The sequence below is a fragment of the Dermacentor variabilis genome, chromosome 11, assembly GCF_050947875.1.
Source record: "Dermacentor variabilis isolate Ectoservices chromosome 11, ASM5094787v1, whole genome shotgun sequence".
In the NCBI taxonomy this organism is placed as follows: domain Eukaryota; kingdom Metazoa; phylum Arthropoda; class Arachnida; order Ixodida; family Ixodidae; genus Dermacentor; species Dermacentor variabilis.
The window spans coordinates 49,046,283-49,165,191 of NC_134578.1; the positions used below are offsets into that span (position 1 = coordinate 49,046,283).

The window sequence follows — 118,909 nt, forward strand, 5'->3', positions numbered from 1 at the left end:
GCGAGGTTGAGGCGATAGATATTCAGCCTTTCTCCGATTTCATGGTCCGTAATATTTTATCGCCGCGTGCACCTCCTGCTTCTTGGGCAATCGCCGTTCTGGACACGTACCAATGCACCACCCACTAAAAGCGCTCCTGCACTTACGTTTAGGTGCACGCTAAAGAATCCCAAATGCTCAAAAGTGATCTGGAGACCCCGTTACTGCGTGCCTCAATGAAATGCACGACGCCTTCGCCAAGAGGCGATGCGTCGTGTGAGGCAGCAACATTGCTGACCATCACGCCGGCTGTACGTAATGGAGCACAACAACGCCAAAGCAAGCGTCTCGCTTTGTGCCATCTGCACTACGCGCTCAAACGCCGGCACACGTGGTCTACACAAGGTAGCGTTTAACAAACTCGCCAATAGAGTACTCAACTGAACGCTAAATCGCGAAATAACGCAAACAGCAGACAAAGCTTCGCTTACATACATTCTCCCAGTGCGTGGGATTCACTTTTTTTTTTCATTATAATTTCAATGTACTATCACGTTCAATATGAGATACAGCATGAAAGTGCAAAGCAGTCGCGCGTTGTAGCTCATACTGAGCGTAATTGTGCATGCGCAGTGCCCACCAACTACGCTCTCCATCGATATAGGTAGCGTTATAAATAGACAATTATCGCGCCAATTATGTACGTGTGATATTTACCAGTAGTAGCAGGGCTCCAAGCGAAGTCTGCCAGTAGGACGCCGTGGGTGTGCAACTGCAATGGAGCCAACGCGGTCAGCCACGGTATACGAGCGGTGCTCAAGACCGTCTCCTGGGGTGACGTTGGGAGGACGGCAGACGTGGAGCAGCACGCTGGATATCCTTCCACACTCGTGGTCCGCAATCTCGAAAGCGGACGTCGGGATCCTGAAACGACAACAAGGTTTATTTTTTTCGCCACTCCGAGACATATTCGTGCAGTACGAATGGTCAGTACATGGCACTTACCCGTAGTAGTGCAAAGCGACGGCCAATGTCTCGCCGGCAAGAAACACGCCCACCGGCGAGGGAACAGGGTAGACCACGTAGCGAGTGGTGCTCTGGAACATAGCAAGGACAGCAAGTCAACACACAAAAAGAAACGAAAAAGCAACAAAGGCAACGAAACGGGCCGCGTACTGTAGCTGCTGCCCGGGCCGAGCTCCGATGAACACCGCAGGCGGCATCCGGCGTCGAGTGCTGCAGTAACAGTATTAGTAGCAGCTAAAAAGCTGGCGAGGCAATTTCCGAATGCCGTTTGCTTCCCGAGATTCCACGTTTCGCTCGATAGCACTGACGCGCCCGGGCTACCTTGTCACGAAACAGTGGGGTCGGGGTCGCAACGCAAATCGGATGGGTCCGTGTCCCTGACGAAGTCGAAAGAGGACGGCTATCAGCTAGCCTGCCTAGTGTGAGCTAAGCCTTGTGTCAGCTAAACCTGAAGCTATTCGCGCCGCCAACCCGCACACACGTGGCCCGTCCTCCTCGATTCCGGCACGGAGAAGACCCGTGTGGCCGCAAGCCATGCCCACGAAACCTCGGGCTTACAGCTAAGCAACAAAAGTAGCTACGCAATTTTCAAATGCAGGATACAATCGTAGCGAGCGCTAATTAGTGTAACTGAACGAACAGTTAACTACTCTAAGGCGTGCGCCACCCTCGCCAGCTTGGGCACCACCTGTGGCACCTACTTGGTGAGCGTTTAAGACGCCCGACGCGTGGAAGTCTCGCAGAGACGACGCTCGCTGTGACGAGGGGTTGCTGCGCAGGTCCTCCGTTAGTGGCCACGGTCCGAGTTCCAGATCCATAGTTCATAGTCCAGTAGTCGCCGAAGAGGGAAGACGCGCACAAACAAAATAAAAAGCGAATCCTCGACTTCAGGCACGTAGAACTGTCTGCAGTCACCGCTCTTTCACGGGTCGAGAAGCGAGCAGTCTGCGGCAGCAGCCGGAAGCACACGTCGGCTGCTGCGGTGTCGGCAGGCGAGCCGGGCATCAAGTCTCTCGAAGCGTGCCTCACATTTTTGCAGGCTCGGGGGAATGAAGCCAGTTCTTGCAGAGTAGGCCCAAGGCGGGTACACGCGCAGCGTGCACCGTCGTCAAGCGCTGCCGGTGTTAGCGAGTAATTAGCAGCAGCGGGACCGCGGGTTACGGTACGACGCAAGAGAGCAGACGACAGGAGGCACGGCGAAGCAGGCAGGAAAGTGCGAAATGGCGGCCCAAGGCACGGGATGCTCGCTTTTCCAGCACGACGACTACGACGCTAAGCTCTTTGGCTCATGCGTTGATACGCCCGGGCACCCTTTTTTCTTTGCACTTTGGTGTTTTCTCGAACTACGTCACTGGCTCGCCAGTCGCCGCGCCACCGTTATCGCCACGATCTGAGCGACTGGCGATGTTAAAGTAACCAAACGAATAAAACACAAAGGAAAAAAAAAGTAGCAGCCTGCATGCATGTACCCGGACTCGGAATGTTCTAGAAGCTTCCAGATGCTTCCACTGCGATCTCGGACAGCAATGGCGTCAGCGCTGTCGCCGTCGTGTTGTCGATGTTACAACCCGCCGACGGAACCTTCGCGGTTCCCGTGGCCGCGCTCCTCGTTGGGCTCCGGCGGCTAGCATGACTTGGAACTAAACGAGAGCCCTTGTCGCGCGACGTGTTTCCAGCACTTCTTTGTGCGACGTCGTCGCCTGCTCCTGCCGTGCCGTTTCCCGTCGAACGAATATTAAAATTACAGTCTGGGCGTTTTGCGTGCAAAAAGCACATCAAATTACGATAGATAGACGCCGTACGGCCAGGGACTCCGCGGGCTAATTTTAACTATCGGGGGGTTCTTTAACGCGCATCGAAATCAAAATACACGAGTGTTCTTCTTTTTTTTTTTTGTATTTCGGTCGTTATCGATATGCGGCGGCCACAGTCGAACCTCTGAGCAGGAGCTCAGCCGCTGAATCCCACAGTCATTCGACTACCGCAGCGCGCGTTGGTTCGGACTGCTATAGTACAGCGACCCGAGCTTGCCGTATAAGAGGCATTCGCATTCCAAACGTTTCTGTCTCCGTATGACTTGCACCAGTACAGCTCCTTGCTCCGGATGTCGGTGTCCCAAAACTCCAGCATCCTGCATTTTGCAAGCAACACGATAGAAAGGCGGAAACCGAATAATAGAGAGAGTGAATAAAATGCTGTTCTTTCGCGCGCTCTGAACGACTCGGCGAAGAAACATGGCAAAAGATTTCGGAGCAGCAAAATCTCACGCGCGAAGATTTCGTAACCGCAAGACACACCGTGATGAATTATTCGATATAGCACCTAATCACAATTAACGCTTCTATATATATTTCAATTCCTTGTTCAAAACTTTCTTTACCCAAAGAGTAACGCACCCGACCCCACCGCCTGCTTCCTTCGCGCAGGTCTGGCCGATCGCAGGCTTAATTTTGTTTGCTTCTTAATTTTTTTCATGATTTTATTTAAACATTATTTTGTTTTTTGCTTTGCGTGGCGCCCTCTCAGCAGTGGTCTCGTTGGTCTATTGCATGGCGGGGGAGTCAAATTTAGCGCAGGGTAAAACAACCTTTCATTTTAGGTTGAAAACTATACGCCCGATAGTATAGATGCGGGTAATTAAGTAGCAGGGTGTTTAATCAACAAACCATCTATAGCCATTACAATGTCGATGAATACTGCACTTTTCCCCCCCCCGAAAATTGTCCACGTATGGGATGGCAAAACTTTCTTCTGCTCCTTCGAAACAAGCGTAAGCACGTGGCCGGCCACTGCCACGTCGGTGCACAAAGGCCGAGCCTCTCTGCTGCGTCGCGGGCCCGATGGACAGCCCATAGCTGTGCTCCAAGATCGGGGCTGCTTAGGGCAGCCTCCCATTTCGACGACGCGTAATGCGCGGCACCGCCAGAGCATGTGTCCTAGAGAGAGAGAGAGAGAGAGAGAGAGACAAAGACAGGGAGGTTAACCAGAGATTATCTCTGGTTGGCTACCCTGTCCTGGGTTAGGGGCAAGGTGATGCGATAGGTGAGAGAGAGAAGGATGAAAAAAAATTTTGAAAAGATTAACAAAGAAAGCTACACACACACACACAGACACGAACTGTTTCTGTGGGCACTGTCACGCAGTCCGCAAAGGCGTTCCTAGTGTTACGCAGTGTCACCGTACAATCCTACGTCACACAATCTACAGTCACAATTTGTCAGAAAGTCCCGTGTCCTTTAAATACCGCAGCAGCGACTTCATAGCGGATCGCGCTGATGCTCGCGTAAGCCAGTTTCCAAGGATCTTGTTTTCTATCATTGGGCGCCTGTCCAGTTTGTCTAGGGTGGCTGAGAGGACTGCTCTTTGCGGGTTGAAACGAGAGCACTGACATAGAAGGCGCTGGATTGTTTAATTGCATCCACGCAAGTCACAAAGTGGGCTGTTGGCCATTCCGATAAGAGAAGAATACGCATTTGAATATGCTACTCCAAGCCATAGACGGACTAGAAGGGTGCAGTCACGTCTTGGAAGCTCGGGCGGAATACGGAGAAGTTAGCTACGTCTGGGCAAAGCTCGTAAATATTGGTCGATTGTATCTCTTGATATATTATGTGTAACAGCGCGGTGTTAGGGTATGCCCCGACCTGGAGTGACCTGAGTGTTAACGCCTGTGCTCTGCCTAGTTTCCTATGTGGTGGAGGATATCGTCTCCGTCCCATGCAAAAATGTTTGGTAAGTTCGTTGTATGAGGAGGAAGAGTACATATTGTGTATAACCTCAGGGCCGTGCTTATTTTTATTTTTCATACAGCCCCGAAATTCCGAGAGAAGCCTTTACATGTCTCCTAATAAAACAATTATATGCTTGTACAATTATCATTGAACAGGGCAGAATTATCAAGAAAGAAGATCTGAGGAGTCATTCCCCTCGGTGAAGCTGAATTACCAGTGAAGCTGCAGCACATAACGAAGAGTTAGACAAAGGTACCTGTATTTAATTTCATCATTTGGTAATTGTAGTGACGATAGCGCTGTAATGACTGTAATGTAAACTGATTGGTTCGATTACAGCCTTAGAATCTTGACCAAAGTTAAATCTATCCACGAGCGTTGTTCAGTAGTTGAGTGACTTCAAACCAAACTTTTCTGCAGTGAACTGAGGGAACCATTCCTTGTATGGTGTTGAAATGTCCACATTGAATTCTCCAACGACAATCACAGGGGCAGTGTCATCACGGCTAACCTACGCAAAGTGCGTGGTTATGAACTTCTCGATATGGTGGTGGTGATGGGGTTGTTGAGTTATAGCAACAGGTGGGTTTAGCCTGGTGATCAAAGCCGGCAATGGCTCCGCCCGAGCGTCTCTTATAGAACCACTGTGGTGCTCCACCGCATGTCAATCAGACCAGTCTCTGTTAAGAATGCGATAAGCAAACGTGAAGTTTCTTTGAGGGCTATAGCTGGTTCTTCGGGGAACACACGCTGTTGCTGGCACGTGTGCGGAAGGTCCTTTTGTTGCAGATTTTTCAGGAGAGAGACCATTTCTTCTTAGAATTTTGGGCACGACCAGAGGAAGTGTTCGATGTCTCCTGTCTCATCGCATGTCGCACAGTGAGGAGAAATAATGCGCCCCGTCTTAAATAGCCATGCTCGTGTACTAGCAGATCCTGCCCTTATCCGATGTAGAAGGGAGGCTGCCTCTCGACGAAATCTCTTGGTTACGCAGAGCATATGTGGTGGAACCCAAAGTGACCCAAAATCATTTCGAATGTCAGATTTCTTGACTTGATTAATCTTTGGGCCCTCGGCTTTCACACTTCGATGTGCCCGGTAATATACACATCGGGGATATCTCAATTCCGTCTTTCGTTTCTACGGCAACAAGCATCCCCACAGTGGGTGGCATTGTCATTTTACGAGTCAAAAGTGTACGGGTGCACAAACATTTTGTCCTTTGCATATACAGCAACGCCTCCTGCTCATGAGTCCATGTGCTGTTCATGAACGACTTCAGTATACGCAGCGAGTTGGAACAATGCATCTTGATTTATGAATTTAATTTATTATTATTTCTTACTGCTACTATTAGGACCGGAGTGCTTCAAGCCTGCTTCATCTTCAACGCGGGTCGCCCCGGTGTTGCACTATTTCAGGGATCTGCCCTTTTTTTTTGTTGTTGTTGATGGCACACGGACACGACAAGCAGATGGAACACTAGCGTCCATGCATTTCTTTTTTTTCTCGCGCGGGTTCGTGACGCAGCGTCGCAGCCAATGGGAATTTAGGTGCCGGTTTGCTGCTACAGACGCCGTCGGCTTCTTTCACTCAATCGGCCATTTGACGCTTTCACATCAACAGTCTACAGAGCCACAACCATGTCAGCGTTTGCAAACCCGCCAACCTCGCTGCAAGTGGCAGTTGGGCCACACAGTGCGAAGGTGTGCAAAAAAAAAAAGAAACGCAAAAAAATAAAAACAAGAATAGTAGGCTGGCGTCTGACGCGACGTGCTCATCGAAAAATTTGAGACAAAGCGTGTCAGCCGCAACGTCGACGGACACAACGCCCTCCCCCGTTGAGCAAGGTGCCACCGCTCGTGCAGTTACGAGTGTGTGAGTAGCGTGGAGTATAAAAAAAAACTCATGCGCTGGGTCAGAAAAAAAAGGAAGACAGAGCACGAGGGTCGCGTCATTAATTAATTAGGCGCTGCACAGTCTAATTAATGGCTTGTGGGCGAAGCGGCTTCACCTCCCCCTCCTCGTGTGCATAACGCGCCAACGTACGCGCGCGCGCGAAGATAACGGCAGCTTCATTATTGACGGAAGCGGGAACGGGTAGAACGTGCGCTCACGATTATCGAGCACCCTGGAGGGGTAGCCGCATGCGTGGGTCGTGATCTACGTGTACCACATAGTATGCTGCGGGCGGGATAAGCTGAGCCGAATTCCTCGGAGGCCTCGCGGGCGGAGAGCTCTCGTTTTTTTTTTTGTAATTATTATTGTCAATATTGTTTTTGTTGTTGTTCCCGAACGTTTCCTGTTCCGGCTACGCCCATCTGAACTTTCAGTCTGGCAGGCGCAGTAACCGAGGTAGTGTACAGTCTTTTTTTTGTTGTTGTTCTAAGCAACGCCCACGTGAACAACATTTTGTTCGAGTTGTTCGCTGATTCCTTTCGCAGACAAAGGCGAAGACAAAATGGAGACCCGCACTATAGGCTTGATAAGTTCATTGAGCGAAGACTACACGCTAAAACAAATACAGAAAAAGTTCGAATCCCTTGACGGACGGAAGCACGGAGAGAATTGATTGATTGATTGATTGATTGATTGATTGATTGATTGATTGATTGATTGTTTGATTGATTGATTGATTGATTGATTGATTGATTGATTGATTGATTGATTGATACAGCACTTGCACCGCCCATCTGCGTATTTTACGCAAATATTAAGACCACTTAAATAATAAAAACGAAAGACTGCATGTTATCTGATTGAGATAAAGGGCGGTTCAAATAAAAACACGAATTTGAGGAAAAGACATGGGAGTACAAAGTATACAAAAAACAATAAAGTTCCTTTTGTCATCGGAATGAGTAGCCGCTGGAAAAAACCCAAGCTACCATCGCTGTTCCACTGATAGGCGCAACGCGAGCTAATAACCCCTCAAGCTTTTGTGTCCTCTAAAGAAGGTAATGGGGAATCCCTACGATTTTTTTTTTTTTCGAGATGGTTTTACGCACAAGACCACCTCGGACCTCACGAAACTCGTAACGATGGAAACGCCAGCCTATAGAAGCCAATGACAATTTCTGACTTGCACGGTCTCGCAAAAGCGATCGAGCACGTACCACGTCATCGATGTGCCATCGCCGCTTGCGCAGACGCTGGTTGCATGCCTTCGTGTCCGTTAAACCACACGCCATGATGCGTACACTCCGTTTAGAGGTCCCGCAAAATGGTTGCATTTACCGTAAACGTAGAACACAGCACGGGATCACTAACCTCCTCTAACTGTCCAATGAACAAATGAGGCCCCCATCCGGAGCGCCGGGACCACCTAGAACCACCTCGCATGGCCAACTCGAAAAAAGATCAAGTTAAGCGAGCGGTTAGCCAGGAACGAACACAAATCAAACGCGCCACCAGTAAACGTTGAAGAGACAAGCGGGCCCCCGAAGAGTGGGAAAGGGGGGGGGGGGGTGAATGAGCAGGATGTTGTATATTTTTTTTTTCTCAGAAAATTGACGACAGGCAAGAAGGCGTCGTTGAGCGAGAGCGCCCACTTGGTTCGTGCAAAGAAAAAAGCAAAGCGCACGAACCGAACCGATCGATTTCGACGTCGACGAAGGCGTCACGGAAATTTTCGGGAAAAGCTTCGCGCTTCATTAAACGGCGAAAGGATATTAGTCAAAGTACGAAGAAGTCACAGTAGGTTGGACAGTGGGTTAGATTAGACGATAACTATAAATGATTACGGGCGGATTGGAAACCAACGCGGAAGTGTGGGTATAACGGGGCAGCACAGTGGGTCGTTTTATGCGCAGCCACGCGTCTATCGTGTTACTCGATCGTGAATAGAGAGAAACACTAAATTTAACTACGAGGAAAACAACTGAGCACCACTGCACTGTGCTTTCACCCGTAGTGCGGTTAAATAACTGCACACATTAATCCTTCTTAATAAATGAAATAAAGAAACGATGACTTAATGGAAATGAAAGTGGATCAAAAAACAACTTGCCGCTGGTGGGGAACGATCCTACAACCTTCGCATGCGGAGGCTGTGGGATTGTTCCTCACCTGCGGCAAGTTGTTTTCTCATCCACTTTCATTGCCATTAAGTTATTGTTTCTTTATTTCATTTATTAAGCACAAGTAATTTCCTCTATGTTGTCCTTGTTGTCAGGGTTTATTGGCTTCTTATGAAATGACTAATAAAAATCGGGCCCCTCGGTTAACTCCCTTTTTTCTCGTTTTTTGTGCACACTAATGGGTGTGACAGTGAAGTTGGAGCTTTCCGCGTGTCAGAACACCCGTTTTTCACAAATATATTTCACGATAGCGTCGCTTTCACGTAGATGTGCGTTTGATCGGCATTCTTTTTTTCAATTGCGATGAGATCAGCACTTCCACTGGACTGACGTTACGCGAGAAATGAAAGATGCGGTCACAAGTATGCGCTGTGTATATCAGTCCAAACAAATTTTGCACACTTGCTTGCACCGTACAACTAAGCTAAAAATTCTTTCATTTTTATTTTTACATTGAACCTTTCTTTGCCGCATCCCGACCGCTTTCTTAACCGTTTCACAAAGGTTCTCATTCGCATAGGTCCAACATATGCGTTAGATTTTCTGATGATAATTCTTGATGAAACTAGCTCTAGAATAGACAGTGGCGTTAACTGGGAAATCAAAGAGCTGGGCCACAAATGAAAGAAAGAACTGTATTCCACGAAAAAAAAATGAAAAAGGAAACTGGCAACAGTAATAGGCATCGCTGCGTCTGGAGAGCAGGGCTTAGCCCCGACATTACCTCGACCCGGGAGAATCTTGGGTTCAAGCCACAATCGGGCAACGTGACTCATGACACGTGGTTGCAAGTGGCGAGAATTCACTGAGGAAACACAGAGAGGTCAGCTTGAGGTAATATTGCTCTAGCCTGCGATTCTTCCCGTGAGGAACCGGAAGAGGAGAAATAGAGGAGTTTGGGGAGCGATGATTCGGATAGGCAGGATGCGGTCGTGGTCGAAAGGCCCAGAGCCTTGAATCTAGGCCTGCACAAATTTTGAAAAATTAAAAGATAGCTTTAACGGTTCGCTTCGCTTCATACCGTCCCGACCAAGGGCTCGGCAAACAATTTCTGACTCAACGGCCTGTCGTTAATTGGGGCAAGCGAGGAGGTGAGTGCCTACCGTTCAGTCATATCTGGGGCAAAAAAATCAATATGGTTTCACTTTAGAGGATCGATCCCCATAGGACATTTCGGATACCGAGTGGTATCCTACGTAGCCGTGCGAGACTCCTGCACATGTTCAGACTAGGTGTTTCCTTTACGCGACAATGTTTCCATCGCGTCCTACGCGCGGGCTCGCCAGACAGTGATGCGTTGAAGAGACGGAGGCACTTTTTAAGAGTCGGCGGTGCTCTGAGTGGCAGCTGCTACGAGGAATTGCATCAGCCTACATTCGTCAGAATGAAGGAGGCACTGGTACCATATTGTGGTAGTAACACACGATGGTCTGAAATATCCAGAGTGTCTGATGCATCGAGTGCTCTACATGCAACAAAGGACACAGTACGTAGTGAAGCAGTGCGAAAATGAGAAGGAATTTATTGCGCCTTTTTGCGTAGTAAGCCAGCTCGCCGATGTAACAATGGATGGAATATATACCTACTGAACACGCTGCTGAATCAAGTGGGTTATACACTTGATGCAGGACACCGAGACGCTCGCGGGTACAGCCTAACGAATGACGGCGCATTCGACAGTGCAGCTCTTCAGCAGACGCTCCAGCAGAACCGTGGAGAGGGAAGCAAGTCCCTGTTGCACCCGAGTTATCCTGCCATCAGGGAGCACTCGCATCCAAAGCTTTACTATGGATGGATGGCTGGATGGATGTTATGAGCGTCCCCTTTGCAACGGGGCGGTGGGTTGCGCGACCAAGCTCTTACAGTAGGTCTATTCGATTCAGGCAAGTTTCTCTGCACCTTCTGCACCATGGAGGAAGGAAATTGAGGAAAGGCCCTACTCACTCCGCGCGCTAGGAGAAAAGTGTGGAGGAAGTGACGTAATACGTTCTCCTCTTTTTTGCTGATTTTTTATTTCTTTGCCGTAGCGGCCACGCCTTTCGGGTCACAATGGCGGCTTTGTTTTGGTTCTGTGCGCTCACACGTGTTGCTCCGTAGGTTTCGTAGCATGGCAAAGGCGCCGTGCGGGCAGGTTTGCGTTGGTCTTCGTGTTTTGTTGCGTGGGCCGTGCTCTCCCGTATGTTGCTGTGGCTAGGTGGGACAGGAGGAACTAAAATTCGTGAAATGAACGCGCATGCAACGCTGTACGCAATGTACCGCACCACGGCAATGGCTACGGACGAAGGAATATCCGCGGGAAATTTCGCCCTTTTTCGAGGAATCATGCTAACGTGCTAACGATTGCTTGGTATTGCAGCGGAGCGCGCGGTTGCGTGCAGCGTGGTGTGGTTTCGCGAGAAATGTAAACAAGAGAGGAGAGCTGGCCCGACAGGCGGAGCAACGCCTTGAGCAACGCCCACTTTCGGCTTCACTTTAGCTTCACAAAGAGTGACGTCAGGGCCTCTCCTTAGTTTTCTTCCTCGGTGTTCTGCACCTATTCACGGTGCACTGCACCAAGGCCTTCAATTCCCGAGGTAGAGCGGTGAGCCCTGCACTCCAGTGCTCGATTGAACGGGGTGCAAGGCAAGGCAGGTGCCGCCGCGGTGCAGTGCACCCTTGAACCTCGCAGCGAGTGGGTGCAGCTCGGCACACCACAACTGGCACCCCCTGCACCCTGTCGTTTATGGTGCCGTGCACCTTTTTCCTGAATCGAACAAACCCAATGGTAGCGCCACCAAGCTCTTACTCGCATCGCAGCGCTCGCGCCATCTCTCGTCAGTGCTAGAAAATACCGACCCCCTACTCGTGGCCTCCGAGATCGAGCACGCTCGCAGGTTTTTCGCTCCGGCCGTTCCGTACGGTGCACTCCGTAGCAAAAGTATGTAATGCGGCGTGCGCTTTCGGCTGCCCCGAGATGGCGCTGGTAGCCGGGGGCCCCCATCATTATCATCATCATTCTGGTCGTGGAGGCGGCCGTAGAAGACCGCGCGAGATGCCAAAGTGTACACTGCCTCTCTTTTCACGTTTTGCGAAAGATTTTCACGGCATATACCACACGCAATTCTTTCAGCTCTGCCTCGTGCTCTGTTTCAAACATTTTCCCGTCTGAACCGTCTGGTACTATTGTGCATTTATTTTGCCCTCTACCTTTGTACACACTTATCCACTGATTTTGTAATATCTACAGTCCGTACGTATGACATTTTTATTATTATTCCAAGCAACTGATGTGTGGGGTCGCACAAAAAAGAATCATTTTCTGTGAACTTGTAGCTTATCGTAGATGGCAGAGTATAATTGCGGTGATTTAGCAACTGGTATGGTTATTTTTGTGTTTGTACGTCAATCCTCTCGTGCAATGAACTTTAGCGTATTGATGTTGCGTGCCATTGCGCTGTGCGAATAATGCTTCTGATAAATTTGTGCTTTTTCCGCCTTGTTGAATAACGCTTTTACGTTATTCAACACCGAAGTTTTCCGTTTAGACAATGCCTTCCGGAATGCATGTAAGGAATTCATAAATAAATATATTAAGAATAAATAGAATAAACGTTATGTAAGCAGACCAGCGGAAAAGCGACTAGCACGTTTCTGTTCGGTGGAATTAACATATCAGTCATTGCTGTTTATAGTTATGCTAATGGGTATACTTGGGCGGCATCCGCATGTTAATAAACGAGTAATTTCTTGCATAATTGCTCATTTCACGCTTTTCGCACAATTCACTCGCTCCATCGAGCCTTGAGAATGCGGCCGGCACGCAGAAGGCAATGGCATGGAAACTTATGCAGCAGAACACACAAATTTTCTTAATAAGCAAACAGACGTTTCTTCGAACTCACTGCGCCTCACCGGAAGCATTCCTTGTGCGTTTGCACATTTCAGCGACACTTCACCTTGAATGCTTGCCTTTGGACTGGCATACTTGATCCTGCGAGTTAGGTTCCTTCATTTGTTAAGAAAGCCAACACCAGGTGCATTAACAAGCACAAAATTTGTCTCTCTGTATTCTCGTGTAATTATTTGAAATGCTCTCGCTTGCTAGCTCATGCGTGTGAATACGCACACCTCTGGTTCCTGTCAGTAAACAGAGTTGAAAATTTCGGAATCAAATGGCAGAGTGACCCTCATTACGGTTGGGGACGTAGGACACCGAAGCGTCACTGTGTCGATCGCGCAACAAAATAAAAAAGTAAGTAAGGTAAATTCTGGGATACACGTGCCAGAAACACGACATGATTACGAGGCACGTCATTTGCCGCGGTAGCTCAATTGGTAGAGCATCGCACGCGAAATGCGAAGGTTGCGGGTTCGGTCCCCACCCGCGGCAAGTTGTTTTTTTCATCCACTTTCATTTCCATTAATTAATCATTTCTTTATTTCATTTATTAAGCACAATAATTTCCCCTATGTTGTCCTTGGTGTCAGTGTTTGTTGGCTTCTTATAACATTGGGAGACGTGACTGCCGCAAGCTGAGAGAGTCGAGCGTGTCGATATGTGAAGTATAGCCCCCGATGCGGTGATCTAAATTGATGGATAAGGCATTGGCTGTGCATATCAACCCAGTGGCTCTTCGTATTAGTGTTTTTCTTTTCCCTTGATTTTATCAAATGTTGTAAACTCTCGCACGCTATGTCTTTAGGCCCGTTTCGAATGTCTATGATGCTAATAAGCACCCTCATATTGTATTTACCCTGAAGGAACGCATCTATACCAACTTCAGGTACGACTTCTACCTACCGTTCGGAGAAAGCACAAATACCCTATAGCCTGGTGCGACGAACGCGAAGCGCTCTTTTCGCAACGGGATAATTGACGCCAGGAGGCGCAGCAAGCGGTAAGTGCGCGCAACGCCCACTAGGGGGCGCCAAGTCATCACAATTCAATTCGATCTAGGGGGCTCCGGGCTCGGTTCGAGGAACCCTAATTCGATCCTTTCTTTCGCCGAATCCTCTCGAAGTAACCCGTTCGTTCCTTCTGAACGCGTTGCACCAGATCATTGCCACGTGACATTTTGGTGCAGCCTTCAGCCATCTGGGCTGCAGTCAAGGTGTTTTCTTTCCGACTAAATGATGAACGCCTACACGCGCCTTCCTTCTTTTTCTTTGCTTTTCTTCTTATATGAGACAAATCCTGCGATACTGTGATGGAGAAGGTATTAAAAGACACGGAATAGTTACGCCCGACAGGGCGGGCCACCACGCCGTCTCCCGTGCTTCACGGGGGTCAGCCCGTGGGGGCTTTGATTAAGAGATAGCAGTTGGAGACAAGAGCCTCGGATGAGGGGCTATAACCGCGCTATCGATGAAAGCTATTTCATTGGCGCCCCTTAAATAACCCCTCCCATCTCCCGTCGCGCGAGACCACCAGTGGGACCGCCGCCGCCGCCACCACTAGGACCCGCGAAAAAAATTGGTGTAGTTTAGGCGCGCAGTTACCAGGAAATGAGCGCGCGCCGCGGAAACCGCGCGGCGTGGGCGTTGAAAAGCCCAGCGGGGGATCCTAGGACTCGCGCAGGCTCCGGAAATTGACGACAGGGGGCGCGGTCGACAGCAAGAGCCCGAGCCTGGCAAGTGGCGCCCGCAGCGCGCCCGAGCGGGCAATGGAGGATTTACGAGTACATTTCTCCCCCTCCCCCCCCCTGTTCTACGAGCGTACGCACATACTTCCCAAACAAGAGAGCGTTGTTGCGCGGGGCTATCAAAGGGTCGCCGAATCGGGATCAGATGCAAAGAGAACCGATTCGGCGGCCCTCTGATACGCGATTGGGACGACGGAAAGCGGCAAGGGGAGGGGCCGAAGGGGAGGGGGTGGGGTGTTAGCGTTAGGCCTGCTGCTTTGCATCCAGAGCGGTGTTGCCTCACCCTTTGAAAGTGGCTCTCCCAACGCGCGCAGAGAGGCGCCGGCGTTCTGAGGCGTTGCAGTGCAAGTCATTTTACGCACCCTGTCGAGGGAAAGCCATTTGGTGTAGCGGAAATGAGGTTTTCGCGTGTATTCGTCTTCTTTTGTTGTTGTTGTTTTAACATAACGATGCCCCGCGATACGGGTCATTCGATATTATAGGGCTCGTGCAATAGCGGCCGTTCTCTTTTCGAGGACAGCCGCTTCTAGTCGAGGCTGCCTGATGGAAAACCCAAAAATGTAAAGAAGGTATATATATATATATATATATATATATATATATATATATATATATATGCACTCCGTCGTCCGATTCGAAAAGGGCGTTCCCGCGAACGTTCCGGGCCTTATTGCAGATCGTTATGCGCTGTCGAAATGGCGCAATCAAGTACGGTGGCCGTATCGCGGACATTTGCGAGCCTGGGAAAGTCCCCAGAACGACGTGGCCCCACTGTGGCTGTTAAAAATGCAGCTACAAATCTCACTACCCAAGGCGTACCTTTATTAAGATTCCACGTGTTCATTCCTTCCAGGATTTCCGCCTTTCCTGCGTTTGTACGAGTCGCCTCTACACTGCTTTTAACTCCGTTAGGTGACGTTCTGAGCAGTTCGTTGCTTTTATATTATAAAAATCTTGTAATGCGCCGAGTACATATATAACAACCGTGAAAGGAAAGTATATATATATATATATATATATATATATATATATATATATATATATATATATATATATATATATATATATATATATATACATACATATGCAAGGACGACGGAGCGCTATGTCGTCCTTGTCCTTAAAGGGTGAACGCGTATCAACTAGCTCAATTTCTTGCTATACTCATTTTCTTCTGCCGTCATCGAATAAGAATTATTCTACACGGTTGCTAAAGAGAAGTAGTTCGTTATCGGGACACTACAGAGGAAGATTACATCACTTAAGATTAGTTAAGCCTATTTTAGGGCTATAGTTTCCGTTTAGGTCACGGGGAAGGCCACTGGGCAAAATCAGCGCTTCTCCCTTCAGACACCTCGCCATCCCTATTAACTACAGCTATACTACGGCATGCCTCATAATCAGATCGTTGTTTTGGCACGTAACACTTAAAGGGAGACTAAAGGCAAATACTAAGTCGACGTGAACTGTTTAAAAACCTTTCCAGAAACCTTGAAACGCTTGTTTCGTGCCAAGATAATACTTAGTCCACGAGAAAATTGTATTTGAAGGGTCCAAATACCTTTTTCGAAATTCAAATCTCACGCCACCCAACCAGGGGAGTGGTGACGTCGCATACGCCATCACCATAAACATCACCGTCCTTTGCTGCTGTCGGTGAGTAAAACGGCGCCCGACAGACGGCGGCACCGAACCAAGACAGAGCCTCGGGTAACAGAATATAAATGCCATGGTATATGGATAAACGAAGGCAATATATATATGGAAACAGGAGAGAGAGAGAGAGAGAGGAAAGGGGAAAGGCAGGGAGGTTAACCAGAGAAAAAGATCCGGTTGGCTACCCTACACTGGGGAGAGAGGGGAGGCGGAGGTAAAGTGGTAACAAAGTAGAGATAAGGAAAAAACAATAACAGTTAAGGGGAAGACAAATGCAGCCATAATGAAGCACAGAGCGCTATGGGGATACAATAGGTACGAGGTCCACCGAAGTATGTGGAAAGGTGTAATGGTTCCAGGACTTACTTTTGGAAATGGGTTTGTTTGCTTTAAATCAGGGGTACAATCAGGAATCGATGGGAATCAAAGGTCAGTGGGACGCCTCGCATTGGGCGCTCACGGGAAGACTACAAATGAAGCTGTGCAGGGGGATATGGGCTGGACTAACTTTGAAGGGAGGGAAGCTCACAGTGAAATTGAGTATGAAGAACGCCTGGGGAATATGGAAGAAAGTAAATGGGCTGGGAGAGTGTTGAGGTATCTGTACAGGAAAAACATTGGTTCGCAGTGGAGGAAAAGAACTAGGAAGCTTACCAGCAAGTATGCGGCCTGTAGGGTGGGCAACACAGCAACAAAGAAGGGCAAGCGGAAAATCAGAGAGGCTGAAATAATCTCGTGGGTGGCTGCAATGGAAAAGAAACCTGCCATGAGTAACTACTTAAGAGGAAAAAACGAAATCAGGAAAGAAACAATTTATGATAACTGAAAGGGAAGGTCATTACTTTTCGAAGCGAGATCGGGATGCCTTCGAACACGCACCTATAAAGCGAGATATAAGATGGAAGAAGAAGCCTGTGCTTGCTGCGGTAAAGCGAGGGAGACTATGGAGCATGTTTTATTAGAATGTGAAGACGTCTACCTAGCGGTCGATTTAGGCACCACTGGCCTCCTTCAAGCCCTTGGGTTCAGCGAGAGCAGTGGAAAAGTAAACATGTCCGCAATAGGCATTAGTAAGAGGCGATTGGAGGATTGGTGGAATAAAAGTAGGGAAACGACAAAAAACGGAGACGTACAAAAGCACAGTTCGAAATAGGGGATCAGAAAATTTGGGTGTGGTAGTTCATAGTGTTTTTTTAGTATTCTTTTTTTTTTCTTTTTTCATTGTTTAACCTATCTCAGACATTAGGCAGCATAATAGCAAGAGCTTGGTGGCGCAACTCACCACCTCGTTCCAAAGGGGACGCTCATAACATCCATCCATCCATTTAGAGCGGCGGTTTCACCGCTGCGGCTGCTTTTTGTTAAAATGGCGTAGACCGTTCGGGCATACCACGACGTCACATGGAAGCTGAATTCTCTGCTACTTGCAGTTTGTGCGAGTTTCGCGAGCCAGCAAAACCAGCGCAGCACTAACCGATCAGGAAATTGCTGAAACGCGAAAGCGTGGGAAGCGCAGAGTCGAGTGAAAACGAAACTTTTCGACCGCCCGCGTAGTTGTCAACGGCCATTTCAACGTGTTCCTTTTTCTAAACATGAAATGGAACTGGACAAGTAGCATTTTATTTCATCTTATAATACAATACGAGGATGTTTTTTTGCAACGAGTAGTTGAGTACTGTGACATAACTTAACTGAGGAGCGCTTTCGTCATCGGGCAAGTACTTGAATGTACCGGGGGAGTCTCTATTCACGCTTTGCATTTACTTCGATTTCTCAATTATTAAGGCACTGTTGGCGATAATATTGACGCCTTAGATACTCTAGACCCTAATCTATTAATTTAGCTTTATTAATTATTTGCCGGCGCGGCAAATAGACTGTCGGCCCCCCGTCGTGAATTTTCGACGTTCGGCGTGGCAAAACTTATCTGCAAAAACGCACACGCGATGAGGACGAGGAACCAATAGCAACGCAGATCATCATACATGTCACCGTAGCCTGCGTGCTTAATTATCGTTTGCCAAAGCAACGAGCTCAAACACGAAAGGTGCTACACGAGAACGGTTCCTAACTTTTTTTTTACTTCGTTTTCACCGAAGCTATCTGACGCCAGAAGTGATTCGGTATTCCACTAAGTGCTCGCAAATGCGAGAATCGCAGCTTCAGCTCGATCGGCGCCTGCGGAACGGCAATGTGAAGTTCGCGTTTGCGGAAAGCGTTTGCGAAAAACGCAGTGCGAAATCGCGCCATTGGAAACAGGCTGAAGCGACGTGCGATGTAGACGGACACTACGGAGGTGCCTGTCTAGAGTGAGGAGAAAGCGCCGTGTACCCATGCAGACTGCGCTCTGTCGATCGATGGAGAGTTTCTGACAAGATACTGCACATAACGCCCTCATAAAGTTTGTCATTCAAGAACATCTACCTCTCCAACCAGATGCAATTTATTTACTTCCCTGGAACCGTTTCGCCGAAAAGGTTTTTACCCATTCGCTAAAAAAATATAGAAGATCCCAGTTACTTGTTCGCTTTTATATGTTCGAGGATAACGAAGTTAACTGAGAACACAAGATAGCTAACGATTTGACCATGAATTACCTACGGAAATACGTTGACATCGGGCAGTCGTGTCCGGTTCCATGGCATAAACGTGTACGGATCAATCTATCAGTGCCGCATTTTGTTTCCTCTTAGCACGAACGTGTCAATGTGGTCGGCTACGGGTATTTGTCACGTCCACAATGGTTTATCAAGATGGCCGCCGCGCACGAAAGAGCCTGTGTAGTTGTGACGACACACATAAACTGTGAGTCAATCAGAGAGGACAAGGTGGCGAACACACACACACACACACACACACACACACACACACACACACACACACACACACACACACACACACACACAAACACAAACACAAACACAAACACACACACAAACACACACACACACACACACACACACACACAACCTGTGGGATTGTACGTGCCAAAACTACGAGACGATTACAAAGGTGGCGAATACATATGGCGGAATGGTCACCTCTTCCCTCACTAACGCGGGTCTACTCGAGGGTAAACACCAACGAAACGCGAAACCCGGGGAAGGAGGCAAAGCGAATTTCGCCCTAAACCTGGTGGCACCGTCCAGTACGGATTCCATGAAAACTGGTATCGAGAACGACGCGTCCAACACGACAAAACAAATTATGAGAACAAGTATTTTCCGCCGAACGGCAATGATCCATTGCTACCGTTGCTCGTGCTGACGAGATTTTTACGGGAAATGATTAGAACCGCGTCGCCGCCACGTTTTTGCCGGTATTTGAACACCCCACCGTGCAACAATTCTTCGTCATTCCTCGAAGCTTTGGCCATCCCACTCATGCGAAGGGTGTTACTTATTTTGCTCTGAAAACGTGAACAACACAAAGAAGCACGAACAGCGACGCAGCGAACTACGGCGCGCGGCTGCCTGCTTTCCCGATTACACTGCGCAAGGCCGCCACCAGTGGCGCGTCCGTCGGCGCGCACTACGCGCACAGGCTCGCGTTCCCGGACAGAGCAGCGCATGCGCTCGAACTTACTATAGCACGACGGCGCTCATTCAGGTCGGGAGCAGCTGGGCAAGCGCACTTCACAATAGGGGCTAAACTTTCCCGCGATAAATCGCATCACGTCGTACTGAAATATGCTTCCTTGGCTCGATCACTAGAGTTATGTCGTTAGAGCGTTCTTGTTCGTCGGCGAAGTTTACGCACTCCGTGGTTGCCAATATAAACAAACTCCCATAATTAAGCCGATACATTGTGCAACAAGAGCTATAGGATAGATTGAAGAGTTGACACACGGAAACATTCTTCGAAGCTAACCGTCAAGCCCATAGAGCTGGTCAATTGTAAGGATATCGATGTGCCTATTCCAGACGCGGTCAAATTCTGTCACATTTTCGAAAGCCACCGTGCTCGCATGTCGAGCCAATCAGGGTATAGCCGCTCTGTCAGTCGATCAGAGCTGGCAAGACAGCGAATTTGACAACTTGGCAAATTAAACCAGAAAATCGTGCACTCTAGATTCGTACTTTGTTACGACTCTGTACCCGGTGATGCGTGCCGCTGACTCCACTTTCAAGCGGCTCACGAGGAGGCCATGCAGAGGACACGGTGGCGACGTAAGGAGTAACAACATTTAATTACACCTTTACGGAGCGGTCAGCCCTTCAAGCTTTCCTGGCGGAGAGCGACATACACTCCTGCTCGTGCTCAAGGCTGCTGAAGTCCGTTGGCGGGCGAGTCTTTTACAGTCTTTGGAACGCCCTCGCTCAGGAGGACACTTGCGGCCGCTGCTCGGCAGCCAGTACAACGGATTTTGTAACCGCCACTGGCCCAGCAGAGGGAAATGCACTGACACGCACACGCAGACACCGCCGGTGTTTCCCTCGCCGAGAAGAGGGAATGCACACACGGAGCTCAAAGTCCCGCTCGCTGAAGGGACACAGCAGACTGGCTTATACCACGGCTCGCAGACATCAAGGCGTCGTGCGAGCCGTCGGTAAGGAGGCGAGAGTACACACACCAAGGTAACGTCTTTTCGCCCTTGCGGCCTCCTGGGCGTTCTTCTACGGTTGCGGGCGGCTCGGCGTACTTAAAACGTCCGGACTTGCGCCGTGGCTTTGGCGGCGAGACGCAAGTTGTTCACCACACAGGCCAGTGGCAACAGCCCCTATAGAACGTGAAATGAATGAAAGCGCGGCTTACGGAGACTGGTTTCCAAGACTGTCGGCGCTTTGGATCCACAGTCGCGCCAGTAGGCGGTCGTCAAAAAAGGAAGTCCTTCGCCCCAGCCTCACGCGCGATGCAGTCGACTCTCTACCAGGACGTCATTGCAGGCCGCAGCAAACGCGTCGTCGAAGTCGGCGTAAAAGCCAACCAGGTGATCTTCGTGGTCGCACCGGAGCGTTGCGTTGAGAAAGGACTTGAAGTGGGCCAGATTTAGCAGGCCAGAGATGCAGACGGCCAGGTAAGGCAGCCGGTTCCAGACGTACAGGCACAGAACGCTGTGTTCTTGCGTTCCGCACTCCAGGTCTGTGGCCACGACGCTCGCGTAGCGTCCGCTCTCGCTGGACATGTACGCGACGGCCACGTCGGAACCGCGGCTGCTCAACAGTCCCACCATCCGCTTGTGAATGGTGAAGTCTTGGGTGACCGCCGCGAACGACTCGAGGCCCTCGAGACGATAGAGGAACCACGACCGGAGCCTGTTGTGCGGTATGAGCCAGCAGTAGAGAGACGCCAAGTGTCGAAGTCGCTGTTGCCACGAATGGACGGCCTCCAGAGCGCCGCGTATGCCGGCAATAACGGCCTGGCGCTCCGTGGCGCCTCTTAGTCGCAGAGACGGAATCAAGTTGGCCTTCTCTAGGCGGCGCAGTTCTTCCGTTGACAGCTGGTTGAGGTGGGAGCACAACGTCTTCAAATCCTTGTCGGTCATGACCGGAAGCTGTACAGAGCGCGGCTACTAAAAAAATTCCTAAATGTGGCGGTCAGACTGTGGCCCCGGCACTATATACAACGACGTTAGTCGACGACATGCCGTTTTCGCGCAGGGCTCGTCAGGTGCTGCGCGTTGTGTGTCAGTGCGGGACGCAAACAGTAAGCGTGACTGCCGTAGTCACGCGCGATATCGAGGTTAAAGCGGTGTCGCGCGAGACCTGACCAGACTATCAGTTGCTGTTTCTTGAAGCACATATGCCCCCACTCATCGATCATATGCACGGGCTTCCCTTCCACATTTGCTGCTCTTTTCTTTATTGCCTTAGTGTGACAAATGTCTTTTTTTCGAAGCGCTGAGCATCTCGATTATTCAAGCATGGTGGTCGGAGTTATGATGGTCTTTTTTCAACTGTGGCAGCCTGCACGGAATATATATATATATATATATATATATATATATATATATATATATTCGGCTACGTAGGCAAGTCAGAAACCAGCCGTCAAACGGTGACATCATTGTGCTTGCTTCTTGACCTGTCAGAAGCGCGTGACCCACACCATGCACTGCTAATGCATTCTGACACGCAATTGCGCATACTCGGAGATCGATCGAGATGTTTAGACGAAGCTCACGCCTACACCACCAAGCTCACTATATTGCACGCTCGCACAGCACATTCAGCGAAATATTTAATACCAATTATCTTGCAGAAGCGGAACCATACGCGATAAAACAAGAGACCTTTGCACCACAATAGAATCGTAGAACACGTTGTTGGGCTAGTTGGTTCATAGTTTTGAAAAGATGAAACGCCAACAGAGACAGCACGCTAATGAAGACAGAACAATGACTGGAAAAGACGCTACTGGCAACTGTTTATTGAGGTCAAAAGCGGCTGAATATATAGCCATGGGGATATGGGGAAGAAAAAGAGGGAGCGCTGAACATGTGAATGCGCACGCGCGAGAACACAGATGTATCATGTATAGGAAGGGAATTACAAGATTAACCAAAATCTAAAACCTATCTAAGAACATCCTTCTATTTCTGTGAATATTCGGAAGACGGGATGCTGATACAGGCGTCCCCTCTTAATCTGGTTGGCCTCCAACAGTTCATGCGCCACAATGTCTTGGCTTTTAAACGATTGTTGTATCATGAAGCCTTGCTTCCCATATTTGCTTATCTCTCAATAAACAGATGCAAGTAGCCCCTTGTCCTGTCATTGTTCTTTCTTCATTAGTGTGCTGCCTCCGTTGGCGCTTCATCTTTTGTTTGCACAGCAACACCAGGCAGAACATGTCCTCTGCTGTAGATCAACCACAAATATGGCGACTGGCGTTGATAGTGTTCCTGTATATGCTCCCTGCAGGAGCATATACAGGAACACTAGGCGTTGAAGCACCGTAGCGCCGCATCGTGGCGGAGCTATATATACATGTGTGTGTGCAAGAAAGATTACAGGCACGCGGCAGAGGTTTTTTGCGCTTGATCTAACCCCCACTGTTCTTTGCACATGTTCCACGTTGTATCATAAAGCGCCGTTATCGTATTTAAGGGTTTACGAAACAGCAGTACACGGCTCCGGCATGGTCTAGTGGCTAGGATACCTGGCTCTCACCCAGGAGGCCCGGGTTCGATTCCCGGTGTCGGAAGTACTTTTTTGCGCTTCCTTCTTTTGTTTATTAGTATTACAGAATTTTAGTGCGTCCCGTATTCCGGCAAGTGCGGTCGGTTTGCCGGATGAGCAGGGGCGTAAGCGTGAGAGCCAGATTGGTGGCGCCAGCTAGTGGTGCAAAGCTCGACCACCTAAACACAAAGCGAATTACTATAGTCTTCTTAGCTGGGGTGTAAGTTTTCGACAGTGGCGTAATTGTGAACGCAATTACGCCGCTGTCGAAAATTTGCACCAGCAGCGAAGCAGGTTATTGTGGGTTACTGCAATTTTATCTGTGTTTGTCTGGTTGAGCTATACGCCACCAGGTGGCAGCAGCGCTCCGGCCGCTCACGTTTACGCCCCCGACCATCCGGTAAACCACCCAAACCGGCCCCGTTTGCCGGAATAGCGGACACGCTAAAAGTCTCTATTATTTTATTTAGTGCGCATCGACGGTGTGCCACGTTAAATTAGGTTAGGCCGACGGCGCGCGAAACAGACGGTGTCACGGCCCTCCTCCCACTAGCCACAGACCTGGCGCCGCCGTCGCTATAGCAACGCGGCGCATGCGCAGAGAGCAGTGGGGGTGACGTAAATGCAAAAGAAAGCTTCTCCCCAGGCACGTAAAGGAAAAAACGGCACGTTACTGTCGTTTCGTCCTGCGGCCAAGACGGCTCGGCTATATCCGATTCAGTTGCTAAATTGCTAGTGAGTGGATTGGTACCTCTGTTCATCTGAGCCAGGCCGTCGTGACAATATTGGACAATTTTGTCTATGTACCGAGTGTTTCACGTAACTATAATCAAACTTTAAAAATAGAGTGTACCTTCGTAAAGAAATAAGACTCGCACTATACTTATTGTACGTAGTTGACTTGAGCTAATTCCTTAATTGCAATTAGTTAATTAGTTACATTTAATTTCAAGAATTATAAATATTCATTTAGGTCATCAGTTGCATTGGATAAGTTGTAGAGTGTGCTCAGTGACGGCAATGAAGTTGTTTCGATGTCATTTTTTTAGCGAGTCTTTTTTTCAGAGCTCTACATGTTGAAGCCCGCGGAACATTTAAAAATAAACTGCGCAGAACAATAGTGTCTTTGTTCGAATTTATACATACAGCTAAGTTTTCTGTAAATGTACAAAGAGTGCCGGAGCCTTTGTTACTTTCTGTGTCAGTGCAATGTCAGTGTAAAGTTGTACCGAAGACCCTCATCAAAACCACATCAACCACCATAATACAAGCTGTCCAAACTGCCTCTGCCACGGTGCGCGCACATGTGGTCTCGAGAACCAACGCCGCGATCATATCAACAGAATCAAAGCATGCGCAAGTAAGTACGCTTCTGAATCAAGTCCCACTTTTTCATCTGCGTTAACTTAAGAAGGGGAAGAGGAAACATAAACAACTAACTTACGATGGCTAAATAAGGCACAACACACTACTGAGCGCCGTAGTTTATTTATTCTGCGGCTCTTCCCTTCCGCGTGTGGGCAAACGCGAAACCGCAGAATTTTAAAGGGACACTAAATTCAACATTATGTTAAGTCGAGCTACATAGAAAGATGAGGCTTCTGCAATAACGAATTCCTCATTCGTGACGAAAACAGAGCTTTTGTAAGCGAGAAAAGTGACGTAAATAGACAATCGAAGTTGCACCATCTTTTGTCCACTATGGTATCTCTTACGTGGGGGCATCAGCACCTCTGATGCACAGAGAGCGGCCTGCGACCCACCACTGCGAGTGACGCCGCTTTTCCCGGTTTACAACGGACAAGGCGGCAACGTTTGGCAATTGACCGTTCTACTGGCTCCGGTCGTGGAGGCTCAAGTGACCGTAACTGGTATCCTGAACCCATGCAGAGCCGCAGAGGGACTCATGCAAGCTGAACAGCTGCACCCGCCAAGCAGTACGCTTCATATATAGAGCTGAATAAACAGTCTACAAAAAGCAAGGCATAACAATGGCATGAAGGGCAGTCATGTGGAGACAACGTCAAGTCCTCCGCTTTCGCGCGGGCAGTTCAGACTGAGGAGCAGCAATGGGACCTTCGACAAATGCTACTTAGCTGGACAGTACCAAGCTAATGTTCTTTGCTGTTCCTTGGAGATGCACAGACTATTTTCTCTTTCCACCTGATTACATAATTAGTCTCAAGTAATTTATCAACTTTTCAAATATTATAATTAGATAAAAAGTGTCAATGAGAAAATTTTACAACATGAAGAAATGACAACCATTCCATTCTGTGAAGATGGAATGGCAATGAAAGCTGACTAAAGTCAAAGCTCTCAAACGAAAAGCAAACTGCTTTCGCTGCCATTCCATCGTCACAGAATGGAATGGTTGTATTTTTTTTTTTGCATTGCGAGTCGGGCATTGTTGCTCGTTCAGAGGTGCTCGGGCTCGCGATTGTCGTTTCCGTTCAGCATCGAGGAAACATTCTTCGTTGGTGGTCGTTTCGCACCGGAACTGTTTACATTCTCATTGCTCTTTCCTCCGGCGCTTCGGGTATATGAACTGTACGTGTCTGCCCCATCGATAACACAGCTGTTTTTAGCGCCGATACCTCTCCTATTTACATACTACAATAACCTTGATGTCACGCTATTGTTCACGGTGAGCATTCTAATCTGTCCCGCATTTTGACATCTGCGCCGCCGCACTGCACCCGTATGGGTTTGTTAGAAATCGCTAAGTCCGTTTCTGTTGCCGGATGCTGAAAACACTATGGAAGGTTAGTGGTATAGAGCTTTCGCTGTAAATCTCCCAATACAGCTTTCTATTGCTTGATACGTGGTACATAAAAGTATTTTTTCCCAGTGTGAAATAAGCCCGCAAATACACGCAAAATTGCCGTGCAACTGGCTGCTCGAGGCACTTTGTGTGTATTCGTGGGCTACTTTCACTCTCGGATAAACACTTTTACGTAGCACGTATCGAGCAACAGAAAGCTGCATAGGGAGTTTTTATGTTGCTCTATAATTTCCTCGTTGACGCTTTTCATCTAAATATTATATTTGAGTTGATAAATAATTAAGACTAAGTATCTAATCAGGCAGAACGAAAAAAAAACCATTTGTTTAGATGAATCAAAGTGAATTAAGAAAGAGGACAAAGCGATTTAAGAGGAATAAAACATAATTAAAATGAATCAATGCAATTTAAGTGGAATCAAAGTGAATTGAGAGTAATCAAAATGAATTAACATGGATTACTGAGCAAATAAGATATCAAAGTGAAGTAAGAAGGGCGACAAGCGAATTAAGAAGAATCAAAGCAACTTAAGTGGAATGAAAGTGATTAAAGTGGATGGCTCAACAATTTAAGGTGCATGACTCAGCAAATTAAAGTAGCTAATTCACATGGCTAATTAATGCATCGGCACTTGAGCTTTCGCCTTCAAGTAGCCTTAGGGATACCATAAGAGACCCTGCAACTTTTTTGACATTTACACGATAGAAGTATACGTGCGACTGTGGCCTAATGGTTAGATTTGGTTTGCGTCGGTTCGCTGTGTTCGGCGACCGAGGTTCTATCCTACCATTGGGCACGTAATTGAAGTGTCTTTCAAGCATGACCTATTCGGCAGAACAGGAGCTGCAACTAGCAGCCACATTCAGGTATGTCGGGAGACGTTTGTACAGGAAGTTCACTTATAAAAACATGTCAAGATTGACCTACGACTATAACACTCCCTAATGCGAAATTTGAAAGCAGCTGTATATGTTTTGCAATGTATTGGTTGGTGCGGACAATGTCTCGAGCGGCACGTTGCAAATGGAGCGAACTGTGGCACGATTGCCTTGCTAATCGTTAGGCATGGCCGCAGCAGCCGCTGCAGACAGACCTCCGCTGATGCAGCACTTTGTTTCCACACAGACGAAGCACACTACTCTGGCACCGTCTTGTAGCTATCGTCGCCGCAAAGACCGTCGTACACGGCACTACGCTTTTCTTTTTACAGCGAAGCTGTTTGCCTTTAATAACCGGCGATTCTTTCGTGGCGGTCCACAGAAAACTCGGCTCCATCACCTGGCCACCGTCACGAAGGCACGCCTTGCCATGTTGCGGGAATCGCACTCGATCTTGCTTGCCTCTCTCAGCGCGAGATTGCTTGGTGGTCTTCATTCCAAAGATATAACGCATGACTTCGTACTCAACGAGGTTCTGGTGCTGTGTCTCTCGGAAACGTGGATGAACATAGTTGCCGAAGTGACCGGTCAGGTTGGAATAACGGCCGCAAAATGAAGTGACGACCGTTCTGCCGGAATCGCTGTTTATGTAAGAAAAAAAGCGTGCTTGTCCGCGTACACGCTTAAGTCTGACCCAGTCGACTGCGGCGATGTGTGTGCCACGAAAACCTGCAATGGGATCGTCATCTTCACCGTGTGCATTTCGCCGGGCACTTCCAAGGGCAACGTAGAGCGGTTCATGCGAACGCACTTCGCAGTGTTGGCGAGAGATAACACTATGCCTTTTGTCAATGTGGGGGACTTTAACGTCGACATTTCGAAACAGGAAAACAAGTGGTTTGTAGACTTTGTCTTCGAAGAGCTTGTACTAAAGTGTTACACAGAAGAGAAGCTACGAACCACCATCCGTGACTCGTGTGTCGACCTAACATTGGCGAAGCACGTGGCAACTGTCAAAACCGAAAATCTCAGTATATAACACAGCGATCATAAAGCCGTCGTGAATATCGTTGTGCAATAAATAGTTATACACTGCATTTTATGGTGTACTCATTTCATTCGTTAGGCTAGAATAGGTTAAATGAATGGTAACAGCTTCACTGGCAACCCACCTTCACAGAATGGATTGGGCCTTCAATATTTTTTTGACCTAGGTAGGACATTAGGCAGTATAATAGCAAGAGCTTGGTGGTGCAACTCACCACCCTCTTCCAAAGGGGAGGCTCATAACATCCATCGATCCATCTATTTCAAGCGGTATGTTCATTCATGACCCATCAGTTATAAAAAGTTGTCATTTCACACAACTGCGTGTCGTCCTTAACTTTCATGTACCATAGAAGAGGACGAAGACAGTTTTTATAGCTAGTTTTTCCTAAATATGGACAATTAACGGAACATGTTACATTTTACGACCGGATGTTTACATGTTAGTGCAGCTTCCAGTGAAGCGGAAATGCTTCTCACTTACCAATTGGGCTCAGCGCCTGGTCTTACGCCTGTTCCGCCACCTAGGTGGGCGGATTTTGGCAAGCTTTTGCCCCTTCTGCCAGCTCCGAGACGAACGTAGCCTTATGCTTTTGCCATACTCTCCTCCTCTGCTTTCCTCCTCACACCATCTTCGCTACCACCATCTTTCATCCGTGTTCGCTCTTTCCTCCTTTTGCTGTGCTTGTGCGCTCTGTTACAAGTAGGCCGAGGGACGGCGCCAACGCTATAGCCGCAAGAACGGGCACCCAAGAGCTGCGCTCTAAGAGTTGCAATTGGGATGGCAAAGTATCGCACAAAGTAACGCTCGCAGTTTTATTGGCCGTACAACTGCAGTGAACGTTCGCTTGTAAATTAAACCAGCAGGCATGGTGCCATGTGTGCCCAGGCAAACACGAACCGATCTCACTCGATGAATACGAACCCACGCTGTCATAGCACTGGTCTGATGAGTGAAAACTGAAGGAAGCGAACGCTTCTCCTGCCTGTCCCTTGATCGCGTCTCCGAAGCTTCTGTTTACGTGAGCTCCAGTACTAGGTGCGCGAGAATTAGAGTGCCTGAAGCGACCAGCAGTCTTGGCTCGCCCAATATTTGTGCCCGCTGGAGACTACCTGCAAGGTAGGACGCACCGAAGCGCAAGGCTGGGCTAGAGGAAAGGCGCCTTTGCCTGCCCCATGTTGCCACACCCTTCTGTGAGCGCGCGAGAAGAGTGCGCGCATCAAGCCACCATCTTCTAAGCTTGCCCTCAGCATACGGCGTGCGTGGCGCGATATGATCTTATCGCACTTGGACTTTATACAAAACATCACGGCGAGGCCAATGACAAAAACTTGTCTGAGGTGTACACGTAATTGATATCGCAATAAAATGACCTCATAAAGCGCTTGCGCATTCCAGATAGCACTCTCGGTCATGTTTCTGAAGAATGAAACCCGTATACCCATCGATAAAGAAAGCGATCGGTCTTGGCGGGGTGGGGAGGAAGGGGAGGAGTGCCCAATGCGCACATGCCTGCCCCCCCCCCCCCCCCGACATTTTTGGATTAGTATCCACGCTGCTAGGCTTTCCCTCTCCCTATTCCAAACCCGAAAAAAATTTCTGGCTACGCCTTTGCTACCGCCGTCTTTATGAAGGAAAACAGGCCAGCGCATGGCAGATAGCCTTGTCGGCTACTTGTTGCGAAGCGCAGCTGCAGCCACATGCGAAAACAAAAGGAGATAGCGGTGCTGGCCCTTCCACTGCCTGAACACCATCTTGCACGTTTCCTTCTCACTGTGTCGACACTGTTAACGAGCGGAGAAAGGAAAACAACTGGTGGCACGATTATGATACCACTCATACCCACCATTTACTGCGATTGCTTGCGAACCTGCAGTACATGCAGTACGTATCCGTATCAAATTCAAATGAAACGGTTCTTGTTGATGAAGATGAAGATAGCAAAACATTAGTGACGGGGTTCCGAGCTGGAGGAGCAACGGTGCCCTTTTCTCCATTTATTTTAGGTGCTCGTCAACGACTGGTTGCGGCACCATGCAATAAGTGGTTTGACCAGGCTATTTTCCGTGCCCTTTCATGTTCCTTTTCATAAATGTGACGACAGTACCCTTGTACCACCCAGTTTTGTTTTTTGCCGCGAATTTGCTCCACCATGCTGTGCTCCAAGCTCCAGTGCAACAGGCTTGCATTGTTTTCAAAATGTGGAGGCATGCAACACAGATGCAGTGCGGTTTTGAGGGCATAATTTGAACATAATTATTAGTTTGTCACAGTAGAGTTGAACTGCATTATAACAGTTTCATCTGACACTATAATACCTTCCTTACATCCGATATTTGTTATAAGCTTATACAGGGTGTCCCATGTAACTTGAGTCAAGAATTTAAAAATGAAAGGCGCGTGAGAGGTGAATCGAACCGAAAGCGTGCTATTCGCAATAACCTATGGTAACTCAGACAATTTTTTTTTGCTTTTCCCATAGCTCACTAATTAGCCAACTTTTTAATTATAGGTTGAGGATCCCAAGTATGATATGCATACTTGTGCAGCACCTTCAGAAACCACCAATAGAGTTATTTCCTTTATCATACATCTCACATAGCCCTTTTTTCTAGGTTGCAAAGAAAGCCAAGCAAATATGAAGAAAGACATGTGACTGAGCATTCGCACAGTGGTATTGCGCTGCTCTCAAAAGTGCGTTAGGTGAACAAAATCGGCTGCATCGCGAGTGGCGACGAGGAAGCGGCAGGGCATTCTTTATCTCATTGGCAGCGCTCGACCAGCAGCATGCATATTCTCAGTCATCTGACGGGAGCCAACCTTGTTTGCAGTGCTCTGAATCCAACTGCTTGGTAACAAGCTTCTAAACTATGCTAGTTTTTGCCACTTGCAATGAGGAATTTGTTGAGGTTAACGTGAGTATCTGGATACTTTACATTGCCACTTTGTTTGATGAAACACAAAATCTGTTTGGCAATGTATTATGAATATCTTGGGAAACAGTTTCACCACAGTGATTGCACGTGTTGATGTCATACCACTTCAAGTCACACCAAATAATTTTCTGTTTACTTAAGTATATTTTCATACCCGCTTACCCTTTTCCCCCCCTAATAGCATTCAGTTTCTTCATAAAAACACACAACAGTACTTAATTCTGTGAAAAAATTTGTTTTCATTTATTATACATTATAAAACTTCCTGGCCTCATCAAGGCAGCAAGTTCAGTCGTCGGGATGCGGAATGATAAAAATCGAGACAATAAATATATCTAAGTCAATGAACATGATTCGCAGTTAATACAGGTGTTATCATGCGGATTACTTCTACCTGGCTTGCAACAATGCTAAGGCTCGCGTCATAAGGATACTCAACGATGGCACACAATTAATATTAAAGCTCATAGGGAGGCATGGCGACGGTTGCATCACAGAATGCCAGCGCTGATGCTCTGGATCATCTCTTGCATCTTCTTCAGCTTGTCCAAGTCGGCAGTCACCTTGGCCAGCTGGTTCGTTTTGCTCTGCAGCGCCTCGTCCTTCTTCTGATACTTGGCCTCGAGAGCTTGCACCTGAAGAAGCGAGGGAAAGAACAAGACTAATGAGTAGCAGTACTCACGTACGAGGCAGAAACCTGGAGGCTTACAAAAAGGGTTCTGCTTAAGTTGAGGACGACGCAACAAGTTATGGAAAGAAGAATGATAGGTGTGACATTAAGGGATAAGAAAAGAGCAGATTGGGTGAGGGAACAAACTCGAGTTAATAACATCTTAGTTGAAATCAAGAAAAAGAAATGGGCATGGGCAGGACATGTAATGAGGAGGGAAGATAACCTATGGTCATTAAGGGTTATGGACTAGGAGTCCAAGGGACGGGAACAGTAGCAGGGGGCGGCAGGAAGTTAGGTGGGCAGATGAGATTAAGAAGTTTGCAGGGATGACATGGCCACTATTAGTACATGACTGGGGTAGTTGGAGAAGTATGGGAGAGGCCTTTGCCCTGCAGTGGGCATAACCAGGCTGAAGATGAATATGATGATGAATGTGTAGCAGATGCCAAGGGTCGATGTTTAAGTGCTTCTTCCCTTGTTAGCCAGTCTACTGCTGCATTAACTCAGTGGACACAAAAAAAAGGCAACTTAGTTAATGCTACAGTTATTGCTTGTTGCTGGGCCTTGCGGGTACGTCTTGACACAAGTTTAGAGTGCAAGAAAAAACAAGAAATACAAGGACAGAAAGGGTTCTCTTATACTGTTCCCGCTCTTGTGTCCTTGTGCTTTGTATTTTTTTTTTCTAGCACTATAAATTTTCTAATTTTCTGATGGAACTTCAGCCCCAAAAGAAAGTGACACCGGCACCAATAATGACAGATTTATGTTTTTGGTAATTGCAAATGCAAACATCAGCGTTTGTTCCAGTTTTTAAATGATACGAAACTATGAAAATGAACTTAACAAACCATCAAATTTCGTGGTTCATAAACACTTCTGAAATGCCAATAAAAAATATTTCCAAGCACTGAAGCAAGCTCATGTATATGTTTGGAAGCTTAAAGAACAGAATGTCATCTTCAAGAACAAGTAAGCTCACTTATCACACAAAAATGAGAAAGGCACAAAACAAGCACTTGGCAACCAATCTAGAGCTAACCACCCCAAATGGATGGGCCTGACTTTTAGACAGCACCAACTTTGCGACCTTGATGTCCAATACAAAATCTACAAGCTGTAGTAGAAAACCAAATCCAATAATTTTCAGACACTGCATGAGATAATGGTTTTCAAGGATTTCTACAAAGCCTGACCCATCTAACACGAATCAGAACATAAAATCTCCGGGCCTTCTCTGATTAGACTACATGTTTTTAATTGTAAATTTATAGTTTCCACATTCTCTGCATTAATCTTGTGGATATGTAATCGACGAGATGAATACGAAAATTCTTGGATGATTGGGGTGCCCGTGCACCATTCTAGTTGGGGCACTTTAGTGCTAGACAGAGTTTCCTGTATTGTTCACTTGGAATTTATCTGGATTCCGTTTGAATTTTATGCCATTTCCACATCAATTCCAAAGGATCAGCATAGAACATGTGCAGAAAACACGAAAGTATTCAGCTGCACATGAGAGCATTCAAGCATGAAAAAAAACATTCGCCGACAGTTATGATACTCTGTAATGCAGCTCTATGCGTGAAACGAAGTATGCACGCCAATATTTTGTATATGATTATAGAGGTACTCGGTTTATATTAGGAAGAGAACGCTGTGAGTAACGCGGCTGGTACAATCTGTCTCATGCAGCACATTGGAAACGGAGCGAAGTGTCGATCGAAAGTGGCATTGGGGATCAAAAGGGTATCGAAAGTGGCAGCACATGGGTGCGATTCACAGTAGCCACCACAGACAGACCTTCGCTCTCGCAGCAATTTGTTTCCGTATACGATATCTGTGGGAGCACTGGCCGCATGCTTCATCGATGGCGTTGTCGGGGAACAAACGACGGCGTGCTACTGTGACACCATCCCGTAGCTCTTCTCAAGATTTCCCCATACCCTCCTCTACTGCTTTCCTCCTCGCGCTCTCTTTGCTATCATCGTCTTTGATCACCCCCGCTGCGCTCTGCGTTAGCTCTTTCATCCTTTGCTGTGCTCGTTCACTCGATTACGCCGAGGGACGATGCCGACGCTCAACGCAGGAACGGGCGCCTAAGCATTGTGATCTAAACCAACTGCTTCCACTGAAACGCTGCTTATGCAGTTCAATAATCCTCTGTCTTCTGCAATATTAACACGAAAGTCATAAAATCCTTAAGGATATCGCCACCGATTTCACAAAAAGGATAAAGAAATACACGTAAAGCGTAGAACTGCCGAACTGCATACAAAACATCCCCACCTGCTGCTCCAGCACACTGTTTTCCTTTTGCAGAGTGATGCTGGCCTCGTTTATGCTCTTGAGCTCTGTCTTCAGAGCCTTCACGAGGGCCATCTTCTCGTCCAAGCTCCCTTGTAGCTTGTGCAGGCACTTTGCTTGGTCTAGAAGACAAAAAATAAAATCGTGCAGATCAAGGACACTATAGGAATCAATATCGTGAGCAGAATTTTTCAAGTAGTTGGCTAGCGTAACTTGGGGCTCGGTCAAGTCTTACTGCAGTCGACTTCCGTTAATTCCAATCTTGACAGAACTGATGAAATTGTTTAATTCGACCCAGCAGGTAATTCAATCAAGATGCAGAACAGGCACAAGAACACAGCACCGTTTCATTTGGCAGCATTTGCTCGAGTCAAACATGCCCCTGAATCAAACACGAGCCCGCTTTCAATGTTTTCGAAGTAGAAAACTAAAAAATAAATGACATTAAAACCCCTCAACATGGTATATATCTAATGCGCACCCGATCTTTAGCAAGAGAAACGGCTAAGAATGTGATATGTGTTGCATCATGGCGGCCAGTTTCCTGAAGTCAACTTCGCAGCACAGTTTCTTAGTCGCCTTTGCCGCACGGTTTCTTTAAATCAACGTCGCCGAATGGATTTTTAGTCAGCTTCGCCGCAGTACATTTGTACTATGCGGCAAAGTTTACGATCGCTTAAAAGACTGTTTTGGTTTCATATCGAACTGGACTGCACAAGCAACTTTCGGCCCAATTGTTATTAAAAAAAAAAGATGTGCACGTTACAATCTGGTAACTGCCATAATCAGACATGGTGAGCTACAGCTACTGCTTGAAAGGCATGCTAAAGATAGCCAATTTCGATGGAAGATGACGTGTTTTCAATGCATTCGCTGTCCCCTAAGCTCCGTTGTGACAGATGCTGCCACTAAAGGGCCCGCTACTGGGGCCACCATAAGGATCAGGTGCATGGGTGCCAACTGGTCAAGTTCGAATGATTCAATGAAGGCCGATTTCAGGATCGTAATAACAAAAGTTTAGGCCCATAGACCTGCATGGGCACCAGCCGGCACCTTCGGTTGGGATCAAATCAACCAAAAATTGGAATTTAACGGATTCTAATTATTGGAAGTCTACTGTAGATGGCACACCACGTCCCCGTAGAATGACCAATTGTGCGTGATGACGATGCCAAGGGGTCAGCACGACAAGACTGATTTGGTGTGGTGCAGTAAGGAAACTGCAGCTTGTTTTGCTATGATGTGGGTCGACCATGAAGGTAGTGCGATATGTAAGCTAAGCCAATCTCTAAGGTGCAGTGTGTCACATGGCATCCGAAAATCCCTAACTACCACAAGAGAAGAGTGGGGAAAGTCAGTGTGCAAAGGAAGCAAACTGTTGCTCGTGGCATGACACTTGTGCCAGCCATATTAAAGTGCTAGCTTGAAAGTGGGAAGCAGTGTAGTGTGGTATTCACTTGTGACGTCCCTGAATATGAGGCCTAATGGGTAGAGCATCAGGGGCTTGCACTAGGCGTTGACTGCGCGTCTCATGCGGATCGCATCTTGTTATGTGCACCTGCAGATAACGAGATAACATAGCGGTGCCCTTGCGGCTGCAGATTTCAATGCACGAGCGCTATGGGGAGCTTTGCCTCTAGAGTTGGTTACAGTAACCACGACTGCAACAATATGTTCAATCATACATCCTACCAGATGTCTTCAGGCCCTCGAATACTGACCTTTCATCTTGGCTTCGTGCTCCTTGAGCAGCTTCTCTTGGTCCTGGTTGGCCAGCTCAAGCTCCTCATTCGCCTTGGTAAGCCTGCAGACATATAAACAGGAAAACTTCAGCAAACTCCAACTATTCCTGCATCTCTGAACTTATTTAGGGTGCACTGACACCTGCAATTGACAGAAGTCACCTGACCCACTGTGACTGGTGACGAAGGAGTGATTCACAGTGGCCAATGTTCACACTGGCAAGCGCGACCTGCCCTTCAACACACCAAAACATTTTGCGATTTGCGCCATTCATGTCTGCTCGTGCTGCCATTGCTTTCAGAAAGTAGGCCCAAGCATATAGACATCCTGCTCCTGCACCAACGATTGGTTCAGCAGCTTTGCAACTGCTGTCACGCAACTAAAAAAATCAAGCAGCAAGCAATTGACCAAAACAGTTGCCTTTCATCCAAAGTGACTGATAATGACTGTTCGCTTTGTGAACAGCTCAGACACGCGACCTCTGAGATGGTGTGAATGAGGCGCTTATTGTGAGAGCAGCAGGCCTTCACAATGGAATATGCCGCCTTCTCAAGGGCTACTGTAATTACTTGACTGTAGCGTGCACCTAATTTTGAGTCAGTCAGAAAGGGCATAGCCACCCTTTGAGCAAATGAGGGACGACAAGATTTGGTGTAAATAATATGGCAAGATTGTTCGATAGCATGGCGTATTTTGACAGCATGTAAAACAGTGACTAGGCTGCATGTGTCATGTGATGCTTCCTCCTAGTCTTTCTTTTTCCCTCCTACACCAGAATAACATTTCCACGACATTTCGATTGGATTATAAAAATCCTTGAATACCAATGACGATAGCCCGTCACTACATTTTAGTTTTGTGAAGATAGCATAGGGCTTACCACTTTCTAAGAGCTAGTAACAGCAACATATACCCCTCGGAACAGGAAGAAAGTTTTCTTTCCAGCTTATGCCAAACTTCTAAAGACTATGCAAAGCAAAAGCAACAAAACTAAGATTTACTATAAATAATCAAGCATAGATACTGAAGCTCTGCATTAGCCAATCAAGAATGAAACCAAATTTTAATGAAACTTGTACTAGCTGGAGGTATGAGGCATAACACATTTCTTAAAGCAATGTGTCACATTTTTCAATAGTTCTTGCATGTTTTTCAAGCTTTCTGCAATTCAAAATGTCTTTTTGCATGGTCACAAAATACCACCCGGTAACTGCGTGATGATGATACGCAATGATTTTAGCTCATAAAATCGCAACCAAGCAGTTCCTTAGAAAACTGAGGACACTTTAGGCATATTGAGCCTAAACAAAGGCTTGTCAAATTTATTGACAATAAAATGAAAATTCATGTAGTAAGGCGTTGGGCACACAGCAAGCGATAAAAACCATTGTCATATGCATACGAAATAACTTTGAAGGAAAGGCTACTTCACTCACTCACTGTGTGTACAAATAAAAAATAAATACATCACGCTTAAAAAGAAGTACTTGCATCTTTTATGTGGGGCCCTATTCTTTAGATATATGTTGGCTCATTAGGCGAGCTTTCCCTTTGAATGCGAACTTTGTGATTATAGATATTGTCACAAGTAGAATGAAAAACGTTGATCATGAATAAAATGAGTATATCATGGACAAATATTACACGAATGAAAATGCCAAGAAGACAATCGTACGCTTCTAGCTTCAGCTTCATCGAATCGCCGTGCTTCTGGAGCATCGCAATCATCTCCTTCTGCGACATGATCTCCTGCTGCGCCGACTCCAGGCTTTTCAGAACCACTTCGTGCCTGCGAAGGGATTGACAGAAAAAAAGCAAAGTCGCAAATCAACAACTTCACAAGGAAAAAAAAGAAAGGCAAGGAAGGAGGGGTTTCCCCAACTATCAAACACGAGGCAATCAGTATGCTATAGCTGGTGTCTCAGCTAACCAGGCCCCGTTGCAAAGTTAGATTATACATATTATATTACATTGGAAGTTGTAGGAGCGTCTTACTGCAAGAAATTTTCCGTACAGTTCAAAAATTAGAGGAGATGGAATAAATTGAACTGTTGCGTTGCTATGCTGCCAGGTTTCGTGAGCTTCACCGCCAGCCTCGACTGGCACCTGCAAGCGACATTCCTTTCCTCCTACTTTCATACTGGAACCAAGCAACCGCGTCACATTCATGCCATGATCTCCGAACGTGAAAATTCATGTAGTAAGGCGTCAGGCCCTCCCAGTGGTGGCATTGTGTGTTTCTGCATTTGACAATGTGCCGAATTCACGTGCCACAAACGTTGACGTCACAGGCAGCGCATCTTATACGGCGTCATTCATACGTGTGACTGATTGTGGCTGGAAATGGGGCTCGTTCGAGAGGAACGATTCGAGACTTTCTTTGAAATTTCAGCTATTTTCACGCCGTGCAGCCGCTCGGTACTTTGCTGTCACTATTGCCGCCACATGATCTATGTGCTGCACTTGTCTGTTTGCAGTGCCCAAACCTGGTGAGGGGCCTTTGAAGTGAAAGCAAAGCTTTGTGCACAACTGTATGCTGTCAGCAGCTTTTTCATTTGTGTTAGTTTTCTGACCTACATATCATGGCGCACATCTTTCAGGGAAAAAAAACAAACAAACAAAAAAAGCATACTTATCCTACAAAACTCGAAGTTTTACCCATGAAAGCATAAAAAATGGCCCATTTTGTGCCGTCTGCCTTTCCAAAACTGCTCATCAGAGCCGGGCCATCTTGGCCTCATTTGAAAGTGCATCCTTCCAGCTTTCTTTGCTGCCAAAAGCAAGCCTTCAATGCTGTTTCAGAAAGAAAGCTACCTGGTTTTGTAGTATGACATGCGTATTTTTGCACTCTGATTTTTTGCATTTTTCTCGAACAATGGTATCTGCATGTCACAAATTCTGAGAGCGACACTGACATCCCTGTTATTCGATTCTCTTATTTTCTGTGTGATGCTAGAGAGTCAGTCAGAGATTGCAGAAGCTTAATGGAAAGATTTTGAAAGCTTGGAACAATCACCCAACAAAGGTTCACACTTACAAAGCAGTAATTTTAGAATTTCATAATTTCGCCTAAAGTAAAGATAAAAAACATTCCAATGTTAAGTTGCACTCTTTGGAGATTCAGAAACATAGCTGCTTAACTTGAGCTCTTTTCTGCAATGCATTTTTTAAAATCTAACCTCACAATTTATAGAAAAAAAAAATCATTTTGGATTGACTAACAAACGTTGATTGCATATTTGCAATCAACACATAAGAATAAATATTTTCTCAAAATTTCGCATGTCTAGAGTCAATAAAAAAATGTTTCTTGGAACCCACATTTAATTTGTGGTGGTTAATCTGTGTTCTTGTTAATTATTTGTAGTGATTAGTTATGCCTCTTTTAAAAAAGACTTTATGGCCAGAATGTCAACAAAAGGCTTGTAAGCACATTTGAAAACACCAGATCGCTTTCAACTGTTTCCAAATTGCAACTTTTGCACAGCTGTTTTCCACATCTGAAAGGAATTTTACGCCTTTGTTCCACCTACATTTTCAGTGCCTCACTGGAGTCTCTTCCGTTTTTCTCTTGTTTAGGGATCATTCTGGCCTTGGGTTTTATCTCTCCTTGTTCTGGTTTCTATTCATTGATGCATTTGATTCCTTTGTTCATTTCCTACTAATTTGTTCTCATTGTTTCGATTTTCTTCAGTATGCATTAATGCTAGTATAGCTTACGTTTTTCTTAACTCTTTCACACATAATTAATTATCTGTTAAATGCTTAGGTTCAAGACATTTCTTTCATTTCAAGTTATACATAATGTATTTAGGTTTGCTAGCAAATGCTATGCTAAAACTGCCGACCAAAGTGCCCAATGTAGGATTGATCCTGAACAGTATGGGCTAGTAAGAAGTGCTACTAGTAGAAGGTAAAGTGGAAGCTTGGTCAAGTTGGCGATTTAATATGGACATGTCTACACAGCGCAAAAGACGAGGACAGAAGAAAGGTCACAACACAGCACCTGTGTTGTTTAGTTTCTTCTGTCCTCGTCTTTTGTGCTGTGCAGACATGTCAATACTAGAAGGAAGTTTCACCTTTTCGCTTTCACGTCGAGATCATTATTTCTCTGTTCCAGCTCCTCTACGTGGGCCTTCAGAGCTTTGATCTTGCTTCGCGAGGCCTTCAAGCTCTGCACAGTCTCTTCGGTGCGTTTCTCCATCTGAAAGCGGCAGCAATGTTAGGGTGCTGAAAACGATGAGCATTTAGCAGAATGCGCAAGCAACTGTAGCACTATGTTGGAGAGGCAAGAGTTACATTTCAAATTATTTCAAAGTGGCCACCTACAGTGAAATACCAATAATCCGAAATCTCTAAAAGGGGCTCTTTTTGTTCGAACTCTGTTTTATTCTAATAAATTTCCAGTCCCCTTGGAGTTATAATTAATGAGATTATACTGTAAGGTCCTTTAAAGGGACACTAAAGCGAAACAACAAATCAGTTTAGACTAAAGCAGCATTGTTTGAGAACCCTGCAGGCAGTCATTTAAAAAAAATAGTTTGATTATTAGATGAGAAAATGAAGGTCCAAGTATCCGTATTTGAATTTCGCGCCTAAACCCCAGCGCCGGTACGTCAGCGTGACGTCAGGGATTCCAAAGTATGTTTTCGCATTTGGGCCGTGTTGGCTGAGTAAAGGTTCCAGAAACTTGCCATGTTTAATATTTGGTTCCTTTAGAACACAATGTAGTCAATCTGTACCGCTATATATATTTAGTAGGCGCTAGAAGATGCCATCAAAATCCACGACGTCACAGCCCCCAGGTGCGGGAACTCAAGTAGGCGTCGCCACCCGTATTTCGTTCTTGCGCTTTTTCTGGCTAACCAAACGTCTTATCGTTGTAAGAGTGGTGCTTTTGGTGTTGTAGAACGGTAATTTACTGATGCAGAAGAAATCATTTTTCACTTTAGTGTCCCTTTAAGAAAGGTTCAAAATGTGTCTGGTGTTAGAGGGGCATCACCTTGCAAATCTTTACAAAAAAAATAATGAAAGATAAAAATACTTGAGATTTATGCAAATATGACCAACTCGTACAATCAAAGCCGGTGAAGCTGTAAACAGGAGTTCTCCTACCCTTCCGAAGTCTACCCGAAATTTACTTTAGCAAAGTACTTGCGCTATACCTAGTGCAAGTACTTTGCTACAGCCAAGGTATTTTAACAAGCTTCACTATACCTGATCGTGGTACTTTTTTTTACTCTTGCAACATCGATGCTATATGCTGCGCCTACATTGATTTGCTAAATGCTCTGCTACATTTGATCCAACCGATTTGCTACATACAAGGTGTATTGAAGTGCTTCACTATGGGGCATTTTTTTTTACTACAAAATCTTAAAAAGATCGCCTGTGGCATATAGCGTAATTGTAACCCATGAGCTGGACTACTTGAAGCAGCCGACATTACTTGCACCAGAAATCGAGATGGTTAATAGACTACTTAACAAAATTCCCCAATTAAGGTTTCAACTACAGTCGCCGACAGATTTTCCGGACTCCAAAAATTCGGACATGCCCGATTATTCGGTCAGCTTCGCGGCACCGCCATTCTCCCCATAGACCATAATGTACAACAACTGCCGAAAGTTCGGACACCTCGCAACCTCTCGTCTGATTTTTCAGACACTCCTTGAGCTAACTCGATCGAGGGCATCATGCACCGACTCTGACCGGCGCTTAGTTCGACTTGCTGAACGCCATTTTTGTTTTGAACGGAGCCTCCTTGCTGCCCCACGAAGTGGCGCTACTGGAAATCCCCGCTCATCATCATCGTTTCTGCCTGGTTCGATAGAGTGGCCTACAGCAGTTCCGGTTTCAGCTTAGTAAGCCATGTCAAGACACACGACGCTGCGAGCAGGTCACGTTTTTCGTTTGTGTGGCTGGTGTCGGCACGGTGGTGTTTGTGTGCTGTGTCGAGGTTTCGGTGATCCAACGCGGCGTACGGAAACATCGCGTCAAGTGTCTAATGGCGCCGACAGTGCCCGCGCAGACTGCGCTGGGGAATGCCGGCAAGCGGGTGCCGGGAGGCCTAAGATTTGTCGCCTTCCGATGTGCTCCCTACTGACACATGAAAATGTTCTGCCGAGACCTGCGCAGTGGTTGCATTGCGATTCCGGACACCGTCTCATTTGACAGTTTCACAGGTGCTGACACTGCTGTACTGACATGCGCAGAACTCAACGACAGTGAGATCATTCGTCAGGTTTCTGCTGCACCGCCGGACGATGACTCCGAGTCAGAGATGACGCACCATGTGCTACGCTGCCGTCGCATGCGGAGCGTGCACAAGCAGTGACTGTGCTTTCAGCCGCCTATAGTGACCGTACGACCCTCTCCGAGATTCAGGCTTATCTGATTGCGCGTAAACGGAACAGCGTGCAATGGCGCACTCACGATTTCTTCAAGCCTACTGCCGAGCCCGAATAAGTGCGTGGAAATAAAGGATTTCATTGCTTTTTTTTTCTTAATCTGCTTTTTCGGACACCTGTTTATTCGGACATTTCCGCAGTCCCCGTGAGGTCCGAATAAACGGTCGGCGACTGTAATTACTTTACTGTACATATTGCAATTAACTAATTGCAGCCTGTAAGTTTCCAAGGCATATTTAATTGGAACAAACTTTGTTGCTCTCAGGTTTTGAATAGTCTCTACAAATGTGTTGGAGAACTGAACACACTGTGTTAACTGAAAATTTCACATAATAAAGTTTCTATAAATTGATGCTTAACTGTATTCTCGGATCTTTCACTAGGTATTCAATAATCTTACTATACATCATCTTACTTCAGTCATCCTCTCCTCTGTGTCTTCAATGCGCCGTTCGGATGCCCTCAAAAGGCTACGCAACTCTTCCACCTGAAAGCATTAGAAATAAAGTGACACATATAACCGTGGAGCTGGGGATGTCCTTAGAATGCAATATTGGCAGGGTGAGGCTTACATGATTTGGGCGACTGACTGCCTGCTAACGCCACAAACGATAATATGAGTGGTGTGCAGAATAATGCCGACTCTGGCTAAGCATTACGCCCACATTTACTCAAGATTCAGCACTGCTCAAATTACACTTTATTCTTCGGCGTTTAAACCCTCAATGTTGCCAATGTCACCAGAGTTCCCTACTTCATCGGCAAGCTCCCGAACATGGTTATCTGTGCAGTCTATGCTGTTAGATATTTGAGCAACATTACAATGCCCCCACGAACACAAAATACAATTTCTAGGAAAGTTCCATTCATATATTTCACTTCAAAAGTAGGGGGGTGCAACTGACTAAATATAAAGACTAAATAAAGCTGGAAGCACACACCTCAGCCTCGTTCTTGGCCTCGATGCAGGTGTATTTTGTGACCAGACGATCGGACTGTTGGAGAGCCGCAGTTTTTGCCTCGAGGAGTTGCAGAAGCTCTTCTTCGCGAGCCTTTACAAAAGAAAAGTTACAAGCATGAACAAACAAAGATTCAGCAAGTTATGCATGATTCCGCACTTTTCTCACCTACGAAAGTCCGGTTCACAGCAAAAGTGATGCTTCAGATACGTCGTTAATACTAATCCATCACTTTAGCGTGACTTTAAATGTAGGTATCTGCCTTTGATGTTCCTTTAAGAAGAAGAGGAAACCAAATTTAGCTTTAAGCTCACTAAGGTCAATGAATGAAGCCAAAGCCCACTGGCCTGTACTCTGGTACAGCAGCTAAGGCAACATGTGGAAATGCATATTGCCATACGTCATTGTTCTACTTTATGCCAGCGCTTGTTTCCACTGAATTTTCACTGTCATGAAATTACTGCTCGGTGCAAGACATGCCTACTGTGCTCAAAATTGCACGAACGGCGTCACCATTTCTATACGAGGTCTGCCTGAAAAGTAATGGAACCAGGTCTGTTCCGTGATCTATGTATAATACAAGGTCATGATCCTTCAGTAATTTACTAACACGATGTCTTGGTAGTCTACAACTCTAATTTACTATATAATTATAACTATAACACCACACTCCATTATCTGCAAAAACTGAGGGATGAACCATGAACATGAAGCAACAAATCAACCTGAAATTTGTTGTCCGATTGGGAAAGACGCCATCAGATGCACTTTAAATGTCTCGCCAAGTGTATGGTGATTACGCCATGTCAAGCACATGTTTTTGAGGAACAGAAGAGGTTTGAAGAGGGGCTAGAGGAAGCGGAAGACGATTCCAGGTGTGGGAAGCCTCCAACAAACAAAACTCAAGGCAATTTCAAAAGAGCAAAGCAAGACCTATAGCGAGTTGTTGCCACAGGGACAGACAATCATTTAGAAAGTCTATACAAAATGATCCTGCAGCATCTGAATTGCTTAGTGTGCGAGAAGAGGCAGTAGCTGTCGCAGGACAACTTGCGGCTGCCGAATCGGGACAAGGCAGCAAGTCAAAGCCTTTGACATCCAGCTGATCCCGGTTGAAAGGAACATCCCCATCACAGAAGAATCTCCCTATTCCCCCAGTCCTGCCCCCTGTAACTACTTTTTATTCCCCGAGTTGAAGCTGATTATCACAGAGACCCATTTTGAAGGCGCGGAGGCAATAAAAGGCCGTAATGACAGAGCTGCCGGGTATCCCAGGAGGCTCCTCCCAGCCATGCATAGAGGTGTTTTGTAGAAGAATGTAAAGAGGTGTGTTAGACTGCAGGGGGATTACCTAGAAGGGGCCACCTTGTTGCTCACCGCTTGGCATAGAAACAAATTGTCAGTGATATACCTTTTCAGACACTTTTCAGACAGACCTCATATAAAAGCAGACTTGTCTAATCTGATTGAGTACATATCCGAAACAGTGCTATATGATCCTGAATGTTATCAAGCTCCAGTGATTACACTGGAATGTACAGCAAGACATAAGTATATAGAGAATAGACTTGATTAACAAGTAGGCATGTGCGAATACCGAATAGCAGATTTCGAATCAAATCAAGAAAAGAAAGCAAACTATCAAATCGAATATCAGAAAATTTAACACAAACATTTGTGCTTCCAAATTTTGTGCAAGAAACACGACGCTTCACATGCTCGGGAGGTAAATCACATTACTTAATAAAAATCTTGCTAGCTATCAGTAACTTGGGCACCTATGAAACAAGATGCATTGTATGCTATACTCTTATTAAAGGGAACACCAAATTAGTACGCCAGTACTGATTACAACTCGATTCATACGCGAAGGCCTGCAAAATATTTTTTTTTATTTATGGAATGTCTGTCAAATAATATTAGGTGCTTTTTTCTCTCTGAAGCTGAAGAAATAGCGGAGTTGTACTAAATACCAATGTGATTTTCTCGTTAACGCTGGGCCATATTGTGCTTCATGGCAATCTTCTATTGCTTAGAAAGTATACTGCTTTCCTATTTTCTTCCTGGATATAGGCGGGTTTTTCTATCATTGCAGGTGGTCTGTGTGGGTTATCGTCAGCTCATTATAAGGCCAATCTGCGCAACAGGCAAAATGGTGAATACGCGTCATGCGACTCGGTATACCGCTATGCACAGTCGACGCCGACAGTAGCAAGTTCTCAAATAGGGAGGCCCACGCCAAGTTAACGCGATGTACCCTTTTGTTTCATCTGTTCACGTAGCGCTAACCGTTTTGATCGATCCGGTCAACCTGGTCGAACCGTGTACCGCTAACGATGGTGCGCATGTACTAAAGGCACCCACCATGGTTGAGTCATTCATCAAAGGTAACGATATATTCCATACTGATATATTCCGAACCGTAATATTCGAACACTCACTATTCGATTCGAAATCGAATATTCGAGTATTCGCACACCTTTACTAACAACAGATTTGACAACTGTCAACTATGCTCATCACTACTGTTATTCTGGTGTTGGTTGTTTTTCTGGATACAAGTTTATGCAATAAAGAGAGATTTCTAACTCCACGCTTCTGGCGGTGTTTTTTGTCTTCAGTGGCACTACAGTGCGACAACGTAGACTACAGCTTTAGTGAAAAAGAAACAAGCAAGAAATGGTGCAATAACTATCTAATATTGTTTCTACAATTTCTTCTACAAAGCCTTTACACCTCTGCACACTCCTCGCCTCTTGGCATGATGTCACTCAGATAAGGAACACCTATCATGGTAGGCAAAGAAAAAGAGGAAGTGATGCCTCCATCATTGAACAGCAGGATGAGAAACGGCCCATGCAATGCACATCGGTAGCTGTTAAATTTTGGGTTTAACCCTTTCAGACGTGTACACAATTGTGTACAGCAAGATAATGCATCAACAGCAAACCGCTGATTATTGCAATGATATTTAAAATGTGTTGCATACATCTGGAAACTTATTATTAGAACTGGGCTGCAATTTTGAGTAGCATTCAAAATTTTTTAGCAAAATAAATGGGAAGATAGACGGTTGGGTGTTTTTACTCAGTGTCAGTACATTATATGTAGCGGGTTCACTTCTTTCATTGTTCGTCACACTGTCATGCACCAGGCATAATTTTCGAGTGGTTGGATAAGTCCTTTTGAAGCTTGGCAAAACATAAAATAGTTTATGTCCTCATATTTGATGTTCCTGTAGCGAGTTTTTGCATGGAGTCAAAATATTGTAAACCTAACAAAACTCACGAAAGAATTGAAAATTCTTAATCTTTTCTGCAGCTGTACAGTTTCTATGATTCTGAATATGCAAAAGATATGGTGAAAGCAAGTTTTCAATCAAGGGGATAAAGTGGCGTCTGAAAGGGTTAACATCCAGAAGCAACTCGCAAGCTGAACGGGATGCTGCAATGGGGAGGGCAGGGTGAACTTTGACCACCTGGGGCTCACCAACGTTCAAGTGTGATAAATGTAAGTGCATGAGTGTCTTTTACATCCCAACGCCATTGGAATGTGGCCGTGAGTGCGAAGAGTCGAACCCATGATGTGTTTAACAGCAGAACGCTGTGGCCACCGAGTCTGCATCGGCGGGTCATTTGCAGCCATCAATGCCAAAGTTGGCGAACTTACTTGAAGCTTGAAGATCTTGTTCTCATAGACAGCGAGGATTTCAGACTGCTTCAGATCACCCATCTGCACAAAAAACATGTGAAAAGCTCAAATGAAAAAAGGACCCCTCAGAATCTAATATAGCTGCATCTAATGTGAGCACAATATGTGAATTTCGTGTTCGTATGTACAGGTTATCACCAACGTGCGTAGCATCTCCATCACCATGGCTGCAAATTGGCTATAATAAAAGCAAGTCCCCTTACACCAAATAGATTCTGAGCATTTAGGCACAAGTCAAATGCAACAACTGCCAAATGCAATTGCTAAACTAACCACTCCTCAGAAAAACGAAGAATATTTGGCACTTAATTAAGTCAGGAAACGTAAGTATATGAACAGCCCTACCTGCCATGTGGACTGCCATTGAAATTCCAGGCCACAAATGAAAGTTAAAAAATTAGCGGATCCCATGCAAATGTGTGAATCTGTGATAAACAAACTTTTCTTTGATGTTTACCGAAATGTCTCCACTTCTTCACTCATATGTACCTCAGTGCATGCTCTGGTGCCATTTTGTGCCATCCAGTTCCTGGTCCACACTCAGCTTTTGATGCCGACTTCTTCACTTCTTACTCCCTTGCTGCACTTATCTATTCAGGCTACCTACCTAGTGAGACATACCTATTCTGTGAGACAGACCAAGAATGTTCACATACTCAGTCATCTAAGTTGTATTGTCGGCAAGACAGCTGCAGCCAACAGCCACAAATTGGGGAAAAGGGGCCAAACAAGGCTTCACCTTAAAGAATACCTCGAAACTCTGTTCCAGCCTGCGCGAGATCCTCTCAATGCTGTTCTCGACGGAGAGGCGCCTGTTGTGATTGTTTACGGGAATGCCGGGACGTGGCATGGTTCCGGCAACAAGCACAGGTGCGGGAGGCTTGTCGCGCTTCGCTGGAGACTCGAGAGCCTTCCGCTTGCGGTTGACCGAGACCAGAGACTGAACGAACCTGCGTGAAACAGTTCTCCGTGACAACACCGCAGCCTCGTGTGGCAAATACTACACGTGGACAACTCCGCAATTCAGATATCTCAGCATCTTGATCACCAGGCATTTCACGGTTTGTATAGTAATTTTCGCGTTGACGGGGAAAAAGGGGAAGCTCAGTAAAACAACACTGAGAGCCTTGGTCATGGGTCTGCACAACAGGCAGACACTCATACGCACTCACCAATTTTTCGCAGGCTGTCCAGTCACTCCCAACACACTCCTTGACACCCACTCACACTAACACTTACTCGCATCCATTGGGTCTGTTAGACTTACCTACACTACCTGAACCAGCTCACGAGGTCACCTTGCTGTTCATTACAGCAGTGCTCAAATGGCACCCTCTGAAGCATGCTATTGGTTTCAACAGGTGCAAGGCTGATTCATGATTCTACACCCTTCTTACCAATGATGCTGACTTGGTACAGGCGTGCAGGTTCAAAGCAGCAGTGCAGCAGACAATGCAGCACGCGGGTGTAAAAGCCGTTGATACTACACTTATGCACGTCTGCTGTGTCTAAGCAAAAAGGGGCGTGTGCAAGCCTCGGAAGGTGACCATCCCTGTTGTTCGGGACCTAACGAACTGACACGGACGGGCACTTTAGGCGCACAAAACATAACGCCTGCACCGTGCCTGCACCTCAGCATTCGTTTTGAGATACCCGTTCAGCCTGTGTGGCTGAAGTTTAGCTGCACAATTTCTGAACTTCTCGTGCCCCGCTGTGAACTGGTTCACTGATCTGCGATGTGAATCAAATAGACCTATATAGTCACTCCCTTTCACACTCATCGGCACCGGCCCAAACTCGCCGAAAGTCACATATTTGTACAGTCAACTTCCATTGATTCAACCCTCAAAGGACCGACTGAACTGGTTACCTTATCCACCGAGTCTAAAGAAATAACAGAAAAAACGCCGGAACACACTGTTGATTCACTTGGCAGTAGTTTCTCTTAAAGTTAGCTTCGCCACAATACAGAACTGTTAAGCGGTGAAGCATACCAAGCAGAAACGGCGCCACTGCTGCAGGATATAGCACTTGTTAATTTATGCACACCTGTACACCACCTCCAGTCACAGTATGAGCACCGATATGGCTAATAAGTTTACTGGCAGGACTTCAGTTTTAGATAGACCCTTGCTCTATTGTTGGCCCTGAATGCCCCTTTGGCTTTCAGAGTTTTTCATCTTACCACCTTCCTTTTAGCTTACTTTCCAAAACATAGATGGTTGTTCTCCACTTCTTGGTGCGTGTGCACCATTAAGGAATGCACAATAGGCCCCGTAAATGGTCCTGCATATGAGACACGCATGCGGGTGGGAAACAAGGTCTTCAATCGTCGCACAAACATCAGAAATGACTCTGAATAGCTGCCAGTATACTTACTTAGTGTGTAGGTTCTAGTGTATTTTCCATTTGGGAAAGAAAGGAGCTGGGGGGAAAGACTGGCAAGCCTGCTCCCATTTTGTTCAGTACAGTGCAAAAGCATATGTTACAACATAGCGCATGATTTGCATATATATAGTGTAAGTTGCATATTGCACACCGATGCGTAGAAAGTAGCACCGACATTACAAGCAGTAACTGCATTAAATAAATCTAACAGAAGAACAGAAAATGAAAAGCAAGAATTAACAAATGAACTACATTTTTATATAGGAGACACCGTAACGTCAACAATGCAGGTTTTCATCACTTAAAACTCGCCTCTCGCTTGTTGCACATTCCAAAAATAAAATGCATGCTGATGTAGCAGATGCCTAACAGGCAAATGAGTGCAGACTTACTTTTCCCGGCTAAAGTCCTGCTGAAAGTTCGCCATCACGGTGAGGTTGAAAGCAGGCATGACGACATTCTCTTTTGTCAGGCACAGGGCTATCGACAGGTAGCTAGCCGTCACGGGTTCCTGGAACCACGAGCACAATTTCCTTGGCATCAGAATGATTGTGCACGAATCACAGCTCTCGCAGGTGCCTACTTCCAACATAAGTTTCATATTCAGCAACTTGAAACACAGCGTCACGGGCTGCAAGCTTGCACTTGTCCTACATCCAGTCACACGCAAGTTCTCCGACTCTGACCAACAGTGTTACCACGAACACTGTCGAATGTCGACACACTAGTAAGGTCACACTCGCTGCAAGACACTTTACCTAAGTCGTGAATTTCACTGACTTTAGGTTTCCATGTTTCAGCCGTAAAAATTACTTCACAGGTTCCTCAACAGTCCTGATAGATAGTATCTTATCAGTAAAAATATATGAAGTGAATCTTGCAAGAAACAACCAGTAACTGCACTACTGACACAGCAACAGGTTAAGAAAACAAAGTGCGACTGGTCCGTGCTGAAGATTTTCTGTGCACAGTCTAGTAGGTCTGAATTTTTCATGTATTTTCTATACCATTATCTTGGAAATGGCAAATGACACGGATAATTTGAACCTCATTATAACAAGTTGCATATGATACAAAAATACCTACATTGGTATATCAGACACTCCCTCGAGCACACAGGCTGATACTGCGGCAAAAAAATTTCACAGTTGGGTGAATGAAAAAAGCAAGGGCATGTGTCGCCATGAACAGGCCATCAAAAAGTATCTTGTAGATTTTAATGGGCCAGCTGCAGCTTGCGCTGCCGATACACCGAGCATGAACGGCAGTAAATTACAAATGCGCTCTTCAGCATTAGACAGTTTTAGTACTGCATCATGACGATACGTACGCAGCACGCAAGTGCTTTGCAGAACGTAGTAGCGCGTGTCGCGTTAGGGCTTTCGTACTGCGAAATGCCTAAGTACGTAAGAGGGCGAGCGTTAGACGCCGGGCGCGTCAGAGCGCATTGGCCGCGTCCGCCAGTACGCCGAACTGTTGGTCGAACTAGACGCTGTTGATCTCGCTAACGTGATGTAACGTGTGGGCGCATTCCCGCTTCGTCAAACTATATTTAGGCCTTTAAGAGACTTTACTTTTAATACGGATGAAATACACAAATCATATCGAGAAAAATAAAAACCGAGTACGTATATATACTTTCTGAGGCTGGCACAGTCATTTGCGACAAACTGCACCAAAAGCAGGTCGAGCCTTTCACGCAAACAGCACACACTGAACACTTTCTCAAAAACAAAGTTTCTATTTTTGCTATGCATTCCCACCGTGCAGGTTCCGGGAATGGCTTCTGCGCGTTCACGCAGCAAAGCCAAATCGTAGGCTATTGAAAAGTACAGCCTTCCGCTGGTCGTCTTTGACGCTGCCATTTTGGGAAACTTTTTTGTCTCGCGCTTTCCAGAACAAATGAGAACCACGAGAGCAGCACGCAAGGCTCCCCACGTACACATGCAAGAATCGGATGCGTGCGTACGCATCACGTTGCGTACGCATCACGTTGCGTACGCATCACGTATCGTTCGTGTTGCGTTCTGCACAAGCGCACTTTGCAGAACGTAGCGATCTTATGTACGCAATGCCGTTGCGTACGCAACATACGCAGTACTAAAAGTGTCTATTGTTGACATGCAACTAGTATGATCACATGGAATCCCAAGCAGCGAGCTAGTCATTCCTAGCTATTAGCAAAAGCAAGCATGTGCATCCAGACTGTGCCATTTCAAGTTGGTCTTGCAAAATTTTTCTTTATTTTACCAGCAGCAAACCTATTTTCAACTGCAACCCCCCCAAAAATATTGCCTTTCATCTTGCATTTTCTCAGTTTCACTACAGCAGGAAGAGCACTCACTGAAATAAGGTCTATGAAATTTTAGATCTACTTTGTTACATAAAGGTCTGACCATACTGAGCTTCAATTGTACCAAGCAACGAACATGCTAACTTTCGTGAACACAACATGAAAGGGGAAAGCAAAATAGCATGCATCTTTCTGTAAAGTTTCCCCTGAGAACATGTCTTTCGTGGGATTATGTCTTTTGCAAGCACTTTATTAAAGCTGGTTTACCTTCATAAAGATGATACAAGCACCATCAAACATACAAAAGCAAAGACTAATAAATCGTACACTGTTTCTATATCACAGTGACCTTTATGAAGTAAAATTGATGTTGCCGATTTCGCCTGTTTGAAGAATTTGTCTGTACAAACTTGCTCAATGCAAATACCCCTCTGGCATCCTTTCACCATCAGACTTGTAACGAGTCAGACTGGCAAGCAAAACCTACTTGCAAACATTTTACTGTTCGTAAAACTTGATGCCACATAGGTAAAATCGTACAAGCCCAAATTCGTAAGCCTTAAGGGAAATTTGGGAGAGTTTGCAGGCATGCAAACAAACGCACGCATTGCCCTTACCTGAAGCAGCTGCTGAAGGCACTCCTCGGCATTCTCAAGCTTGTTCATGAGCTGCCGAAGGAAGTCCAGGCATGTCGTCACAACCTCCACCTGTTTGTTGCTGAGAAGGCAGTGGGGGTGAAAAATCATGAGAAGGTGCAGGACCCCTTAAACGGCATTCCAATCGTTTGCTTCATGGAGAGCGCATCACATGATATTCACGTCATGCCTGGTCATATGCTTACTCTAACGAATTACATATGCGCAGAGGCCGGATATTTTGCTCGGTCTCTGCAGATCACCTGTGCCATCCAAGCAACGTCTTTGTGCCATCGCACGAAGCCTGCCGCAGATTTCTCTGCTGTGGGAGTACATGTTTGACACGCTCAGCAGAGATAATGCACAGGCTTTCAATATAAAATCTAAGGTAAAGAAGTACCACAGTCACTCGAGTCTAGCGGGCAGTTTCACAAACATTAATTAAAATATCACATCAGCATTAGATTCGAGTATGAAACTAAACCTGCAACAGGTGGTGACCAAACGCCACTCCCCAGCTTTGAAAGGTTGACATGATGACACGCTTTGCGCAGCTGCTATACACATGCACAGCGTTTCATGGCAATGAAGGGAAGCTACAGGGGCAGAGCATCCACAGTGTGTAATTGCGCCAAGTAGTCCGGCAGCATTAGACAGCGCCTTTGGTTTCTTGGAGCAGATAACTGAATATGAGTAGCTTCAACGTACAACAGTTTCGCATGTGCCAAAACGTGCAAGAGAAAAGCAGAAAATTAGATTAAATCTACCACTCAGTGGTATATTGTGTCTTATTTTGCTGTTGTAAATAAGATGTTTATGTTTTCTCTTCCCCAGCTAAAACCCATGCAGATGGGAATGTGGAACTATTTTCAGGAGTGCTCTCATTTGGATGCGCATTGCCTCCATAGCTTTCTCCTGCATTGCCACAAACTTGTCAGCGAGCAGCAATAAGGAAGCCTGCGTAGTCGCCATCCATGATCGCGCTGATAGGAGCCGCTGTTTCTTCCGCAGCGGTTGCAGCAAAGAGTAGTTTCGTTCCAACTCGGTGCAAAGCTGTCGAGGATGAAAAGCACTGGCTGTATCGCGATGGACGTACAATGTGTTGGCGACAAGCTCCCTGGCGAAAGAATAATCAGCATGCGCACATGGTGGTGAATACGCGTCTCAGATGAAGACACGGGCTGCAGCTGCACTGCGAAGGGAAGTTGCGAGGCCCTCGCCACTACGAGGACTAATCAGTCACGAAATGTCGAGAAGTGCAGCTTCCACACTGCTTTTGTGCAAAATAGAAACAGGATTTGCCAATTCATTTAGTAAATAAATGCATGTTGACGTAGTAAGCATATCTTTATTGTTGTCTTGACACCCTCGATAATTTGACATTGGGTTAATTTGGACATTTTTTTCGTTCCCGTGAAATCTGAATTAACTAGGTTTTATTGCATACCAAAAAAAGATATGACCGAGGAGACGAGCAAAAAAAACATATCTGGCTTGCTCAAAACCCAATGCTAGAGTGAAGTATATATTATATGTGAAGCACTAAACTTCACAGTTTGTAAATTAGTGATTGATTCCCTGATGGCATACCTGCCAACTCTCACAAATTTCTCGGGAGACTCCCAAAACCTGGCTAAGGCTTACGACTGTGTGGCCAAGGACATTAATCTCTTGAAAAACTGCCCCAACCCAAGCACAAAAAGTGTCATGCACTACAGCCTCATGGTAATTACTATGTACTAGTTATCTAGCCAACATGTAACTTAAATACAAGCCGCTTGTGTGTAGTCAACATGGTTCCAGCTAGACTAACTCGGTTAAATTCAGATCAAGACATGCATTGAGGAGTGCTCGTGAGGCAAATGTCTAATATGTGTTGCACAACGACTGATTCCTTCAAGTCGGATTTGCCTCAATCCACTCAAGTTGTGCGGTAAAGCATACAAAAAAGCAGTGCAGTGAAGCATGCTAGAAATGGAAAGTGGCTGCACACACTCGCCTTGATCGCAGTACGGGCGCCAAAACAGCTTATAACTGTATTGGCAGCCTACAGAGCCCAAAAGGACGGAATGTTCGGTTAGTTGGTATGGCATCATGTACACATCAGCGCAAACCACACACGGGTGTAGAACTATGTCCCATCCTTTCTGTCACACCCACGTGTGGTTTGCACTGAAGCATACGTGATGCCTTCAGAGCCATATCCTACGTTGTGACGATTTCAGCCCTCGTTTCACTAACCTTATACACTGCGCATATGAGACCATAACGAGCCTTAGTACGCATTCTTTAATTATAGTCCATATGCGCATGCGCCATCTTCTGTCCCCATACAGGCCCCTAGACGTCTAAGAGTTGTACTACATCCATTCAGAGCCGTTTATGATGTTGCTGCAGTTCAGAAAAAAGCTTTTTTTTTATCGCACCCCCCTCTCTCTCCCCTTTTAAATCTCCTGATGTTAGAAGCCCCAATGTTGGCAGTTATGTCCATGGGGTTTAATGTCCGAGAGCCAACATGGCACTAGCAAGGAAGGCGCTGCTCTTCGGTGCAGAAAATTGTCTCATCTGTCTTTTTGCGTTCCTTTGCTCTAGGGCGGTGTAGGTACTTATCTTTGCTTGTTGATTGATTTAGCCCTTTGCAGGACAATGGGACATATACGTCCCACTTTAATACCTGCGCCAAAGCGCTTCTCTGCAACAAAGGGGCGCATTTATCTATCTGTTTGGTGCCTCCTACTATCTAAAGGTTTCAGCACTTCGTACGAGAATAATTTTGGGAATGGGTACCAAGTGGGGAGATAAAGATGAGAAAGCTAGAAAAATTATTTTTGGAACACTTCCCGAATATGGCCCACATTTGCTTGCGAGAAATGGTTCTCTGGATCCCAATAATCACACAAGCCCGATGCGCTACCCATTCGACCACGAACTACCCAGGTAGGTGGAAAAACGGGTTGATACAAACATATATAGGTACATAGAAACATACATAAATAGCCCCCGCAAAGTGGCTGAAGTACCCTAATGCCAACGCATTAAAACCTGGATTGGAGACTCACGTGCATGCATCTTGAACGCATTGAGGGTCTTTTGCGAGATAAGGCTTCAGGAGGGCCCTGATGTGCTCCACCGTGAGACACTGCTTGATGATGGTTTCTCCACAGATACCAGAGTCAGTAAGAGCTGCGTATAAGAAAAGAAAAGAATGCCAGGTATTTTCCATTACCTCTAGGCTTGAATTATTTCGAGCTTAACTCTAGTCAAATCTGGCTACAATGAGATTTGACTCATTATGAAGCTGCATCCGACATGGAAATGCCTTCATTGCAACCAATATTCACTATAAGCATATACAGTAAAACCTCGTTATTACCGTATTGCAGCTTCCAACGCGCACCTTCACTGGCCAAAAAGAGAGTTCAAATTCGCAAGCACGTTCCAATCGTAACTGATTCTACTCAACATCAAAAACAAAACTTATTACTAAAAAATAAGCTAAATGCAAGGTAGCAAGCTGTATTGCCATCGAATGGACATTCCTTTCCTGCCTTCATTATCGCCATTTTCCAGTTTGCCATACATGCAGTATTTCTAACGCATCACATGGAACTGAAGATGACTTTCTGTGGCTGGTAAATAGCGAAAAGGAGGTGTCACCAGACTCCGATAGCTACTAAGGTTCAGCTGTGTGTATGTGTCTGTGTGCCTTTGTATGCTCCATAAAAGTGTTTCAACAAAGTACGCATTAACTGAGGCTTTGTTACTGATGTGCGCAGTAGAATCAGCACCATGTTATTTTTTGGATATCGACACATGTGTTTCTTTATCTTTCTCCGGTGACCACCGTTCACCGCTAACAAATGTAAAACATTATCGTTCAGCACAGGACACACTTGCACATATCAGAAGTTCCTAGAATGCTACCGATGGTTCTATCCATTGTCTGTTGTTGCTGGACCTTCTGTAAAGCGATTGTATGCACGACTTGAATTCGGTAGTACTTTCTTGAAGAGCCGCAGGCACCAGCGATTACTCTGGAACCTTCGATGGCTCGTGTGTAAAAGCAGATGCACTTGACCCACAGATCAGTTTTTCGACAATCACCGACTATGTTCATTGCTATCGTTGTGCTTTGAGTGTAACTTGCTTTTGTGGGCACAGGTTCGCCCAATAAAAACTTAGACTCGTCATTCAGTTTTTATACTGTGTTCTTTTCTGTCACTACTACGTGACAATATGCTGGCGGTAATATAACTGCGCGTTACAATCGAGGGCACAGTAGAATGATTCAAATGTGGTATGTACCTGCTTAAGAAGTAATTCTGGTTTAAATATAGTCACTATCAACCTCCCTCCCTGTCACCACTGAGGATAATGTATTGGCAGAGTGCTTAAGCTGTAGTCACTTAATGCATGCCAGATGGTTAGTGTGTAGTATTTACTTCATTTCTCAGTGCATACAAGCATGAAAACAGTGAAATGTCATGCGCGCAGACCACTGATAGCGAAATCGCGGTGCACAGACCTTTCCCGGCCTCCCCTCCCCACCCATAGTGACATCAATACATGGTAGCTATGATGTGTTTAATGCTCTTGCAGCACTTCCATGTCGCCATCACAGATGATGACGTGAATGATGGCCCTCCCGTATCCAACAAAGCCAGTGCGCTGACCCCCATGAGGATATTCACAGAGGAGGGGGGATTGAGGGAGAAATTGGCTCGAGGCCTTGCTAAGTTTGAGGATGCCGTCATCGCTGCAAGGCCACCACAGCAGCAAGTAAAAAATCAGACCTCTTCCTCCCTGCTTGCAAATAAAACTTGTCTGCATGTGTTTGAGTAAGAATTAACACACTTTTTCTGGCATTAAGTCCATAGCCGCTGATCTGCCATCGTCGGTTAATTGCTACATCTCTTAGTGCATACCTGATCCACATTCCCCGCCAACTACATGTTAATGAGGTTTTACTGTATTTGTATGCTCATCACATGTCACTATCACCAAGAAACATATTAGATTCACTTTATTATGTTCAGATTCGAATGTGAACACCAGAACATTGTGCAGGAACTATTGACAATGGTTATCGTTAGAAGCCAAATGCTTCTAGAAAGCTATTCACTTTAGTATTAATGCAATGATGTGCTCAAAAGCATTTGCTTTTTCATTGTGTAATTCTGTATACGTAGAACAGAGCCATTAACCAGCACATGTGTAGCAGTAGTACACGTGGCTATACATCTAGGCCCAGTCGCCATGTGTGTTTTGTTTCCTTCAGTGTGAGCGCCGGCATGGAAGGCAACTGCCATCTTCCTCTCTCATCACCGAAGCCCTCTCCAGTTGCAGCTAAGAGAGAGAGAGAAGGTGGTGAGAGAAAGGGAGGGCTGTCCTTACCGAGTGCGCCAGATAAGAATTTAAACCTTCAGATGCGTACAAAGCTCTAAAGTGCCCCAAAGAGCATGTGTGCCCCAATTTAAACCCTCAGACGCCTACAAAGCTCTAAAGCGCCCCAATTTAAACCTTCAGGTGTCTACAAAGCTCTAAAGCGCCCCAAAGAGCATGTGCGCCTCAATTTAAACCTTCAGACGCCTACAAAGCTCTAAAGCGCCCCAAAGGGCATGTGCGCCACAATTTAAACCATCAGATGCCTACAAAGCTTTAAAGCGCCCCAATTTAAACCTTCAGACGCCTCCAAAGCTCTAAAGCGCCCCAAAGAGCATGTGCGTCCCAATTTAAACCTTCAGATGCCTACAATGCTCTAAAGCGCCCCAACTTAAACCTTCAGACGCCTACAAAGCTCTAAAGCACCCCAATTTAAACCTTCAGACGCCTACAAAGCTCTAAAGCGCCCCAAAGAGCATGTGCGCCCCAATTTAAACCTTCAGATGCCTACAATGCTCTAAAGCACCCCAACTTAAACCTTCAGACGCCTACAAAGCTCTAAAGCGCCCCAAAGGGCATGTGCACCACAATTTAAACCATCAGAAGCCTACAAAGCTCTAAAGCGCCCCAATTTAAACCTTCAGACGCCTACAAAGCTCTAAAGCATCTCAATTTAAACCTTCAGACGCCTCCAAAGCTCTAAAGCGCCCCAAAGAGCATGTGCGCCCCAATTTAAACCTTCAGATGCCTACAATGCTCTAAAGCACCCCAATTTAAACCTTCAGATGCCTACAAAGCTCTAAAGCGCCCTAAGGAGCCATATAACAGTTGCGGTCGGTCACAATTGTGCCCAAGAGCAGGCGCCTTTTGCATCGGACTCTTTACACTAGCAGTGATAGTCTGACGAGAACCAACCACCCTCCAAAACAAGCGAAAGAGCAAAAACCATCTGCTTTAAAGGGACACTAAAGGTTACCAGAAACTCAAGTTAAAGTGGTAGAGCAATGTTCTAGAACGTCTAAGGCGTCAATATAATCGCGAACAGAGCTTTAGTAACCGAGAAATTGAGGTAAATGCATGACACGATTTGAGACCCCCCAGCGACATTCCGGTACTAGCCCGATGACGAAAGGACTCCTCATAATTTGTGTTACTAATACTCAACTACTCGTATTAAAAATATGGTTTAATTCGATTATAAGATGGAAAGAAATGCTACTTGTCTACGTCTATTCGATTCTAAGAAAAAATAACATTTTGACGTTACCCTTCAGTAATATGGGTGTTCGAAAGGTTTCGTTTTCGCTCGACTCTGCGCGCTCGACTCTGCGCCGCGCACGCTTTGGAGTTTCAGTAGTTTCGTTATCGCGTCATGCTGTGAGGGTTCTCCTGGCTCGCGAAACTCATTTGGAACAAGCAGCGAGAATGCCACGTCCATGTGATGTCGTGGGAAGCCCTCGTTGCTTTCCCGCTCCGGAGAGCCGGTGTCGAGGCCGCCGTCGTAGTACACAACGACGCCGGCAGTCGAGCCCTCAGCAGCAGGTCGCGCTCGTCGGTGCTCAAATCGCTGAAGTTAAGCCCACCATCGCGAGCCAATCTGTCGGTGTCAGGGTCCATTGCGACGAGCGTCGAAGTTAGCGTCATAGAATGAAGTACCAGCTTATGGGCGTCTTGCGCTGGAGTTTGAGGTATAGTAGCGGCGCCTGGTGGCGGTGCGGGAAACGACATCTGGGTCGTGCCAGCTTGGGTCGTATTGAGCCCTGGCTCTGGCGAAGCACGTTTCTAGGCCGAGTTTTGCGTCGATTCGCACATTTTTATGCCCTGTTGCGAGTGCGAAAAGGCTCGTCGCTTCTCATAGACCACGCCGACAACGCTGCGAGCTCGCCGCAGCCTATAATTTAACGAAAACGGACTCTCCGTGTGCCGTGGGACGTAATGTGGGACGTAATTCGTTTCTCCTTCCGCTAGCCACCATACTCCCGCTTTCGCTCTGCTGTCGGCTCTGTCTTGGCTCTGTTTCTGGCCGCGCGTTCGCGTTTTGCGCAGAAAAGCCGTAGCGCCGTCTGCGGACGCCGTTCTACTCACCGATGGCGCAACGTCACTAGAGACCATGATGTCAGTACTCCTCGATCGGAGGGCGGGCGATTTGAACTGCGCTAGAGGTACGCGGACGCTTCAGAACGCATTTTCTCTTAAAATAAGTCTCTCCTTGGCACGAAACAAGCGTTTCGAGGTTTCTGTGATGGTATTTCAACAGTCCACGTTGACTTAATAGTAACCTTTAGTGTCCCTTTAAAAGTGACACTGTCTGCTGGCAGCAGTGGTCCATGTGCTAGATGCTGGTAAGAAAGTGGGAATTTCCCGGCACTTCCCAAGGTCTGTTATGACTCCCTAAACCAATAAATTTAGGAAATAGCTCATATGCAGTCAAAGTTTGTTACAATGACTTTGCATGTGTCATGAAAGTACCTTCATTATATCTGTTATCTGTACATTTGTTATCTGATGTTTATTGTATCTGTACATGTTGACATTGAGAAAAAAAAAAACAATATGGGCTATGTGATAAAAACAAGCATGATGTCTTGGATTCAAAGCCTTCCAAATGTCATATATGTCTTTTCGTTTTTCTGGAGGCATGCATTTACATAACTTAAAGAAATAGTTCTCAGCGTTTGGTTAAGAATGGATACAGTATATAACGTCTTTTTTTTTAGTGACATTACAAAATGAAAACTTATTACTTGACCCGAGTAATACTTGTTGGGGGGCTAGTTAATGCATGTTGCAGATGCATGCACATTTGAGCAACTCACACCTGAAAGTCTTTGAAGCTCTGTTAGGGATGGACACATTTTACAGCCTTTCAAAGCCTTTCAGAAGTTCTGTCATCGCCAGAAATCTGCCCAAGACTTCGCAAATGCTTTGCTATACACAGTGCAATCCTCTTCAAATGTTATTTTCTTGGACTCCCTAGGGACCACGAAAACATTTGGAAAAAAATTTAAGGGGCACTTAATTATCCCTACGTGGATGAATGTGAAAGCAATGTGGTGACCACCGCGCAATGCTTAGACATTATGCCACAACACAAAGTCGAGGGTTCGGCTCCCAACAAAGGTCGAGAATTTGAGTGCCTTAACTACCGTATCTTAATTAGCTAGGTCTTAGTTAACTACACATTAGTTAACACCAAAGGTCAAGGGTTCGTGGCCTTTTCGGACCATTATGTGGCAAAGCTAACAACGCCGGATTGTCCGCCTCGTGAGCCATTTAATGCTTTCGCATTAACAAATGCATGCAGGAAATGCACCATTTCATAGGACGATGTCTCAGATGGAGAGCGTCAGATGGCTACGGTGGCCATGGCTGCCAGCGGAACAACGTATGAGAGTGCCAATTTCAGGCTAAGAGATAATCAAAATGGCAGCGGTGGTGGCTTCGATTATTTCAGTTGAAAAAAAAAATTGTTCTTTGACTGTATATCCAGGCATATTGCTTTGTATTACTTCTACATTCCTCTGTATCTGATACATGTTCCTGTACACCGCCCCAACTCTATAAGCCGGCTTTCATGTTCTTACAGCCTGGTCATAGAGTAGCTTAAAAGCTGCCATGCAGGCTGTGCTCCGGCCAATACTTGATATCAACCGCACTGCTGCATGTTGCCACCGCCGCATAAAAAATTGTTGCAGAACGGCTCCTGTACAGCTTCATTAAAAAAAGGTGTTCCTTCCACCCCTTTGTTAGACCAACCCCAAGACCACCCCTGGCCCTCACCACTCACCGCGAAAGAGCCGCAGGCTGGCCAAGCACATTTCCGGGGCAAAGTACAGGCTGTCAACCTCCTTGTCCTGCAGGGCTACCAGCACTACCGTCACAGCCTTAAGGAATTCCGACACAGGTGCGTTGTGGGCGACAAGCAGGTTCTGGGCGCACATGTCCTGCAACGGACAGGAGGAAGTACAGCCGGTGTCAGGTCTAAAATTGCAGTAAAGGCTGCTCCTAAGAAAGGAAATTTTTTTTTCTTGGAGGGGGGGGGGGGGGGGGGGGGACTGCTTCGTCATTCAGAAATCTTTTATGGCCCCTTCCATGTAAGAAAAATAGGTGAATATCTGCACTTTTTTAAAGCGAGGCCGAATTTCAATGCAACAGCATTTTAATATAACGAAGTAAAGTTCCAATTTTATCAACTTTGCTATATCAAGTTTCAAATGCCTTTGCATATCATGACAACAAACAGGTCAACTTTCTGGAAATTAAATTCCCTTTACATGCCTTTATGAGCAAATTATCTTAAGCCACGCAACTGCTTCATGCAAAAATGTAGAAAAATAATGTGTAGACATTGAGCACGAGGTAATAGCAATGTCATGGCAGTGAGAATGATCGTAAGGCAATGGTCATAAAGGTGTAAAAGAGCACAGATCATGCCACAAACCTTGGTGAGCAACGTGACCAGCTTGACGCTCGTGTGTACCATGTCGAGGGAGCCAACACTTTCCTCCACAGCAGCAACGAGAAGAGACAGAAGTGGTTCAATCGTGCTCGGCGTTCGGGCAACATAACCTTCCAGAAGCTCGGGGACCGATAAGATGACCGCAAGAAAATTGATGGTCTTGATGCGAACGAAATGAAAAAAGAAGAAAGGAAATGCAAGTTTCCGATCAGAGGAAGATGTCGCTACTAATTCATGTGAGTACATTGCCTTCTTGGAAAAATCAGTGCAGACACACAAGCAAAACTGCCCTTTTTTTGTGTGTGCGTGTGTATTGACTAGTCGCACAATTTTCCAGTCTGAGCACAACTCAACAATGCCATTCAAAGGGGCTCTGCAATAGTTTTTCTTTAGGCCACCAGCTGTGCTCTTCAATCTAGTATTCTCAGCATGCCAAAGCAGGAGCAAAGTGAATTATGGGCATTTATGAGCAACAGACGCATTACCTGTCGCAATAACTTCAAAATAAAAGTAGAATGACAGTTTCCCTCCGCTTGAATATTTGTGGCTTTGGATGCCGCATCTCACCACAGTTGCCAAATGTGCCCAGCTTGTTGATGCCGTAATTTCACTGGTTACAGCCAGTTACAGTACCTTGCACCAAAGCTGCCTTCACCCAACAGCCATTGTGCAAGGATTCAGCGTTGTCTGACGGAGATTTGGTGCAAGATGCTTGTGTCCTTGGGCAATCATCTTTAGGGATACAAACAACTTTTGCAAGAGTTCGCGCAACTCGCCAGTGGACAGACGCATCAACAGGGGGACAGTATTCCAGGAACATGGGCGACAGTGTTCCTGGTGTCATACAGCTTGCTCGGTACCGCAGATACGCAGTTGCTCATAGATGCTGACACATCCAATGCAGAGTCATGCACTGGGTGACCAACACATGGGGCGCACTTTGTACTGTCAACAGTGCAGTGTTGGAGAGCTCCAAGCAAGGCTCGCCAAAGTAAGCAAATGAAATTTTGAGAGTACTCATTTTTCAGTGCGATCCCTGTGTGTACTGTGATTTCCCAACCGCAAAATTCTCGCAAAAGCAAACTTTTTGCTTTCTCAGCCAATTTTGTTAATGCAGTGTTCAACTTTAGTGTAATATTCCTATCGCTATCCATGCCCCACCTTTCGGGCATAACCAATATTATTTTTACTGACTTCCGTTTGTACGTTTTTTTTGGATGGTGTGAGTTTAAAGTTTTCTTTTTCCAAAATATATGAAGAGGTTTTACGGTACACACACACACACCCAATTTTGGAGCTGCGCTTTTTGGGTATAATTGAAAAATCACAAGCCCAGATGAAACCAATTCACACAAAAATAAGTTTCCAACAGCCTACATGATCAAAAACTTGAATAAATAATGTGGCGTTACCGCTCGTAAGTCCTCGGATTCCCTTTGTACTTTCTTCTCGGCCACCTTTGAGGCACAGGAGACCATCATTTTGTGGTACCTGAAAAAAAAAAAAAAACATAGAAGCGTGGTGGCTTATCTGTTCCTGCCAGAGATAGCAAAATGCAATAACAATTGTCAATGCCGACTATAAGAATGTAGCATAGAGCATTTTCATACTGCAAGTTTTGCCCGAAGGGCTAAGCAGTGACAGCAATAGCAAGGTTCACCATTGCGCCTGGCCTCCTCGGACAGTGTTCAAAGTATATACAGTAAAACGTCGTTATTAAGAAGTTGAAGGGGGAGCCAAAATTCATTACATTCACTACTTTGATACAGTTAAACCTCGATATATTGAAGTCAGTAAAAATCTGCAACGTGCTTTGTTATGCAGTCAACTTCTGTTAATTCAATTCTTATGGAACCAACAGAACTGGTTGAGTTATGCGGCGCGTTGAATTAAACAAAAGGCAGGAAAAAACGCCGAAACGCTGTCGATTCACTTGGCAGTACTTGTCTTTAAAGCTAGCTTTGCCGCAATACACATGCGTGATGCGCTCAGGCATACCAAGTGGAGAAAGGAGCCCCTGTTACAGGACACATCAGGCGTCTCTTAATTTTCACACGAACAATACGAGCAACGAGACGCCTAACAATTTTACCAGCAGGTCTTCAGAGTTTTAGGCAAACTTCCACTCTTATGATGGCTTAAAACGTCCCGTCGACCTTCGGAGTTTTTTTTTTTTCATCGAACAGTCTTCCTTTTAAAGGTATGCTGCACATACCTTTATGAATACAAACCCAAATTTGTCACTAGTACTGCAGAACAGACGTTGTAGAAAGTAGGCTGTGAAAAACAGAAGTTATTTTTCTAGCTCTACAGAGCTTGTCAAGCATTAGGCATGCTGAAATAGTATAATATCTGCACTCGCTTTCACGGCAGTTTCATCTTTACAACCGCGGTGTGCGTTGCTTCCAGCTGCTGCAGAAACACTGACAGCAATTTTTTAGATTGCATAAAATCAATTAACAAGTCGATCGACAATGGTGCACTTTGCGTAGACATCGAAGTCAGAGTGAAAGAAGCGCCACTGTCAATCTCGTTGTCACTGTCGCTGGTGCCATCGTCGCCATCACACAACGCCGCCATCTGTCGTGACAGCACACTGTCGGCGATGGCCTCGTCAGTGATCTCATCATAGAACAAGGTAACACTGTCTGCAGTCAAAATTCTTCGACGCACCACCTGCCTCACCAGCAGCGACGTGCTCCCAGAGTTCGGTTGTGTCAGCAGCTTCCACCGTGTTGGTCTCACTATCAGTGGGGGGTTTCGTGCTGGCGCACAAAGCCCGCCATTTTTCACTTCGTGCCACGTACCATAGACAAAGTGCATGGCCTTTAAAAGGCTAAATGTCAAGTCAGGGGGGCCAGTCTGCATCGTCCGACGAACCAGGAGCTGTGCAGTCAATGACTAAGATTAGTCACTTCAGCATGCGCCACCGAAGCAGTTTTAAAGTCGGCTATCACGGTGGCGTCCAATGGCTGCAGGCCTACCATCATATTGGGAGGCACAAACATCAACTCGACAGCTGTTAGCTTCGGGCTATCACCACGTGCGCTACAGTTGTCGAGTAGCAACATCACTTTTCTCCCTTGGCTTTCAATTAGGTCGGCCGACTCGAGCAGCCATTCCTCGAACAGGTCACGGGTCATCCACGCCTTCTTACTGCTGTGATAGCGTAATGGGATGTGCTGGTTCTTAAAGCATGCTTCTTTGATTGCCCAGTCACGAAAGGCATCAGGCGCTGGCTCCCATCCAGGTTAGCACACAGCAACGCAGTCACCATAAGTTTGGTGTGCTTGTCACCAGGGCATGGATATCCTCTAAAAGCATGCATCTTCAAAGGGAACATTAACAAAAAGCAGTTTTGTCACAGTTGTATATGTCCTTCTCTATGTAGCGCTCCAGCACGCCAGGCACTTCTGTCAGTAGCCACTGCTGCTTCAACTGTGTGTCCAAAGACACCACTTCTCCTACGTTTTTATAAATGGCGCCGTGTTGATCTTTAAACTTCTGGACCCAGTGTCCTCCAGGTTCAAGATTCAGCCATACAAGAAGAAAAGCGAAGTTTTTCGCTATTGCAGCTGGCATTGGCCCCCTGATAGGCACATTATGTACACGAGTTGTGAGGACCCACTGGTACAGCGACCCTTCAACATCAGTATACAAAGGATCCCTAACCCTTTTCCATTGATCGGCATGGCCACTAGTAGTTGGTGTCTTCACAAACGCAGTGCTCCCGGTACTTAAAATGGTCGATATCGTTGATTGAGCGAGCTCATACTTCTTCACGAGGGTGCTTCACGAGGGTTCACCATAGGGGTCAGGCACATGCATGCTGACCGGTACAGTTCTAATTATTTGGCGAAAGTCAATTTTAGGATTGAAATAACAAAAATTTGGTGCCTAGAAGTGTATAGGTGCCGGCTGGGGCATTCGGGTGGGGTCGAATCAATGGAAGTCTGCTGTGCCGTGAAATCCATGATGTCACACTGCTGTAAAACTGCCTGGGCTTTCAGCGAAAAAAAAGAAAGAGGGAGTTCTAGAAAAGCAATACAAGTGTGAAGCTACTTAACATTTCTCTTTAGTGTCTCTTTAACCGTTCTTCCGCACCTTTCAGTAATGAGGATTTTTCCAAACAGACTCACTTGAGCATGCATGCTCTGCGCTCCTGATTGTTCAACAGATCCTCCAGAATGTCAGTGGCTATCCTCCTGGCCTCAAGGTTGTTGGACACGACCGTGCAGAGGAGAACCTGAAGTGTCTGCTTGATCGACTGGCTGAACATCTGGCAAAGAATGAGACAATGTCAATCGCACATAAAAAGAAGTGATCTCGGCGAGGTGGAAGCTCACAATTCTGTACTTGTATCAACAAAGCTTCTCTTACACAAGCGCGTGCCCCGACTGGCCGGCTTGAGCCGGCTGCCACTCGCGACAGCGATCGGCATGATAATGACACTGTTACCATGGCAATGGTTAATCGAAGATGGCATGATAATGACACTGCCACCATGGCATGAAGACGGCATTTGTGTATGATAAGTTTCTCTATGCCTGTGTCCGAATACCTGTTTTATGTAGGAGTATTTCCCGACTGGCTGTCAACTGGCCACACGCCGCTGGTGATAGTCATCGGCTTGATAATGACAAAATTGTAATGGCAAGGGCTGATCACAGATGACACTTAACAAAGGGAGGGGGAAGGGGGGGGGGGCGTGGCTTTTGAAATCAATTTCCTTGTTTCTTCGTGGATTCTGATGAAAATTGGCAAGGTAGTGGTAATGTTTCTGTGATGTTATTGTAGAAATGTTGAAGTTGTTTAGTAGAGCCACTAATGTGATCCTGTTATGTGTGATTTCCCGGCGCCAACATTCACGATCGAGAACACAAAAACGACCCAATAGAGTTGCGCTTTTCACCGGTCCACACGTTTCTGCGAAGCACGATTTTTCGGTGCCAGTTCACTACGTCACCAAACTGCAATCATACTATATGTTTTCTGGCCGCTAGATCCCACGTGAACAAGAAAATATGTGAGGCACGCACGATGGAGAGTCGTATATAGCTGTCCACCGCATCACCTTCCACACAATGTTCGCCTGCCAGTCTCGCGTGAAAACGTTTGCGCGCACTGTTTCTTGTTCCTGTACCAACAAATCTCCTCACGGGTCGTCACATGCCTCATTCACAGCTATCGCCACCAAACCCTTAACATTGATTCCCTTAATTAAAACCCTGATTCCCTTAACACGCTAGCCGACTGGTGTTCCCAGTGGCAAATGTCTATTAACGTCACTAAATCAGTGGCAATGACAATAACAAGAAAAAAGCAACCCTCTCATTTCACCTATATCGTTAATGGCACGCCTCTTTTCATGGTTGACCAATAGAAATATTTAGGGATAACGCTGACATCAAACCTCAATTGGGAAACACACATAACTAATATTACAACTACTGCACTACGAAAGCTATTTTATCTAAAAAGACGCCTAAAGATCACTCCAACGAACATTAAGCTTCTGGCCTACAAAACATTTGTGAGACCTATTTTAGAATACGCTAATACAATTTGGTTTCCTTACACAGCAACTAACATAGCTAAACTTGAAGCTGTACAAAGAAAAGCCGCAAGGTTCATTCATAGCTAATATCGTTCCACTGACACCTTCACGTCTCTTAGCTTCCTCAGGCCTCAACACATTATCGACGAGAGCGAAACAAGGTCGACTAAAATTTCTGTTTCAAATGCTGCACCGTCAGTATAAAATTGATATCACCCGGTACATTTCATATTCGCAATCTAGAATAACACGGCATCAACGCGAACATACCCTAACCGAGTATTCCTTTTCTAATGACGCATTCAGGTACTCATTCTTTCCTCGAGTAATCAGAGAATGGAATCAACTTAACTCGTCATTAACAGCGACAAATTCTTTATCCCTGTTCGTTTCACAACTGGAGCTCATCACAAGAGATTATTAACGATTTCTCATGTTTGTTCCCTGTTCTCTTTATGTTAAACTAACAGTGCTTAGAAAAAAAAATGTATACACTTGTTTGTTTCCAAATACTTCAAGTTTTCGCTTTGACTATGATATGCCCGGTTGTTGTTCATTTTATTCTGCTTTGTTTAGTGTTCTATTGTATAGCTTATCTACCTTATCCTTTGTATTTTGTTGAATATTGTTGCTTTTTCATTCTTTGTGTAGCTCGCACATGTATTTATGTCGGGAAAAGAAAGTGTTCACGCCCATCTGCTAGGCTCTCGGCTGAGAGCGGCAGTATTGTGAAATAAATAAATAAACCTATCGCGATAAGCATCTTAGCCTACTTCTTTTACGATGCGTGGGGCGTAGTACCGTTCATAGCATACCGCACGCATTTAGTAAGCAATAACCCAAACGTGTCGCCATCCCTTTCTGCATGCAGCACAATGCGAGCACCACGTTTCACTTCAGCGACAACCAGCGTCGCCCGCCAGCTCGATTTCCCTTCGGTTTCTCATCGCCGCCTTAAAGCACTACACAACAGGAAATCAACAAAACGTGTCTCTGGCTACCAAAGTCGCAACAGCACAACGCACGTCTCATGTGCAACGATCTGCACAACACTTTGCATTGCGTAGATGTCTTCAGCCTCAAATTTTTTGTCACTTCAGATCGTACGTTTTTTTTTTTCGGTTTCTTTTTCTCTGGTTTTCTTCCCAAAACATACAAACGAGGTTCTACTGCCTCGCAGCTTATTTACAACTTTCTTCCTCTCTTGGGCTTGTCCCAAGCTTGTTTGGCTTGCATAATGTTATACAAGACTCATTCGAGGCACTGTGTGTTCTAAAATGAAAGGTTGAGTATGTGACATTCTTAGTTCTCTTTATTTACAACACAATTTTCTTAGTTCTCATAATTTATGAGGTGATCGACTCTACAACAGACACCTAGACTGAACAAATAGTTGAATCATTAATTCGGAAAAAGTCACACTGGAAAACCAAGAATGTCACACCCTGAACTGCCCTTCAAAGAACAACATAACAAAAATGTAATTAATATAGGCTTAACAGTCATGAAGAAATCAGAGGGACAAGCTGAGCAGGAGGCAAGAAAAGCACTTTTGAGAAATTGGCTTTCAAAGTTGTACCTTAGCTTTTACTTCATCAAAAGGCACAAGAGCTGTAACTGTTGATGTCCTATCAAATGCGGGGCTTCTGGAGTGGAACGACAGAAAGCTGAGCTAGTTGGTAAGGATTCATTATGCAAAAAAGAAGTGAGGCGTGCAGACAGGACACAAGAGTCGAGAAGTGGACAACACGAACGCCGACTATCAACTGAAGGGAGCACTGAGGCGAAAAAAGAAGAAGACACAAAACTCATCTGCGCAAGCTCAGGAATGGTAACCCCACGTGTTATTCGGGTACACGTGCCGGTCTACGTGGGAGATAACTGTTTAGGCACTTAATCTCTTCCTTATGTAAAGTAATCGAAGGCTGACTCACGCACGCACTTCCACTATTAAAGATATGCCATGCCTCTACCATAAGACGCGTATCTTCATTCTTATGCCTGTACAATATCGCGCATTCATCTAACTCTGGCGTGCAGTTACAATCTCGGCAATGTAGCGAAAGATTAGAAGGCGACCCACCAGTTAACGACCTTTTATGTTCCATTAGCCTCTGATTGATACACCGTCCCGTTTGCCCTACGTAGAACTGGCCACAGCTAAGGGGAATTTTATACACCACACCCATATGACAGTCAGTAAAACTGTTGTTCTTATTGTGCTTCACTGGACAAATATCTGTTCGTTTTTTGCCTTTTACCCGCTCCTTTTTATTCTGTATGGCAGCACATATCTTACCTAGCTTATTGGGAGCAGTGAAAGCAACATTAACATCATATCTACTTGCAACTTTTTTAAGCCTGTGCGACACTGAATGAATATACGTAGTAGCCACTACTCTTTTTTTGCTACTACTGCTTTCCGTAGCCTGAAGTGCTTTGGTTGCCTTTCTTTCCTTAAGACATCCTTCTCCACTGCTCTGTGAAGAGCACGTTAGCCAGGTTGCAGATCACATGTTGCGCAATATCCCACAAAAGAGAGTCCAAGAATTGTATTTGCATGCTGCCTTGTTGACAGCTGTCTTTAGTGGAGCAGAGAGGCTTACCCCTTAGCATCACTCGCATAACGTCTGTCACATTCAATGGCAAATGTTCATCTTTTCATAGGAATGACCCGAGGATTAAACAAAAGCTTTTAGCAGCATTTAGAATTTTTTTTTGCTAGACAATTGTTGAGGAGCTAGCTGCACATTAGAAAGTCACTGGCACATGGGCAGCAATGCAGCTGAAATATGCACGCCTTGCAAGCCAGCACTTGTGCGGAGGTCTGCCCTGCGCTTTTGCAGCCTAATATTTGCGCCAGCTGCCGTATTTGGAGAACGTTGTAGTGTACAAACATTTTCTCCGTTACACCTAGGAAGGGCCTCGAGAGCTTACGCAGTGCAGTGGAAGGTTTCTTGAGTATTGTGAGCATTCCTAAATGCGATATTCTTTGTCCCCTGTTCCTTCGCACTTTTTATTTTTTTTTTTACAATCCAAGAATGGGGCAAACCTCTCCTCACCCATTTGTGAAAAAAAGTAACTTCTGCTTGGGTATTTTGGACTCCCGATAATTTGGACGTTTTGGCAGTCCCAGTCAAGTCTGCATTATCGGTCGGCGACTGTAGTCCGAACCACTGTCATCACAAGACAGAGACGGCGCACCGGCATCGCCGTTACCAACAACGCATGTTTGCAACGACACACTGCTTTCAGTACTAAAGCTCATTCGAAGGAATTTGCTTGTTATGCTAACCTATTTGCAACAGAACCACTAAGAGAGCCACTGTACACATTTCTGGCATTGTGCAAGCTTGCACACACCACAGGATGAACGGGCAATGTAGTTAGTTTAAGCATAGGCCACCGTACCACTCTGCAAGGGTTGTGGAAGGTTTCAAGGAACGTAGAATCTCAAACGCAGCAGACCGCACTGAGGACGACATGCAACGGCCCAGAGACAGTGAGAGAGAACTGCGAAATTTACAAAGACGAACAATAAGTGAGCATAAATTCATCATCATCATCATCATCATCAGCCTGGTTACGCCCACTGCAGGGCAAAGGCCTCTCCCATGCTTCTCCAACAACCCCGGTCATGTACTAATTGTGGCCATGCCGTCCCTGCAAACTTCTTAATCTCATCCGCCCACCTAACTTTCTGCCGCCCCCTGCTACGCTTCCCTTCCCTTGGGATCCAGTCCGTAACCCTTAATGACCATCGGTTATCTTCCCTCCTCATTACATGTCCTGCCCATGCCCATTTCTTTTTCTTGATTTCAACTAAGATGTCATTAACTCGCGTTTGTTCCCTCACCCAATCTGCTCTTTTCTTATCCCTTAACGTTACACCTATCATTCTTCTTTCCATAGCTCGTTGTGTCGTCCTCAATTTGAGTAGAACCCTTTTAGTAAGCCTCCAGGTTTCTGCCCCGTAGGTGAGTACTGGTAAGACACAGCTATTATATACTTATTATATATAAATTACCATTCTGTAAAAGTAAGCTCTGTAGATTTCATCCCGAGTGCTATACTCAGTAGCACGCTATATTTTGCTCATTATGAAATTTCCAGATTTGAACTGGGTGCACATGATTGTCCAATTTGTGACCCACGTATATGCAGAGGTTGTTAAATTCGGGGCATGTTAGAGTTGGGTAAATGCAGGACACATTGTTTCACACAGTCCACTAGGGGTAATGAAGAGAGTACCTTGTTGCTGATGAACTGGTCGAGCGAGAGGTTAGCGAAAATGGCCAGCGTGTGCATAACCACGCAACTGTTGTCATATGTGGTTTTTGGAACCAACGACCTGCACAACTCCGGTAGCTGCGGCTGCGTGGAAGAAAAAAAAGAATGTGAAAGCGGTTGGTAACAGGTCACTTCAAACATTCAGGATGCTCCAGTACGCAGCAGTATTTGCACCAGCAATCAACACAGGCCACAAAATGAAGTGCAACAGTACTCGCCGACAATACTATACGGATTCCGTGCAAGTTTCGCCCATGAAAACACTTTTCCAGTGCCCTAGGTGGTGCCATCTGAAACACTGTTCTCAACATAAGCTGCTACAGTCAAACTTTGACATAATGAATGAAGATATAACGAAACATATCTAAAACATTTCTCACCCATCGGCATGTAACGACTATGCGCAAAACAAATACAACATAAGTACCTTTATGGTTGATGCACCCTTTTGGGCATTGCATGTGCGATGCAAACTGCCGACTTTACCGACTTCGCTATATCAAGTAACTGTATATTCGTTACATGCTGACATTGATGAGAAACAGTTTAGATTTACTTTGCTAAATTCAATTTGTTACATCCCTACTAGTCACACGGAAGTTCGTCAAATAACTAAACCTTGTTGAGTAATTACAGCAATAACAAAGCAGAAGTACATGCTGAATTTTTGTTTTGCAGCTGTCAGAATCAGAATTCTCTGCAGTTACACAAGGCTTTGTTGCAAAGCTTTGACCAACATTTCCTCTCCTAATAATCAATCTCTTCACAGCAGCAAAGACACTCAAATAGTTCTGCAGAATGCTGTACCACTGGAAATTGACTATGTACACGTATAAGTGCCCTTTTACAAAGTTCTGCAATTATTCTAGTTGAGAAAGAGAAATGGAGCTGCGCAGGCCATGTAATGCATGGGGCAGATAACCGGCTGTCAGTTAATAGTTACAGAATGGGTGCCAAGGGAAGGGAAACAAAGTCGACGACGCCAGAGAATTAGGTGGTGTGGTGAAATTGAGCAATTTGCAGGCACAACTTGGAATCGGCAAGCGCAAGACAGGGGTAATTGGAGGTCGATGGGAGAGGCATTCGTTGGTTCTCCGAGGATCGTGTCTAGTTAAAAAAAAAAGCAAACTCAATGCAGTCCTCAGCAGCCGCTCAAACACGTAAAATGCAAGCGTAAGCGATGCCCTGCGAAAACTGTATAATCAGGTCTAGCCGAAGTGAACATCTGTTTGCTCGGTAGTGCAAAGTATGCATTCTGGTAGCACAAATGCCAAAAACTTGACAAGAGCAACTCGAACGGTCACATTCTGGACGTGTCGGCACATTTTGCCCCAAGACTTTGCTTGATCGATCAGCAGCCGGCAAGCTGATACCGTGCGATCTCACAGATTGCATGGTTGCATATTAAGAATCATGCCAAGTGCATTTGTAAAGCTGTTGACAAGCCATCAAAATCAAAAGAAGACCCTTTGATAGCCTGTCGACGACATTAAGCTGGCGTTTCTTCGGCATAATTTTGATGACAACTTCTTTTCTTTCGCCGATTATCAGCACATACATGTATTACAAATACTGTTTATCCCCAAGGTTATGCCCTTGGTTATCCTCAAGGTTATGAAAAATTCAACTTCCTTATTATGAGGCTAGCATGTACCAGACCGAACTGTACCCACCATTATCTTCATGTACTTCTGTGCATGTGTGCTCCACGACAAGTGGTTGAGAAGCTCTAGGCACGGCAGGAACAGCTCGTGGTCCCCCGAATCCCTGCAACGTTTGAAACAAAACATTACGCAGGGCCCCAGGCGAGTGTTAGCACTGCGCAGCACTATGTAATAAAAGTGACAAGGCGGTGAAGCGAAAAATAAGATAGCATTATGTAGATCAAAACTGTGCCATCAGCATTGTACCTTTGTTTGCAACGAGGGCTGGTTCAATTTGGTCAGTTTAAAATTATGCAGATCTTATGTAATGCCCGGCCACATGTTGAAAGTTAAACACTGAGAGTGCCATGCAATCAGCACAACCAATTATGAGCGCCAATGAACATGATGCAGATATAATTTCATCCAGTTGCACACAGTCCAATCAATGATTTCACACAGCTTTCCTTCAAATGGTTGAACAGTAAAAGGAAAAACAAAAGAAGAAAGCAAATAGTGACTTTGAACTTACATTTGTTTGAAAAGAAAGTCACTGAGGTAGCCAAGCTTGGACTCTGTCAATGTCACTTCGTGCCTGTAGCAAAGCTCTCGAAGAAGGTGAATGACCTGCATGTTTATTGCACAGGACATGTGGAACGACGGCTGGGTTGCCGGATAGTTCACCGACAAGTTGCCAACATGGCATAGTTGAAAACCCCCCAAGAGCAACAAAATGCATAATGCAAGCCCGCCAGCCTACGAACATTATGAATTAAATTCTTGGGATTCCCATGCCAGAACCACGATATGATTATGAGGCACCCCGAACTGAGGGATTCGGGATAAATTTTGACCACCTGAGGCTCTTTAGAGTGCCCCCAATGCGCGGCATGCGTTTGTCTTTGCATTTCTTCCCCCATCGAAATGCAGTCACCGCAGCAGGGATTCAATACCACCCCCTCTGGCTTCGCAGCGCAATGCCAAAGTCACTACGCCACCGCGGCAGGCAACCCGTGATCATTAAAATGCATAAAAGTCCTCGGACATGAGCAAACGGCAGAAGAAAGAGGTGTTGCTTGCATTAGTTTTTAAAGTTTGCCTCAGTGCACGCTTTTTGCAAGATGCAACAAACTTTATTTACAATGATTTATTCTTAGATGCAGCACACCAGCAACACCAAAATCATAATGAATTCTTACCAACTAGCTCAGTTTTCCGTCGTTCTAGAAACAGCAGACTGAAGCAACAGCATTGTTAGGTCCAAGTGACCCTTTCAGCAACTTACGTGCTGCCGATTTCACCTGCTTCAGAAATAAACTTGCCCAAAGTAAGCAGCTCTCTGGTATATGGTGTGTTGCACTGCCATAACAGGTTGGCACAGGTACAGCCGCCCTGATTTTTAATAATATAGCGCGAGCATCGACTGAACTGCTGGTGAGCGCCTTATAACGGCGATAAGCGTGCAACAAGGCGAGAGTTCGCACACGAGCCTTGTTGCCTTGTTGCACTCGCCTTGTTGCACGCTCTTGTTGCACGCTTATCACCGTTATAAGGCGCTCACCAGCAGTTCAGTCGACGCTCGCGCTATATTATTAAAAATCAGGGCAGCTGTACTATCTCAACTTCTTGTATGCATTCCTTGTAAACATTTCAGAACTATCGAAAGCTATTCACATTTGTGAATAGTGAGTTCTTGTATGCATTTTTTGGATCAGAACTACTTAAAAAACATTATATTTGCAAATAGTGACAATTTGATTCATTATTCAAAAGTTTCCAATTTCACAGAACAATCCTAAAATTGTAAGGTGTACGAAAAATTTAGGATTTGGCAGGCACGAGAATGGATCAAATGCAAATAGACAATCTAGGCAAGTCAAGGGGAAGCACTTTATGTAGGCAGGTAATGTAACGAAATACGTGTGGAATGTCACTGATGTGGTGGTATACTACAGTAGCAGAATTTGTGCCAGAGCAAATACTGCCATCAAGGATGGCAGGTAATTATGTGCATCAGGAAATCAGCAGTTCAGATAGGTGGAGTTCAATTTACACAGGACAAGTGTAATTCAAGACATCTGAGAGAGCCCTGCAGTGTCCTGCAATGAAAGGGCTGCTAGCATATCATGCCACCCTTCTAGCCACACTCCTACAGCTTTGTGCAAGGGTGAAGTGGCCTTTTCGCAAGGTAGATAGGGCACTACAAGAATTTTTGCTCTGAAGTCGTGCATATCAGCTAGATTAAAATTCTTAGCGTACAATACCCTGCTACAGGCTGTATATGCAAATGCAAGGGTCGCAGGAATGGCAAGCGGGGGAGCACGTGCACTGCCGTTTCCATGTAATAAACTTAGCCTGTAGTCAGCACATGTCCCGTGTTCCTTGCTTGTTCCTGTCGCAAGTGCATCGTTGCCAACTCGCCAAATTTGCGACCCTCATGAGGTTGTTCTGTGCTTTCTGTCCCCGTAGGCGCGTGTAAGTTGTTCCGCTGGAGGAACGCATCTTTTCCCGGGCGACCTACCTGCAGCCGCAGCTGAAAGTTGTCCTCGATGGCCCCGCTCTGAAAGAATTCCACGAGCGCCGACTGCAGCTCGAACTCCTCTCGTAGCCACTCGAGCAGCTGCGGCTTTTTGACCAAGTGCTGCAGCAGGGTCAGCACCTTCCCGGAGAGCTGCAGGTTTGGCTGCACCTCCAACAGGATGGTGATGCAGCAGGTGATGCACTCGTGGGCCAGCCGGCTGCGGCTGGCGAAAAAAGCCAAGTCTCGGGAGCCGACCAAGCCATTCAGGACCTGATGAAGAAAAACAAAAGTAACTGTAACTGGTGCGCAATAACGTGCGGGACAAAGGGATCTGACACACGAAGGCGTGCTCACAGTTGAACGTTTCATTAAAGTAACAGAGCCTTCTTCATACAAGCAATAGCCACCCGGTTTCACTGCATCCAAGCCGTGCAAGGTAACCACCAGACAAAGCATCATAGAACAAGGTGAGATATACTGTAGAAGGAACATAGATTACCTTGGTCTCGAGACATTAAAAGAAAATGAAATTCGCTCTTGTAGATAAATATGGATGGAGCACTGATGCTCATATCTGACATGTGCCACATCTCCTTTGCCGTCTTGTAATTAATTTTTTAACCATCGAAACCAAGTTCTCTATGTTAAAATCACGAGTGCCAATTCCTATGAGCCTTTAATTTATAAAAATACCCACCTAGTGACAGGGATTCATGTGTCAAAGACGGCCAGCACACGGGAACGTGAAACAAACACTGCATGAAGTGAACAAAACGCCCACAAGCGCGATTTCTCAGTAACCCGCCCCTGTCTCATGTGGTGTGAGCTCTGCCCAATTTTTATTTTTTCAAGGCCACTCCGCTGCCGACAAGATGTGTCCCAGGCCGTGGTCAGCGTTATCGTCATGACGACTTCACACTCCGAGGCTGGGAACTACCGAGTCCCTTTCAATGTTGTTGCTCTCGTAAACAACGAAATATATATAATAGTTCGCGGCAGGCGAACCGACCCACGCATGCGCACAGTGTTTAACAAAGACGTTACTTTTCCAGTGCCGCATGAGCGCGAGCATGACAGCCGACATGCGAAAGCAAAGGCGGTGACAAAGCAACTTGCATCTAGTTGTCGTTGCGCGAACGACGACGAGGCGGTCGAATCCTCGTGCGACGGCTGCAGGGTGCACGACTGGACGAACGACTTGGCGACGTCGGCGACTTCCATTGGAGCAGCGTGCGTACGGCTCGTACGGCACGACGACAACGATGAAATGAGACGCCCCTCTCTCACATGAAGCCGTCGACCTACAGACGAACGCACCACGATTTCGCTACCACGTTCGTGGACCGTTCGCGGATTTTAAAACGTGCAGCGAGCGACTACGAGATTGCTCATTGGTCAACCCTGAGTGACGCGTTTGTTAGCGCTTCCGCCTCCTATTCAAAGTTGCTTCCTATTACACCAATTTTGAAGGCTGCGTTAAAACGGGCGTATAAAAACACAGCCTCTGGATCATAGTGTTTGTTGCCTGTTGAGTCTGTTTTCGTGCGCATTCATGTCTCCTGTAAAAATTATCTCGCACCCTCCTATTAGCTCCTGTCACCATGGATGTAACTTGCTAAGCATTCTACCATTTTTTTTATTTTTGCTCTTTGGAATTTGCCCCTGCCAAGGAGTGTTTGCTCCCCTGCAACTTTTCACCTTTAAATGGTCCTTGCGTTTGTCCGACCTGAGCGTTACGCCAAACGCGCCCATAAAGTTTTATACAATAATGAACGCGCCAAACTTTTAAACAACGTTACCAACCTTAAGCTAAGGTTTAACAAAATTGTGCTTAAAACTATAAATTAGTCATTTCTATTAAGTGAAACATACTTAACAATTGTAATATATTGTCCTTGTTCTGTACGTGAAAAAAAAAATGCCAGGAATTAGCGCTACAACTTGTCGTACTATGTCAAGCTAAGTGCAGGCCTAGTCGTTAAAAGGCCACGGCTGTTGCCGCAGCGCTGCGCTTGTGTGTGTAGTGGAAGGTCAAATTAATGCGAATTTTTCTATTTCAATAATTTAAAAATGATCGGCACTTTAATTAGAACAGCCGTCGTCCGATCGGCCCGATCTCGCATCATTCCTGTGACTCGCACGAGCATAAGACAGAGCGGCGAGTAAGTTTACTTTCTTGAACGAAGCGATGTGTCCGAACTTTCTCTGGCAAGCTTGTTCACGCGGTGCTACCCGGTTGTTCTGAAAGTGCCTAAAATGCACAACATCGTATTATTCGGTGTCTACGATGTTAAATGTAAACTGCATTTGTGTGTGTGTGTGTGTTTTCCTGGTGTTTTCACGCCTGTTTGGAAAGAGCTTCTTTGATTCTCACTTGGTTTCTACCTTCAGTTCTTTTTCTTTATGAATCACCTTACGAATTAGCCAAGAACCCTGTTGGCACCGTAATTGTGCGTTGAATACGCAGATGCTGTTACATTTTAATGACACATCGTGCACAATCATGTATGAGGTTGCACCTTCGTTCATATTTTTCCGTATACGTGAACTTCTTCACCAGCCTTTTACGCTGTGGCATAGCTAGGTCGCCTGGCACCCCGGGCCCATAGCCCCCCCCCCCCCCCCCCCCCTTCGCTTTCGTTCCCTCAGATCGCGAATGTAGCAGGCATACACGCAGTTTTATTTTCTTCACCAAATAACACAGAGTGCTGCACTGATAACTTCTGATAAACGCATCCTCACATCTGCTGTCAGACTGTAAGGCTTGGCAGCCACTACAGATATAGTGGAAAATATAGATTACAAGTAGCAGAAATGTTTTAATAAAGTTTTCATTCGAGATTTTAGAGGCAAGATTGCGCTTGTAAAATTGGAGCCTGACATTCATATATTGCCCAACATCAACTCCACAAAAATCGTAGGTACTACGACATGCAGTATTTTGGCTGTGGGCAGCCCTAAACCCAACCAAAAATGAAATAGCATGTCACTGACGCTGGTCTCCCCACCCTATTAGAAAATGGCGCCTGCTTCCCTGTTTTGTGGGCGTCAATGCTATGACAATTATGAATTCTCTTCCATCTGATCCATAAAACCTTTATGTGCTGCTATTGGTAAACGTCATTATCCGCGCTGCGGTGCCGCCACAATGTTAGGAATGGAATAGAGCACACTTCGCATCGATTCCTGGCATCACCATGCAAAAAAAAAAGAGAGAAGGCTGTGATTAAGCCCGTGACAGCTAGAGCATGTGCTACTCTTGGTCTGCACTCGCAATGGAGTGGCTAGACAGATCAACATCACTGGTGCACTATTTCATATTACTTTTGGTACTGCCATCTGGGCCGCCCGCAGTGCCAAAGTACTGCAGGCTCTAGCACCTTAGATGATTTGTTTAGAGAAGTTCTTGTTGAGTTAATAATATCACTTTGGGTCTCCGATTCCCGAATTGTAATGTTTCCTCTGTAATTGATAATTAAGCAGTTATTTAATATATGCTATTTCAAGACAGGGTGGACTGAATGGAAGAGGGACCCAAGAGCTAATGTTTCCTCTATAATTGCCAATTAAGGAGTTATTTAATGGGCCTCTTCGATTTTTGGAGTTCTGGCAGCCAGATGTCAGCCAGCTAGTTCCGGTTCTGACAGGAAGTCACGTGGGCTGGGATCCCAAGATAACCCGAACCTACCTGAAGTTTGCAAAATCGAACGCCGGTCATCTGGCCAAATGTAAACATGCTACCAGCATGGCAGCGCCCGGCGAGGCCGGTGCGTGCTCGGCGTAGTCGGCCCATTTCTGTGTTGTCAGCTTGAAAATATATAGTTGCATTCAGGAATCCGATCACTTTCACGCGATTTCGCGCAACTCGGCACAGGACGCGTACTGGGCCAACCTCGCCTTGCGCAGCGCAACCGATGGCCTCCGACGTGGCGGATGACAAGACGCGAAGTCGTGATTGTATACTCGAAAGCAATAGCTGGAGGATCCCTGCTCGCAGCAATACGTCGCCCACCGGCGACATTGATAAGTTGGCGCTGTGTCATCACAAGAAATGAAAAAGCAGGTTACCGGGTACGTCTCATACGCGTAAAATTTCGTGCCGACCTGTTTGGGCTTCGATTTCAGAAAGTTTGTTGTGGCTGATGGTGCTTCTCATTTTGACCCTAAGGAGCTGGGGATGCGGCTGGCGCATGAAAATGCATGTCGCGTGTGACCAGCGAAACATTTCACACGAAAAACAACATTGGTCGCAATCATGAGAGCAATAAGCCAATATACGTGTGTCTAATGCACCGAGTGCAATCAGTGTATTCTTAGATCAACGGCCTGCATTTCGAACACATATCGGTTTCGAGCTGCCGCCTAAGCATACGACGGAGAGACGGAGCGAACACGGGCTAGCTGCAAAGCCTTCGCTAACTGCAGAGAAAGGAGATGATATACATACACGAGATATGTGAAAAGGGACGCCACCAGAGAAAGAACCCAAAATGTACCGCAATGTATGAATGAGCGTCTACAACTTGCGTGGCACACAATGCGGATAACATGCACGCATGAGAGCGCGGCGCGCTGTTCACTGCCGCGAAGAAGCAATCAGGGGACACACACACAAAGACTTCAAACAGTTCACCACGGCTTGTATCACACCGCTTTGCCATGCGGAACGGAGCGTTAGCACCTAAAAAGGTAACGCTAGAAGTAAGGAAATCCGAAGAGGACCGTAGACAGTTGGCTGAGCGAGGTAAATGTAAGTCCTCAAGCGCCCGCGTTGCAATCCGTGAAGTCCTCGCAAAGATGGCGGCGAGCGCACATCGCCTCTTTTAGTCGTCTGCTAGCCAGAGAACTTTCAGAGAGCAGCCAGACCAAAATTGTCGTGGCAGGTTCTGGTAGCCCGCAGGTAGCCAGAACTGTCCAGCCCGAGCAAAACGAACGCCCGGCGGAAGTGCGTCGCACGGTGGGTGGAGCAACCCGAGAAAAACGAAGACGCTCTGGCTGGCTCTGGCAGCCCGCGGGTAGCCAGAAGTGGAAAATCTAAGAAGCCCAATATGTGCTATTTTAAGGTAGTGTGGACTGAATGGAAGGGGGACCCAAGAACCACATCACCATACTGTGTTTGGCGATGCTCGCTTCAAGCATGAGCACATCACCTGAGCGCACTGCACATGAAACATTCTGCTAAGGCGAGCCATTTAGCAACCACTTAGCAAATTAAATTTTTTACCCCGCACATTCGTGCAATTATTAAGTAGGATGTTGATGAAGCTGCAGCCGACAATTCCGCGACACTACACATCTGGTACACTGGGTACATGAGCTCAGCCTGCTGGTTACCGGAGCATTCTTTACCATTTACGTCCATTCAAGCCTGCGGAAAGAGGGGGGTCTTCAGACATATATGACACGAACCCCCCCAACCCTCAACTGGCACCCGGGGCCCATGCACCCCCCCCCCCCCCTATTACTACGCCACTGCTTTTATGTCCATAGGTACCATGCAGGTAATATTGATTCCCCAGCAGGCCAAGAACACATGAATGTCTGTTCAGGCGAGCTTACACGATGTGCCGTCCTTTACATTTATTGTTAGAGTAATATGTTAATGAAATATGTCACAATATTGTGTTATGAAGTATGTTAGAATATTACATGAAGTTAGGCTCGTGGCTTTAGTCACAGTATGAATTACTGTACACGTAAGCTGGCTAAGTAAAAACGCACGGTGTGACATGCGGATACACATGGACAGAAAGAACTCTATGACTGTGAGCATCATTGGCTAGAACTACTGGGTGCTTTCTACTGTTGCCTTTCGTCGGCCTCGCATTCCTTTGCTGCAACATGCTCATGGTGGGCACAATGTATACATCTGCTTCACATTGTTGAACTGCAGGGTTTTGAAGGCGTTGTCACTTTGCCTCAACCATGTGCTTTTGCAGCGCCACATGGGCACGCCCCAAGTGTTGATCTGCAGCTTGCGTCGCGTTCACAGCAGGGTGTTGTTCCTGTGTGTAGACCAGAGAGTGGCCTTGACATGTATGCAGGCCCTCCTTGATTCGCTGCAATAACATTTCACAGGAGCTTCTTGGCTGGTGTTCTGACGATTAACATGCGGAGGCATGTTTGTGCGGTGTGAGGGACGCAGTGCTTCGCTGTGGAAACTGCGCGCCAGCTGGTAATACCATGGTTACTGCACATGGGAAAACAATGGTACAAGCTGGCAGGGTCTGCATAGCTGTGTTACGATTTGTTTCAGCAAGCGAAGCCATCCAACTTGAGGTCTTAGAATACAGCCGCTTCTGTGCACCAGTCTGTGCGATTTGAGCACGAAAACGCCTGGACATATTTCGCCACCTGGCGTTCAAACTCCCATGCAAAGGGAAAGCATGCAGTCGATGTGAATAATGTTCGTCAGAGAAGTTCCTAAAACTGAAGAAATGAGTGTTTTATTTGTAATAATTTACGACGAATGATCGCATGGAGTGGTCATAAAATTGCTATTGCAATACAATGCGCCGAGGCCCTCAGTGCGCTGACTTGCTCATGGGAAATGCTTAAGGGTGTTCTATTCCACCTGCTGGGGCAGCACTCGTGGTCTAATGGTCAGAGCATCAGGCTGCGATGCTAGGGGTCCTGTGTTTGAATCCTGCTGTCGGACAATTTTATGTTTATTTACTAAATACATACATATGTATGTGTGTGTGTGTGTGTGTGTGTGTGTATATATATATAATCTTCTGGACATCACGGTGACCAATAGTTCGAGGGGCATATACCCAGTAGCACATATTAGCCCACATCTATAGGTTTCACTATGTTGCAACAGAACTGCTTGTTGGCGTAGTTGGTGCTTGCTAAAAGACATATTTTTGCCGCAAGTTAAAACACACACAAAAGGAAGACGCATAAAGACAACACGGGCGGCTTTATGTGTCTTCCTTCCTTTCACGTGTCGTCACGGGGGTCTTTATGTGTCTTCCTTTCGTGTGTGTTTTAACTTGTGGCAAAAAACATGTCCTTTAGGTTGCACTATCTCCGGGATCCACCCACGATAAGAAAGGGGCTACGGAGAAGTAGTATTAACTCACTAAAAAGACTTTGTCTTTAAAATTGGCCCATGCATGGTCGGCACTAATTCTGAAGCCAGTTTCATGATTTCAAATGTGTTAAGCGTCCCTGCTTGCGGGAACTCTCATTCTTCCTCTGCCAATGGTAGTCGTCACGTTTTTAGGCGCTGATGCTTTGCCGGCACTTCCAAACGGGCAGAAAGACGCTAGAGCGTCGGATGCAGTGCCATCTCGTCCTGCCTTATGGCAGTTGACATTGTTATTTGGTAATAATTGCCCAAATTAAAATATATAGAATGTTCTCCCTGATTTACTGATTGATGCTGCCATAAATTGTAAATTATAGTCTCCTTTAATGTCTAGCAGAGCGCAACCAAAAGCGGCACTCTCTCGACGTGTGACTAAAGGTGCCTGTCTCAATCTGGGGTATTAGCTGAGAAAAACGTTTCAAAAAGTCTGGAGCTTCTTAACCTTGGCTGGAGCAGTTTTCGCTTCCAGTATTTCCTACCCAGCCAGACAGACTTCTGTCAAAGATGTTTACTTTTAAATAAATTATGCACGGAACACGAACACTGCAAGGAATGCCACAGTGCAAAGGCCTGTACAGATGGACAGAGCATGCCCTGTCTTGAGCTCCCAACTGCTGTTGCAGTAAAAAAGAAAACGAGTGTGACGTTGGAAGAAAGAGTGGCAACATCTAGCGGAAGTTGAAAGGACGTCAGCACAAGGCATAAGTAATTGGAGAGCTTTCTTTCCGGCAGACTCAATTTTTGTCCTGCGGTAACTACAGTCTGTTGAGAATGGTGGTTCGATTCAACATGCCAACTTTTCAACAAATTGCTCGCACAGCCAGTGAGACGCCCGGTATCAATTCTAACACATGGAATGGCAGTTACACGTGTTAAAATTGGTTGTTTGAATTGGTTCATACCGACTTGCAGTGTCGTGATGCGCAGGCCATGCCTTTCGTGACGCTTATAAATGAACTGCTTGCATCGTGATTGCAAAGAAACATTTGTGTTGCATACCTTCAGCGTTGTCCTTGCGTAGCTCCTCAGAGGACACACATCTCACTGCTTTTGGCATTTAACTCACGAAATGTGGAAATGCCTCATAGACAAGATTTCTTGTTGGCAGAAGTGCCAACTGGCAGTTAGATAAGATTGTGTGAAGGAAAGTACATAGAAGGGCACGGTGTGTTAGAAAATTGGTTGGTTGAGTTGAGTATGTTTATTTTGCGACTGGAGCGTGTACAACATGCATTTGAATCCTTAGCAAACGCACACTAGTTGGCTGGAGGTCCATGCCAATGTAAGACAGTTCAAGCAGTACAGATAAGGAAAAGAGAGAAAATAAATGAAAGTCAAGGAGGTTAACCAAGACTGAGCCCTGCTGGCTACCCAGCGGGCCGTTTATGTACATTTATGTACGTTTATGTACGTTTATGTACAGTGCTCACAGAATTAAGTGCACCGATTTAGTGCTAACTAATGCGTATGCTTTCATTTCCACCGGCTGCAGTTCATGTTGCATCAACATAATTTTGGCACGTACACTTAGAATGGAGTCTGGGTTACCTTTGGTGATCAAATTCCTAGCGACGTGGTATGGTACTCTCGAGTACTTTGCACATATGCAGGGCTCTATTGAATTCTCCCTGTCACGTTTCATTCTGTGAGCACCGTATGTCATGCAAGGTAGGTTGCCTTATGCAGAAACATGTGAAGTGGCCAAAATAATCTCACCTACGCATACATAAAAAGAAGACTAATAAGAAGACATAATAAGAAGTAGACAGGAATACTGGCATGCTTTTGTGTCACAGCAACTGCAACAAGGGGAAAGAAGCTGGTCTGCTGCTTTCATCAGCCAACAAAACGAAACCATCATGTGGGAAGCTCTATAAGTTGCCCGGAACATTGGTGAAGCCACCTATACACACCGCAGCACGAAATTCTTATGCGTTTTGGGAGTTCCTTGAAAGGGACGTCCACATTTTCAGGGAAAGGAACTCCCATTTAACCCTTTATTGACAAGTGTTGCGTGCATGTGACATACTAGGAAAAAAAAATTGGTTCTTACAGAGTTTCGCTATTCAGTACAAAGCTTCTGGCTAAATGTCTTAGGCCAACACTGAATGACAGCTGGCAAGCGTCATTTGTTGGGTTAGAGCAAGAACGCAGGATGAGGAAAAAGTTTGGCACGTGACTTGCTTTCTGTTGAAAGCGTGGTCAGAGGAGACAGACTGACACAAGATCCCGGGCTGCAGTGTCTTCACACGTGATTTAAAGCAAATGAAATGTGCACTGTAGTTCACATATGACTAGAGCTCTCGGTACAAATCCTGAACGAAGCCATAGGTGGCTTGTGATGAAGGCCACTTAGTTTTCTGCATGGGGTTTGCCCCCTGTTGCTGAAAAAGCTTCCACAAAGTATTTTCTTTCTTTTTTCGATTTGTCTTCCTCTCGATGCGTTTTGCACATTCAGGTAGAAATTATTTTTTTTTTTTTACGTATTTGTACGTGCTGTCGTTAAAGGGTTAAGGGTGTAGGAGAAAGTCCTTTGCGGGGTTTTTTGGCTTAATGCTTCCACTCAAGCGCACGCATTCCGAACTCTTCCTGAAAGGGAGTTTCTCGAAGCTCCTTCTGAAGGTGATTGAAGTTTCAACCTCTTGGGAAAACTTCTGCTTAAGAGGAAGCTTTAGCTTGGGCCCAACTCTAACGCTGCCTATTCAAATGCATGTAAAATGCACAAACACCTTTCTGAGATAACTACTGGGCCAATTTTAATGAAATTTCTTGCATTTGAGAGAGAATATTAAATTCTAGTGACCGTTGGAAGTGGAATTTTCATCTAGGGCTCGAATTTATTAAGGAGAGTTTCAAAGTATTGGTAAGTTTGAAAAAAATGGAAGCATGAAGTTTATGAATTCGTAGCTCTGCACTAAGAACAGATACTGCAGTTTTGTGAACTGCATCTGTTAGAGAATTCAAAGCAGACAGATTTGATTTATCAATTTACATTTTACGTGAATTTGTTACATTCCTTAAAAGGGTTTTGCAAAAGACGTACTCGCATATTACTGGTCTATTTTAGAGCCATATATGATGCATCAGTTGTGTCCACTTCAGAAAATTTACAGAATTGCGATATCGTTTTGCATTGCCGAGTTGTAAACATTGTAGTTCCATTTTCTGAAAATTTGCAATATTCAACAATTTTTATTAAAATGTTGACGGTCTAAATAAAAAGAATTTGCTGCCAATGGTCACTAGATTTAAACTTTTTCTTTTAAATGCAACAAGCCCCATCAAATTTAGTGCAGTGGTTGCCGAGAAAAAGGATTTCTCTTTTCTTATGTATTTAGATGGAAGCCCCAGAGCTAAAGCTTCCTCTTGAGAGTGTAACGGGAACTCTTGTATAGGCGTTTCTGTGTTTGTGCTTGCATTAAAAGCACATCACTTGCCCCTCTTTCTCTCTCGTATGTTGCACTAGTCAAGAATGTTGCTGGCAATCAATCTGACTCCTTTGTTCACTTTTGTCTTTTGTAGCCACGGCAAGTGGTACTACCGTCAGGGAGTCGAGCCTGATCCGCTGGATGTTAAGATGGCGGAAGTCATCATGGGTGTGGCATGGTGGTGGTTCTTCTACCATGTGTTCACGGATTATGAACACATCACGGTGCGTGCAGTAGTTGTGCGTCTACTGGGACCCTTTGATCTTGGGCTGGGCTTTCGAACATTTGAATGCAGCAGATTTTGTTTGAATCTGCCCAGTAATTTGCAGCAGTTATGGTTATGACTCCTGCATGAGCTCTGACTAGTGATGCAGAACTATCAATAATAGTATTGATAGGGCGCCATTGATAATGTAAAATTACATGACGTACCACATGTAGACACCGCAACATAATCTTGGCAATGCTTTTCTGTTCCCATTTGCATTAACCGAGTGTTACTGATGGCTTGGTATAAAAATTTCTGGCACTATCATTAGCCAAGAATTGCAAAACTGTTGAATACACTGTCAATAGCGAACTATCACAATAGTATCGATAGCCCTGTTTTACTCTACTAATAGTTTTCAAAAAGAAAACTATTGATACTATCACACAGCTACAAACTTTTATGATGTGTTACAACATTATCGTAAAATTCCCTAATTTTAGCGCTTGTTTACAATTACCGTGTAGGCACGAGTGGTTTTACTTTTCTTTTTGTCATTTGCGTAAGCTTAGGGCAGGGTCTGTTTAAAAAGAAATACAAACACAGTCACTAAGCAATTTACTGTGCCATATTTTTTGGACGCATACCTGTAGCAGCACCACCCACTTCTCTGAGCCCCTGTATAACGGCAGCTATATTTTTGGCCACTGGTTTTGAATATTTCATGAATAAAGATCATGAATATTTCCGTCTGTGATGTAGATCATGCTGGCTATGAATATAGAGAAGTGTGCCTGTCTACAGCACTTTTACAGAACAATAGCTGTGAAATATTTTAATAAGCTCTCCACATCTTAAATACTAAAGCAATTTCTTGTAGTATTTCAAATCAGAGTTTAGTACATTTGGGCTTCTACTGTAGGGTTTGTTTCAAACCTTAAGCTTGGCATGGCTGCTATCGATAGTTTTGCATCACCAGCATTAATGCAAGCTAATAACAATGCTGCCTCTTGAAAGAGTACTGCCAGCCTGGCGGGGCAGCCAACATACGGAAGTGTAGGAAAAGTTAAGGCTTTCCAGGTTTTTCGCTAATGATGTTGGATGCCATCTGACATTGACATTGTCCTTTCAGGGTCACTTCCTTCGGCCATCGGCGAGCACGTTCACGGACGCAGAGCTTGGCATCCCTCCGGATGACGATGCATAGACTGCCGCCTCTGCCTTAGGTTTTTCTCCCACCAACAGCTGCACCAGTTGATGACATAGAACAGGATTAAAAACTATTGTTTCAATGTTCCAAGACTTTTGCATCTCTGTGCGAATGTGCCGACGTCACGTTGGCTGCTCTGCCGTGACTTCGAGGCACTTTGTCGTGGGAGGCCAGTCGCTCGGATGGTACAGTCGATCGTCGGCCATGAGCAGAGCGGTCTTCTTGTAGAAGTAGTAGTGCCACACCCCGGCTAGAAAAGAAATCGGGAACATATTTGACGCCGACTTACTTGCAATAATCTCGAGGAAAACTCGATGCCGTGGTTCTTTCGCATGCGTGGAATGCCGATAACTGTTACGAGGGCTGCCTTTATTAAACAAACGCCATCCAAGTCAGTTGCCTCTTGCAAAGAAAGTGCATAAGTGCATATGTACAATTTTGTTTACTATTTATATGTTCAAGCATACATAAATGCATGACGAGAATACGAAGAGCGAGACTTTACTGCAAGAAAACAATATTTTGCAGTGTCATGGCTGTTAGATGAAGCTATGTTGCATACAAGTACAGAAACTTCGCATATCTGCTTTCCCACGGGTCGCAGTGCCCTTCAACAAACTTGCCTGCACACTGGCACCAGATTTGCCTTTAGATTTTGATGTTGTTGCATTTAGGTAGCACTAAAAGTCTGTGATATTTGATCGAGCAAATACTTGCATACTAGTTTTACAGAAACTCATTCGGTGTAGCAACATTTATGTCCTAGTATTTGTGCATGCTGCACCAGAAAACTAGCTTACTCAACTTTTTTAGTTAATTTAGCTAAGTGCACGGAGGTTGTTTAAGTGTTTCTTCAACATCTGTAAAATGTTAACAGTAGCAAAAAACAATCTAGTGTAAGTATATTTTTGTTAACTTTGCAGAAAAGCTGGTTTCGCTGCAAGCTGTAGTGACGTGGTAAACATGATCCCAACAAGCCACCAATTTATCCAGCTGCTGTTTTAGACGAAACATGCACCTACCTTATAGACAAACACAGTACCAGTATTAAGCTATAACGGCTCGCTATTCTATACTAACTAGCTCAAAACAGTACTTATGCCATAACATATGTAAAATGTCGTACAAATGCGACCAGAAGAAACGATAGCATTTGATCATGCTTTGAGTACTGGAATGCACATCTCTTTCACGTGTAAATTGAAAGACTGAGACTTGGCAGCGTTACCCCTTAAAACCATGCTATCATTGCACATAAAGCAATGTTGCTACAACGTCAAGCTGCAGCATTGCCTGCGTGTTGCTTGGAAACGCTGCAGCATCATGGTTAAATGTTGACAAATGCTACTTTGCAGCTGCCATCACCACTGCAACATTGTTGAACGTGTCGCAATGCAATACGGTATCCGCAACATTTCAGCAGGTGCTGTAGGTGTGATCTGTGACCTTGGGCATTACATCTAAAGAGACTTTGTGACCATTTCTGCTTGTCATTAGTGGATTGCAATTTCAATTTTTTTGCAAAGTCACAATGGTTTTGGGAGGCTTGTTGGTATTTAGGCATTTTTTATCAAAAAACTTAATTTTGTGTATGTGATCACCTGCCAAGACTGATTTGTAGATTCATATTTACAAGTGACACTTGTGTAACAATGCAAATGCAAGACACGGGACAAAGTAACATGCGACAAGCACTGTGGAAAGTCACCAACTAGCCCAGCTCGTCACGTTCCTAAGTTACAACGCTTGTCTTCATTGCATGTTGCTTTGTCCTGCATTTAAATTTCTGCCCAATCACTATCTGTAGTTCTCAAAGTCACCAACTAGTTTGTCAGTCCGTCACGATTCTAAGTTACAGGTCACCTGACATGGTAGAAACATGAGGTTTACCGAATCTCTGAAGCGTGAACAATGTGACATCAGCAGCTGTGGTTTGCCATGAAAGCTGCAGCTGCTTGGATGACCCATCTTCAACCATTTCCTGGGAGAGGTAGAGAAATAAAGAAAAATTGTCTTGGCTTCGCAGTACAGATGATGTTCATTAAATCTGGAAGTTGCCCAGCCAAAGCTGCTTAACTAAAAATTGTCTATCTGTATTACCCCACAACACTGATTTTGTAGCCAGGCAACACTACTGGAAATCAGTATAGAAAAAATTCTATGAGGCGTAAGTGCTTTGTTGTTGCACTGTCCCCTCTTGAAGATTGGCCCACGTTATGAACCTCGTTAAAATACTTTGACAATTACACTTACTGTCCTCTAGTATCGGTATGACCCCACCAATCCACTATGTCTAAGGAACGAGAATGCTAGTAAAATGAAACGCGCCTTTGTCTTTGCAGCGCGGCGCGTATATTTAGCAGTGCGACAGAAGTAAGCTCAATTGACTCGCCATCGACCACACGTGTAGTGCCAGCGACAGAGCCAAGTAGACGAGGTTGACGGCGACCGGCGTCTTGAAGGTCGCGGCGACCTCTCTAAACTCCCCGACTTGGAAGGCATAGGTATTGAAAATTGTGAGACACATGACCAGCAGGCTAGACACAATGCAGAAATCTTGAATGCTGAAACAACAAAACAAAAAAGACAATCAGATGTCTGGAAAGCTCCTAAAGTCGAGAAGTACTGCCAACTCTTACATGAAAAGCAGTAGCAGCGTAACTGGCGAACCCCTGCGGAGGTCTGACAAAACGTTGAGCGCTACGTCGACGGCCAAAAGCACTAATTGAAACACTATCACTAATCTGAAGCGGTCGCACCTCATGTTTACGAAATAGCGCCGACGCCACGCGTGTTTACAAGCGGTTGCTATGCGACCGCGCAGTTAACAGGACCGCAGTTATTGTTATATTGACAAGAACAATATGAATGTAAACAAAAATGCTAATATACTCAATTTATCTATAAATACAATTATTATAATTATGCTTTGTTTGCATTTCTTGTGCTGCACTTACGAGTGCGATCCTGTCTAATATGAACGCGTCCGTGTGTTTGTCTTGTGGCATTTGTTGTGGTCTGCGTCGTAGTTGCGAATGGCGTTCCAGCGAAGATAGTATTGCGTAGCGAAATGAATATTCTACGACGCTTCGGTGAAGTTCATCTCCTGAAAGATATGTACGTCGATCTTCCAGAAATGACGGGTGCAACTCGTTTTCGGCACGAGCATTCATCTGGCGAGTGACGGCAACGTCTGAAAATTGCATGAACGAGAGAAGTAATGGTGTTTTCTCCAGAGATAGGGACGCGCTTTCATTAGCAAGATTGCCGAACAAACAGAAGTTAGAAATACATTCGTTAAAGGGGCCGTGGAGATCGCTCTGGACTTGTGTTTTGTGACGATTGAGCGTCGTTGGTCATATGGGGCATATTCTTGAACGATCACTTTCCCAAAGACTACCCACTTCTGGTGACGCAGTGCTCAATCAGCTCAACAGGTTTTGCTCAACCAGACAATAAGCGCGCACTGAAAGTGGTATCTCCAAAAGTGACCGTCAAAGAATACGCCCCCGATTGAGGTGCTTGGTAGTTTTAAAATCCTTCGTTGTACAGGTCACTTCATTGTGAAGGTCGAGCACCGTACCGCATACTGTAGAATAGGCTGAGCACGTTCAGCAAAAAGAAAACTAATATGAATTCAAGAGAAATACTAATAAGTCGATATTTTGTGTGTGTGTGTGTGTGTGCGCGCGTGTGTGCGTGCGTGCGTGCGTGCGTGCGTGTGTGTGTGTGCGTGCGTGCGTGCGCGTGCACTTTGTATGAAAAAGTGTGCAACTGGTGCCAATTTTATTGCACCTAGGTTCAGAGCATGTTCTGTAGCGAAACGCAGGAACTACACCAAGTAAAACTGCGGATCATTGAATGCAGCTGTCGCATTCCTTTCCATCGAAATTCTTGGTTAGCTTTGTAGGATCTTCATCACTGTTCACTTTGTTGACATTCGCGTCCTTCCCGCTTTAGGTGGCTTTGAGGACGTATGTCGCTGGTCATCAGTCACGATTACACTTTCATGTCGTCATCAACTGCAACGTATTTGTCAACCGTCGCAGGCACTGATGCGTGACAAGAAGTGTGCGAGTTAAGTGGTTCCTGGAACAGTGCAGCAGGACTACTTCTGATATCGGCACGCTCATTACAGGCGTTGCTAGCGCATCATGGCGATGTCTGTAGAGGGCAGTAGCAGCACCGCTACGTTCGTTGTAAAGCAACAAATGAGGGGGTGGGGTTGGAGACACCTTAATTCGTTTATTGTACCGGTAAATTCATTGTAGTGTTCTTCGTTTTAGAGGCATTCACAACATATAGAAGACAGGAATTAGGCCAGGACACAATCAATCCTTCGTTATACAGGTTATTTCATTGTAGAGGCATACGACTATAGTATCAGGACGTATTCTGGGATGGTCTTGACTGGTTGAGCACTACTTCACATGAAAGAAATAGTGCCGCCGAAAGTTATCGACCGAGAATACGTCCCTTGCAACAGGTTATGTAGCTAATTGAGTAGCTACGTTTCTAGCATACAACATCACCATTTTTCACTGATCATAGACAGCAAGTTACATATAACATCTAAAATGAAATCCTAGCAAATGCGAATTTAACGTGCAGTGACCTGTGGAACTGTTATCACTAAGACGCAAGACGCTAGCTGTTGACTCCAAAAACCGAGATTGTTTGTTGCCTAGTGTGGTTCCCACATTACCGTCAATAAAATCCTGTGTGCCAAAGATCTAACTTGTTATACTCTTGGCAATCGAATGACAGGGGATCCATATATAGCTCAATCAATTGCAACTGGCTAGGGAGGAGTAATATAGATAGCACACTCGAGAGCCTTTACTTGCAATGTATGAACAATTTCGGAGGCAATAAAAGTCTTCAGAATTCTTGGCAATCTGATCTCGTGGGAATCTGACAAACATCAGCCCAATTTATGAGAGCAACTTGGTTGTAGCAAATGGTGTAGACATTGAATTAAGCTGCTTGACAAAGGCAAAGCTGCACATAAACGGAGTGATGTTGCAAAAGCCCGCACATTGTCATGGCAAGATCACTTGACTCTTCAGGTCAGCAGAATAACTGGATACTCGCTCAGGATTACTTCCACAGAACATGTACTCTCTCGCACTGCTCCCAGAAACCCGACATGGAGGCTGAATTCCATTGCCGTGTCAATCGCCATCTTCCCAGCGATTATCAGAAGCGGCATCAGCTCCCGAGCACCCCAGCAGGCACCACCACCGGCATGCTGTCTCGCACTGTGTTCGCATGTCACAGTGGTGCATGCCCGTGGTGCACACGCACCACGGGCATGCAAGCACAACAATCATTTACATTTACCGGCGCCAACTCATGCTCACGTGTGCATCCACTCACCAGTACCACCTGACGTACGTATGCTCGCACTCTCTAACGGTCACCCTCGTTCACACTTGTGTCGACTCCAAATTACACTGTCACCGAATTCCGTCCGTAGTCATGCCCACTTCTTCACCGCATTTCTTGCATCTTCAGGATCATCAGAAACGTACAGTTGTGCAATAGATAATGAATTTTCAATTCTTTAGTGAGTTTTGTCAAGCTTTCAGAATGTGGGCTCGGTGTGAAAACTCACTACACGAACATCAAATATAAGAATGTCAACTGTTTTGTGCCAAGCAGGCTTGAAAAGCACTTATCCAGACATTTGAAAACTGTGCCTGTTGCAAGACTGTTAAAAACACTGAAAGTAATGAATCTGCTATACATTCAACAACATACTTACGCAGAGCAAGAACACCCAACCATCTACTTTCCCACTCGTTTTACTAAAGCATTCTGCACATGTTATTCAAAGTTGCAGCTCAATTCTAATCAAAACTTTTTCAAGGTGTATGCAACATGTTTTAATATCATTACTTTCATTGGTGCTCTTGCTGTTGATGCATTATTTTGGTGTACACAACTGTGTGTACAGCATCTGGAAGGGTTAAACCAAATAACAGGGCTAGTTATGGGACAGACAGAAAGAAATAGACAAAGCGTTGACTATTAACGTCTTTAGCTTTTATTTTATTTGGCTTTGTCATGCACCAACCAGCCCAAGCTAGCATTCTGTTGCTATGCTTGACACCGTCAGCACACTGGAAAAGAGGCTTTTTCTTTTTTGAGAGATGTTTGGGGGGGACGGGAGGGGGGGGTCCTTCATTGCATGCATTTGCCTTTACTTTGGCTACAGAAGCAACATTTTGAAAGGAAACATAAGTACTAAGTCTCTGGCACTACATAATTGCACCGCTAGATGTAAAGCAGTCCAGCAGAATTTGCATTACTTATTGATATCAAAAGACGGGCATAGACAGTTGGAGGTAACTGGGAGAGACCTTCATTCTGCAGTAATTGTAAAGTACGCTGATGAAGAATATTTATATTGGCCGATTATGTCCGGGACTCTTGAAGTTATCTTTTACTGAGAATAAAAAACTGCTTGGAAAGAATTTGAAGGATTTCCAAAATCAAGCCACTTTCAGACGGTAACGTACGGATAACACTAGAACTTTATATTGCTTTCAGTAGGAAGCATCGCTTGTCACTGGTTATTCAGCGATTAAGCACCGTTTATTTGATGGTCCAACTGGAAAATTAAGAGTGTTATATTTTCCTGTCATGGAACAAAGCATGTAACCACACACGGGAGCTGTAAATCGTACATATTGTGTTACCCATTTGGCAGGTGCCTGGATGCTCTTACTGACTGCTCAGAAGCGGAATGGGTTCAGCATCTCGTACTGCCACCGGCCCTTGCCGATTATTATTATGCACGGCTGCTGAGGCGACAGTCAATTACCGACCATCTTGTGCCATTGGTACGTATATAAACAATTTAAATGCCAAACTTCTTGCATACCTTAAATGAAACATGGAATCGGAAAGAAATCGTTTTTTTTTTTTTTTAAAGCAAAAGGCCCACGCTATTCATTTTGTGGGCTCAAGTTATCCTGCACCTTTAACATGAGATGATGCATCTGCATGTCTTACTATTTCTTCAGGTCTTCAAGCTACTTGTACCCCTGTTCTTACATTATGTGCAATATAAGAATATTTTCTGAAGAAATTTGTCTTCGCAGTTAAAATCATGAGAATTGCACATCTGTGTTTACATTGTCAACATTGGAGTGCCACATACATACGTGCCAATTAGCTTTGACAAGTATGCCATCATATTCGTAGTTAACTTGAGCTTATTAAGGCAGTGAAGAAAGAAAGCCATCTAATAGGTGCAGATTAATACATCCACCTATTTAAGTGTGTTTAGCTTAAGGTGGGGAGTGCCACACTCGAAAGCCATCTTTTTTTATTCATCGATGGATCTTAACCAAATTTGTACGCCCTGTTTATTTTGATGCGCTAATTTCAATATTTTAATTATTTTTGGCCTAGGACAAATAGTACCTGATGTACTGCAAACAATGGGTTCTTTTTTTCCAAGAAAAACTGGCACCTAGATAAAAAAAAAGATGAACACCGTGGTTAGGACATAGAAATGTAAAATGTCGAAAGTGTGCGCCAAGGTATAAACAAATGTCCTAAGCTCATTTCAACTAGAGTAAGAGCCCATCAAGGTTACCTGAAAAAAAATACTGTTTTGACATATGAAACATATGACTCATGAAAAATATTTACTGAGAAAAGTATTACACTAAAATTGGACTTAGTGCACACTCCATGCATTTTTCTTTTAGGTTAAGAAAGAAAAATTACAATAGCTAAAATAGAACAGAGACTGTAATCTCTCCAAATTTGCACTCGTGTCAAAATTGTGGTTTTGAGAAATTGTGGAAAAACATTTTCAAAGCACCTTTATTGGAACCAGACGTATAAAATCGTACAGAAAAGAAGGGTTTGAGAAAGGCAAAAGATGGCTGAACTGAAAATAAGGTTCGAAGGCCAATTTTCGGTACTTAAGCGCAGCCTCCCCCCTTAAAGAATCACCAGTGTCCGCTGCAGCACTACTCGCCGTGGTGTGGCTTTGACATTGTGCTGCTAAGCCTGAGGGCATGGGATCAAATCCTGGTCGTGCCGGCCAAATTTTGATGGCAGTGAAATGCCAAAAATGCCCCCGTACCGTGCATTGGGTGTGCGTTAAACAACCCGAGGTGGTCAGAATTAATCTGGAGTCCCCCACTATGGCATGCTTCATAATCATATAGTGGTTTCGGCCCGTGAAACCCCAGAATTTAATTTAAATTCTAACTTCAGCACTGGTGACATTATTATGCTCTTGCTCATGAACACAAAATGTGTCTCACAAGAACTTTTCAATTGACTTAGACGTCACTTAAGGCTTCATTTGGAGCTTAATAGTATTATTGGGAGGCAGCGTTGCAAAGGCTTATGTTTGTGCCCCTGTTGTGTGTCTTGTAAGCCATTGCAGTGAAGTTTCTCAATATAGTTAGGTAAACAATGCTAATGAGCACTCATTTCATTAGTTGCTAGTAAACACGTTGCCATACACACGGACAACTTTTTGTGGCCATGAAGGGAAAGCTATGGAGGCAAAACACACAATTGAAAGTGTTTCTGAATATATTCTCGCATTTTAATCCACATTAGGCTGGAGAAGGGAGAACATAAACACCTTATTAGCAACAGTTAAATAAGATAGAAGACACCGCTGAGTCTAAAGGTTTACTTATTTTGCGGCTTCTCCCTTCCGTGTCTGAGGAAACGTGAAACTGTCACACGTGGGAGCTACGTTGATGCAGTGTCTGTTCCGAGCTACCAAAAGCACTGTCAAATGCTGCCGGACTACTTGGCGCGGTGACACGTGCAGCGGCCATGCGTCCGTAGTTTTACCTTCGTAGCCACAGCAAGTTGTCCATGAGTGTAGTGGGCGTTCGTGATTGTGCCGCTTGTGCATCTGATTTTTTGTGCTCGAATTACAGTATTAGCAATGAATGCTGTCTGTAAAGAGTTTATTTTGTAAAATTTCAGTTTCGTTCATGTCTTGAAAGACGGTGTCATTTCCTTTTGTCTGGCATAGCTGCCTGGCAAAATCTTCGTGGGTTGAGTGACAGGTTGGTGCTGCCCGCCCATGAGCTTGCACACATATTCTCTGTGCTTTTTTTTCCTTTATATCACTCTGCTACCTCTCTGGCGATAGCCTGCATTTGTGTTGTCCTTTTCATTCCTCTCGGGGCTGTGCGACACAACAATACGTGCTCCAAGCCTGTCACCAACCGAAAGCAATTTTTATTTGCAGTGGCGCCATCTCTTGATGGCAACACAAACTGTAACACCATGATGCCTTTGAAATTACCGTATTTATTTTATTACCGAAACCCTGCGGCACCGTACGGGCATTAATTAGGGTGGGCATTCCAGGTAATAGATATACAAAGAAATAGAGGACCACCAGATTAGCCTCAATATGTAATATATGATGCTATGATGCCAGTACGAGAATTTACAGCAAAAAAGAGAGTACGGTACATGTGTGACTTACACATCCAGTAAATACGCTGTGTGTCCACTATACTTGCTGACAACTTTCCGTGGCTATGAAGGGAAAGCTACGGAGTCAAGGCATGCAGAAGTGAGAGCACTTCTGAAAGGAGTTCTGTGTTTTCATCCACATTAGCTTAAGCTGGGGAAGAGAAAAGATAACCACTTATTAGCAACAGTTAAATAAGACAAAACCCACCACTGAATGCAAAAGCTTGCTTATTCTGCAGCTTTTCCCTTCCGCGTGTGGGCAAATGCGAAACCATTGCCAGTGGAAGCTGCACCGATTCAGCGTCTGTTCTGAGTGGCCAAAAGCAGTGTCGAATGCTGGCGGACTACTTGGCGCAGTAACATGTGTGCAGAAGCTCTGCCCCCGTAGCTTTCCCTTCATAGCCACAGAAAGTTGTCCGCAAGTGTATGAAAGCTGCAAGGTACACCGAACCAATTACTCTCAAAAATGTTCAACTGTATGGCAATCTGCAGCGGGTTGCAGCGACTTATTCCACATTACAATGTGAAAAAGCACGCTTGACTTTTCTAAAACTGTGAACTGTTGCCGTCTTGCTCCACTCTCTGTTGCTCTGCATGCAGGTCCTGCATGCCAGGTCTCTTGAAGCCGACTTGTCTCAGAGCCTGATTACAGAAGGCGCAGTCATTCACCTTAGACGATGCACCATGCTCAAAAAGCTGACTCTCTCCTCTTCATGGCCTTTGGATGACACTCTGTGCGAAATGAGTTGGGTAAACCATTAACCTGTCATTGTTGCACTGTTATCATGTGTGGCACTACTGTAAACCTTTGTTCTAACGATGCCATCATGACTTTGTTGTAAGTGGCGCCATAATAATCTGGAAAGTACACTCCAACAGGATGGGAGCACATGAAACGTCAAGCAACAGCACATGGGTGCAGACACCTAGTGTGACTATGCTTGGGCCTTATTTGAGTGCCGTCAACGTAAATATCCTACTATTCTTCATTGTTTATTTGTTTATAAAGTTTTTCTCAATCACTTTTTCTAATTTTCTCGAGACATAGTTTTAAGACCCATAAATACTTTGTTTAGCGCAAAACAGCGGACACAGGAAAGGTGACAGGACACAAGGTATTTATTTATGGCGCTAAACAAAGTATTTACGGATTCGCACCAACTAGCCCGCGAACGCACTTTGCTAGTTTTAGGACACTTGGCTAGTTTGCTGAAGCAATGTGTGAGTTGTTCAATAAGCAAGGTAAAAAAAAAAGCAATTGAGTCTTCTTCCACAAAATTTCTTAGTATTTCTCAACGTAGTCCTCTTGGAGCTTCCCACATTTGCTCCAGTGGCGTTGCAATTGTCTCCCCTCATCAGAAAAGTTGTTAGCCTTGAGGCCTTGAATATACTCCACAGCAGCAATGACTTCCTTATCTGATGAATACTTCTTGTCCCCGCGCCAAATCTAGGGGTTTGGAAAAAGAAAAGTAGCCAGGAGACAAACACAAAAAAATGGGTAGGATGGGGTGCCAATTTAAACCCTTATTCATGAAATTCAGCCTCTATAACTGCAGAGGTGTGAACTTTGTCTTGGTAAAAGAAAACTTTTTTTTTTAGCCAATCATGTCTTTTTTCTGTGTAACTCATCGTCCAAGCCATTGAAAAGCGTTGCATAATATTCTACTTTTACATTTTCATCATTTCGTAAAAAGTCGATGAAAATGACATATTGTTGACCCCGAAAAACAATGACCGCTACCCTTCTGACTGCCAAAACGGCTTTCGCCTTTTTCAGGGCATTTTCACCAGGTGCTGACCACTGTTATGACTACTGTAGCGGCTTGGGTCTGTAATGGTGTATCCATGTCTCGTCCACAGTCACAAATGAATGATAAAATTCTTGTGAATTGCACTTGTACAGGAACAGATTCTTTATGAAACGTCCGCAGTCTTGTGGTCCATGGTCAACAATCGTGGCACCCATCATAACACAGTTTTTTTTTTTTCACTCCAGTTTCTCCTGTGGAATATCATGCACTATAAGAATTCCTACAGTCTGAGCTGTGTATGCGACAAATATTCATTAGGTGATCTTTCATCACGATGTGATTAATTTTTCCAAGCATTTCTGATGCAAAGACCCCAAGGGTACGCTCTGGGCACAGTTTATCCTTTGTTGACGTCTGGCGATGTTCGAATTCGTTAAACCAAAATACACAGTTCACAAACATTTGTGCAGAGGCCTAGTGAACTTCATGCAACTCAGCTTTAACCAACACCACTGTCCAGTTCTTTTAAAAATAAATGCTTCATCACTGTATGGACAGAGAATTCTTCTTTGTTCATGCTTTCCACCTGAAACAGATGCTGAGCAGAAACTGAGCATCATTTCAGGTGACAGCTTGGTACAATTCACTTCAAAGACTGTTGCTATCTATGCATGTACTACAACCTGAAATAATCCGCCATGTCTTGGAAATTTACCTTAGTTATCAAAGCTGCCCTCATATATCTGGATACTATGCTTCCTTTTGAGAGCACGAAGGCTAAACGTATGGGACTTGCAATGCTGTGAGATTTGTCATTTTCAGCTCTAGAAATTTTTATTTCTATTAGCAGGTCAAATTCATTTTACTGTAAAATAAGGTTCAATTAGTATAGGTTTGATTAAGATGTCTTCTAGCACTGCACTCCTTATGCATTTTAGTGTCCACGCAAACTTTTATAACAATTTTCTCTTAAATAGGCTTTTTTATTGTTTCAGCAAACTCTAGAAGTTAATTATTAGTTATCTCAGAAACCACAGAGCATCTTTAAACTGTGTTCCAGCTATGTTCCTGCCATGTGAATGCAAATGGACGAATACAAGAAAAACTTTATTAGTGTGAACCAGTTTATTGCTGTTCTTTCGTGATCTTAAGGGGCCCTAACTCTCACTATATCGAGAGCACAACTTTATTAAATGGCAAAGACATAGGCATAGCACTCACAGGAGTATGTATTGAAGGTTGTGCCTGTTTGATGTTTCAGGTCTCTTAGAAACTGTCAAGTGTTTTCACGAGCTGGAGTGGCTTGAATTGAGTGGGCTCGATGCGGTCACGGATGCTGTCCTCACAACTGTTGCAAAGCAGAACAAACACCTCACAGTTGTTAAACTGAATGGGTGTGTGAACCTAGGTGATGATGGCCTCAATGCGCTGGGGCAGAACTGCCATTTTTTGAAATCCGTTGACTTCTCTGCAACTCAGGTCAGTTGTGCAGTTCATTTCGTTTCCTTGTACAGTCAAATTTTGATATAATGAACATGGATATAGCAGATTATCAGACAAATAAAGAAGCCTAAAATGCTTATTGCTGATATCAGCAGCATGTGACGAGTATCTGCTTACTGTAAAATCCCGAGAGATAACCTACCTAAATTCAGGAAAAAACAGTCAAAATGAGAAGTGGGCTAACTTGAAGTGTGCTGGGTAACTTTCAGGTGGGTGACTTTCAATCTTTTAAAGCTGGGAGCTTGGTCAGGGGTAGGTTATCTTTCGGGGATGGGGTATCTCTCGGTATGTTCCGGTATAACAAATAGTATCAGATATAACAAAGGTATCTTTTGTTTCGGGTGCAACTTTATCATAAGGAGTCTCAACTGTAGCAAATTTCTGTGGATACGTGTGGTTACTGGAGGCATAGGCTAATTCATTTGCTGATATTTCTTCTTTGACCAACGTTTTTTGTGTGCAGTAATAATACCAACCTCAGCTTGTCTTGACGTGTTTCACGTAACTTCTAGCTTTCATTATTGACCTGTTGCAATATACTTAGTGACTCCCGATTTACTCGTTTGTATCCTTTAACTAACTTTTCTGTGTGTGTGTGCATAGAAAAAGCGTTAGCATGTTTTGGCTTGCTTTGTGCAGCTTCCTTTGTTTACTTAAATGCTGTTGTCCTTCACTATATGAAGCCAAGAAATGCATAGGGAATATATGACTGTGTTTCTTTATTTAAAATGTAGAAGTAATGGTGAATAGGGAAAAGAAAGCACGAGAGATGACAACTTGCCGCCAGTGGGAGCCACGCCCATAACCTCCACTAGACGGGTGTGATGCTTTACCAGTTCAGCCACAGCGGCAGTTGTAGCCCCATTTTTCTTGCATATTTGTGTATGCGCACTGGACCCAGCCTCGAAATTGTTAGCCCCTTCACTACAGTGCCCTTCATAGATCATGCTGCTAACTTGAGACGTCAAACGTCGTAAATGTATGATGCAGTACAAGCGGCCAGTACATTTGTTTGAAGCATGTGAGTGGCACGCTGTCTATCAGAGGTATTGATTGTAGTCGTGGATATTAGGTTTCAGGCGAGACACTCCTTTTGGTCTCGCTCGTACACTCACGCACCTGCATTGGCATGCAGTATATCTTTTATTGTGAGCTCGTCAGCTGCAGCTGCAAATAATTTTTCTCGCACTGCAATGCACATTTATACTCTCTGGACAATTGTGCTAGCGGCTCTGCATGTTGCCGAGGCATGTGCACAACCTGTGCCTCCTCTTGTGTCGCTTTCAAAGTCAATCTCTCGTGCTAACCTTGGAGTATTCGGATTTTCACCCACAGTGTACCGAATATGTCTGGTGGTGGTAAGAGACGTTGCTTTGCTTAGGTCTCGCAAAATGCGCTGCATGTTTGAAGGAATCCTTTGCGGTGTTATTTGAAAGGGATTATCTTTGCCTACTGCAGATAACCTCTCATGGTTTGGATGCCTTGGTCAAAGGTCCCTGCAGTGCCATCTTAGAGGCAAGTTGACAGCTCATGACCGGTGTTGCCAGAGTGGGCTGTTTTGTGCAAAGCTTTTGGGGATGATGAGCAGAGAAAATTTGAGTTTTTTAAACTGCTTGGCTAGCTTGTGGCTTTGAAGGCAATACAGTAGAACCCCGCTGTTACGTTCCTCACTGCTGCGTTTTCCCGGCTGCTACGTCGTTTTCATCCGGTCCTGGCATAGCTTCCATAGGATCCAATGTATAAGGAACCCCGCTGTTACGTAGTAGCTGTGAAAACGTTCCCGCATGATACGTCACAACTTAGCGCCCTGAACCCGCCTGGACTAAAGTAGGCAACGCGCTCCAACCGCCATTTTGGCTTTTGACGAGTTTTGGCCGGGCTTGGCTATGGAACTGGCTGCAAGAAGCCGTACGCCAGTTCGAGAGGCCGCCATCGAACTAACGTGCGGCTTCTTGCAGCCAGTTCCATAGCCAAGCCCAGCCAAAACTCGCCAAAATAGCGGTCACATGCGATGACTACGTCGTCGTGGATGTTGTCGTCATGACGTCAGAGTGTCAGAGCATCGCCGAGATCGTTGGGAACTCGGTCACAAGTGAAGCCGCAGACTGCGATGCACGAGCCGCATGATGCCAGGCAGTTGCCAAATCCTAGCTTTGGAGAAGCCGTCACGGCTCTAGACCTCCTCCGCACGTACGTCGCACCTCACAGCGATGCTGACAGCAATGTGGCCTTCCAGGCTATTGAGAAACATGTTGTGATTTCTAGCGAGCGAAAGAAATGGCAAGCCACCATTCTGGACTTCTTTTAGGTCCTAAGCGCACTCTGTGGAAATAAATTGTCTATAGTTGAAGCTGCACTTTTTTTCATTCATTTTCGGAGCTTTCCTCACTGTTGCGTTTTCCCGGCTGTTACGTTTTTTTTTCCCCGGTCCGGTGAAAAACGTATGAACAGGGTTCCACTGTATTACAATATAACCACAAAATTCTGGTGATATACCGGCATTTTGCGCTAACCATCATAACACCGTGGCAATAACAGTGAGAATAGGGTCCACCCAGCTACACTACTTATATCTGCCTTTCGTGGTACCTGAAAGCCATGCCAGTTTATTGTTTGAGAGTGTGTTTCATATTTGTAGGAAGTCGAAAGCGCTGAACAGTGGTCCACAGTGTTCCAGTGTATGCGAGGTGAATATGTTGTGAATGGGCTAATGGAATGATGAAGTGCTGGTGGTTCACTATACAAATACATGAAGTCTATTCACATGACATATGGAAAACAAATGACTTGGGAAGGGTATTGCATTGGAAAGGTACAGATTTTATAGTTGGAGTCTAAATGATACTACACATACAGCAGAACACCTCTGAGTCAAATATTCTCTCCCTTCCCCCATTGTAGGGTCGCAAACTGGACACTCATCTGGTTGACCTCCCCACCAGTCTTGTCCTTGCTTTCTCTCTCTTTTTCTATAGTGAAATAAACTGCATAATGAAGGATTATGTCTCGGCTGAATTGCCATCGTTCATATGCTTCGTGAGCGCATCTACGATAAAGACCACTACAGCGAATTTGCCGCTAAAAAAAAAATTTGTTGCCAATATTTTGCTTTGCAATGAACGCTACGTGGCAGTGCCGCTGCTGCCCTCTAAAGATGTCACAGAGATGCAGCGAGGTGCATATTCTGTCAGGCAAGTATGCACAAAAAAACTTGCGACTTATTTAACTAAGTCTCTCTTGAGTTCATGTTAAGCGAAGGTTTTTCTTTCATTGAACATGCTTAGCCTGCTCTATTGTGAGACATACAGTACGTGACCTTTACAAACCAAGTGACCTGTGTAATGAAGGATTCTTGAGGTTCTGAGGACTTCATTGTAAAGGCGTTTGACTGGCGGGTAGGCAACAACTTGTTGCACATTTTCTGTGATGAAATGAAAAGCATACCAGGTCAATCCATAGCTTGGTGCCTATAAATTTGTGCACTGCAAATGTCTGTTTTACCCCCAGGCTGGTGCAATCATGTGAGAAGTTTTAAGTCGCACTACTGAAGTGCACTAATAACCTAAGATCGTCATTGCTGCATTGCATATTAAGGGCAGAACATATAGACAGAGCGTACTCAATCCTTGGCTTTCCTTGCGAAAAATTTTCTGCATAAAATTTTAATAACATTTGGGGTTTTACGTGCCAAAACCACTTTCTGATTATGAGGCACGCCGTAGTGGAGGACTCCGGAAATTTTGACCACCTGGGGTTCTTTAACGTGCACCTAAATCTAAGCACACGGGTGTTTTCGCATTTCGCCCCCATCGAAATGCGGCCGCCGTGGCCGGGATTCGATCCCGCGACCTCGTGCTCAGCAGCCCAACATCATAGCCACTGAGCAACCACGGCGGGTTCATAAAATTTTAATGAGCCGCTTTAAGAAAATCTGTAGGTGCCACCTGAACCAGCGGTAGCAGGCCTCACTGTGACTGTTAATCATGACAAAGCTGACAGCATCTATGATGCCATGAGTAAATAACGGCACTGATGGCACGAGAACTATTTTGGCAACAGCCATGACAATATCACACAATGAAAACTCCAAAGCCATGGCATGATGGAAGGCTTGAGAAATAATCTGTTGTGATGGTGGGGATTATCCTTTTTATGACTAGTTCTGCTATGCTAAAAACATAGTGGTGACAAAACTAATGATAATATCTGTGGCAGATGTCATGAAAACTGGCTGAAGTGTTTGTGACAGTTATCACTGTAATAAAATTTTGGCTCTTGACTGCTGTCCAAGGTCAAGGTCAAGAATCCAAGGTGGACACTTGACCACCTTAGAGAGTACATGTCTCACCTGTGACTTGTAAGTCAAAAGTCTGTTACAGCTAAAAATTTGAGAAACATTGTTTAAGAAGTAAGAAGTACTGGTACAAAACTTCTGTTACACATTTCTTTATCATCTTTAGGTAGCTGTTGAGTCCTTAATTATAGTAAGAGGCATCAATTTCGAGAGCGACCCAAGTATTTCATTACTGCACCTTTTAAACAACTCTTTCAAAGTGCGTATCATGCTCAACACAGCTTCAAACGTAAAAGAAGAGACATGTCGCCAGAAACGGAGCTGGCAGTCTCATGGTATCACATACAAGTTAAGAGCGCTTAAGCCAGCTGGGTGTGGTGTTTGAAGGCCATGCAACAGCCATGCATTGCATGTATCACCAAAAGTTGTCAGATTGTCCCTTCCAATTGTGTGCGTGTAAACACAGGGAGACAGACTTTCCTCTTTTGTCCTGTAGAGTCCTGTTGTTGCATCCTTGGCGAATCGAGGCTTCATAGTGCAATTGCTGAATCGATGGCTCAATTTCCTGTCAATACTCCTTCAAAGTGTTTTGTCCCATTCAACCTCAGTGACTCCTTGTCCTGCAGGAGTTCCTTGCCAATCGATGCAGCAAGCTTGGAGCCGATGCAGTGACGACCCTCATGACTAAATGCCCATCGCTCCGAATACTGAGCTTGGCAGACTGCCACCAGATACTGTTTGGTAAGCAGAGTGCTTTGGCTGTCACTAGTGAACCAAATAGAACCATGTGAAACAGCAGTAAGATAGCAGTTGGTACTCACTTCAGTGTATTCTTCATTGAAGGCACCATCTTTTACTGTAGCATTTGCAGTATGTCCTGACAGTTCCACGTAAATTTCTTTAGTAACTGCTGTGTGAGCATTGTCATCACCCAGCATCCAATTTTGTTCACACCTATATTCAATTACTCAACCATTGGCAATTACTTATGCCTAGTAAGATTGTCTTGGATTCTCGAGAATTATATAGTTAATAGCTTACGATGTTTGATTCTCTCTCTTCCAAACCTTATCTCCATATTTTTTCTAATGACCACTCAAAGTTTGCGAAGTAAATGTGATATTACTTAACGTATATTACAGACAAACTGAATTTCTTTGGAGCTCCTATCACAGTAAAAAACAGTCACAGTAATTTCAGCAGCAGGTTGTCACCGCAGAAAGGAAACTTTGCTTCTTTAAGAATAAATTCAAAGTTAACCATTAGTGCTGTATTTTACACCTTAATTTATCTTAAGTGCACTAGTAAATAAGATGTTTATTTTTGCAGTTCTCTAGCTTAAACAAAAGCAACTGAGACTGTGGCAATATGTTTCAATAGTTCTCCCATGTCTGTTTCCTGTCCATAGCTTTCATTGCCACAGAATGTTGTCCACAAGTATGCCGACTACACTTGTGATGTCGTAGCAGTTCAATACATGTACTGCGTTCTCCTTACACGCTGAAGCAAAAGTGTAATAACACAGGTGACAGGGAAAGGAAAATGAATACAAAGAAAGATATTGCAATGAACACATGGCATTATACATCATAAGACTTGTCACAAGATGTGTGGATGCAGCACCTGAGGCAGTACCGGTGAGGATGGAGAGGAAGGGCCAGTTGTCATGGTTCGTCTTCTGCTGACTGTCACTGGGAGGTGAGAGGGCCGCTTTTTTCATATTCTACACTTTTCCTTTTTTTAAGTCACACCAGCCAAGGGCTTGGTACATGGATATCCAGCTGTGTATTCGAGGGAAGCGCCCAGAGTTACCCAGGTACCTGTGGTGATGACTATGGCTGTGGAAGGTTGTTATGCTAGAGAACTACTGCCCTCAGGCACCTTCGAATTAAGTATAATAAATGTGACTCTAGCCTCACATTCTGGCATTAGTGGACGTCATTAAAAAAAGCAAGGCATTTCTGTACCGATACATGCTGTCATTGTTTTTGTAAATCTAGCATTGTTTATGCTTCTGTGTGTTTTCACCATTCATTTACACGGACAGGGCTCCTCAGCATAATAAACCTCATGATTAGGTTGCCTTTCCAGTGCGCTCTCCTTTTCTGTGCTTCAGAGCATGATCTAATGTGTACATAGCACCGCAACTGCATACAAGGCTGTCTCTGTCTGCTCTTCAGTTGTTTTCCTTGTGCCAGGTCACCCCATTATACCTACGGTATTGAGATTTCATCTGTTGGCAACTCATGTTGTGTCATCTGTATTTGCTTTCTTTTTCTTTATACTTCCTCCTATGTATGTTGACTCTGCATCATCAAGAGTGACAAACCTTTCAGGGAATAAACAAAATAATTTATACCACCGTGACTAGAAACCACAACAATCTGATAATGCAGTGACAAAAGCACCACTGTCCAACTGGAAGAGAATCTCTAGAGGTGCGCTAGCGAATTGCATGTGCTCATTTCTGTGACGTCACAATGGAGACTAACTCTTGGAAACTATGTTATGGAGTGCAGAGGTATTTGTGGCAGTTGCAGTATGGTCTTGTGGACAGAAATTGCACGGAATTCTTAGGTTGTCACCGAGTAAAGACAAATGTGCGTCCTACTTCCCCGGCTGATTTATTTTTTGACTGCATACTTTTCAGGTGTGTTTCACCACATGAAGCCTGTCGTCGGCATTTATCACTTTCGCTGGCCAACAGCTGGCACGGAATGCTCACCTTTTAGTTTTATTTTAATTACACCTTCCAAGGAGGCTGTTGGACTGTTCGAACTCATTCTTACAGACGTTGCTTCAACTCATTATATACATTGTGTTTATTTCGTTTTATGACGAATAAATATTTTTCTCAAACAACTTTCATTTGTTGTTCAATTTCAGGATAGTGCTTACCATAGATTGCTTATAAGCCATCTATGGTAAGCACTATAACATAAGTCACCAGAGCCGCGAATTTCCACACTATGTATAAGCAGCACCGCACTATAACTAGAACAAAGTTTTAAGCAGCAATGGCTTTTAGCTCCCATTGTCGGCGACCTTCAAGTGGCCTTGAGCCAAAAGCCACAGCCGTTATCAGTGCATTCAAACAAGAAAATCCAGGCAAGTTGCAACAACAAAACGAGTTAATCCGGGCAACCATAGAAGACCGCATTACATACGCTAGTTGCTTCCCAGGAAAGTTACAAAAAAGTATTGTTTTCGAGTTCTTCCTAATGATTTTTCACACTATCACTCAAGCTGTAGCTTCTAGTACGCTGAAGTTTTATTTGTCATTTCCAATGGGTAAAGTTCAATAGGCAGATACAGGGCACTGTACACTTGCTTGTAATCTTTTGGCTGTGAGTGTTCTTTTCAACGCCAGCGGTCTGTGATTCCCGCAGCGATCCGGCAGGGTGCAAGCCGGCAGCGTCCGGGGCGCCGCAAATGGCTGTTTGACCGAGACAAGACTTATGAGGTTCTGCCTGTGACAGGAAACTATTGCGTCCGTATGGACCAGTGCACAGTATGGTGTGGTGGCTTGTGGTGTGGTGTGCCGTCGGGAACATGCTCTACACACATGTTAAGATTATGGCTAGTATCATCTCCTACCAGTGCTTTGCCAGTAGCCATTTCATGCTTATATCTACTCTCGATTACGGGGGAGCCAGGTTTCTTTTCAAAGGCAGGTATGTGCAAAACTTGTAGAACCAGCAGCCGCCTGTGGCCACGGTAGTCGAAGCACACTATTGGAATGGGCCCTCATTTTCGTTAGCGAGGCAGTTCCTCCGTTTTTTAGAAGTTCCATACAGCGACTTCGAACCATTTCTTTGACTCTGTGCCAATCGCAGCTTTGGCCACCGACTCGATCCCGACGAGACGGCAGTGGTTGGGCCTAGCCAGTGGTGGTGTCGGGTGGCATGCCTTCACGGGAAGCTTGCTCTTGGTAAATGTTCGCAGCCATAGACGAATACGCGCTGATTCGGCAGGAGATTACACGCACAGGCTGCATTAACGGCAGCGTGCGGGAAGCGGGTTTCGCGGGCGATCAGCTGGCAAATACCGCGAACGTTTATATACCGTTTTTTTTTTTTTTCATCACAATGCCGTTTATTGTCCGGCGCCATGCTGGTGTGAGATCGCGCTGTAACGGGCATGAGAACGTGTTTTTGGCAAGTGACAAGTTTTCGCATTTTTCTGAAAGGTATCAAGTTTTGGGGATTAGGAAACTTCTTAGCATGTCGCTATTAAGCTTTGAGCTTCGTTGTAGCCACAATATCGAAGGGTGACGGCTAAAAGCGCTGCCACAGCGCTACCCATGATGAAAAGAACAGGCGAGTCAAGCCTTAACATTGTTGATACGTAACATACCCACAACATTTTCTTATTGTATGTCTAGCCTTGAAATTTATGAAGGTATCACTGAAGTGTTTCCATGTGCTATATGTGGTGTGCTGTACCAGCGTGCCCCCAATCCAGGTATCTAGCGAAGCTCCGACGAAACACGTTTTGCCAGCTTTCGTGGTCCTGAAATTTTAGCGGTACGATTTTCTAAGCATTGTTCAGCTGTCGCCCGGGCATCAAGCTTTACAAGATGAATGTTAAAATAACTCGACCGGGACAGTCATGAACTTGGATAAAACGACATGATGGCAGCCGTGGCCGCGAATATGCCACGATAACTAGACGCACGCGAGACCTTGAAAGAATATGTGCACTCTTGGGTCTCGAGCGGTGCCTGTGCAAAGGCGCCTCGCTGACTTGAGAGAGCTGAAAAATGAAGTACTGTTTGCAACAGTAACTTTATTTTCTGAAACACAGCGGGCGATGCGCGGCGTGGGCCAGACAGCTTGCCGGCGACAGCGAATTAGAAGCACCCGGTGGCTGCCCACTCTAATTTTTCACTTCAACATTTCTTTAAAATTCCACTGTGAACACCATGAACAGACACAATACATTTAAATATCTACAAAGGAGAAAGTTTGTTATATTTTTTAAGAGAGGAAAGTAGCCAACTAACAATTATTTCTAATAGTATGCAATCTATGGCTGTCCTAAGCCTAGAGGATGAATATGTTGCTGTATGTTCACCTCGCTTCAAATTTCTTTGCATGCTTTTTGACCTTGAAAAAAAAAAACCCTGCAGACTTCAGTGGCCCCTTCGACAGAGTCTTTTATCAATGGTGTGTGTAATTCACGTGAATGACTTGAGTCTCAGTATTGCTTCTCGTTCCAGTGGGCAGTGCCAACGTTTCATGAAAAAAAAAAAAACTCTTCTAATAATTTACAACGTTTATTATGGATAGAAACATCGCCACTTGTATGCTGTGGCCATAAATATATATAATTCACTCAGAAAATGAAATGAGACCAAGCTGGATTCTTTCAAAATCAGAATCAAGAGCAGCCATGCGCAGCAGTGCTTATACTCGGACTTTGTGAAAAAAAAAGGCAATTGTTTCACCAGGAAGGCAAAGCAGTATTAGTGATAGCCAAATATAATTCTTATAAGTGAACAATTATTGGTCACACGAAGTTTCTTCAAGTGCAGCTGTTAATAAAGGAAATATGTATATGTATACATACAAACATGGGTGGAGTTCAGAAAGCTGGTCGAGCGCCTCCCCCTCCCTCCCCCGAAAAATGAAAACTTTCCGCTTATGGCTGGAGGGAGGTTCCAGTTGTGGATAGTTCATACAATCAACTACTAATTATTTATTGAAGTTCGTAAAGTCAACTACTAATGAAGTATTTACCGTACTAATTCTAATTGTCCACCGTTTTCTTCGTGCCAATGTACCTTCCATGGAACGAAAAGATGAACAATTAAGTTGTTTTAATTTTTATAAATGAACACTGCAAAGTGCAGTTTCAAGGTGGGACAAGAGAATACATTGACTTACGGCATCGTCGCATGCGTCGATGTCTTCTCTTGTCCCGTCTTGAAACTACACTTACCAGTATTAATTTATTAGCATGAACAAACTAGCCCAGCAACAAATTTTGTTAAATTGTTTCGTTGTTCGGTGGCTTTGTGGGGTTAATGTACGCTGGAAGTAGTCAGACAGCCATTCCCAATTTATCTGATCGGCGCTGGCGACAAGAATTATGTGGTCGGAACCAACCACCGTGGTTGGAGCAGGTCACAAACAGTCTTGTTCTTTACGCACACGCATGCCTAATTCCCGAACGTAGTTGTCACACATACATTTACCGACGACAACAGGCACACAGCCCTGACAGCCCTACAAATCTACCGCTCTAAAGGCTAGAAATTTCAGGGTGTCGGAACGAAATGTTTTTTCTTCTGGTTTTAGTTTCATCTCATTGAAAGAAGTTCCATTCTGGTTTTGCTCTGGAACGAAAAAAAAAATGATCCATATCGGTTTAAACGGTTTACTTTGCATGCAGACATTTTCGAAGCAAGGTAACAATAAAAATCCGTATTTATTTTTCTCAATAAGTGAATTATGAATTCTGAGATCATGCTCAGTGCCGCGAGTCAAGGCACTGAGCATATTTTCAGGAGGAGCACGTGATCGAGTGTACTCGCACTTAAATGCAAGACGCTGCTCTGATAAAATGAACATAAACGAACTATAAAGCTTAGGTAACAAAGCATTGTATCCGTAGAAAACAAAACGATAAGTTCTTGAGCGTGCACGCCCTGGGCTTTGCTACAATGCCCATCTGCTGGTGCACCGAGCGATAGGCTTAGATTAGCGGAGCGCTCGACCGGCTATCTCTCGTGCTATCCCTGCAAGAAATACGCACTTATGCGGGCTCCCGAAATACATACGGATTATAGAAGTTGCCTGACGCTGGTTGTTTACGGATTGCCGACTTTCACCTTGAACCGAAAAGCGGCGAAAAATATTTGGTTTCGCTCCAAAAAGAAACAATAAATAACATTTCGCATTACGTTTTCAATCTGGTCGAAAATATCGATTTGTTTCGTTTTTCACTTTTGTTTTTGTTCCGTCTGACACTGGTTAAAATATAATGGGTAAACGAAAACATGCTCCTACATTCGTCGCCTTGCTGATCACCGTGGTGGCCGAAATAGTGCCGTAGCCATTGTAAGCAAGTGCAGATGAGAAAGGGATGCTGATTGGCAGGCGCTGTCATGTGAGCAAATATGGGCGGTGCCCTTGGGTATGGTGCTGTAAAAGGTCTTATGGTTGCACTTTATGTATTCTTTATTTATTATGAGGAGTTTTTCGCTAGACACACTGTAAGTGCATAGTGTTGCATTAGTTTGTACTTGGTACATGTGATGATGATTGTGTGAAAGAAAATGCGACATTTTATGGCATTGTCATCTCCATGTTGTAAGGGGTTAGGGGTCTTTCAAATCAATTCTATGGGCTTATTTCCTAATTCCTCCTCCATTTTTATGGAAACAGAAAAGAAATAGCTTTAGAGGAATACTGGCGCAAAATTGATTTCTCTCTTGCTTTAAGGATACAGCTGCTGATCCATTGTGATACGAGACCTCTATATTTTCACATTTTTCTTTTAAACTGCCTGTGGCACACAGCACAGTTGTACTTCATGAGCTGGTCTACTCGTAGCAGCAGACATGCAAAAAAATTTGAAATGCATAATTGACTGATTAACAAACATGCAAAAATTAAGTTTTTGACAAGGAATATTAAGGCGCATAGCAATTTACAAATTCTAGCAGGTGAGACAAGGCATAATCACTTGTATAGAATTGTGCGGATGACACCATTGACGAGATACGTGCTGTCAAAACTGCGTTAAAAATGCAGTCGTTCCACTTGCTTTCTTAACAAAATGTTGTTTTACGCATATCGAAGGACAAGAGTAACTGGGGCCAGTGCATTTGTCTGCAAAGTTCGAGAATGAGTATGTCGAAACTGGTGTCATCGTGGGAATTCGTCCTAAGTGGATCCGCCGGCTGTAATTTGTAAATTCCAATATGTGCCATAAGGTAATTAGTTAAAATTAATTACCGCATTTTTGTTAATTATACTCGGTTATGCATTCCAATGCTTTGTGCAGTTAATGTCCGCCTGTTCGAGTAGACCAGCTCGTGGACTAGAATTGTGCTGCCTGCCGCAGGCAATTTTTTCAACATTCTTTTAAAGTGTTCGCTGAAGCACCCGGTATGCACATTTCAATATGCAGCACACATATAGTTATAATTACATCTTGTTGAAGCTGCCCTTCAAAATGTGCACCAAGTGCAGTGTGGCATTCTGCTCTAAACGGGCACCTCCTCGTGATATTGCACAAATCGTAGGCAGTGGTCACATGGCACCACAAACCGCTGATGCATATCATTCAGCACAGCGAACGCATACCCAGAGACTGAGTACTCGACGGGACATCTGGCTGTAAGAATCACAGACCCTTCTGTACGTGTGACTGTAGCAGAAATGTAGCATTGATGGTCTTGTATTTTGTAGCAGGAATGTGAGCATCAAGCATTGATATATTTTTTTACCGGAAACATAAGGTTTGCAGAAAAGAGAACGTTCACACTAGTTTATTTGTCCCACATTTATACAGCGCGCAAGGATAGCACACAAAATCAGGGATGCATGTCAGACCAGTTGCCCACAGCTTACACAAACCTCGCTAAATAAACCTAGACGCCTGCAATATAAATTAATCCCCGTATTGTCAAATGGGAACATGCGGGCTTTGCCACACAGCTTATACAAACCTGGTTTAAGAAACTCGTATGCCTGTGACACGAATTAATCCCGTACTGTCCCTTCTATACAGTGTCCCATATGATCATATATTATTATTTATTTTAGTGAAGAATACTGCATTTCTGTTGCCATAATCTCTGCAGAATGGATACATAATTGCAGTCACAACTATGTAGAAGCATACAAAGACATAGACAGGAATTAAAAAGTAATAAACAAGAAATTGGCCATTATAAAGTATAGTGATAACATGAACTGTAAAAAAGGATTGATAGAACATACTGACATATCGGTTTATGTAATAGTGGGATTTTCCACCAACATTCCACAGTAAAAAAAAAACAGAATTAACACAAGAGTTTGTGCTGACAGTTTTATTTCTCCCGTAAGAGTTACTGCGGTTCTTTATAGTACATTTAGAGCACAAATGAAGGCCCAAAGGAGAGAAAGGCAGTGGCGTTAGGCCTGACGTATCGATTAGGTGTGAATTGGACAAGAAAGTGCTTTCACAATTGCGTGAACAAGATAAGGTGAAATGGACAATGTAAATAACGTACAAGATTCCGAATATGAAAACAAAACAAAAATAAAAATTTCAGCATAATGCCTCGTCCGGAGCGAAGTGGAGGCGTCTTCGGGCTTGCTGCGCATCACGCAGCTATCAGTGTCCGTCTCCAGCAAGCACGTGAAGCTGCTGCCCCTTGGCACGCGCCTCCTTTACCCTCTTGAGCTCATCGGCACTGCGAATAATTCATTAATACATACGTACATATATACATACATACATACATGCATACATACACACACATGCATACCTCAATAACCATATGAAACCGCCAATGAATGAAACCAAGGATATCGTACAGGGGAAAGTATTTGCTTTTAATTAAGTGCAGAAACGATAAGCTACAGAGAAATGAGAATTGGCGAAAAAACAAAGCTTGCCGCCGGTGGAAGTCGAACCTGCACTTTCACAGCATTACGCGTACGTTGCTCTGTCCATTGAGCTACGGCGGCGGGTGTTCCCTCACTCTTGGGTATTTATGCGTGTGTACAGCAACTCTGAGTGAGGGAACTTGGGTGAGGGAACAAACGCGAGTTAATGACATCTTAGTCGAAATCAAGAAAAAGAAATGGGCATGGGCAGGACATGTAATGAGGAGGGAAGATAACCGATGGTCGCTAAGGGTTACGGACTGGATCCCAAGACAAGGGAAGCGTAGCAGGGGGCGGCAGAAAGTTAGGTGGGCGGATGAGATTAAGAAGTTTGCAGGGACGGCATGGACACAATTAGTACATGACCGGGGTTGTTGGAGAAGTATGGGAGAGGCCTTTGCCCTGCAGTGGGCGTAACCAGGCTGATGATGATGATGATGATGATGACAGCAACTAACCGGAAGAGAGTCGGCACGGGCCACTCACGGCCGTGGTGGCGGATGTGGAGCATCCCTTCGACTTACGGCGTCACGTAGTGCATGGACCGGTAAGCCCTTGTATGCAACCTGATGGCATCAAACCTGCCGGAGTCGAGACAACTCGGCAGGGGAAACTGAGGGGCCATATTTTTGTTAGTCATAACCATATCCTTGTGGTTCTGATTAATTTTTTGCAGTGATCATATCGCCTTGCAATGAATATTTGAAATGAAGATAAACATGCTCAAGGACTTATCGCAGAACTTTCGGTACCAGCAACTCGCAATTGCACAATTTTAGTGCGATAGCGTTAAGGTTCCTGTGTAGCAGAAAACCCAGCGTCGACCGTCTCGCGAGCGAAAAATAATTCCAAACCACGCATACTGAATCACGCAGGCCCTCCATGTTGCGCAGAGACATTATTGAACTAATTCAATTTCTGAAAGTAAAATACATCTGGAAAATCGTAAAGTATGGCTTTCATACAACCTACAGACATGATAGCATTGGACTGTCATTTGAATATACGGAAAATCTATCACTCTGTTGCGCGGAAACTCAAGCACAAACACTCTTTTCAGCGTTTATAACATTCATAGAGTGGCGCGCCAGGTTCCTTGCAACAACACCGTCCAGATGGCGCTCGCTTCCGCGCAACCACGACCTACGCTAGAGGCGGCGTTTCTACCAGGACGCTCGCCTTCTTGCGCAGCGTTCGCTGCCAGCATTTACCGGTATACATTCCGGTTACATATAAGCTGCAGTTTCCAGGAGCCGTGAGAAGCAGTCGGGCATCTTTGAGTGTTATCGCGTTCCACCCGTAAAGACTATGCTTAGGCGCCCTCTATCTTTTTTTCACTTGGCGCAGCGAATAAACGCGGTTGTTTCCGAGATTTCGGGAATGTCCACGCATAGCATTACGGCAAGGTTAGGCCTCCCTGCTGTGCCTTTGGAGCATGCTGTCCAACACAAGTCGCCCGACTTGGGTGGCACAAAAATGGTCTAACAAAGAATTCGTGGCCACGCTTCGCACCGTTGTGATTGCACATTAACTAGTGTCCAAAGAACCATACGCTGTCTCCAACGCCTTGATGGTAATTCACGAGGGGAAAAGAGCTCGATAGGCTGCCATAGGCACTACAAGAATTTGTTTATTTTTTGCCTGTGTTTTATCATTCAGATGCAAAACACATCAGCGTAGTTTGCCACTTGAATAATTTAACATTTGGGTCGGAGTAGGTTAAGTGCCAATGGATTTTTTCTTAAGTATCACTTAGGGTTCAATCTTGAAAAACTAACGAAGAGGATAAGCCTATACACAGGGATGAACACGGGGCCTCAAGAGGTTAATGGTTGTAACAACACCTGCCGACATTTTCTGCTTAGCAACTGCCAGAAAGTCGGCTTGCGCGTTCCGGTTAAGTTTTACGCTGGCTGTAATAAATTCCGAGCAACTTTAAGTAGCTGTTCAGAACTCACATGGACTCGATCACGAACTCCTTCTTCCTGTCCACATTCCATCTTCTCAGGTCAAGTCCCGACTCGTTGCTGTCAAAACCCCTGAAAAAAATAGGGGATATAGTTGATTAGATGAGTGATTATTGTATTATCGACATGCGTCAAAGGCGACGACATTCGTTGCGTATTGCGTTAGTGTTACAATGCATCCTTTAACATTCATAATGATGCCGCAAAATCTCCCGTATAACTCAACAACCTTGATGTTTGATACTGAACGTGGGCAAAGTTGCAGGGATGGCAGTTGTCTAAATTTATTACTGGCATCCTTTGGATAGCGCCTAAGCTAAGCAGACGTCATGGACCCCTCGCGGTCAGTGAATGTGATTCGAATCTCAGAAGATGGCCTCCGAGATTCTCAGCATGCCGCGCTAGTTCTCAAAGATCCGGGCTCTGCATCATTTCCGGGCAGCAGTAATGGCGGCGTTCTTTCAGTTTTTGTATAAAAAACGACAATTTCTTGCGCGCTTTTTGTGACGCGTTCATTTGTATTTAATGATTAAAATAGTGCACGGACTTTGCTCTAACGTACACTTTTTGAAACTTGGCATATCGCGGCGTCCGAAATTTCGTTTAAGTGTATTAGCTTCAGTACAAGTACGTAAATTCTTATAAGGAAATGCATACAGACAGCGTCAGCTCAAAGTGTACCTCCGAAGACGTCCACAAGGATTTACAAGTATTTAGCTGATGGTGAAGATTTCACAGGAATCGCTCTTCTCGGGCACTTTATGCAAAAAAACAAACCTTAATTTTACTGCCAGATGATGCAGCGACCCATATCCGTACCAGCGTTAATTGCAATGTTGTAAACAATTACAGGACTATATAAGCAGCTCACTGTAGTCACCTGTAGTTTCAATTTAGATGTTACGTTTTTTATTCTTTATTGCTTTTTATTAACTTATTTACTTCTGCATTTTTACGCACAGGGCAATTTTACGCGTCCCCCCGCAGGAACTAGGCTCGCACAAACCAAATAAATAGAATAAAATATACCGTATATTACGCTATAACAATGTGAATAATATAATATTATGATGAGAATATGATGACTATATGTATCAAAAGGTCTGATGAAAGGATCGCCCTAATGCCCATTAACAGTCGATGTTTTCGTCAATGTGAGAACCAAATGTTCTTGCCGTGTTATATTACGTTAAGCTAAATATATTTTACGTCTTTTTGATTGCCAAGCCTATACGCAAAATACAACAGCGTGTAGGTTCTTACGTTACGGATCCTTCCAATTCTTTTCTGTAAGAAGAAAAAGTCAACATATATTGCCGGCATCCCCCATAGTACCTTAACTGATGCGTAACGTAACACGTTTTCACCGCAACGCAAGGACAGTTCAAACTTTGCTGTACCCTGCTAATACTGCAGGAGGACTTGCTGTTGTGCTAGTTGGTGTTTATTCAACGACATATCGTAGCGCGAAGGCACAATCACACAGAAGGCACATAGACGCCTGTGACGTTTGTCTCGGCGTGTGATTGTGCCTGTCAATGCTGATCCGTAACAAATAGAATACTGAGAGCAGCAGTAAACTTGACAGGGAAAATTCAGAACCATGTCAAATCAGGCTAGAACCTGCTGCTTTGCTAAGGTTAACAGTATCGTATAGTATCGTAACTTCTGGGCTATAGTCCCCATTCAGCGTATCGTACCGGAGCAGCTGAAGTACTGTATACATCAATCACTCCACAGCAGCCTATGTACAACTAACAGAAAGCGATACACTAAATCACCTTAGCGCAATGCAGTGTTCTTTCAAAACTCTATTTTCGCTAAATTTTTGGTAATACGTCGATTACTAGAAGAGAAAACGAATGACAAAGTACCGCGCTTTTTAAAGAAAAAATTCGCGCAGAATGAGCAACAGGACTGATACGTCAGACTGCGACGTCACGGATTTCAAAGTACTTTTCGTATTTGGGCTGTTGCAGCTGAGTAAACCATCATGTAACTTGTTAAGGAAACCACAATACACCGGTACGTCAGACTGTGACGTCACGGATATCAACGTACTTTTTGTATTTGGGCCATTGCGGCGGAGTAAACCTTTGTGAAACTTGTTATGACCAATCTTTTGCTTTTTTTTTTCAGGATAGAATGCAGTCCGTTTTTACAACATATTACGTAGGCCCTAGCAGACGCCTTTAAACTCCATGACGTCGCAGCGGGCAAGTGCGGGAACTTGCAATTGGCGGCGCCACCACTCACTTTTTGTTATTGCGTCATTTCCGGCTTGACGAACCTCGCGGCCGAAGTGACTTTCTTAAGTATTCTAGAAGGGTGCCTTATTAAGACAGACCGAAATGCTTTTTCTGTTCAGGGTCCTTTTAAAATAGAAACTGCTTTCCTAAGTGTAGTTCGCACCCGCGATCACAGGGACTAGTTCCGGCTGGAGATAAGGTTTCCTTTTTTTGGACTTTATCCGCAACCAGTACGTAGTTCGTTAGCGAACAATTTATTGTCATCCATGTGAACCCATAGAATCTTCATT

The 118,909-nt window shown here is 45.0% G+C and overlaps 5 protein-coding genes, 1 long non-coding RNA gene and 1 other non-coding gene across 7 annotated transcripts in view; 4 read left to right on the forward strand and 3 right to left on the reverse strand.

Moving 5' to 3' along the window:
- LOC142563744 (uncharacterized) overlaps nucleotides 1-2,236 on the reverse strand; it is an 11,105-nt gene extending 8,869 nt beyond the window's left edge. Inside the window, exons 1-3 of the mRNA XM_075674344.1 lie at nucleotides 1,156-2,236; nucleotides 985-1,076; nucleotides 697-903 (exon numbers count right to left, since the gene is read on the reverse strand). Coding sequence (XP_075530459.1) covers nucleotides 697-903; nucleotides 985-1,076; nucleotides 1,156-1,202 — 346 coding nt within the window. The 5' untranslated portion in view covers nucleotides 1,203-2,236. The remainder of the gene's footprint in view (nucleotides 1-696; nucleotides 904-984; nucleotides 1,077-1,155) is intronic.
- A 20,930-nt stretch (nucleotides 2,237-23,166) lies between these two features.
- Nucleotides 23,167-23,238, forward strand: TRNAE-CUC (transfer RNA glutamic acid (anticodon CUC)). The gene has a single exon. It is a non-coding gene; the product is annotated as a tRNA-Glu (tRNA).
- A 7,841-nt stretch (nucleotides 23,239-31,079) lies between these two features.
- LOC142564082 (protein CIP2A homolog) lies at nucleotides 31,080-77,320 on the reverse strand. The gene is made up of 21 exons (XM_075674923.1): nucleotides 76,945-77,320; nucleotides 75,829-76,098; nucleotides 73,840-73,934; nucleotides 73,338-73,431; nucleotides 71,626-71,748; nucleotides 65,957-66,096; nucleotides 63,230-63,308; nucleotides 61,800-61,976; nucleotides 61,146-61,302; nucleotides 55,036-55,159; nucleotides 51,959-52,058; nucleotides 49,441-49,559; nucleotides 47,412-47,610; nucleotides 46,619-46,681; nucleotides 42,932-43,042; nucleotides 42,406-42,477; nucleotides 39,660-39,784; nucleotides 37,256-37,369; nucleotides 35,559-35,641; nucleotides 33,820-33,959; nucleotides 31,080-31,495 (listed from the first exon to the last, which is right to left on the reverse strand). The coding sequence occupies exons 1-21, from the start codon at nucleotides 77,047-77,049 to the stop codon at nucleotides 31,352-31,354; spliced, it is 2,634 nt and encodes an 877-aa protein (XP_075531038.1). The 5' UTR covers nucleotides 77,050-77,320; the 3' UTR covers nucleotides 31,080-31,351.
- Nucleotides 77,321-77,798: 478 nt separating this feature from the next.
- Nucleotides 77,799-87,860, forward strand: LOC142564084 (NADH dehydrogenase [ubiquinone] 1 beta subcomplex subunit 2, mitochondrial-like). Its single transcript, XM_075674926.1, has 3 exons — nucleotides 77,799-77,990; nucleotides 86,447-86,576; nucleotides 87,693-87,860. The coding sequence occupies exons 1-3, from the start codon at nucleotides 77,899-77,901 to the stop codon at nucleotides 87,765-87,767; spliced, it is 297 nt and encodes a 98-aa protein (XP_075531041.1). The 5' UTR covers nucleotides 77,799-77,898; the 3' UTR covers nucleotides 87,768-87,860.
- A 25-nt stretch (nucleotides 87,861-87,885) lies between these two features.
- On the reverse strand, nucleotides 87,886-90,570 carry LOC142564083 (transmembrane protein 138). Its single transcript, XM_075674925.1, has 4 exons — nucleotides 90,410-90,570; nucleotides 90,163-90,334; nucleotides 89,661-89,751; nucleotides 87,886-88,020 (listed from the first exon to the last, which is right to left on the reverse strand). Exons 1-4 carry the CDS (start codon nucleotides 90,532-90,534, stop codon nucleotides 87,893-87,895), a joined length of 516 nt encoding a protein of 171 aa, XP_075531040.1. The 5' UTR covers nucleotides 90,535-90,570; the 3' UTR covers nucleotides 87,886-87,892.
- A 160-nt stretch (nucleotides 90,571-90,730) lies between these two features.
- Nucleotides 90,731-102,068, forward strand: LOC142564085 (protein AMN1 homolog). The gene is made up of 5 exons (XM_075674927.1): nucleotides 90,731-90,887; nucleotides 94,486-94,618; nucleotides 97,848-97,992; nucleotides 100,260-100,477; nucleotides 101,960-102,068. The coding sequence occupies exons 1-5, from the start codon at nucleotides 90,841-90,843 to the stop codon at nucleotides 102,023-102,025; spliced, it is 609 nt and encodes a 202-aa protein (XP_075531042.1). The 5' UTR covers nucleotides 90,731-90,840; the 3' UTR covers nucleotides 102,026-102,068.
- Nucleotides 102,069-105,379: 3,311 nt separating this feature from the next.
- On the forward strand, nucleotides 105,380-107,658 carry LOC142564086 (uncharacterized). Its single transcript, XR_012824479.1, has 3 exons — nucleotides 105,380-105,536; nucleotides 106,416-106,493; nucleotides 107,446-107,658. It is a non-coding gene; the product is annotated as an uncharacterized LOC142564086 (long non-coding RNA).
- The last annotated feature ends 11,251 nt before the right edge of the window (nucleotides 107,659-118,909 follow it).

Excerpts from the sequence above, each read along its gene's own strand:
- LOC142564083 (XM_075674925.1), bottom strand. The coding sequence starts at position 90,534 with ATGAGGTGCGACCGCTTCAGATTAGTGATAGTGTTTCAATTAGTGCTT. Across the intron at positions 90,335-90,409 it reads ACGCTGCTACTGCTTTTCAT|CATTCAAGATTTCTGCATTG; the intron begins GTAAGAGTTGGC and ends TTGTTGTTTCAG. Across the intron at positions 88,021-89,660 it reads GTTCACGCTTCAGAGATTCG|CCGGGGTGTGGCACTACTAC; the intron begins GTAAACCTCATG and ends TTTCTTTTCTAG.
- LOC142564082 (XM_075674923.1), bottom strand. The coding sequence starts at position 77,049 with ATGGAAGTCGCCGACGTCGCCAAGTCGTTCGTCCAGTCGTGCACCCTG. Across the intron at positions 49,560-51,958 it reads GCCTTCAGCAGCTGCTTCAG|GAACCCGTGACGGCTAGCTA; the intron begins GTAAGGGCAATG and ends TCGTGGTTCCAG. Across the intron at positions 39,785-42,405 it reads CAGAGGAGAGGATGACTGAA|ATGGAGAAACGCACCGAAGA; the intron begins GTAAGATGATGT and ends TGCCGCTTTCAG.
- LOC142564084 (XM_075674926.1), top strand. The coding sequence starts at position 77,899 with ATGATCGGCACTTTAATTAGAACAGCCGTCGTCCGATCGGCCCGATCT. Across the intron at positions 77,991-86,446 it reads AGCATAAGACAGAGCGGCGA|CCACGGCAAGTGGTACTACC; the intron begins GTAAGTTTACTT and ends TGTCTTTTGTAG. Across the intron at positions 86,577-87,692 it reads CGGATTATGAACACATCACG|GGTCACTTCCTTCGGCCATC; the intron begins GTGCGTGCAGTA and ends TTGTCCTTTCAG.
- LOC142564085 (XM_075674927.1), top strand. The coding sequence starts at position 90,841 with ATGAATATTCTACGACGCTTCGGTGAAGTTCATCTCCTGAAAGATAT. Across the intron at positions 90,888-94,485 it reads GTTCATCTCCTGAAAGATAT|GTGCCTGGATGCTCTTACTG; the intron begins GTACGTCGATCT and ends CCCATTTGGCAG. Across the intron at positions 97,993-100,259 it reads TGACACTCTGTGCGAAATGA|GTCTCTTAGAAACTGTCAAG; the intron begins GTTGGGTAAACC and ends TTGATGTTTCAG.